General features: G+C 42.4%; 4 protein-coding genes across 5 annotated transcripts; 2 read left to right on the forward strand and 2 right to left on the reverse strand.

The window, feature by feature from the left end:
• Positions 1-1,792: 1,792 nt before the first annotated feature.
• On the reverse strand, positions 1,793-48,088 carry BZW2 (basic leucine zipper and W2 domains 2). 2 transcript variants are annotated; one of them, XM_056857342.1, is made up of 12 exons: positions 48,034-48,088; positions 30,199-30,263; positions 27,431-27,607; positions 23,116-23,219; positions 22,381-22,446; positions 15,169-15,304; positions 13,693-13,802; positions 10,955-11,125; positions 7,904-8,050; positions 6,372-6,510; positions 3,863-3,985; positions 1,793-1,870 (listed from the first exon to the last, which is right to left on the reverse strand). In XM_056857342.1, the coding sequence occupies exons 2-12, from the start codon at positions 30,254-30,256 to the stop codon at positions 1,833-1,835; spliced, it is 1,269 nt and encodes a 422-aa protein (XP_056713320.1). In that variant the 5' UTR covers positions 30,257-30,263; positions 48,034-48,088; the 3' UTR covers positions 1,793-1,832. The 2 variants fall into 2 exon arrangements, with proteins under 2 accessions (XP_056713320.1, XP_056713321.1); XM_056857343.1 differs by lacking the exons at positions 27,431-27,607; positions 30,199-30,263; positions 48,034-48,088 and adding an exon at positions 23,805-23,866.
• A 571-nt stretch (positions 48,089-48,659) lies between these two features.
• Positions 48,660-66,532, forward strand: ANKMY2 (ankyrin repeat and MYND domain containing 2). Its single transcript, XM_056857341.1, has 10 exons — positions 48,660-48,726; positions 52,492-52,556; positions 55,370-55,508; positions 57,519-57,617; positions 59,221-59,381; positions 61,518-61,732; positions 63,544-63,679; positions 64,833-64,961; positions 65,114-65,255; positions 66,308-66,532. Exons 1-10 carry the CDS (start codon positions 48,660-48,662, stop codon positions 66,517-66,519), a joined length of 1,365 nt encoding a protein of 454 aa, XP_056713319.1. The 3' UTR covers positions 66,520-66,532.
• Positions 66,533-68,581: 2,049 nt separating this feature from the next.
• LRRC72 (leucine rich repeat containing 72) lies at positions 68,582-93,900 on the reverse strand. Its single transcript, XM_056857085.1, has 9 exons — positions 93,856-93,900; positions 89,776-89,849; positions 84,922-84,991; positions 83,899-83,980; positions 77,471-77,584; positions 74,014-74,103; positions 71,426-71,590; positions 70,073-70,100; positions 68,582-68,769 (listed from the first exon to the last, which is right to left on the reverse strand). Exons 1-9 carry the CDS (start codon positions 93,898-93,900, stop codon positions 68,604-68,606), a joined length of 834 nt encoding a protein of 277 aa, XP_056713063.1. The 3' UTR covers positions 68,582-68,603.
• A 41,784-nt stretch (positions 93,901-135,684) lies between these two features.
• Positions 135,685-139,490, forward strand: SOSTDC1 (sclerostin domain containing 1). Its single transcript, XM_056857665.1, has 2 exons — positions 135,685-135,871; positions 138,959-139,490. The coding sequence occupies exons 1-2, from the start codon at positions 135,685-135,687 to the stop codon at positions 139,372-139,374; spliced, it is 603 nt and encodes a 200-aa protein (XP_056713643.1). The 3' UTR covers positions 139,375-139,490.
• Positions 139,491-144,179: the final 4,689 nt, after the last annotated feature.

The raw sequence follows: 144,179 nt of genomic DNA on the forward strand, positions 1-144,179 counted from the left end.
ATGGAGAGAAAGGATGCTGAATGGCGAGAAGCACCCTGGTGAGAAACAGCAGAGAGGGGGGTTGAATCTAACTAAAGGCAGGGAGGAGATTGGAATAAGGCAAAACTCCCTTTTGTTCCAGTGAAAAAAGAACACAGGGCTGGAAAAGGGAGTTCTTCTTTGTTGCATTGAGCAAGGGTGTTGGACTGATTTCATGAGTGCTATTGGTACTGACAGGGATGGGGAGGTGGGCGGGTCACAGGACAAGGCAGCTAGGTGGGGAAACAGAAGACTGCGGATGCATAGTTCATAGGCAGTTTGGCACAATGTCAGCCTTGTTCTCTAGGACATCCTGTATCTTTGTACCTTGCAGTGCAAGCAAAGATGGGTTGCCAAATTATGCAACTTGTAAAATGCTAGCCGTTAACAATGGTATGTATAATTCCCCTCCATACAGTACTGCAAACCATATCAATCCTACCTGCTGTGTTTTTGTACCTGAGTGGTAGAAATATTGTCAAAGGCTTTCACGGTCAGAGTTCATTGGTTCTTGTAGGTTATCCGGGCTGTGTAACCGTGGTCTTGGTATTTTCTTTCCTGACGTTTCGCCAGCAGCTGTGGCAGGCATCTTCAGAGGAGTAACACTGAAGGACAGTCTCTCTCTGTCCTTCAGTGTTCAGAGAGACTGTCCTTCAGTGTTACTCCTCTGAAGATGCCTGCCACAGCTGCTGGCGAAACGTCAGGAAAGAAAATACCAAGACCACGGTTACACAGCCCGGATAACCTACAAGAACCTGAGTGGTAGAGTTTTATAAAGATGAAATGTTATGACAGATGGCACAAGGTGCAGCAACCTGGGTGACCCAAAGCAGGTATCAGTGTCTGTGTGCCCTTATAGCTTTTGTTTCTTCCAGGGAAGTGAATATACATAAACGAAGCATACAAAATAAAGGATACAAAATGGATCGATTGCAAACAAGCACTTTACTTCCACTGTTGGCCAAGAAGCTGCAAAAACCTAGCTTGCTCAAAGTGCTGTGACTCTGTATGTGAGTGTGATTCTACTGCATGTTGGTCCTCTTCAGGCAGGTCAATTCTGTGAGGATACTACTTTATTATGAAAGTCACCATGTACAGTGAGAAAAGAACAGTTGTCTCAGTCTTGTTTCCAATTCTGGCATTTACTATGCTTTTGATAATTCTTTTCTTTCTTTTAGAGAGACTTTCCTTTAATCCACAAGTCGTGACGCCAGTCCATATGTCACCTAGTCACGTAGCAAACTGTTTCCCAATGTAAATCTTGGCAACTCATGTAATAATGCCTTTCAAATGGAAATTCCCAATGCCACTCCATTACCAGATGCTCCTAAGAGTATCTGTCAATTTGGTGGAAACTCTCCATTCCATCAGAGCTCAGAGTGTCAGATTGAGGAAGTGGTGTTATTAAGCCATTATGCACCAAAAATGCACAGAAGTGTGACTTAAGATATAAAAGCCATTTAATTCCAAAAAAACATGGTGATGTCAAATCACAGACAAGCAAATATTGATCTACACACACAGAACAACTGTATGAACAGACATCAAAGTGCTCGCACACAGTACCTGAAAAGACTGCTAATAAAAAAGGAGTCCATAAGTATTTTATTTCAATTCTGTCCTATATGTCTCCCTTGATGATTGCCTCTGCCTACATGAGCGCACAGCGAGCAAAAGGAAGAGTCCCAAGTACAGCATCTAATGCCTCAGGGCTCCGATATTTTAGTCTTCTAAACAAAAGGAAAGCCTAGCCTAGAGTTTTCGGTACGACACTGAAGTAAGAGTCAGCTGCGGCCTATATATTTGTGCTTTGTTCAACCATCTTGGTTTTCCTCACCTTCAGACTCGGATTCTAGGAGGTAAAAGAAACGAGAGGGAGATAAAAGTATTCTTTTTTACTTCTGTGATAACAGATCTTATGGTAACTTTTATATGGTTTCTTTAATCAACCTCAGTGAGATTGTAGTCAAATGCAGTCCATTGTCTGATGAAAGTGTTGTAGCTAAAGTAGACCAGATATAAATAAACTGCAGCTTTGTTTTGCAACCCTGTATAAAGAAACCAAAAGGTTGATGGAAACAGTGAAGCAATACTAAGCTTTGATTTTGCAGGGAAAGCAAGAGGGAACTAATAATTACAGCCTGCCAACCACATAGATGGCTAATATGGGATTAGACCAGGTGGGGGACTACGTAAAGCAGAAAGCAAAAGTGTTTCTCCATGGGAAGTCATGAGATTTTGTGGGGGAGGGGACTCTGGAGCCAGGAAAAAACAAAATCCTTTTTTATTTCATTCCTTCTTAACTTTTGGTGGACTCCACAGTTACACTGTAAAACTTCAAAAATCCCCTTGTCCCATTGAGGAGGACATTTTGTTCTTCATTGCCATCAAGGCAGGAGGAATTTAGCCCATTGACTTGAAACCAGATTTGGCCTTCAGTCAACAAGGAGAGGAGTAAGAAGCAGCTTACAATTGCCTCTCCCCCCACCACAACAGGTACCTTGTGAGGTAGGTGGGGCTGAGAGAATTCTGAGAGAACTGTGACTAGCCCAAGGTCACCCAGCAGGCTTCATGTGTAGGAGTGAGGAAACCAACCCGGTTCACCAGATTAGAGTCTGCTGCTCTTAACCACTACAAAATGCTGGCTCTACGCCCTAATGTATGTGTGCAGACTTGCCCCATGAGGGCTAAAATCCAAACCACTACTTTAAGTGCATCCAAGTACTTAGGTTTGCCCAGTAGGGTGTTTTGTTTTTTTTACTTACACATCATGAACTACTTCACAAAGATGTCTACCATGAGGCATGAAGAACTGCTGATTGAGAAATAAGCTAAAAGCCTACTGGGGCACATGTCGTAGATGAGACTACCCCATACTGAGTTAGTCTATCTACCTCAGTATTTTCTGCTGTGCCTGGCAGTAGCTCTTCCAGGCCTCAGGCAGAGAAAGGTCTTTCTCAAGTCTTACTTCCTTAGATGTTCTAATTGTAAATACCAAGGACTGAACCTGGGACTTGCTGCATGGAAGACATGTGCTGTAGCACTGACTTGTGGCCCTTTCCTGGCAATGGAACTCCATGTGAGTAAGGATTGTTTTATTTTCTGCATGAGTCACAATCCACAGGGATATCCACAAAGAGCTGTCTCTAGTACTGATGTGACTGCAGTATCCCATATACTGAAGCAGAATTTTTGTCCAGGTCTCGATGCTAAATAGAATAGGCCAATATTCCATAGCACTGAGAAGTGTGCTTAGCATAGCAACTCAAACAGTATCTAACAAATAGCAGACTACTTTCCCTGTACTATTCCTTTCATCCTGCCCCTAGTAAGTAAAGCCTTGGGCCCTAAAAGCCTTGTAAGAATTTTAGAGTCACAACTCAAGACTGTATCTTGTTTCGTATCTAGCTGGTTGTACTGCTGCATTGTGGTGGGCAGAATGCTACATAACCAGTTGGCAGTTTGCACTGAAAGTTGTCACCAGAGGTTCTTGGAAGACAGGAAACAAACCCAGGTAATGTGGTGGGGAGGGCCGGTGGCGGACAAGATAACTGCTGTGAGATTCAGGAAGAATAGGATGGCTGTGGCTCAGTATTAGAGCATTTACTTGGCATGCAGAAGCTCACATGTTCAATCACCAGTGACTCCAGCTGAAAGGATCAGGCAGCAGATGATAGGAAAGACCTCTGCCTGAGACCCTGGAGAACCACTGCCAGTCTGAATAGACAATACTAATGATGGGTCTATGGTCTGTTTCAGCAGAAGGCAGCTTCATGTGTTCAACGGCAATCCAACTAGCCAATAACAGATTTGCCAAGAAACCATAACATTCAGATAGTCATACCTTCTTCAGCATTTTGTAGCCACTCAACAAACTTCTTCATCTGGTCAAGGAACACACTTTTGCCTTTAGCAACATGTGCCTCTTTGTACCACTTCAGGATGGCTTCTTCACTTAGGACATCAGCTGCAATTCAAAACCAGGGAATATCAACAGATTAAAAAAATCAAAATCTCTGCACAAGAAAATGTTTTGATGCTGTTGTTTTTTGAAGTGCTGGAAGTTTTCTCTTGGAAAAAGGAGCAGTAACACTACTTGGTACCAGGCTGCAACTAGAAACAAAACAATTAATAACTTAGCAGCATAATTATCCAATGCTTACAAACATTTCCTATCACATAAAAATAATTTTGTTGATTGCTAAATTTTAAAAAGTCTAACAATTCAGAACATTCCAGTGTATTGGAATATAAGAATTGCCATCAGAGGTCAACCAGATGTCCATCTGGTGTGGTCCATCCAGCTTCTGACTGGGGTCACCCCAATTCCTGAACACATAAAAGATAATACTTATCCATGGTATCGCAGGTATTCAGTCTCTGAACATAAAGGCTGCATTTCTAGCTTCTGTGGCTAGTAGCCACTGAGTGGTTTATTCTACCAGTTTTTAAAAATAAAGCCATTCATACTAATGGTTGTCACCACAGGCTGTGGGAACGAACTCCTCAGTTTCAGGGACCACTCAGATGTAGACAAAATCCCTACACTGAACTTCTTCATATGGGAACCTTCCTCCTCAGAGACAGATTATTTGTAAGCAATATGAAAAGATTTAACCATTAATCACTGGTTAGCAGCCAAAGTCTCCCTTGTGTCTTACAGTGGCATCCTATGCAGCTATAACTTTCTAAGTCAATGGGCTTAGAAAAATGTAACTGCTAAGAGTTGCTCCATTAATCGATAATTCTCACATAATATATGCAGCTTTCTTCTTAGTGTATGCATGTGACAGTCATGGCTTTTCAGGGTATTTACAAGCAAATTTCAAGCACAGAAAATTTATTTATTTTTTAAATTCTATTTAACTATGTTATTAGTCCACCTTTCTCATTGAGACTTAAGGTGGATTATGTGATGCAAGTCGATACAATCAATAAGAAGAGACATCTAATAAGCAATGTACTTGGACTAGGAGTACAGAAATCTGAAAACAAGCAGAATATTAGACATGATTCAGAATACAGACACAATGCAGAAAAATAGTATTACATCATTAGATCCAGTTTAAAAATGTTATTGGATCAGAAGAATAATGCAGGGACAGTAAACAGACATGTCCTATACACAGTGGTATCATCCACAGTCCCTTTCACTTTATAAGTGCCTTTCTGAACCATTCTGTTTTAGGATAGCCCTGCTACCTTTATAGAAATGCCCTCCAGAACAATTCTGCTTTGCATGGTTTTCAGAATGACAGCGTGGGAGCTTTCCTGACTTCCTGAGGCAGGCCGTTCCACAAGCTAGGAGCACAACAGAAAATGCATGTGTACAGGCAGCTATTGATCATGCCCATGCAGGTTGGTACCCACAGAAGGCCCTGCTCAGATGAGCAAAGCTGTTGTAGTGGAGCGCAGAATTTATCTACGTGGGGGATTCACAAAGTGCTACAAGAACTGAGTGGCTTCCATGTAACAACGTCACCTGTGATGTGGTTGGTTACAGTGCAACCCTAAACAGAGTTACATCTTTCTAAGCCCTTAGAAGGATATAGCTCGGTTTAGGACTGAACTGCTAGTATCTGTTCCGACTAAAGGCACAAGGACTGGAGCCTCCCTACGATGAAAGGAACAACAACAAAAAGGGAGGCATCATTGGAGGAGGAAAAGGCCACACGGAAGCAGAGAAGAACTAAGAAAGTGTGCTTAAGAGAGAGGAATGGGGGTCCTTGAATAAGCCAGAAATGTGCACAAAAAGGAAACAAAACAAGTCACTGGTAGGTATTAAAAGGTCAACTGAATGTCCCTTTAATTTTGAGAGGGATTCGTTGTAATATATTCATGCCTTCAGTACTTCAACAAGGGAAATATTCTCTTGTCAACAGAGAGATGCTCAATTAAGTAATCAGGCAGGACAAGGCACAGTTAATCATACCCCTAGGTTGCTTTCTGAAGCACAAGAACACTGAGGGGAATCTCTATCCAGCTATTTTTGATTAAAGATGATTAAGATGACATTTTAAATGCTGCTGCAATTTTAACTGAACTTTTTTGGGAAGTATATTTCCCAGTTGATGAGGTGTGTCATGTAAATGATTTAAAAAGTCACCTGTATTTTCCTGTGCTGCAAATAGAATCAGTACAAGTTTGTCCCTTTTCACTCTGAATGTTTTCAAGTCCAACTTGCAGCACCACCAATTCCCAACTGTGCCTTGTCCATACTCATGAGCAAGACCTTTCTTGAAGACTAGCATGCCGGTATCATATGACAGCACATTTGGCATCATATTATAGAATTGCCAAAGGATATATAAATTTGGTGAGCATCACACTAAACCAGGGTTGAACATATATACCTTTATAAAATAGCACCACAATCTTCTGAAAGGCTTTCATAAAGTGGATGTTGTCGTAACAGTATTCCTGAACCTTTTGGAGAAGGATCAGCTCTGACTGGCCTTGGGTGCTGAACACAGCCAGCAAAGGTGCATATTGCTAAAAGAATCAGAGGAGAAATTTTTTCATTTAAATAGTATTATGAAAGAGATCTGAACATTACACTGTGTGGACACACATGAAGCTGCCTTACACTGAATCAGACCACCGATCCATCAAGGTCAGTACTATCTAAGACTGGCAACAGCTCTCCAGGGTCTCAAGTAGAGGTCTTTTCCATCACCCACTGCCTGGTCCTTTTTGGAGCAGTGAACTCTGATCTGGAGAACCAAGTTTGATTCCCCACTCCTCCACATGAGCAGCGGAGGCTAATCTGGTGAACTGGATTTGTTTCCTACTCCTACACACAAAGCCAGCTGGGTGACCTTGGGCCAGTCACGCTCTCTCAGCCTCACCTGCCTCACAGAGTGTCTGTTGTGGGGAGGGGAAGATGATTGTAAGCAGGTTTGATTCTCCCTTAAGTGGTAGAGAAAGTCGGCATATAAAAACCAACTCTTCTTCTTAACTGGACATGCCTGGGATTGCACCTAGACTTTCCGCATGCAAAGCAGCACCTCCTTCACTGAGCCATGGCCACTCCCCTAAAGGAGATGTGGACATATATAATATTGTTGCCTGTCACAGTTATGCCCTTGAGTGCCAGAATCAGAATAGTACAACTGCTTTAGGGCACTCTGGATGACTTGTAAGGCTCATGTATGTAACTGTAAAGTAAAGCAATTAAACGGAGGATTTTGCCAATATCTTCAAATCTACAAGTTGCATTTTCTTCTATGAAAAGTCTAAAAGACTTTTTCTCATTTTTTAAATGCAGCCACTGGGACTCCTTTTTCAAGGGGGAGGGCTCTTTACTGTTTCATTCCCTGATGGTTTCCTAAAGATGCAAAAAAACAAATCACTGCCAAGCTGTATTCAACTCTGCTGGTGAAAACTAGTAATTTTTCACAGCAGGGATAAAACTGACTCGGGGTGATAAAAGAAAATGGCAGGATGGGAAAAGGTTAAAGACCCCCCTCTGTCTCCTTGAAGAAAAAAAAAACCCAGCAGCTGCATTTAGGAAAGTGTTTATAAATGATCATAGTACAAACAATAACATGTAATTTAAGCCTTGGAGTCAGAAGATCTGGGAAGTCCAGATGTTGTAACACTGCTGAAAGTTTGACTGAGGGATGTGTATTCTAAAGGAGACACATCACCATGACTGGTACATAACACTTGCCTTCTTTGCATATGCAAAATGATTTTTTGGTTGGTTACATGGTGTATATTCCATGCAGATGATAAACATACATAATGCATGAAAACCTGTACACTATATGACTGAATCCAAAGGAACCCTTCCTTGCATGAGCAAAATGAAAGCAACAGTTATCATTTGAATCAGTCATATGTTGTTTTGGCACAAGCATTCCCTGCTTGCATCCATGCGCACCTTCAGATGCTTAAGTGCTTGTTCTGCAACCAGCTCTTCCTTCTTGTTCCACTCGACAGCATTCATTATGCAAGTCCACAATAGCCCAATCACTGCTGGCTCCGGCAGATCATTTCTCTTCATTTCTTCTTTTACATAAAGCACCATCTGCAATGGAAGACACATAACAAAAAAAATATCTTGAACACCTCCTCTGTGTCTCAAAGTTCTCCAGTAGCAGGCCTGTGCCCTGCAACTCTCCCTTTGTACCTGGTGTACACGAAAGAGAAGAGCTGAAAAAACGAATTCAAAAGAAAGCAAACCCTTTTTGAGAAAAGGCTAATTTTCACTGCAGTTCAAGAAATATTGCAGTGCAGTCACAATTAGGGGAGTGCGTTCAGGTACACCCAAGCTGAAATTAAACCAGAAATTAGCCATTTGAGGCTGGCTTGGGGATACCCAACATGACCCGAACACTCCCAGAATTCTGGGAACAGCAAAAGGTTACCTCCTATAATTTCAGGAGACTTTTGGGTTTCAGGACTGGGAAGGGAGAGACAGCACAGGTTAGCCTGGGTTAACAGCTGTTTGGTGGTGATGAAGGTGGAATGAAAATTGGAGGGAGGAACATTAATAATTTGAGATATGCTGACGACACTACATTATTGGCAGAAAATAGTGAAGATTTGAAATGACTACTGCTGAAAGTTAAAGAGAAAGTGCCAAAGCAGGACTACAGCTGAACATCAAGAAAACAAAAGTAATGACTACAGGAGAATTACACAACTTTAAGGTTGACAATGAGGAAATTGAAATTGTTCAAGACTTTCTATTCCTTGGCTCCACCATCAACCAAAAGGGAGACTGCAGCCAAGAAATCAGAAGGAGATTGAGACTGGGAAGGGCAGCCATGAAGGAGCTAGAAAAGATTTTGAAGTGTAAGGATGCGTCACTGGCCACCAAGACTAGATTAATTCATGCCATCGTATTCCCTATTACTATGTATGGGTGTGAAAGCTGGACAGTAAAGAAAGCTGATAGGAAGAAAATAGATTCCTTTGAAATGTGGTGTTGGAGGAGAGTGTTACGGATTCCGTGGACTGCCAAAAAAACAAATCAGTGGGTTATAGATCAAATCAAGCCTGAACTGACCCTAGAAGCTAAAATGACTAAACTGAGGCTATCGTATTTTGGTCACGTCATGAGACGACAAGAGTCACTGGAAAAGATAGTCATGCTAGGAAAAGTTGAGGGCAGCAGGAAAAGAGGAAGACCCAACAAGAGGTGGATTGACTCAATAAAGGAAGCCACAGCCTTCAATTTGCAAGATCTGAGCAAGGCTGTCAAAGTTAGGACATTTTGGAGGACTTTCATTCATAAGGTCGCCATGAGTCGGAAGCGACTTGACGGCACTTAACACACACACGCACAAAGTTTAAAAGGGTGAGTTCTAATTAACAGCTAATAGTTTCCAGGCCTCGGAGGCTAGGTCTATCCCCCTCAAGCCCCTTTATATTTAAAAAAAAGAAACAGGAAGGACCCAGGGCTTACCGGGGTGGCATCACTCCACTGGTGGCTCTCCAGGGCCACTGTGCAGGCATCCGTCATTAGCCTGGATGGCAGAATCTATCCCAACCTCCTGCAGCTGGAGAACAGCTGCCAGGATGCTGGGTCAACAGCTGGGTGCCTCTCGGGCTCCACATGCAGGAGTTTGTCTGCTAGCGCATTGTCTTGGCAGCCGTTCTGCTTGGGGCTGCCAACCTCCAGGTAGTAGCTGGAGATCTCCCAATATTAAAACTCCAGCCGGTAGAGATCAGTTCACCTGGAGAAAAAGGCCGCTTTCGCAACTGGACTCTATGGCACTGAAGTCTCTCCCCTCGCCAAACCCCGCCCTCCTCAGGCTCTGCCCCAAAAATCTCCAGGTATTTCCCAACCAGGAGCTGGCAACCCTAAATCTGCTGCTGCCAGAGACTGGGATGGGCTCTGTTGCACAGAGAAAGGCCTGAACTACAGCTTCAGAGAGCCTTCAGAGGGGTCGCAGTAAGTCCTGGGTCCTTCCCTTTTCTGTTAGGAAATTTAAAGGGCCATGGGGGGGCAGAACAAACCTCCAGCAGCCAATCAGCTGTTTGTGAGATGACACTCTGCCTAAGGGCTGTTTCTCTGGGGCTAGCTTGCTCACTCTCTCCCTCCCCCCCTCCTGTCCTGGGGAGGATACATCCAATTTTTGTTTTAATTTCTGGTAAGAGTGTTTTTTTTAAAAGGAATGCTTTCCGAATCCCAAAATCCCAGAACCCAAAAACTATGCCAGAAAATAAACAAGAAACTAAAACAACCCCCATCCCAAAATTCTGGCAAAACAAAAAGCACGCCCTTTAGAAAAATCCAAACAGGAACTAAACTAAACTAGACAAAAAATACTTTTGACATGAACACCTCTTATGTCAAAACATATCTTACAGAGAGGGAAAATAGTTCTCTTCATAGCCACCAAAGGGCAGACCTCTAGAAACAATTAAAACTATTCTTCTGAAGTCTGCAATAGTTTTACAATATGCTGAGAATTTTGGAGTCCTCCAGTGGCCCTAAGGTCAGAAGTAGCAGCTTAGCTGTGATCAAGAATGGTAGGGATTTTGGTTAAGGTACAGTGTCTCCACTCATGGGCTTGCTTCTCCATTGCCACCATTTAGTGCATCATTGGATAGCTTTCTAGACTTTTCTGTTTTTGTAAATAAACGGCACAGCATATTCCTTGGAGGCTTCCCATCCAAATACTAGCCAGAGTCAGGGCTGAGAGTTTGTAACTGGCCCAAGGTCACCCAGCAAGCTTCCATGGCGCACATGGGGATTTGAACCTGGGTTTCCCAGGTCCTAGTCTAACACCTTAACCACTCCACCACGCTTGCTCGCTCAACTTCAAATTACACAAACCCTTATAATGGATCTACCGTGATCCGTTACAAAAGACGCTTGGCATTACCGTTTTTCCCACACACAACACTGACTATAACTTCTTCAAGAGCTATGTTTTCCCCCTTCTCCTGCAGCCAGAGTAGACAAAAACACTTCCCTTACCTCTTTAATTGGGCATTCCTGAGAAAGACGCTCCTGGAGTTCTTTTTGTAATTCTTTCCGAGTCCCCAAGGACTGCTGGACTCTGAGGAAATCGGAGAGCTCTTTTAGGCCAGCATCAGTGAAATACTTGGCAAAATGCTCCACATTCTGCCGGTTGGCTGGAAACAGTTCCTGGAACAAAGACGTTTCCTTTCTGAACAACTGGTTAAGTTATTTACAGAGTCATTTATGACTTGGGCAAGGAGGAAGAATACGCAGAATATTTTACATCATTTGCAGTCCGCTTTTCTCACTGAGACTCAAGGAGTACATAGTGAAAGTCAAATACAGTCAACAGGTTGGGGCAGCCAATAAACGGCGCAACAGTGTTTGGACTGCAGAAATTAAAAAAAAAAACAAGTAGAAATTTGAAACAGCTGAAACAACCCTGGAACAGAGCAGAAGCATTTAAACATGACTCATTAAGCAATGCAAAAATTACCTCATCTTCAAAACTGGTGAAGAGGCGGCAATTTAAAAAAAGGTAAAGGTCCCCTGTGCAAGCACTGGGTCATTCCTGACCCATGGGGTGACGTCACATCCCAATGTTTACTAGGCAGACTTCGTTTGCGGGGTGGTTTGCCAGTGCCTTCCCCAGTCATCTTCCCTTTACCCCCAGCAAGCTGGGTACTCATTTTACCGACCTTGGAAGGAAGGATGGAAGGCTGAGTCAACCTTGAGCCAGCTACCTGAAACCAACTTCCGTTGGGATCGAACTCAGTTTGTGAGCACAGCTTGGACTGCAGTTCTGCAGCTTACCACTCTGCGCCACTCTGCACTTATTGTTTGACTCCCAAATGCTCTTCTTGACCATGTAAATCAAGTCCTGCTGGATCAGACCAGGGCCAACAATCAGGGCACAGAAGCCAAAGCCTTCTCCTGATGTCTCCAAGCACCAGTATTCAGAGATTTGCTGCCTACTCTTAACTCAATGCTAACATCTGCTGTCTTCAGCATGGGACTCACTGAGAGTCGACTTAAAGATTTCTCTACAGTCTGCACAGTTGTGGTCTAATAAGGGGGAAGTGACAAGCTCCTCTGGGTTCACAATCCCCCCTGACTACCGGGTGTGCGTGATAATATACAGGCTACATGACAAGGAGGGGAGATGGAACCAGTGTTTCCGGGATAAGCAACAGCAGGCAGCAATAATTAACCTCATGAATGCAGCACAGGGATTGCTGCCTGGGGAAGTGCTAAGCAAAATTATTACAGTCTGGGTCAACCCATGCTAATTGCTTACCTTCCCAGGTGACCAGGTCTGACTGTGCAACATCTCAATTCTGCCTCTTTTCAAGGCTGCCTTGTAGTTAGCCCCATGCAGAGCTTGAACTGGGGACATGAGGCATTCCAAGCCAGTGCAGTTCCACACTACTATGCCTTTCTCCACAGCCTCTCCTGCTCTGCAACAGACCGCTGGTTTTGACACAAGGGCCAATGGGAAATCCCAACTACTCCATCGTGTGTCTTTTTCCCGTGTGCCCAAATTGGATGTGTGGGTAGATGGTGAAAGGTATAGGTTTTTGCCTTGATTTTGCTGCTGATCGACTTCTCACATTAGTCAACAAAAGGTAAGCTTTGGCATATTTTGATTTCCCCCCTCATTCGTGTTTCCTATTATGAGTGCCTTTGCCCAATGAGTTACTGAGGAAATGACAGGGATGCCTTCTGTGAACGTCCAGATGTTTGTCCTCTTGTTTCAGTCTAAAGCTTCCTTCTCAGAGTATTCTTCTTTTCCCAGACCCAAACCCTTGCCTGGAAGAATAGTCTTTCTACTCTAGTTTTTCCTCTGTCTGGTAAATTCTGGAGGAATCCAGGCGATATGATTAGAGCAGCCATGATTACTTCCTTGCATGTACATCTGTCCAATGGGTATATGCTTGTAGAAGGGGAATTTAATCCTCATCTGCAGAGCTCCCAGGAATGTGATAGCTACAGGGTTTCTACTGGGTACATCACAATCCTCCATACAGCAGAGGATGCTGCACCACCTTTGATAGTCCCTTGTTGTGCTTTGTGGGGATGGGGCAGGGTGAAATTAAAAGATCTGCCAGAATTGCCATGTGTTGGTTTGGCTACTTCCATAAATGGCTGACATAGGGGTGTCACAGGGTTGCCCTACAGGCTCTTACTGCTGCCACTTAGCTGGGTGGCAGGAGAGAAATGGAGGGAATGGGGGTGGGGGGAACTGGTGTCTTGCCAATGCCATTACGTCTCTTCTGCTGTAACCTGGAAATGATGTCATTGCACAGGATGATACTCTAGCTTTCTCACAAATGCTAGAGCATTGCCCCAATACAATGACATTACTTCTGGTCTGCATCAGAAATGGCATCACTGCATTGCTGGCAAGCCCACCACCACCAAGGTGAGTCGCCCACCACTTGGGCTGGCAACCTTATGATGTCATCAACATGCTGCTCCATGATTGGTGGCTGTGAGCAGTGTTTCTATGTTCCCAGCTCCTTGAAGTTGGGTGTCTTTGCTATTTTGGGGCTCTGCTGAGAAAGCATAAGATATTGGCAGGGCACCAGCATACCTGGTCAACATCAGCAATGCACCTGGAATTTAGGATTGAGCTATCAAAGTATTCCCAGGTTTTAGCAGGAGCAAGGTTGAATGCAGCAGTGAGAAGCTTGCATTCATTTCACACTGCTTACCAGGCAAACGCTGCAGTCTTAAAAAAAGGACATACTTACTAGCAACCTCTTATCTAAGTTAGCTTTCCTTAAAGAGGAGGTAACTGAATTGGCATCTTTCTCTAGCATCCATGCTTTAAAAAGCTTTACAGCAAACGAGGCGGCGATACCTGTGTGGGAAAAACAAAGAATAAAAACAAAGCAAGCCACAGGGCAACTATACACTTTCATTGTATAGATAACTGCTTACAAGAATCAACCTGAAAGTAATAAAATGAATTGCACACTGACACAGACTAAAGTTGTAGACATTACAGGCTGCTTTGCATATTAAGACATTACAGACCTAAGGGGTGTAACCTACTAAAACCCTGGTGACTGAAGTACATGCAAAAGAAGATTACAGGCCAAGGCAGGTAGGAAAGCTAATTGTATTTCCACACAATATGTTTCCAAGGTGTATATATATGCAACTTCAAAACAAACAAACAAAAGCCAATCACATATCTACTGAAATGGTTATACTTTTCAGATTCCTGTTTTGCATCTGTTTGAAGTATTCAACACAGGCATACCTTAAGCTCTCTACACCTCCATAAAGGCACCCAGTTATGAGAAGGTAACAGGGAACTCCACAGAATTTTGCATTTTTAGAAGTAAGTATAAATATTTGGATGACCAAATCGCTTATTCCTACAAAACCACAGCAAGAGCGAAATAACAGGTTGTAGATGCAGGAACCAGGCAGCGGAGTTGCCATGGTAATCATCTTTGAGAATGATTAAAATGTACCTTGGTACTCCATTCTTAGGATCTTTTCTAAATGGCTGAGGCAGGAAGCTCAATGTAAATATATACTAAGGTCTTAAGAATCCTCCCCTTTTCCCCATCTAGGTTTTTCCATTTAGGGTAGAACCCACTGTCATTATAGTCTGAGATGCACTCCATATTAAGGCGGAGGCTCTCACCACGCATGCAGAAATCAATGGGATGCATTTCCAGCAAACCTGCTCAGTAAAAAGGAAAAAGGGTCAAATCAGATATGATGCAGGATTAGAATCTCCCGTTGCATTTGGGATTTTTTTTAAAAGCTCATTTGCCACTCTGAAGATTAGGGATACAGGGTTGAAGGGATGTTGATCCCTTTTCCTCCTGTGCCATTCTACCAATCTAAATTGCTACTTGAAGCTGTGGTTAGTTTTGTGGGGATGGGAGAAGCAAGCCACGGAGGTACAATAAATGTGCAGGGAACACCCTCCCATGCCTTGCTACTGGGCTCCAAGAGGGCTCGAAGGTTGCCCATGTCCCACAGTAAGCAGATGGGTTGAATGTGAGGCTCAGCTGGGAGCAATATCTCCACTGCTTTTATGGCATTTGTTTTCCTTTCAAACCTTGTTCAAATTGAGACACTCAAAAATAGGTCTTGTAATGCTCTCCTTCTGTTCCTCTACTGTCGAGACTGTCTCTTCCCTCAAGCTAAAGCAGCATAAAGAAGAAAATCTTACAGTCATTGCACCATGAAGGGGGGGAAATTACCTTCTTTGACAATGTTGTCAGTGAAAAGGCTTGTTAAAATAGTAGCAGGGAGCGTTCCGTTGGCTAACAGGATACCAGTGAGCATTGCCAACTTTGTCTGCTCTGTTTCGGAAAAGGCTTTAAGGAATAACAGGAGCTGAAAGGCAAGGGGTGGGGGAGGAAGTAAAGACACCTTTGAGTACTCACATTTTAAACCCACCTGACCCAAGCCAATCTACCTAAGTTAACATGAAACACCAGATCCATTGGTGTGACTGGCAGGCCCATAATGATCAACTCAGGGATAGCAAAGCCTCATGGTTAAATGGGTTAAATGGTTATAGCCATCCCGGTGGAGCGGTTAGAGAGTCAGGCTAGGATCTGGGAGATTCAGGTTCAAATTCCCTGGTCTGCCTTGACACTTGCTGGGTGACCCTGGTTTGTCTGAGAAGCAATGATTAAACTCCTTGACAGAAGATTTGTATAAATGTGCACTAAATTAAACAATACACGAACATTGTTTATCCCTGACCCTGGCTAGTATTTGGATGGGAGAGCTCCAAGGAATATTCTCTCCAGGATCAGATGTGCCTGCCTATTATATTAGGTGCTTTGGAACACAGGCAGGATGGTGCTGCTGCACTTGGTTTGTGAGCTTCCTAGAGGCACCAGGTTGGCCACTGTGTGAACAGACTGCTGGACTTGATGGGCCTTGGTCTGATCCAGCATGGCCTTTCTTGTGTTCTTATGAATACTAGGGGTGTGGCGCAGAGGCAGGCAATGGCAAACCACTTCCGAATGTCTCTTGTCTTGAAAACCCTATGGGGTCGCCATAGGTCAGCTGTGACTTGACAGCAAAAAAGAAAAAAGAAAAAAAAGAACATACAATGCTGCCTTATAAAGAAAATTTCCACTTCTCTGAAATGAAAGGCTTGAAATAAATTGGACATTTATCAGAAGTGGCTATTTACTGGACAGGCTTGGTCTACAAAAGAAAGCATACTGAGCAAGGAAAAAGAAGCAAAACAACATCTGAAGATCCAGTCTTAGGAAAGCGGTCTGGACTCTCTGAAAGGAACCACAAAGGTAATAATTATGAGCTGGTTATCAGTCTTCAAATGAATAAAAAGCAGCCATAAAAAGAACATTCCCTTTCCCTTTTGCATTGGGGGAAAAAAGGTAAACGTTAATGGCTATATAGTTCAGTATCTGGATCCACAGACCTCTTCCATAAGTAGGAAGATCCATGTGGATCTAACCCAATAATAGTTGTTTCCCAGTGGATGAACTATTCAGTCTGGTGTGGTGGTAAAAGTCTCGGACTAGGATCTGGGAGATCCTATGGCTTTGCAATGGGTTTAGCCCTTCAAACCAGGAGCCTATCAATTCCTGCATCTATTTTCCTTCTCATGCCCAGAAGCATGAGAGATAATAATCAATCACCATTTGAGCTGAATAGCGTTAAAAAGCAACAACAGTCGGCAGGTACTATGTTATCCTCCTTGCCTTTGATGACTGGTACAAGTTAAACAATATCTGAGTTTTTGGCATCAGACTTTTGTATTTACATATGAGATCATTTTCATTTTGTTCAAAAGATATTATTTTGTTCCTTGCTCAATTGTTATGCATAGCCCAAATTAGCTTCTGGGAAAAATTTCCAATTCTAATTGACCCACTTAGGACCTATCAAAAACGAACACGACGTTCCGTTCCAAGTTGTTATTATCACCGACTTGCAACACTGATTGCTTTCATAGTTCTTCCCTCCCTATTTCTATTATAGTTTTGGTTACCAGGTCTGCAGGGGAGATCCTGGAACACTGAAGTAATTCAGAAGAGTTCTGACCTCCTACCCGTTAAGGACCAATTTATCTGCCATTAGATAAGCACCAGGATAGCTACATGTGCTACAAACACAAACTGCTTTCAGGAAAAGCAACATGCTTGGTTCTTATTTCAGTGCCACATTCCTAGAATGCTTGAACACTTACTTTTTTTGCAACAGGAGATCCAAATAGTGACCCAGCTCCATGTGTAATACTATGATTTGTTGCATTAAAGCAACAAAACAGGAGTGGAAACTTCCGGCCCTTTTCTTACATCACAAAAAGTACAAAACTGACCACAGGGACCTCATTGTAATTTTAATCACACAAACAACCCCATAAGCCTTGGATCAGACCCTACGCTTTCTCCTTTGGAAATAGAGAAGCCTTGCTCAATTCCTAAAGTTTTATTTTTATTGCCCAAACATGGTAGCAGGTGGGAACCAGTACCAATGCTAGATGAGAGCCAGCTTGGTGTATGCGGCGGGCTGGTTAGAGTATCAGACTAGGACCTGGAAGACCCAGGTATGAATCCCCATTCTGCCATAGAAGCTCACTGGGTGACCCTAGGTCAGTCACCCTCTCTCAGCCTCAACGACCTCACAGGGTGATTGTTACGAGGAGGGGAGAGCAATGGTGTAAGCTGCTTTGGGTCTTCATTAGGGAAAAAAGCAGAGAGGTGGTTTGGAGTGGTGGACTTTGATCTAGAGAACTGGGTTTGATTCCCCACTCCTCCACATGAGTGGCGGAGGCTAATCTGGTGAACTGGATTTGTTTCCCCACTCCTACACAAGAAGCCAGCTGTGTGACCTTGGGCAAGTTACAGTTCTATTAAGAGCTCTCTCAGCCCCTCCTACCTCACAGAGTGTCTATTGTGGGGAGGGGAAGGTGATTGTAAGCCGGTTGGAGTCTCCCTTAAGTGGTAAAGTCAGCATATAAAAACCAACTCCTCTTCTTCTTCTAAACAATATCTAAGTAAATAAGTACTTATTATCTTAAAACACTGAAAAATTGGGGTGGGGGAGATACCTCTGTAGGAATCCCCAAGAGAAAAAAAATCAAAGCATGTATAAGGCCAACTTGCCCAGCTCCAAAGTATTATTTAATGATGTTTTTTGTGTGAGCCTTCACAGACAATAACCTCTTCCACCAGATGCATGAAACTGATGGTGGCAACAGTCCTACATCCCCATGACGCGAGCTGCAGCAAAGTAGAGAGAAACAAGACATCTGAATTGGCTAGTTCCATGTAGATCACATCATTAAACAGTGGCAAAAGGATGGAACGCTTCCATCTCTGTGATGGGGATGGCCCCAGTGGAAAAGAGTGCTTGGTACATTTGTTTCCCTCCATCAATAGATTTTGTTATAGCACAACTTGGCTTGATGAGGTATGGAATGCAACGGGTGCTGTATTACACACTTCAGTAGAGAACACCCAAAATACTACTCTGGACTTAAGACTGGTGGTGCCACTTACCACTTGGATACGAGAGAATTAGAATAGACTATTTTGCTCATATTTGCACAGAGAAGCACGTTGTGCTTGGCTGAGCCATCTCAAGCTTCCCACTATGCACTCTGAAGTGCAAGAGCATTTCTTTCTTGGCACTGGCTAAATAACATCAGCCGATTTCAGTGAAGAACATACAGAATATCCTTGGTAAATGGGGACCTATTAGGCATTTCGGAAGGAGGAATTGCAGAGGGTTTTTTTGTGGAGCAAAAGATCTTTTGAAATGCAGCTATCCACAAGGTGCTGCATTTCCAGTGCAGATTTCTCCTACAAAAACTCTTAGTCATTTTATCATAGGCAAAGTAAACTTAACACACATGGCTGATGCTTGAGAGAGCGTGGAAGTCCTTAGAATATTCCTGCAGTTAGCGATTTCTACCATTAGATGCTGCTATAGCCCTTAAAGCAAAGAGTCAATGCCTCAAAGCTTTTAAATGTCTCAGGCAGGAAGCATGGGGTGGGGGGGAGATCAGCCGCTGGTGAGCAGGGCCGCAATTTTAATCAATTAATTATAAGGAAAAATATTTTTGATCAGGAGGTCTCTGACGTTTTAAAGAACTATTCATTTTAAAATCACAAATGAGTAAGATCAGCAGCTGCCTGTATTCGAGCATTCTCTGCTCTGGCTCCCGCTTTGTGGAACGGCCTGCCAGAACTGTTCAGGAAGGCATTTTTAATAAAGGGTTGTAGTAAAATAGAATTGTTCAAGAGGATGCTTTTGCAAAAGGACTGTAGCTTATGACACTGTTAACTGCACACATTATCTTACTGTATTGTTTTCTAATTTCTTTTATCCAGTTTATGGATATCTTATATGTCATGTGTTCTACTGTTTTACTGCATTGTTTTCTAACTTTGAAATCCAGCCTTATTACACCGTTTATTGTATGCCTTGCACTCTTTCTGCTGCATTGTTTAAATTTTTGTATCCTGCCTTGATCTTCTGCAAGAAAGAGACTACAACGTAAATAAATGAAGTACTCATAAATGCAGGGATGGCATGCACTTCTTAGAAGAGGCATTCTTCCTCTTCCCCCACATAGAAGGGAAGGCCTTTTCTGAGATGGTTCCTGCTGCAAGTACAATTTGTATCCTGTGTACATGATTCCCCCCTCCCTTTGTATTAATCTTGAATAATTCTTTCATCACATTCAGTGCATTATGGCTTTATAGGTAAACGTAAAGGTCCCCTGTGCAAGCACTGGGTCATTCCTGACCCATGGGGTGATGTCCCATCCCGACGTTTACTAGGCAGACTTTGTTTATGGGGTGGTTTACCAGTGCCTTCCCCTGTTATCTTCCCTTTACCCCCAGCAAGCTGGGTCCTCATTTCACCGACCTCGGAAGGATGGAAGGCTGAGTCAACCTTGAGCCGGCTACCTGAAACCGACTTCCGTCGGGATCGAACTCAGGTCGTGAGCAGAGCTTGGACTGTAGTACTGCAGCTTACCACTCTGAGCCACGGGGCTGAATACATAATTTAAAACCAAACATTTATCCATTTACTGGTTCACGTGTTATTTTTAAAGTGAATACATGCTGGCTGTTTCTTACAAGCAGCTGCAACATGTACCTGCAAACTATATGCATATTCATTGCATTGTATGTACAGGACTTACAACCCTCAGCTGAAGTTCATCTTATTTTTTTGGGGGGGGGGGAACTATCAGTATGAAATTCATGTTTTACAGAGGCTTGCCAGAAATGTAAGTTTGACATATGTCAAGTGATTTCTGTCACTAAACTCCGAGCCCAAGGCGTTAAAATAAGATTGTGTTTACCTACAATGAGAAGTTTTCCATAATTCTGCAAAGCATCCTCAGCAATTAAGGATCTCCAAATGAAGTCAGTGTGTGGGGTGAAGGTAGAGGAGGAATGGGAAAAGGGTAGCTTGAACATGTGAGTCATGATTATTCATAACAATACATTACTGTGATTAACAGCAAAACCAGGTGTATGGAATAGGGAGAACTGCATATTTAGTTTTAGAAAGTAAAAAAGGTACTAAGCACTGAGCATCAATCAAAATATATCTATGCTAAATGTACAAAAATCATCCCACAACAGAATACAAGAAACACAGCATATATAACAGGACCAAACTCACTTTTCCTCATTGTAAAAGGAAGGCTGTAACAGCAACTCCACTTTTTAAGCACCTACGATTTCCCTCAGGATTCTTACAAATTTAATTATCATAGTTCATTCCCATTCTTTTGAAATCCACCCACCACAGTGTCTAACAGCTGCCCAAGACCATGGTGATAAACAACCAACATGGCAAGTGTTTTCTCCTCTCAAATCCAATACGGAGCAAGATAAGGAGAAATAGCAACCTTTGCTTGGTAAAGGTGGCAAAGAGATTCCAAAACAAATTCTTTCCTCTTCTGAAGCAGCTACCCATGTCTTTACCCTATACTACAGTTCACAATCTCCAACGTATCCCCATGTTTTCTAAACAAGGTCCAAATATCATCAGACATCTCAAAGAATTGGATTCTTTCTAAGTATATAACAATCATTAGGACATGTAGCTTGTAACAAATTTTAAAAAAACCAGTTGAAACCCAACTTTTCTCCATTAATATTGTTCATTTTTAATAAACAATTTGGATATGCTAAACTACCAGGTAACTTTGCATGCTACAAAGAGGCTGGTCTACATTGTTTCATTAACTTCCACAGAGATAGAAAAGAGCAGGAGTCCAGTAGCACCTTAAAGACTAACAAAAATATTTTCTGGCAGGGTATGAGCTTTCTGAAGAAGTGAGGTATGAGCTTCTGAAGAAGTGAGCTGTGGCTCACGAAAGCTCATATCCTGCCAGAAAATACTTTTGTTAGTCTTTAAGGTGCTACTGGACTCTTGCCCTTTTCTACTACTGCAGACAGACTAACACGGCTACCCACTGTGAATTTTCCACAGAGATGTTGACATAATATCTTGGGAGTAAGTCAGGCAAAAAATAGAAGACAAACCTTTGTCAAGATTCTAGCTTCTGCAACTTAAAACATATATTCAAACTAAAACTACAAGTGGATATATTCCAGCCTTTAAACACCTATGAGTATATTCTAAAATATCAAAAGGGTTGCTGGCTAAATTCTATGAGATATTAATGGAGTTAGAGTATAAAGAACCCATCTATAGAACAAAATGGCAATTTGATACTTCAAAAGATATCACAAATCAAAGATGGGAGGAAATTTATAAAGATATATTGTCAGTGTACATTCCTCCAAATATTTCCTAATCTTCATGATGACTCCTATGTTGGATATGACATTTAAAACCCTCCATGACCTAAGATGCACATATTTGAAGCATTGTCTCTTTCTGCAACCTCATTAAACTATCTAAAGCATTTATTTGCTGTTTCCCATAGCTGATTTTGCACCTGAGCATCAGAACCAAGGAGCACATAACTACATAAAGCACAGATGGTCCTTTAACATGGGAAATCCTGCTTCATTTCCCCCTGAGGTGACATTCCACTTTTCAGATTACACGATAAATTGTCTCACACTTCCAAGTTGCACTGCACCTTAAGAACTCTTACTTTTTACTTAAGTGAAAACAGAAATTATCAGGATAATTCATTTTGCATAAAGCAGACACATGCAGTTCTGTATGCGTTGTTACACTCTCTGTAAAGTAGCTCTGGCTGGAAAAGGCTCTCCTCTCTTTATTCCATTGGAAGAAAGATACTTTTTAAGGGTTTTCCATCCTGATTTATTTAGCGTATGTATGAAAATACAACAGCCCTACCATTTAGTGGGAAGTTTCTATGTCACAAATTGGCATCCAGTTCCCTACAGTAGCTAATGATTCTGTCTACATTGCATCAAGCATTCAACTGTTATTAATCCCCAGAATATTAGCAATATTACCTTTTTAATTTCATCTTCAAATGCCTTTTCCAAATATTTATATCTCCGGATGAGTTTATTGAAGACCTAAATATAAGAAGTAGCCAACATGTTGGTTAACAGGAAAAGTAGAGCTTTGTTCTCCCAACAGGGACTATAAAATGCACTTTTAATTAATCCATGATAAAAGTGAAATACATTTAAAATAGATGCCTTCCATGTGGCAAGAAAAGCATAAGTTGTTTTCTTTAACTGGAACAGAATTGTTGGAATTTAAAACAAAATCTAAACATCTATGAATTTAAATAATTCAATGATAACAATAAATAATTCACTCCCAATCAACAGCACTATTAAATCAGTCCAGTCCACTTTGTAATGCTATATTCAAATTCTGAACTTTTTTACAACATGAGTAAGGGATGAATCAATTTAACCACTACTTTAGAACTCACAAACACAAATCAACACTTGTAACTAACCACCTTCATAATTGGGCAGTCCCATTCATTCAGGCAAACGGCCAATCCACTAACTATAGTAACAAACAGATGAATGTGTAGGGATTTCCATGTTTTAGTACTGTGCACCAGTCGTATTTACTACCAGAAGCAAACTGATGCTGATGCTGCACCCATCTTATATCAGGGATTGTCAGCAATCATTGTAAACTACTGGTGTACAAAAGACACACACACACACACACACACCCCCGCCGAATTGTGGTCTATTCATCCATTCCAATTGCTCCCTGACCTGAGCATAATGTCGGAGGGCATCATGATCTTCAAGTGCAGAGAACACACAGTGATTGGTCATCTTGGTCTTATCATTGTCATCTATTCTTGTGCCTCCTGGGGCTAAAGAGAGACAAACAATATAATTATGGATGTTCCATAAATCATACACTAATTATGACTTCTACGCTAGAAATAATGCAGCCTGTTCTCATTCTTTTAGATATATGTACTCACTGCATAAATACTGATTTTTATAAGTAATGGAGACACTTGGAGAGTCAGCTCAGTGCTTGCAGAAAGTCTCAGGTTTAATCTCAGATATCTCCCATTAAAGGAACTCAGGTAGCAGACACTGGTCTGTTCGAGACCTTGGGGAGCTGCTGTCCATCAGAGTAGACAGTACTGAGTTAGATAGATAAATGGGCCAAATCAGTAGAAGGCAGCATCATATGTTCATATATGTTTACCTGCAGCACAATCACCATAAGATTTCTCCATCTTGTGGCTGACCTATGGCCTTTTTTACCTGCCTTCCTCTGCCCCATCCATTAATAATGACAATGACTCATGGATAATACTGCAGTCTAATAAGCTATATCCTTGCTAAGAAAAAATACATCGTAAAAATCCAAAACATGAGAACTGCATTAAACATGAGCAATAACATGATTTCCTGATTTTACTGAACCACACTGCTAGTGTCACCATTGACTTGGTACTTGGGGCCTCAAATGCATTTGCATGGTCCAATGCACAATCCAGTGCTGACAACATTTCAGGGTCCAGCATTTTTAACCTTGATCTCTGGGGTTTATTGGGACTGCATCCTTGGGAAGACAAAACTCACAAGCATCTAAGCATGGACACCAGAGAGAGTTGGTGCTGAAAGGACAGTTCCAACAGGGAGGGGAAGAAGGTGTATCCTTTCCGGTCTCTCTTTCGCTCTACAAATACTTAGCCGCTCTACAAATCTCTTCCACCGAGGCCTCTCTGGCGAATTCTGTCGAGGTAGCTGCGCTTCGTACAGAATGTGCCTTGATGCCTGCGGGAATTGGAATGGTACTAGCTCTGTACGCCTCCGTGATACAGCACCTCACGACTGAGTTGATTATGGCTTTAGATAGTTTCTCACCTTTCCTTGGCCCAGATATGGAGATAAACATGGCCTCTGTCTTCCTTATCTGCTCTGTGCTGCAGATGTATATGCGAAGAGCCCTTCGTAGGTCTAACCTGTGCCATTCCTTCTCTTTCTCACACTGAGGATTGGCACAGAACGAAGGGAGGTGGATCTCCTGTTGTCTGTGGAAGACCGAGTTTATCTTAGGTACGAAAGTGGGATCTGGGCAAAGGACCACTTTGTCAGCATGGAAAATACACAGGCCTGCATTAATCGAGAGAGCTCCCAGCTCTGATACCCATCGCGCCGAAGTGACCGCGACTAGGAACAAGGTCTTCATCCTGAGGAACTTCAAGGGGACCTCTTTCAAGGGTTCAAAGGGATGTTTGGTAAGTGCCGCCAGAATGACGTGAAGCCACCAGGTAGGGAATCTAGGGACTGGGGGTGGCTTGGATTGCATGACCCCTTTTACGAAGGATTTTATATGTGGATGTTTGGTGAGTAACAAATCCGTCTAGGTGAGTAACACTGAGGCAATGGTGGATAGTTGTCTACGTAGGGTAGCTACTTTGAGATTTTGGGACACTCAATCGTGTAGGAAAAACAGGACATCTGCTGTTGTTGGATGCAGGGGGTTGACGCCCTTGCGCCTGCTCCACCTGACGAATGCCTTCCAAGTAGAGTTGTATATCCTGCGTGTCGCTGGTCTACAGGATTCCATAATAGTGTCCACCACCTCTGGGCTGTAGCCGTATTTTAAGAACCTGTTCCTCTCAATAGCCACGCGGTCAGCCTGAACCAACCAGGACCTGGATGGTGAATGGGTCCCTGCTGTAGTAGGTCCGACTGGAGAGGAATTCGCCAAGGGTCCTGGATGGAGAGCTCTTTCAGGGCTGGATACCATGGTCTCCTGGGCCAGTCTGGCGCTATCAGGAGTACCAATACATGTTCTCTGCATATTTTTTCTGAGTACCCTTAGTAGTAGAGGAAGGGGAGGAAATGCATAGAGGAAGACCTTCGGCCAAGGTGCCAATAAGGCATCCATCTGTTCTGCTTCCGGGTGACAGAATCTGGTGTAGAAGCGGTCCAGTTGGTGATTCTTGTGGGAGGCGAAGAGATCCACGATTGGAGCACTGAACCTGTTGACAATTTGCTTGAATACTGTCCTGTTGAGGGACCACTCTCCTTCCTCCACTTGTTGTCTGCTCAGCCAATCCACGTGCACATTCTGTGCTCCCTGGATGTACTCCACCTTCAATGATCGGAGGTTCCTCTCTGCCCACTTCAGGATACGCAAGGTCTCTTGATGTAGTTTTGAAGACCAGGAGCCCCCCTGTTTGTTGATGTGGGCCTTGGCAGTAGTGTTGTCCGTCCTGATCAACACAAGCTTTCCGATGACTAGAGGGCCGAATGCCTTCAAGGCCATCCAGATGGCCCTGATCTCTAGCTGACTGATGTGCAGACTGCGTTTCTGTGGGGACCACTGACCTTGCGCCAGCTGGTCCGATAGGGTGGCTCCCCATCCATCCAGGCTGGCATCTGTGAATATCTGTGTTGGGTCCTCCATGTATGTAGTTTTGTCCTCTGCTCAGGTTGTCTGGTGACAACCACCATCACAGGCTTCTGCGTACCTGGGTCGTAATACGGACCAGTCGATTCTCCTTGGCCATGATCTGGCTCTGGAATGGTCGTAGTAGCCACTGCAATGGGCGTGCATGAAGTCTTGCCCACTGAACGCACCCCAAGCAGGAGATCATCAGTCCTTGTAAGGCTGCTAGGGACATCAGTTTGGCAGACCTGGAACTCGCAATCTCGCTGGCGAACCGGGCTAGTTTTAGTGACTTGTCTGGCGGAAGTACCACGGAGTTGGTGGTCGTGTCCAAGATCACTCCTAGGTGCAGAAGTCGTTGTCTTGGGTTGACATTGCTCTTTTGCCACTTTACAAGGTAGCCATGCCTCTGCAGGCATTGAATCACTTTGTGGGTGTGATCTAGGGCTAGGTCCTTGGACAGAGCCCATATTAAAATATCGTCCAAGAGGGGTGAATTTGTATACCCTTTGTTTGTAGGTGGGCTATCAGCGTTACCATGATCTTTGAAAAGACAAAGAGGGCCGATGTCAGACCAAAGGGGAGGGCCTGGAATTGTAGGTGCTCTTCCAGGTAGGCAAACCTGAGGAATTTCCGGTGTACAGCATGAATAGGGACATGGAGGTAAGCCTCTGTGAGGTCTATGGAGGCTAAGAAAGCGCCCGGACGGAGAGCCTCTATAATTGAGCAAAGCGTCTCCATCCGTCGTCTGAGTCCCCTTCACAGAGAAGGGGATCTTCCTGCTCTTTCTCCCCGTCGACCATCTTGGCTTCTCTCCCGCTTGCGATATGCAGGGGTGGGGGGAAGGAGTCGGGCGAAAGACAAGAAGGAAGAAAGGTTAAGACTACAGACTGATTTAACAAAAGGTAAGGTAAGTAGATAGAAAAGAGTAAGAAAGGAGATAGAATATTGAAGCCTACTCTAAAGTCGTTGGAGAGTCTTCTCCAACCAACCTTCCCAGATTAGGCAGGAAGAGAAACTGGGGAGAGGTGGGAGATTCCCGCCAAACCGGATAGGAAACAAAACGACTTCCTGCCTTCCCCGGCAAGCGGCGAGAATCACCCAACAAGATGACCTTTCCTCAGAGGGAGAAAAGTGGAGTATAAAAACAAACTCTTCTCCTTCTACCTGAGAGTATCCCTAGGAAAAACGTTTTGTTTTATTTTAAAACAGACCATTTGGTTCTTGGCCAACCCGGTGCACTGTGCTGAGACCCCATACACAGAGAAAATTGGGAGCTGGGGGAAGCCAAGATCAGGTGGGTTGGAAGACAACAGTAAGGAGAACTGGGCAAGATTGAGCAAAAAAGGTGGCTGGATCCCAGTCAGTAGATCTTTGTAGCGTAGTGTAGTTACAAAGACAACTCTGCATCTAATAGTTAGGGAACTTTAGGTGTCATACTAGACAGCATTTCTATTATAACAGCCACAAAAATCAAAACATTTGTCAAAATGTAACAAAAACACGCAGCTTAACAATATGAAACAAACAAACAAAATAACACCAGGATCAAGAAGGGAGGGAGACTAATATTAGTTGCCAGACAAATGAAACCAAGACGGCATGTGCACCATGTTACTGGTATGAGCTCTGAAAGTGTTAACATTTTCAGTCCGACATACTTACCCAGCATGCTGCCAGCTATCAAGATGTCAAAGAGAGTGTCAGCATAGCGACGATAATCTAGCCTTGATCCTGTTGCATCCAGAAACTTGGCTACCGCTTCCAGGTCGTCACCAGCTTCGTTGAGGCCCTGGACAATTGTATCCCTGAAGACCGTTGGTTCAAATTTCTCCTTTTCATCTAGAGCAGAAAACTATCACTAATCACAGTATGAAGTCTGTATGGCTACTTCTCTGTTGCTTTCAGAACATTTATTGGATGAGCACCAAATGGCCTTTGTTACATAGTCATTTTTCTTCCCTATGTTCAATGGGTTTCTCAGTGCAGTGAAGGTATGCCCAACTTCTAAACAGGAAGTGGATTCTTTGAGAATGGGGATATTTCATGGCAGTTTTCATGGAGTTTATTTCCTAAGACATACTGGGGGACAGTATAATTGGTGCTGGCATGTTAGTGGGCTAAACCTGAGACAGGGGTGGGGCCTATGCAAAAAAGGGGATATTTATGCCTTTTACTTGGTCAATCTCTAGTGATGGGTGAGTCAAAAAATATTTCCATTAAAGAGCTTTTTCATGATGAAGAGAACTTCATTTTTATTAAATTAACATCCCTTGCCACTTATCTTTAAAAGCTGTCCTCATGACCGATTCACCCAGATGCAAAATCAACATTTTAAATGGTTTCCTTTTAGTTAGATCAGACGTTCATAATCTTACACCTTTAAGAAAAGCCTCAAAAATGAGATTTGCAGAAGTAATGTGTATCAGACTTCAAGGTAAATGACTGACTGGTTTCAATTAGCTGAAACTGGTATGACTACATAGGACTGCTCTGTAAGTTTCTCTAATGGTTTAAAAAATAGTATTTTATTGTGGGCTTTTCTGCATGGGGTTTTCTCATCGGTTCTGGACCCATACTGTTTCGATCTATCCCTTGATTTCCACGCACATTTTTGTGCCTTTAGTTTTTGCTTCAGGTTTTTTGTTTGTTTGTCTTTTCCCCATTGTTTTCCTGGTTCTTTTGAGACTACTTTTATCCCGATGTTTTTCTGGAAGCTGATTTTGAGTCGGCATGCATAATGTTTCTGTTGGTTTTCTTTGCCTGCACCCTCACCCACCTCCAGCCCATTGTTCAATGATTGGACTGTCATGGTCAAAGGACTCCCTCTCATTCACCACCACCCCAGCCCAGAGACGTGTGATTGCTTTTTCTTTCTTTTTTAAATGGCACAAAAATGTCGAAGTATCGCTGGAGTGTTGTAACAATGGGCATAGGAGGTTCTCTGAATTCCCAGGCTTAATTTTTAAAAAGTAAGTATCTGTCCCCAGCCCTGACCTGGATGGCCCAGGCTAGCCTGATCTCGTCAGATCTCAGAAGCTAAGCAGGGTCAGCCCTGGTTAGTATTTAGATGGGAGACCACCAAGGAATACCAGGGTTGCTGTGCAGAGGAAGGCACTGGCAAAACCACCTCTGTTTGTCTCTTGCCATGAAAACCCAAAAAAGGGGTTGCCATAAGTCGGCTGCAACTTGAAGGCACTTTACACACACATCTGTCCCCATCCCTCGTGGACATATAAGGAAACAGGCATATCTCCGTGAGTGAAGAGGCTAGAGACTTCCCTTTTGTTTAAATGAAAGCTGGGAATCTGAAGAACCCACTAAGCCTATTGTTACAGTGCTCCAGCAATATATCGATATTTTAGTGCCATTTTTAAAAATGTGGGGGAGGTGCTGTGACACCAGGGATAACAACTGGTGACGGCACCCTCCCTTGAAAATCCTCATTATTTAAGGCACGTGCAGAAGAAAATGAACTGATTTCACAACTGTGAAAATGCACAGGGAAGGCAGACATGCGGAACAACCGTGCCCAAACCAATTCCAATGCTTCTGGATCAACCCCCAAGAAAATCAGGAGAAAGTAGAGCATGCAGAAATGCCCTGAGAACATGAAGGTGACACAGACACTACTATAAAAGCATCTTCTACTGAAGTTCCCATGTGATATTTATTAATTACATTTCCAGTAAACTACTGATAGACTATGAATTCTATGTACTGTACATATTCTACTCTTCACTTTAAAAGTTGTTTGACAGCATGAAAATGCAGGGTGGACTGATTTCAACTGATGTTTAAATCACCAAGAACAAGAGATTAACTTAACGGAAAATTACTCTTTTGATATTTCTTAAATAAAAGTGAATGTCGATGGTTGCTTTAATTATAAAAACATACTGGAAAAACCCACAAACAAGCAGCAGCTGACTGTACCTGAAAATCAGGGAGAGGCAGCAACATCTTGAATATAGCCTGGAAACAAGTTGGCAACCAATGGAGAGATTGCAAAATGGAAGGAATATGCTCCCCAATTAGGATTCCCAGATGCCTGCTAATAGCAGGCAATTGCCCACTAATTCATGCTGCTGCTTGCTGACACTCAGCTGCTCGATGGGCTGAAGTCACTTCCAGCTTGATGCAGAAGCGCCAGCATCAACCAGGGAAAACCATAGAGTTTTGGGGCAAGTGCTACAGCATTTCTATGGTGCGATGCTGGCACATCCGAGTTGAACCAGGAGTGATGTCATTGCACAGGAGATACAGATTGCCATCCCTGAACCAGCTTCCCTAAAGCTTCCGCCGGTTGCCAGGGGGGACCTGACAACCCTATCCCAAATACGAATCATTCATTTTAATCCACCCTGCAATATTTTATAAAAACATAAGTAATCATGATAACTTTCAGAAAGGAAAGGAAATATCAAGCCTACCCCTCTTCCTAGTTTTGAACCGCTGGCCTGTTAGCACCGGCTTCTGGAGCTTATTCATAAAATTTCTGCGGGGAAAAAGTTTAAAATATTAAGAATACATTTTAATGGAGAGACTTTCAAATCAATGATTTGCAAAGAAAACACAGCATCATGTGATCTATAAAATATATTTTATGACCAATTATGTGTTATCTTGGGTCTTGACTCAGGAAAAAAAATACATGCAGATGCAACAATTGTTCAAACATGCCTGCCAAGTAGTTCCCATTTCTAGTTGCCATCACATTTTTAGATGGTTATGCTATCTCTAAAAATGCTAACCTGTACAGCTTAAATTTTGCTACTGTGCCCTCCTTCTCCCTCTGAAACTCGGGTCAACTCAACCTGCTAATCTCAACTGGATCCTTCAGTCTCCCATCTCCACTTCCTTGTCCTCTATCTAGTTCTTTCCAGACATTCATTTGGGGGTATCCAATCATGCATACCAGAAACATGCCAGAAGAGTGAAACAGAAAGTACACGCAGTGCTCATTTCAGACAAAATAGCACACACAAATATTGCAAGGATCGCAGGCAGCACACACTCCCAGTACAAGTCAGGTTTGCCAGCCCCCTAGTGGGGGTGGGGGATCCTCTGCTCCCAGTTCCTGCCATCACTCAGAGCAGCAACAGAAATTTAAAAGAAAATGGCCATTGGGTCAACCATGCAACATCACTTCTGGGGGAAATCCAAAGTGACATCACACCTCTCTAGGAATTGGTGGAAACTCTATGGTAAAACCATAAAGCACCTGGTGATTTCTTGAGAGGCATGACAGCCATCCCCCTATGTCCCCACCTCTTGATGAGCCACTGGTTGTCAGCCCATACTTGGCAACCCTATTATAAGTATGAATGATTATAGCATTTGAAAATGTCTACTCTTGCATGCTTAGTACCAAAAGCTTCTTGTAGGTCCTCTTATCCATACAGATTTAATTTTTATTTCCTACTTCCATCCATGCCACCCATCACCTTTCGAGTATCGCCTGAAGCTTGGAGCAACCCTTTTCAATCTGCAGTCCCACCATCTATTATCCACCTCCCTTGGCTGTTTGATCATAGCGCTTTAGTTACCTCCAGACAGCTAAATCTAAGAGTAAATCCTGAGAAATGTACCATTGCTATAGGGCCTCTTGCAGCATGGTTACACACAAGCTAAGGGACTACATTTGGCTGATACTGCTTAAAGCCGCTTTACATAGACTTTTCCCCAACTAATCAGCCTTAAGAAAGCCACCAGTCACCAGTTCTTAGTATCATACCTCTTCATCTACAAGGTAATACAGCCCACCTTGCATAGCTTTCATAGTAATATGATTAAAAAGCACTTTGAATATGTGAAATATAAATCATAATGGTACACTATGAAAAGCAAGGTCCTTATAATGTTACTAAAAGCTTTAGTTAATCGGGCTTTTAAAAAGCAAAGGTGATAACTTCCTGGAGTGGTTGATCCACCAGATATCCAAAAACCCAGAAACTTCAATAGAAGAGTTAATTAAAAACACAAAGAATAGGCAATACCTCATCAAGATTTGAGAACAACTATGGCTCTAAGATGAAGCACGTCTTTAAAAATAACATCATGATCTCTTGCATAACAATGGTGTGTCAATCGAAAGTATAATGTGCGTCATTTCCACATTCAACTAGCTGTCAGAGTTTAACCGTATCATTGGAACTGTCAATTTATTCCCCCCACCGTAATACTATAAGCCTTATACAACATACACTTTCCCCACACTTTTAAAAATATTAGTGTCTCCTCCCCAAAGAACTAAACCATTCCTTCTTTTTTATAGTTACTGGTCTGGTACACCTAATGCAGTAATCATTACTACTGCACCTTAGAGGTTTCCATGTTGTTGGTGTTGTACGGGAAGTTAGCCTGTCCACTCACTGAAAAGTTTGTTTTTCCAAAGAATTTTTCATAGGCAGAAAAGAAAAATGACCAGGGTGCCACTGTAGATCACAGCTGTGGCCACCTCTTACTCCCTATTTGCTCAATCACCCTGGTCTTTTCCCACTTCAGTTAGCACCATAATGCTTGGCTTGAGCAGAAGAGGCACTGACCTCCTCTTTTCTCCCCTTCATCCATTCTAGCTAACAGCACGACTGCTAGGGAAGGCCCAGGCAGCATCTGAGGTGATATGGGTCTCAGGAATGCCTCTGCCTCAAATAGGCAACTTATGGGCTGTAAGAGGTTGTGTAACATACTATAGCTTCCCATGTCTGCTTTACAGGGGTCATCGTACTCCTACCTGTCCCTACACCCCTGTCTTTATGGACATATCCCCTTTGATCCTACACACCACTTAACTCCATTTCCTTTTTATGAAGCAACAAGAACAAGAGCTACAGTATATACCAAAAATAAAATTCCAGGATCTTTCTTACTCTCCCTCCAGCTGAATACCTAGAAAAATCCATCTGCTTCAACTTGGGGGCAAAATAGCATCCTTGATAACTGTTTGGGATGGTTGACAATCAGTAAGAACTGCATACTGTTGTGCTTTGACAAACAAAGCCCCACTTCTAGTGTGATTTATCAGCAACAAAAGTGATTTTTATTCACTTGCTTCCCCTCAGGAAAGAACAAATCTCATGGGTTGGTTGAAAATAGCATTTTCTTTGTGCAGCAAAAAAGCAGGCGGTTTAGATAGTACAAAGCAGGCAAATTAAAGAACACACATACACAGAATAGCTAAGCAACCCTGGGAGCCTGTCTGAGCATAAACTCACAAGTAGCTGGTGTCAACACACCCCAGTACTTGAGGAAAGACACCAGCTGCTTGACTTTGCAGCGGTGAAAGATATGTAAGGTGATCTCTCTTCTCGAGGGGCAAGAAGAGTAAGGAAGAGTATATGTCAAACTGCGAAAACTGGACCAAGGAAGCCTACTCACAGGACAAGGTCTTAGCACATGCTCCAAATTCTGTTCACCACCCTGGCTTCTATTCATTTTTCTTTTTGGGGGGTTGGTGGAGGGCAGGAGAGGGACAGTTAAGAGAGGCCGATTTTTCACAATGCACAAATAAAGCCTTTTGCACATTGCAGCAGGTTAACAGAATGAAGCAAAATCCAAAATTCACCACCTGTAGGAAACTTAATTATGCTTCAGTACAACACACGAGAGTCACTCCAGAAGTTATTAGTACCAGAATAGGATCTTGCCGCCTTCTATATTTAGCTTTAAACACGTTGCACTCTAATCTGCTTTGGGCAGGCTTTATAAAGTAGTTACTAAAGAACCGGCGAAGGAAGGATAAAACTAGACAAGAAAGAGACAAAAGATCAGGGCAGTAAGAAGAAATATTCAAATTTGCTTCAGGCATCTCAGATCAGAAGCCTGTATCCCTTTTACAGAGAAATGTACAAACGTATACCAGCAAGGGACCAATTAAGAAGAACATAAAATCAGTGAGCTACTCCCAGGTATCAAATGTGTTTACTTACTGTATTTTGCATTTTTTCCCTGCTTTTTAACAACAACAAGGCTCTCAAAGAGCCATTAAATGTGGTGTAAATGTGGTTCAAGAGTTTCAGTTGAAATCCCCTCTTGCTATGGAACTCATTGGGTAACCTTGGGCCAGTCATTCTCTGTCAGCCTCAATTATGTCACAAGGTTATCATGTGGATAAAAGAGAATGGAAAATTCTGTCAGCAGTGCTGATTCTATAACCTTAGGCAGATGATGAGAGGGAAGGCATCTTGGCCATCTTCTGGGCATGTAGTAGGGGTCACTGGGGGTTTGGGGGGGGAGGGAGTTGTGAATGTCCTGCATTATGCAGGGGGTTGGACTAGATGACCCTGGTGGTCCCTTCCAACTCTAGGATTCTAAATCATGTATGCTACTTCGAGCTCTTTGGCGAAATGGTGGGATAAAAATGGAAACGAATAAAAACAAATATAAATAGATAAAATGAATAAATAAAAATAAATAAATAATATAGTTTCAGTGATTCTTTGGTATCAGAAACAATGGAAAGATGCTTGGCTGCCACCACATCTCTTTCTGGCCTTACTGATGGTAGCTGGTGTAAACAACCCCCCCTTCCTTCCTGCTGCCTTTGCTCAAGAGGTGTGGGAAAATCTGCATGTGTGAAAGAGGCCTTTGCCTTTTCTCCAGCCCCCTCCTTCAACTTCTCCATTCCCCTTCGCCTATTTCAAAGAGGCAACACCCTGAAGTATGAAAAACTTTAAAAATAACATTTATACTGAAAGTTATCCTTGCTGTGTTTTCCAGCGTCCTTAAAAATGTCAAAGTATTCAATCTCATCCCAGAATCATTTCAGCAGAAGTGGCAGAACAGCTTTCAAGGTCAATGAGAGTTATGATTGTCAATGCAACATTAAGAGGCAAGGCCTGAACAGAGAGAGCGGGAGAGGAAGGGATGAGATCAGAGCTATTCTGTTTACTAGCTAGAGCTTGGTTTTAATCAAGCACAGATGAAGTGGATGCTCATTAAAAAGCAGGAATGGCAGAAATCACTGTGCGGTATATGCCTCTCACAAATGCAAGAATTCAGAAAAGCGAAACTTTCTTGCAAAGCGGCTAATTCCATATGCTTTTGAAAAGAAGTACATAATGGCATTGGACAGAACTCTGCTTCATTATTCAGTCCCAGCCACATACATGCCTGTACAAATACAAATTTACAACTGAATTACTAGACATGAGGGATTCCAACATCAAACCTTAAAAATTCTATGCACCAAGACCTGTTCACAGACGATTAATATTACTATGGGACCACTGTGGCAGAGAGATAAATGAGTCCAGTTTTTAAACAACATCAGTTTGTGTCACCATTCTGATTGATAACTTTATTAGAGAGGAGCAGCTGCATTATGGCCAACTTGACTGGTTGCCACTGCAACGGGGGCCAGTACTACCAGCTGGGAAATTTCCGGAAATCAATATGGTGGGAGAAATATAGGCTTGCTGTCCAAAGAACTACAGTATATTTAAGTCAGGGAGCTCTGGGCACTGAGGCATCCCTATGGTATGAGATAGGAGCTTCCTGAGATCTACCACGACCCTACAAACCCAATCTACCTTCTGCTCCCCTTTGCTCCAAGGTCTTTGGCAGACGTCCTTCACAGCTCTGCTATAAGGGAAATACCCAGGGACTGGACCGTCTGTATGCATAACATACACTCTACTACCAAGCTATGGTCTGTTCTTGAAGAGTTCAACTCATTTTTGTGAATGTACATTACAGGGTAAGTTCAAGACACGTTCATAATGGAGCGTGCCCAGTGTCTAGCAACAAGCTCTTGGTCATTACTGAACTGTCCTCTTCCCCTTATAGATACATTCTTTTCTCATGATTTGTTGGAAATGGCTGATGCACAAAAAATCAAACACATCTGTGAAGCCATGCCTGTTTTCAGCAGCCAGTAATGTCATTGTCACAATTATCCCTACAGTACATTTTAAAGAGAGTAGATAATTAAAGGCTTGGAGGAGCCATTTTTACAGATATGTTGGCCTGCAAGTCTCTAGGCAGTTATCGATGTAATTCCAACTCAATACAATTCGTTAACAAGCAAGCTATTTTACAAGAGAGTCACTGCCAAGCTGATGTTCAGTCTTTCGGGAAATGCATTTTTGAAACCCTGTGACCTGAACAACCTGACTGATGAGCCACTTTCAAAGGGAGAATGAACCTAACATTTCCCAAACAAGTTATATATCAAGTCATTGGGGAACTCAATTCGTTCAACAGTTTACAAACTTGACTATTTTACAAATGGTTAAACAAACAGGATCAAATGTAATATGGACTTTGATCATCATCATGATTTTGCTACTATTATTCAGAACATGAGATATTGAAACCAGTCAGCTTCTTAATGAGCTCCTCTGATAGTCTTCTTCCCTACCGATGAATGTTTCCATCATGACTTTACTGCCAAGATTTCTCAAGTGCATGATCAGAAATTAATTAAACACATCTCGCGCCCCCAAGCATAGTATTTAGATGCAGAATTATTTTGAACCAGCACAAGAGCAAAAAATACATTGTGTTTTGATTTGTTCAAAGGACTACAATTTTATTTATTTATGCCATCAAAATATTTATAGCTCGCCATTTCTCCTGGCTCACGGAAGCTAATTTCTAATTACAACCAATATAGCTTCCATTCTAGAAAGGCACTAACAGTTGCTGCAATATATGTTAAATGAAGAATAAAGTTACTTTCACAGAATGTGCTGGTGTTAGCCAATTGTAAAACATGTTATGAATATTGAATTACCAAAAGGCAAACCTATTAGCAGTCACACCCCTCCTCCATAAAAAGGGTCTCTAAGATCATCAGGCCAGGGCACTGCCCCAACCCAAGTGAATGTCCTCTGAACAGTTCTGGGATCCATCTCATGGTTTACAACCCTTGGCAGGAGGGGCGAGGACAGCTGACCTTTTCCCATGGCCTAAAGTTGTGCTTGGCTAAACAAAGGGACAGGCTAAAGGCTAATTTGTGTCACCTCAAAGGTGACCTTATCAGCTCTCCAAGCAGAACTCTCTCACCAAACCTGCATCCCTATGGTGGCAAAACTTCAAAGACTTCCTTCCCTCTTGGTGCAAAGATCCGGAAAAGCAATCAATCACTCCCTTTGATCTCTCTAAGATTTCCTCCCTGTCACCGCAGTTTAAGAACAGATCCCTTGGCTCTATGTGTGTCCTGGATCCACTCATTCACCCCCACTTGCATGGGTTAGCTTTGTTCTCCGAAATGCTGGTCATTTCCCTCTTTAGTGCTGCTTCCGTTGATGCCCCCTTTCAAGACTGGTAATTATCACCCATCCCTACACTCCATCCTATCTCCCTCTTTTCTCTAGATAGCTCTTGCATGCTGTGAGAATGTATTTCACTAGAAAATACTGTTTTTCCGTTATTTTTATCACTTTATTTGATTTTTCAATAAAACTTGACTCAACTTCCAACAACTGCCTGTTTATTTGAGAGTTTCCACTTGGGACTATCCTGGTATACACTGGTTATTTGATCCCAGCTACCCCTCCTTCTCAACTAATTTCCCCAATTTATTAGGCATCCATTCTGACTTTAAATATTCTCCTGATGAACAACTTGAAACATACTGTATGTTCATAATTGTATTATACAGGCAGCATGAGATAAAAATTCATCATTCAAAAAAGAGGAACACTAACAGTCAAGAAGAAAGTGTTAATGTGACATTTTGCATAGCACTAAACTAATGACAAAAAGTTACAACTTCAAACAGTATGCTACAAGTACAGAAAAAAATCCACAAGGAATTGATTTACAATATTAAATCTTAATCATTTTTGGAGTAAAGCAGAGCAGAATATGTATGTTTTTACTGCACACTGTAAGATCTTGGCTAAGATCAAGTGTAGTACATACTAAATCTCCAAATGTAAAGGTTTAGACATCATTGGCACAATGAATTCATACGTTTTAGGCAGATATTTAAATCCATCTGTGATCCAAGTAAGTGTATTTGTTATGCTTATTTTAGCCAGTGAATAAGATTACTTAAGCATCTTTACACAATAATCCAAAGTTAAAAATTCCCTGAATAAGACACCCTGACGTAAAGTAGTAGGAAAAATGCATATTCTCTACAGTATTTAAATCCATTACCCCTGGAGTTCTACCTAATCAATTACATTCTGTTGCACAAGCAATGGCCATTTTGATCATGGATACATGATGCATATCCTGCAAGGTTGCACTATTAATGCTAGCTATCACTTTGGGATATGTCACATGTAACATTCAGGCCAGACGTGGCACATATTCACAAATCCAGCTGAGATCAGCATGTGTATTACTTCCCAGAGAGGAAGTACATACTAAACATACATCTACATATAGATGCCATCTAGGATGCATATTCAGACAAGCATGCAAATACACACAGCCATTTATAGTTTGGTTACCTAGTCAGAAGTATCTGTTAAAACCATAACCATAACTGCATTGAGCCATCATGTTTCATGAAATAAAGTCACCATTTATTTAGGACAACTTATAAACCATGTTTTCAATATGTTCAACGCCTTGGATTTAAAAAAGTAAGTACTTTAGCCACCATGTTAAAACAAGACTACTCAGGGCAAGCACCAAATATAAAATGCAAGTAATTTATCATGGGCACCAACAAGGCCCTAAGTTAATCAGAAAAGTCTTGAAACTTTTTTTTGTAAGCTACAGATCGGGGGAAGATCGCCTGCAATGAAGGAACTGAAGCATGGCTGGATTTGCTTAACAGAACCAGCATGGAGGCTGAGATCTCAGAGATAGTCTCTCCCTGAGTGGGGGTTCCAGCCCTGAGAGTAAAAGTTAACACCAGCACACTGAACTGACCTCAGAAGGACACAGGCAGCCAGTGTAAAACAGCTGCGTATGATCACCTCCTTCTCCCCTCAGATTTGGAAAGAGGCTTGCAGCAACATGCTGCACCTGTTCAGCATGCCAGACTGCGCATAACAACACACATTACAGGCATCAAGCATGGAAGGTGCCAGAGCATGAATCAATATAGCAAGGTCACACTATGGTCTGTCATGGACCCTGAAATATCTAATGATCTATCCAAGAGTAAGGGAGTAAGAGTAAATGCGATAGATAAAACGTGCCCTTGGACAAAAAAACATGTTTCACGTGGAACAGAGCAGGTTCCAGCCTCATTCACAGCCTCCCTGCCTGCGCAGACAGGGAAGTCATGACCTCCACTGCTTGCACTAATCATAGCCTTCGTGCAGGTATAAGTCAGGATCAAGAACAGGGTGCATGCTCCTCTACCTCACATGTGTCATTCTTTCAGTTCATGTTTTGTTTTGAATGTGACATCTGAACAAGCAATTTATGGTTAGCACTTTAGCTCCAAGCAGATATTTTCAGAATGTTGAAAAATTTGAAGGAAGATTTTTCAGACACCCACCCCCGATGGGAAATTTCAAATGTGCAACTGGGGTTGTCAACTCCAGCCATCTCTCTGGGAAAAAGATCTGAGTTTTCCACTCCCTGGGCAAGCATGCAAGCTAATTCCCCATGTCAGTCTGATCACGTGTTCACATGTGGGTACAAAAGGCACAGCTTTTCAATTCTTTCACATGGTAGTCAAGCATTCATCAGTCTATTTCAGTTTAAAACAGAAGATGGAGGAATCAGACAGACAGATGAGAAGCAAGAGGAATCAAAGACCATATGGTACCAAAACCTTGCCTCTGTGTTGTAGCAGCAATATGCTCACAGGCTTCCAGATTGCACTCAGGGAACAAATATCAGAAGATATTCTATGTCCTCAGCATGTGAAAGCACTAAGAGTGTTCCTTGTTTAAAAATCCAGTCAAAAGCAGTAGTGATATTATTGTATGTAAGTGAGAATCTGCAGATTATGGCACTGGCATTAAGAACAGGGTACACCTCACAAACATATATCGAACCCTCAACACCTAATAGCGAACAATGATCCTACGCTCTACCAGGAGGACAGTGAAAAGGGGCCATCTTCAGACAAGTATGGAGTTTCTACACACTTGGGGGACTTCCTGATGTACGCAGAAAAACGTTAGTTTGCAAATTAAAGATGAAGGGAGGGAAAGCAGGCCCATTACCCTGAGGGAAGCACATAGCACTGACAGAATTGAGTGTCAGTTCAAGGAAAGGGGGGAATTAAACTACTTGAGCTTTTAACCATTTAGTATATTGGAAGGGGAGATTAAGGTCAAGGGATGTGTGCTCTGCAAATCACATTACCTGATCCTAATTCTACCTGCTGTGGGGCAATAGGCATGCTCAGTGCTTGTCAAGCAACGCAGCCCCACACTTCACTGTTATTTGCAAACTAGTATTTCCCCCCATTCCAAAATTCTATCAATTTCAAGAGTCTGACCATGTTCATATCAAAATATCCTTGCAGTGGGTTAATTAAGATGGTAAAAATGCTGTTTCGATTTGGACCCTGGACTCTTTAAACGGAGAAGGAAGCAGAATCCCTAACAATTAGGATTAAGGGATATTCGCCGTGAAACTCTACACCAATTTCACCTCCAAACTTTCTAGCAAGCACAGGGAAGACCAGATAAAAATATACCCTTCTGCGCTATACCACTTCAGTTCAGGGCTAGATGAGCATCTTCTTGCTTACCTCACCTCAAATCTTAGCAGTTAAGGAAAGTGCACTTTACTACCTGGTATGCTCAGCAGTTCTGTTCTATTTCTATCCCTAACAGGCCCCTAAACTGTTTCTCCTACAACCAGCCAGCCAGGGAAGGTGGTAGATTGGCAGATGAAGCTACCATGGCAAGAAGTTCTGCAGCTACCTTGGTAAATACAGTAGTTTCTGTGACCACAATAATAATCTTCCCCTTCCCTGGAACTTGCATGCATCTTCCAAGTGTCCTTGCCATGCCTTTGAAAATCACTCACAGTAGAGATTTTCAACAGCATGAATTACCTGTAAAAATGTTATTTTAAATAATTTGCTTTAAAATGATGTCACTAATCATTCTGAACGGATAAACATTTAAGAACTATTTAGCTTTATAATTTCAGGTCTCAGGAGAAAACAGGAAAAAACTCCGCCCACCCCATTTATCCACATGTCCTCCTCCGCCGCCTTCCTGGGTCTTATCTTTATATTCAACACTCAGCCTGCTCAAAAAAAATCTCTACAACTCCCGTAGAATACTGCCATCTTGCAGAACCTAAAAAAGCCCTTTCGGCTCAAACAAACTTTTATTATAATCCTACTAGAAGCTGCCAAAATCTATCCATTAGCCTGCCAGAAAGGTAATTGCAATCCACCTTTAACCTAAATGTGGCAGGGAGGAAGCAAAGTTTGCGGATACTTGTATGCCAGTTTAAAGCTCTGGAACCATTCCAGTGAATTCAATAGGGCAGCCCCATAATTATGGAACAACTTCCCTTGGGAGCAGCACTTGGCCCCCTTCACTTTCGGTCATTAGGAGGCAGTTGAAGATGGCTGACTTAGCACCACATTCGATTAACTTAACAGCAGTCCCAACTTGTGATTTTAAATTTTTGTTTTTATGTATTTTATCTATATTGTAAGCCACCTTGAGCTCGATAAGGAAGAAAGGTGGCCAATAAATGTTTTAAATAAATAATATTCATGTTCACAGGCTTTTCAATAAATAAAATAACCCTGCCACCATTTTTTCCATCTTAACACACTGTGCAGCTCTGAATGAGCAAAAGCTTATGAAGAATGATTTTTCCCCCACGCTAAGCATTATTTCCTGGCAACATTTCCCTGCGCTGTGGATTAAAAAAATTGCTTCAGATGGGAAACACCAAAAGATTATAAATAGGAGTTTATTGTCACTAGAAATAGTATCATATCCCCCCACTGACACCTGTGCTGTCTTTTGTCTCATTGCATCTTTCCTACAAAGACAGCTGTGTGCACACTGGTATCTCAACCTTTGTCTAGGCAGCAAACCAACATCCACACCATACTTCAAAACCACACAGGGGTCACACCTACAGCAAGAGCTGCAAACCCTGTCCAGCCTCTGAACAAGTAGTCTGGCCTAGAAAATGATCAACTTCTATTTTATCCGATTTTCCCCAGGGTTCATTCAAGAGAATTTCCTTCAACCTGAAACTGACATTTTTACTTCAGTATTGCTGCCGAGATAGACAATTTGAGATACGAAAGCCATTAGATTTTAAATTCTGACATTTTAAACATTAAAAAACAAACAGATTTTATCCAGAGAAGTTATCCAGTAGGTAAGCATTTCGCCCTCTTAGGAGAGATACCAGCAATCATCTCTTTACACAATCTGGTTCCCTGGGTGCTGGCATTTTGCTGCTGCTGCTGCCCTGCAATCAGAGATGGATTGCAGTACTCTGTAGAGACAGCCTCTTTTTAACCCTACTGAAAAGGAATGCATTGCATCTTATTTCGATGCAATGGTCAGAAAGAAGTATTTATAAAGGACGAGGATGGGGGATTCTTAAATCTCAAGCATGATCACACTGTTCAGTAAACAAGTTTTAACAAAATCTATCCAGCACCCTAATCCTTAATGCTTTAGTTGGAAGTACATTCCACTGAAAATCAATAAGACTTTCTGCTTACCGTATATACTCGCGTATAAGCCGAGTTTTTCAGCCCAAAAAAAGGGCTGAAAAAGCCGGCCTCGGCTTATACGCGGGTCAATACGGTAGAGGGGGGAGGGAGGGGGGAGGGAGGAGGGAGGGGGGAACTTACCGCCGCCGCCGCTGGGTCCGCGTCATTTGCTGCCGCCAGGAGCGGCCTCCTGCGGCTGCATGGAGGCTGCCCCGGCCCCCGCCCGGCCGCGCCGCCGCTTCCTGGGGCCGGGAGCGGCCTCCCGCGGCTGCGCAGAGGCTGCCCCGGCCCCCGCCCGGCCGCACCGCCGCTTCCTGGGGCCGGGAGCGGCCTCCCGCGGCTGCGCAGAGGCTGCCCCGGCCCCCGCCCGGCCGCGCAGAGGCTGCCCCGGCCCCCGCCCTGCCGCGCCGCCGCTTCCTGGGGCGGCCTCCCGCGGCTGCGCAGAGGCTGCCCCGGCCCCCGCCCTGCTGCGCTGCCGCTTCCTGGGGCCGGGAGCGGCCTGGGACGGCCTCCTGCAACTGCAGGGAGGCTGCCCCGGCCCCCGCCCGGCCGCGCCGCCGCCGCCACCAGGGCCACGCCGCTTGCTCCCGGGAGCCCGGTCAGGTAAGTCTGCGGGGGGGGGGAGGGGTTATAAGCCGACCCTCGGCTTATACGCGGGTGCCTAATTTTTCCCCATTTTTGGGGAGAAATTAGGCACCTCGGTTTATACGCGGGTCGGCTTATACACGGGTATATACGGTAATATCGTATGAAGGAACAGACTGTTGAATGGGTAGAATGAAGCTGTTCTTTAAAATACCACTTGGTATCACTCAACAAAAACAGCTTTGGCATATTTATGATGCTAGATCTGTTCACAAAGATCCGATCCCATTGTTCTGCTTTTGCTACATTTGAATGTTGTTGTTGTCAGGGAAGACTAAAGGCATATTTGGCCTCTTACTACAAAAGCAAACTAATCAGTGTAGGACCCAAGCCTCAGAAAGATGGCAAAGATTGCCTTCTAATTCTGAGACAGGGAAAGGTAACACTAAAATAGACACATAACCATAATGCAGAGCTCCACTTCTGTACAATGAACTGGATGGCATGGTACTTAAAAATTAGGCATGTGTATATTCCAGAGGGCTTTGGATGATATGTTCTTTCCACACTAGCTTCTATTTCTAGCATGACAGCAATGACCTTGGTCTGGAAACTCACTACAAACATTTTCAAAAATGTTTTTTTTTAATTAACAGATATAAAAGTCTTTACTTTTGAATACTTTGAATAAGAAAGTAATTTTGGAACAGACACTCGCTTCAATTCCTACTTTCTTCAAGACCAGTTAACTTTATTTGGCTTTTGCTCTGTACAGAAATCTCTGCTAATGGGCTACTTACTATTTCAAGTACTAAATTTTACAAATCTACACAGTTTGGGCAGGGAAAAGCCATTACAAGCACGGTTTTTCCCAAGTTTCAGTTTATCATGAAAGCATACACTAGAGGTATTTAATCTCCCCACATTTAAATGGGCAGGACAACAACTGAACGTCTATATTTTTCTTCATGTAGACAGCATTCATTCCAGCAGCAGGTCATGCTTATGTCTGCCAAGTAGCATACTACTTGCTTTAAGTAGAAACTGAGAAACCATACTTCATACCATTCTATCCCTCAATATTCATCATTACTCACTAGTTCCTGTCTTTTTAGAAGACAGTCTTATGTAGATCCAAGAGTCGTACAATGAGCGACAGCTGTGGTAACACCTGGAGAACTTTTCACTGGACATCAAGTTGTGCTTTAGCTTAATGAAGTACACAAGAGAGGGAGGATCATCACACGGTGCTATAACTAACAAGGGGAAACGATTTGTTCTAAAACGAGTCACACAAGGACAATATGATTAACACATACTCCTCTTTACATCATCTGTAATTTCTTGTTCATTAATCAATGTTACAGAAATGATCCTTTAATAAGAGCTGAATGTATGTGGAGGGGAAACCCACAAGTCATATTTGGATAGCCTAAGGACTTTCAGGGAAGGAAAGCCACATGGCATAACTCAAACTAGGCAGGCTACTTGGATGGGAGACCACCACAAAAGTCTCTGCAGAGGAAGGGGATGGCAAATCGCCTCTGCTTCTCACATGCCTTGAAAGTCCCTTGCTTGGGTCTCCATAAGTCCACTGTGACTTAATATCACATACGTACATAAGAGCTTTCAGTGCAGTTCTAAGCAGAGTTACACCCTTCTAAGCCCATTGATTTCAATGGGTGTAACTCTGCTGCTTAGGATGTAACTTACACCTTAAACCACAGCGGCCCCTGTGCCCAGCCAAACAGAGGTGCCTGCTGCAGAGACAATGAGAGGACCCCTTTCTTCAGGTTTTCCATCAGTTAGGGTTCACTCACATTGCAAAGAACATGGAGAATTCAGTGAACCTGCCTAAGGAGCATCAAACTACAAGCACCAACAAATGGCACCATAGGCATAATGGATTCAGAAGTATAAACAGCATTTGTTTGCTGACAAAAGAGGAAAAATACCTCTAGCAGCTGAATGGAAATTACAATGGAAAGAAAAGTATCTAATAAACAAATTCTGTCAAACTCAGGTCTACTACTGCCAATACAAGTTTTCAGTTATGCATCCCAAAGTATTTTGCTTTTTATAAAACATCTCACAATGCAATCCTGAGCAGTTTCCCTCATCTAAAGCCATTTAAGTCAATAGATTTCGAAGGGTGCATGTCTGCGTAGGACTGCACCGCGCAACACCAATTTTCCCATCAGAAGAATGTTTGCAGGCTGTCCACATATACGCTACCTGAAGTATGTTCACAGGAACCAAGGCGTAACAAATTGGGATTTTCAGTTTTATCTCATACATCCCACACAAAGGAATTTAAGGACTTTGAAACTGGCAAGTTATAAAGAGGCATTTAGAGCTATGGTTCTCAACATTTTGGGAGTATGCCAGTCCATGGTCAGACCTGCCACCCCTGCACTTACCTCCGAAGAGATGGAAGGTTCCAGACTGTGCCAAAGGAACCATCCAGGGAAGACTGGAGAAGACCACTGTGATACTGCAGAAGCAACTTCCCAGCTCACCACGACACCCAGAGATGCCAGGCAGGTTGGGGTTTGGCTGCTGGCCAGCCCCTGAGGCCAGCAGAAGAGACATGAGGCAACAAGGATGGTAGAAGAGCAGCAAAACCCGCCACAGGCAATGGCCTGTTCCTCATCTGTTGTGGGGACCAGGAAGGCTTCTTTGGAAGGGCTGGGCAGGACACAGGCTGCAGTGACCTCCTTAGGTCAGCAGAGGCCAGAGGAGAAGCCCCATAAGGCTTCCCAGGGGGGCGGAGGAAATGGGATGCCAGGCAGGTAGCTGCCCATTGGGCCTAGGACCTGCCACTCCCATAGGCCCACCCCCCAGGAGAGAATTGTCCCACCCCCAGGCAGCCTTTTAAAAGGAGCACCCTGGGAGAACCAGGGAGGAAGGGCCAGACCTCACTTAACACACAAGATTGGGATCAAGATGAGCTTAATACGAATTCTGTTAAGGTTTTAAGAACAGAATTTAATTTGGATCCTTTTATTTATCAGCATTTAGAAATGATGCTATTTTCACAACTCACCAATGCCAAACAGAAATTCCATTAATCCTCAGATGGAAAAAGAGAAGCACAAGAGGCTATATTACTAGGTTAATTGTGGTCACATCCTCTTCTGCTGGGCTATTATAGCAAGTAAATTCAATCATTTTTAATGGCTGTGAAGCAATAATCAAAGGGAAGGAGTTCAAACTTGATTTTCTCAGTGAACTCAGATCTCCGGTTTAATAAGAGAGTTAGAGTAACGACGATAAACCCATACCTGAATTAATTTTTTTAACCAAGCCCCCACACACATGTAACACACCTGGACTTTGTAAAAAAGGTGCTGGTGGATTCAAAGGCAAAAAAACCATCCCACCCTCGTCGCCAATTTGTTACGCCTGTTAAATTATGCCTCCATGCTTCAGTTCTAAGTCTCTTTATTTCAGTCTGATAAGCAACCTAAAAACACATCCAAACTGCTGCTCTGCTCTCCCACATTCTACATTTTCTTATAGACAATTATCTTAAAAGGTACAGGTCCCCTGTGCAACTACTGGGTCATTCCTGACCCATGGGGTGATATCACGTCCCGACATTTAGTCAGCAGACTTGGTTTAAGGGTGGTTTGCCAGTGCCTTCCCCCAGTCATCTTCCCTTGACCCCCAGCAAGCTGGGTACTCATTTTACTGACCTCGGAAAGATGGAAGGCTGAGTCAACCTTGAGCCGGCTACCTGAAACCGACTTCCATTGGGATTGAACTCAGGTCATGAGCAGAGCTTGGACTGCAGTATTGCAGCTTACCACTCTGTGCCACACGCCGATACCACAAGTAACAACAATAAAGCCATACCTGTAGTTGAATTCCCTAGACTTTATGACACCATGGGTTGCCATAATTTTTAGGTCTGCTCTGTCATCCTCAGGTAACATAATAAAGGGCCTTTCTGCGCAAAGTATGAACTGCATATTAGTTGTAGTTGTTACACACCTGTAACAACTGCAGCTCCTTGGGACCTAAAACCTCAGGCTTTTGCTTTATAAATGTTCATACAAGCTCGCTGCTTTAAAAATACACAGAGGGGCACATTTAAACCCCCGTCCCCGCTCATTAAGAGAGGGCAGCTTCCACGGTAAAGGTTGAGGGCTTATGAACTCCAATGGCGCCAGCGGGATGGAACTGCGCACACAGCCGCCGCCGCCTTCCACGCACAGATTGGTTTCCCCCATTCAAACCTAAGCAACCACCAGCCGCCTTGCAAAGCGAGCCGCCGGATCGGTCTTTTCGAGCGGGGCAGCCAACCTGCCACAGCCTGGCCATTGATGCATGGGAGGTTTTGCTGCTTTCTAGATGCACATTTCCTCCATCAGGATTCTCAAAACTCTGCACGGGGTTTGCTTTTGAGTTTTGAGAATTGGGATGGGGGCAACGTGCATCTACAGAACAGGAAACCCAAGGCAAAACCTCCCGTGCATCAATGGTCAAAGCGAGGGCCTCTCCAGGAAAGGCGGCTCGTCGGAACCCGTCCCGGCTGCTGCGGAACGTCCCTCTGCACGCAGCTCCACCCAGCCGGGCATTCGAAGCAGCTCTCCAAGGGGCGCCGCACAGCCGGTTTTCAGCCAAGTGCCGCTGGCTCCCCATGTCTCCAAACCCCCCCCATCACCACAAAGGCGAAATCGCAATTCCCCGCTTATTTTTAAGCCACTGCCCTCCTCTCAAGCTGTCATACGGTCGCCCTGCTCAAGGAAGAGACACCCCCCTTCCCCACCTGCTCCGTTCTCGAAGTTCACCAAGGAAGGAAGCCACCCTCTGCCACCCCCATCTCCTGGTCACAGGTGCTGGAAAAAGAGACGCTCGCCCCTGCCGCTGAGCAAAAATGCCGATGTCAGCCAGACGCCTAGGATATGTACAGAAAGGCAGGTGGTGGCAGCACCACGTACCTTTCCAAAAGGATTCTCTCTAAAGAGAGGACCGTGCATGGATGTCGTTTCTCCCCCTTCCGTGCATTACAAGCTGCGGCTCGCCTGTTATTCCCCACTCCCTTCGTCGCCAGTCAAAACCCCCCACCGCACCCCCCACCCACCCCCAAGTAAGCTTTTACCTCTCTTGGGGTGGTTGCTCTTATCTACGGAGAAGAAGCAGAGAGACAGCAGCGGCGATGCTGGACAATGGAGAAGTGAAGGACAGACACTTGGGCACACACAGCCGCCCCTAACTCCGCCTCCTGGCCGCGCCGCTTCCAACGACCCGGGGTGAGGGGGGGGCGTCTTAGGAACGCGTGCGTTTCCGCAAAACGCCTCCAAAAACTTTAGGCCTTTTATTTTATGAGCAACCGATTTTGAATGACCCACGTTCCGGATGTCACAAAAATAAACACGCAAAGCTCTCCCGCCCCCGCGTCGCCGTTACCATCCGCCGCCGCCGCGCCCCTTTTCAAGGCGAGTGGTCTAACCCGCTTCCCCTCCCACTTCTCCAGGCAGCTAGAGGAAGTGGCGAGGAAATGAGCTGCGGGGCTTGAGCGGGCGCGTTTACGCAAGCAAAAAGTGGGGGGGGGCTGCTTGTTATGGTGGTTACGCACCCGCTGAGCCTGGTGGTTTGTTTCTGGGGGCCCGCGAATATTGTACAAGGAGGCTCGGTAGCGAAACCGTGATTGCAAAACTGCAGAGAAGGGAGGAGGGGGGGGGCAGAGAGACGAATAAGAATTGCATCTCGCTGCAGAAGGAAGCCATGGCTCCTCTAAAGAAAGGCGACCTAAGCGAGGAGGAGACAGAACTGCTGGGAGTGATCGGGAAAGGTGAGGCGCGCAGGATCTCGCAAGCTAAGCGGGGTCGGCCCTGGTATTGGGATGGGAGACACACACACCCCCGAGAAAGTGTGCAGAGGGAGGCGAATCGACCTCTGCTCGCCTCCTACCTTGGGAGGCTCTTGCCTTGCGTTTGCCGCCCTCTAAATGCACGTTTTCCCCCAGCCAAATTCTCAAAACTCAACAATAAGCCGAGCTCTGAGAATGCAGGGGGGGGGGGGAAGGTGCATCTGGAGAGCGGCAAACCCAAGGCGAGAACCTCCCGTGCGTTTTGGCCCGAAAACCCTGCGGGGTCGCCACGAGCCCACTGCGACCGGACGGGGCTTTTCGCTGCGCGAACTCCTCCTAGAACCCAGATGTGGGGACGAGGGAGGAGGCGCGCGCCTCCAGCTGCTTGCAGTCGGACGGCCTCCGGGGCCACTATTCGGCGAAGCAGACCTCCGCACTGCCCTGGGGGGCGTCGTTTCCCACAGAAATGGGGGGAAATGAGGTTGCAGAAAGAGACAGTGCTTCAAAGATGTGGGTCTTAGGTCATGGAGGGTTTTAAATGTCATCTCCAGCATAGGAGTCGTCATGAAGATTAGGAAATATTTGGAGGAATGTACACTGACAAATATACCTTTATAAAATTTCCTCCCATCTTTGATTTGTGATATCTTTTGAAATATCAAATTGCCTTTTTGTTCTATAGATGGGTTCTTTAACCCCATTAATATCTCATAGAATTTAGCCAGCAACCCTTTTGATATTTTAGAATATACTCATGGGTGTTTAAAGGCTGGAATATATCCGCTTGTAGTTTTAGTTTGAATATATGTTTTAAGTTGCAGAAGCTGGAATCTTGACAAAGGTTTGTCTTCTATTTTTTGCCTGATTTACTCCCAAGATATTATGTCAACATCTCTGTGGAAAATTCACAGCAGGTAGCCGTGTTAGTCTGTCTGCAGTAGCAGAAAAAGGCCAGAGCCCAGTAGCACCTTAAAGACTAACAAAAATATTTTCTGGCAGGGTATGAGCTTTCGTGAGCCACAGCTCACTTCTTCAGATACAGCTAGAATGTGAATCCATCTGTCTTCAAGTAGAGGAGAGTGAATTCAGACAAACATTAGTATGTAAATGTTAACGGTATGTAAATGTGAATAGCAGGCGTGATGGGATTAGGTGTGGTATGCAGAAGAGTCTGATGTCCAGGGGAGAGATGGGTGTGGAGAAATCAGCATTGGTAAGGAGCCATGAATGCAAGGTCTTTATTCAGCCCAGGTAAATGCATTGTCTTTAGTTTGAATATCAACTGTAATTCAGCAGTTTCTCTTTCCAATCTCCCTTTGAAATTCCTTTGTAAGAGAACTTCTACTCTTAAATCTGCAACAGAATGTCCTGGAAGGTTGAAATGTTCTCCCACTGGTTTTTGAATATTGTGGTTTCGGGGGGGGGGGGGGAATGCAACTGACAATTTACATTTTTTATTTTAAGGTAAGTACCACAACAGTGCCCTGACCTGGATGGCCCAGGCTAGCCTGATCTCGTCAGATCTCAGAAGCTAAGCAGGGCCGGCCCTGGTTAGTATTTGGATGGGAGACCACCAAGGAATACCAGGGTTGCTGTGCAGAGGAAGGCACTGGCAAACCACCTCTGTTAGTCTCTTGCCATGAAAACCCCAAAAGGGGTTGCCATAAGTCGGCTGCGACTTGACAGCACTTCACACACACACACACACACACACACACAACAGTGCTCTGGAATATAGTTAATTATAATGTCTTATGAAAAGTGTTGTGCTCTTATTTTTTCTACGAGACATCTGTTTTTGAAAACTGGCTAGCAATTTGGGCCCCCCCCAAGTAGTTAGCCTTGCCTAGGGTGCAAAAATGACTGGCCACTGCTGGCAAGTTTCTTATATGCATTTGCTTCCCAGTTGTTTACAGCTCCCTAAAGGAAGTGGTTGGGGAAGGCGCTGGCAAACCACCCCGCAAACAAAGTCTGCCTTGGAAACGTCAGGATGTGACATCACCCCATGGATCAGGAATGACCCCGTGCTTGCACAGGGGACCTTTACCTTTAAAGGAAGTGGTAAAGGGGTGAGGAGAGCAGCCCAGAGAGGCGGAGACCCGGCTGCCCTGATCAGCGGAAGACCCCGGGTCGCCTATCATGTGGCATGGAGATGTGGCAGGTCTCACTGGAGGCAGCCTTTTTGCTACTGGGCCTATGTTATGGGGTTGGTTTTGGGGGGCTAATGACATCCTTCCTGAAGTGTGTATTATTGTGCTTTTCGAGCACGCCTTTGCTTCCATTTACTAGGCTAGTGACAGTTATACCCCCAGGCTAAGGTTGGGTTGTTCCTCTTTTCCTGACCTTTGTAGAGCAGCAGCGTGTAATTCCCAGGGGCAATGTCCATTTCCACAAAAAAAAAATTCTGCCTGTTCTCTTGCTAACTGCAGATAGCTGGTACTTTGGGTTCCTGTGGTCTTGTGATAGCCAGTATTGTGTACTAATCTCTGTGCAGTGAATTGTAGGACATTAAAAGGCATTGTTCTGTTGGAACTCTTTGTTCGGAGTTTTGTATGTAATGTCCGCTACTTGTAGCAATGTAGGCAAAGATGAAGTTTGCAGCTGAGGCATTTCAGGAAAACAAATCTCTATGACAATTCTTTCACATGGAGAAGGATTCCAGTGCTAATAGATATAGCCAGGCACAGCATCTGGTGCCCTGACCTGGATGGCCCAGGCTAGCCTGATCTCGTCAGATCTCAGAAGCTAAGCAGGGTTAGTACTTGGATGGAAGACCACCAAGGAGAATACCAGGGTTGCTGTGCAGAGGAAGGCAGTGGCAAACCACCTCTGTTAGTCTCTTGTTTTGAAAACCCTACTGGGTTGCCCTAAGTTGGCTGCAACCTGATGGCATTTTAAGAACATAAGAAAAGCCATGCTGGATCAGACCAAGTCCCATCAAGTCTGTTCACACAGTGGCCAACCAGATGCCTCTAGGAAGCCCACGAACAAGATGACTGCAGCAGCGTTATCCTGCCTGTGTTCCATGGCACCTAATATAAATGGGCATGCTCCTCTGATCCTGGAGAGAATAGGTATACATCTTGACTAGTATCTATTTTTACTAGTAGCCATGAATACCCTTCTCCTCCATGAACATGTCCACTCCCCTCTTTATACACACACACACAACAGAGCATCTGGTAAATCCTTGCCCTCTAGTTTGGATATATTTTGGATAATTTTGCTTCACCTGTCCTGAGCACCTGGAACAGGTAGGCTGCCTCCTAGAAAGTCTATCATTCCTACTGCGCATTATTATTTAATCACAGTCTGTATTCCCGCTCTTCCTCCAAACTTGGTAAGACTGAGAGATGGTGACTGGTCCAAGGAGCTTCGTGGCTGAGTGGATATTACTCCCTTATGAACCTGGGGTTTCTTGCTTACCTCTAGAGCTCTAACTTTAGGAATATAACCAATGTAAACTTAATTTACAAAAACACTGAATTATTAATTAATAAACATTTCATAAGTCAATCATTACACGTGACTTTATGAAAAGTGGTGCACATTCAATTTTACATTAAAATCCTATTGTGTAGGTCAGCAGTGTCTGAATATATGGCATCCTCTTACAACCTCTGTCCATTAAAACACTAAAACCCATCAACTATAAAACATCTTGCTTAAAGGAGACAGGTTGTTATGTATTGCTGCTTTTTAAAAATTAGTCTTCAGAGTTTGTGATTTTATTTATTTTTAATTTAGGAAACACTGAAGAAGCTGCAAGGCTACTAGGCAACAAGAATGTCCGTGTCAATTGTTTGGATGAGGTAAATAGCGGCTAAATATGTTCCTGAATGGGTCACCATTAGGGAGAAAAATGGGATATAAACACCGAAATAAATAAAGTGAGTGAATATGCAGATCTTGTTGAATTCAAAAAATCTGCATCTTAATGGTCACGGAGTAAACAAATTAGTTATTGTGCAACAGTTACTGAGACTTTTATTATTGTCCCATTCACGTAGATCATACTTTTTAAACTTCAAACTTCCCAAGCTCCTAAAAATAATTTATCAAAAATGAAAATAGCATATTGTATAACAGGCCATTGCAGAAGTTCAGTGCCGTGTCAAAGATGGGTCTGTTGAGCTGTTACTGTGGGAGAAAGCTTTCAGGATATTTATAGATCAACTTCCCTTTTAGATCACCACCGGTTCATTTTGTGCATTCAAACTAACATCTTGCAAACGTTGGCCACAATCCAGCACAAAGTTAGGCTTATCTGTACCTAATTTTGTGCTGGATTGTGGGTATAGAGATTGTAGATTTTCAAACACAAACCAAAATCATTCTGATCAGCTTAGGCTTCCCCAGTAGTCACAGTAAATAAATCTAATGGAGATTTGAGGATCTGTGTGAAGTATGGAAGACTAAACAAATGAACCGTTCAGGACAGCTATCCATTTCCAAATGCAGCAGATACACTGGATAAAATGTCTAACACAAAGTTTTTTTAGTAGTTTTGATTTGGCATCTGGTATAGGTCACCAAATTCAAGAGGCTCCAGAAAGCAAGGGGAAAAAACTGCCTTTGTTTACATCCTGTGAACTCTTTCAGTATTGCAGAATGCCGTTTGGGATTATGAACACCCTTTCAAGGAGTAGCTGATGACTTTACTAGAGTGTTGAAAGTGAAGACATCTTCACCTACTTCATTTGTTTCCATAGAAATGGAAGGAATATTTTTTGGGGCCTGGAAAGGGTTTTGAAACTATTCAGAGAGTCTGGATTTAAACTGGCAGGGACATATTGCTAGTGAGAATGGGCTGGAGCCCCAATCTCAGAAATTAGATATGATGAAAAACTGGAAGATGGTAACAACTTCGAAGGATGTACAAAAATGTTCCTATTCGCATAGTAGTCAGTTCCTGGGCAGCTGTTCATTAGGGCTGTTTTTACAGTTGCTGCTGGTGGCGCTTCTATATTAGCAAGTTTTCGTTTCCCTGATGCATCTTTTCTTTGCTTGGACAATTCCACTTCTAGTGATTTTTCCCTCACATTGTTTCCAGGTGTTGTTTGGCCTGGAACTCCTTTGGGTAGTTGCTGCTGGGTGGTTTTTCTCTCCAAGACTGCTTGTGAATTTCTTGCAAGTGGGCCTTTTCTAACTGTTCAACCACCACTCTGGCAAGTTGTTCCTGGAAGGTGCTGATGTTGTGAAAGAGTCACTGCATCTGGGAACAACGTTGTTGTGAAGACAAAGCTTGCTGTGCTTTTCAGATGCCTTCTGGCTACGCACAGCCTACCTATTATAATATGGGCATTTCCCTAGGTATGAGTAAAAGCAGCAGCACTTACAGCTGCTAAAGCCAGCTGTTAAAGCTAGTACTTTTAGTGCACATAAATCTGTCTCATGACTTCCTTAGCATATCTTTGTGATCAGATGGCGATGTTCAGCTCCTTGTCTTTTAAATGAGTATTAATTTTATCACTATAATTTCTGCAGATGGTTTACTTGGTTGTGGTTATAGTAAAATAATGTTTAATTACACCTAGTTAAGTACTACAATGTGTAGGTTTGGTGACTGGTCAGAGCCAGCATGGTGTAGAGGTTAAGAGCGGTGGACTCTAATCTGGAGAACCGGGTTCGATTCCCCACTCCTTCACATGAAGCCAGCTGGGTAACCTTGGGCCAGTGACAGTTCTCTCAGAACTCTCTCAGCCCACATGAAGCCAGGCAATGGCAAGCCACCTCCGAACATCTCTTGCCTTGAAAACCCTACGGGGTCGCCACACTTGACAGTACTTTCCACCACCACCACCATAGCTGACAGAGCACACGTTTCACATGTAGAAAGTTCCTTATCAGACCCTGCTACAGCTGAATAAAGATGTTACCAGGTAGTAAGTGTTGAAGAAAGACCTTTCTCTGTCTTACACCTCACAGAGGCATTGCCAGCTAGAGTAGATGGTGTTGACCTAGGCAGACCAGTGGTCTGACTCGTTGAAAAGCAGCTTCAGTTGTTTGTTTTATTCAGCAATGTGATTGCATCTGCCTTTCTTTTTTTAAAAAACAATAGTATGTGAATTATTGCTGCTTTATAAATGATCAGCTTAATTACTTGTATTTCTGATCTAGAGAAGGAGACATTTTTCGCTTAAGAAACCCAGCCTGCTGATATATTTGCCATTATAAGAAACATAAATTGAAAAGCTTTTCAATAGCAATGATCCCAATTCAGTAAGCAAATGGAGGGTGGGGGGTAGAAGAATTGCAACTGCCTGCATTGGAAAGTGCACACAGCTGAAATTTCTTCTTTGGTAGAAACTCGCACAATATCATTAAAGCTGAATACGTACAAAGGTACTTTTGGCAAACAAGAAGAAACAACTTGGTTTTTGAAAAGCTTAATTGTATAGAGAGAGCATAGTTAAGAGCATTTTCATGACCCAGTGTGACAAAAAGAACATAGAATTAGCTTGCTAGGAGTATAGCCTTTTTATTTCAGGGGTTCTTTACAGGTTGCTTTTCTTGTATCAACCCATGTAGCAGATCAGCATTGTGCACTGGCTTTTAAATACTAGTGGAGGAGAATAAAAAGATATTTAAAACTCTTGCATTTATTTATTTTTTCTCTTATTAGCATGGTATGACCCCTCTGATGCACGCAGCGTACAAAGGGAAAGTTGACATGTGCAAATTGTTGTTGCGACATGGGGCTGATGTGAACTGCAATGAGCATGAGCATGGATATACTGCCTTGATGTTTGCTGGGCTTTCAGGTATGCTTTTTTCCTTTGCATATGCTAGGAGGTCTTACTGTTTAGGCAAAGATTCCTCCACAGTCAAATTGCTCATGCTTTGGTGTGAGTTCACAATTGCTACCAGTTCAGAACATGGGCTATGGTAGTCTGAGCCTTGTTTATATATATCATTTTCAATCCCCTGATGTGGAAGGTCGCTGGAGATGCAGTTACTTTGGATAATTGTTGTCAGTTCTGCAGCAGTTTTCCTTGTTGGTGGTGAGTCTCTTGTGATAGGGGCGCTATATATGTGTGCTCAGTGGCTACCCCCCAGCATTGGAACAATCTTCCTTTGGTGATCTAGTAATCCGAAGCAGGTATCTTGCTGCAGTAAATGCTTGTTTGGTTAAGTCTATCTTGCCAGAAATGATCCAAGGGATAACTTGAAGGATCGTCTAATGGCAAATTTGGATGAAATGGCTTTCTTTAAATCTGCCCGGTCCTTAGAAGTGAAGGGAGACAGAATTGTGGGAAAAGTGGAGCATCTGTCATTATAAACCATGTTTTGAGACCAAATGAAAGAAAGGTCCTATTCAGACAGGTAAGCCAGCACAGTACAAGCTCTTTTGCATTTAGTTCAAGATCAAGAGTGTGGGGGGGGAAGAAGTGTATTTTGCACTGTGTGGGAGGAATCTCTAAGATGAATTCTACTTTTGTTTGTTTCTTTGAAAAAGGAACAAAACTGCTGCGGGCTAGGAACTAATTAGCATATTAATGTTTTATTGAGAGAAACTGAATTTCAATTGAACTGTATTTTAATTATTATGTGAGCCGCCCTGAGCCTGGTTTTGCGGGGGTGGGGTGGGGGCAGGATATAAATAAAAGTATTGTTGTTGTTATCGTTATCATTATTATCATAATTACATGCAAAATTGGGCACCGGTGTCATGTGAGTTTGGTACTGGAACAAGCTCTCTTCCTCCAGCAGCCAAGACACACAGCAGTGACTGGAGTGTTTCCAGCTCTTTCTTAAAACACAGCTACCCCATGTAATGAGAGGGCCCCCCGGTACTGCTGTTCATTTCACACCAGATATAACATATACTGTGATATTAGCCAGTGTGGTGCTGGAAGCGTGTTGAGCCTAAACTGCCTTGCTGGGTTGTCATGAAGATCTATGGGCGGTGGAGAACAACAAATGCTGCCTTAAATTGTTTGAATGAAGGGTAGGTAAGGACATATGATTTGTATATGGGGATATTATGTTGATGTAAGGTAACATAACTTTTCTTAGTCCAAAATAAAATATGATCTGTCCCCATGGCGCAGAGTGGTAAGCTGCAGTACTGCAGTCCAAGTTCTGCTCACGACCTGAGTTCAATCCCGACGGAAGTCAGTTTCAGGTTGCCGGCTCAGGAATGACCCGGTGCTTGCACAGGGGACCTTTACCTTTTTAAAAAAAGGTAATATTAGCTGCCTGGGTGGGGAGATCTTGGGGCTTGACTGCAGCACTTCCTTATAGGGTAAAACTTTTTAAATTGCTTTGGATTCCAGGGTCTGGTAAATGTCTTTCTCTAGCAAAGGACAGTTTCTTATGTCAAAGGTACAGGGATGACAGACAAATGCTAAACAATATTTATTAATACATGAAACATCTTGTGGGACAGAGGAGGAAGAATTGGATGTTGTCCAGGTGCTTTTCCACAATAAGACTGTAATATGATGAACCCAGTACAGAAATGTTAGAAAGTCATTGTATTCAGCCCTAGATGTCACTTTGAGCCACCAACATCTTGTAGCAAATAATAGATTTTATTGTTTGGCACAGGAATTTCATTAGATACACGAGACATAGACATATTGTTACTATCTAGAGTGCCAAAAAGCAGAGTAATCAAAGCTGGTATTCAGTATCAAATTCTTTTGCTGCCTCCCATTCATTTGATTGTATCCTTTTTAAAAAATAAAGCCCACCAACCAAACTATATTTTAGGCAAATATTTTCTGTTCAGACTTCTAGAAATGTAAGCTGTCTTCTTTTTTTATTAGGCAACAAAGAAATCACCTGGATTATGTTAGAGGCTGGAGCGGAGACAGATGTTGTTAACTCTGTGGGAAGAACTGCTGCTCAGATGGCTGCTTTTGTAGGTAAATGGAGCATCTTGACATCCTAGCTTTCATGGAGGCTATGGGATGATGGTGCTTGACTTTGATTTTGATTGCATTTAATCTATGCAGTATTAATCATTTTCCACTTAATTATATATGTTTGGATTGAAAGTGGTCACTGTAATGCAGCTAGTTTACTTGAATCCTCCTGTTTTCTAGTAGTCTTTAGACCTGAGGTACAAAAATGTTTGGCATAGGAGAAAGCTCAGAACTTAATCCAGCACCTACAGTGGAGTGTAAGGAACTAGCTTTTAGCTTTAAAAACCTCCAATGCCATATATCCAATAAATATTGAGCAGTCCTTGGAGAGAAATTATTCAGTCACTTGTAACCTGCTTTGAGACTCCTAAAGGTAGAGAAAAGCAGGATATAAGAATCAACTCTTCTTTTTGATGCAATCGCTAGTCGGAACAGGAAATTGTACCGCTAGTTTCTCTGAAAACGAAAAGCTCTGTCATTCCTCCACCTGCTTAAAAAATTGGACAATCGGTACTCATATCAATTCATGTGAGCTCCTTTCAGTTGTGGTACCATAGTATCTTCTGGAAGGGATGATCTCTTTGATTGGTTACCAGCACAATGTGGCATCTTCCTTGTTTTCCTTAGATTGAATTGGTTCAGTGAACTAGAAAAAAATACAAGCCTATAAAACTGGGTCTAAGTTTAGAACCATTTCCCTGAAATATATCCTTCTTTTGGTTCTCAAGCCAATTTCCTGCTGAGAGAAATTAGTACCTAATTTTTAGCATTGTGTCTTATGGCCTTAAAGAGTTTTGACAGCTTTATAAGAATGTATTTTCCTTCCCTCCTTCAGTCGTTTATTGGAATTGTGCTTCTTCATCTCTAAATACGACAGTAAAAAATTGTGCACTTTGTGATATAAGCATGCAACTTGGAAAATATACAAAGGATATACCATAAAGCTCAGACTGGTGGCTTTGTAATTAGTGTATTTATAATAATGCACACAACTATCTCATGTTCTGTGCCTCCTATTTGCTTTTTCTTTATAACAAGGTATAGAACAGTAACCAGCCGGCTACCTAGCCTGCTCAGGAACTGCAGATAAATTATCTGTAATTGTTTTCCTAGAAAGGAACTGTGCAGCATTAGTTTAATAGAATTGTAATGTAATTCTAGGGCATATCCTTTAATTTTTAATAACAGTAAGGGGATTCTAGTATTGTGTACTCTTACAGAAGTTGTAACCCCAATAACTAGCATTCTAAAATGTTTAATCTGCCCAGAGAACTATAGATCACTAGTAAATATTGAAAAACCGTCTTTGTATTTTGTCACAGTTGACTATATGTTTTAGGTTTATTACACAGGAACCTCCCTACTTTAATTTGACCTTCACAGGTACCCTTTATAGGTAACATGTTTTATGCTTTCATCATAAAGTTCACAATTCTAGCTCTTATCATGGCTTAGCCATGACACTAAAAGTATATAATGATTTGTTAGGGTTTTTGGTAAACAAATAACCTCCCTACCTTCTGCATGATTGACTTCAGGTGTTCATGATTTGTTGGCTTTTTTCTTCCTTAAAGAGGCATAAATCTGCCATTGTTGTTTTTAGGTCAGCACGATTGCGTGACTGTTATCAACAACTTCTTTCCTCGAGAAAGGCTAGACTACTACACAAAACCCCAAGGATTGGATAAAGAACCAAAGCTTCCAGTTAAGTTAGCTGGGCCACTGCATAAGATCATCACAACTACTAACCTGCATCCTGTCAAGGTAGATTGTGGCTTCTGTTTTGGGCCTTACACTAACAGTGCATTTTTAAGGACAGTTACTTCAGTCTAACCCCATCGAAATGAATGGGTTTAGACTGGAGTAACTCTCCTTAGGAATGCACTGTAAGTAACCTGGAGCTTGCTGAATGAAGTCAATTCTATTGGGTCAGTTCAAGCTGCTGGTACTGACCTTTGGGTCTCACGTACTTGAAGAACCTTCCTGCATGTTCCCATGCAGCTGGCCTGGTTTGCCCAGAGAGCGCTACTGTCACTTCCTCATTTGTCTAAGGCATATTCCGACAGACATATGGTTGAGGGCAGCGATGGTTTCCCTCTTGCTGGCCTCCCTTCCTTTATTTTGCTGAGGTTTGCTTTATTTATTGTTGGAATATGTTTTTGCCTTATGGTTTCCTGCTATGGTTATATTGTTATTGTTTATGGCTTAGGGCGCCTTGGCTTTTTAAGTCATGTGTGGTTTTAATTGTAAATTATGATTGGTTTTATATTGTGTTGAACCTGATGTGAGCCTAAGTCAAGAAGGGACATATAAAAGTCTAATAATAATAATAACAATAGTTGTTGCTGTTGTTGTGCCACGGCCCAGGTTGTAGATTCTTCAGTGACTGCCCCATGCGTGTGGAACAGCCTCTCTGGCTTTCCAGTGAGGCTGAAAAAACAATTATTCCAGAGAGCGTTTGGGGCAGTCTTGAGTATGGGGAACAGTATCTTTTTAAAAAGGTAAAGGTCCCCTGTGCAAGCACCGGGTCATTCCTGACCCATGGGGTGACATCACATCCTGACATTTCGAAGGCAGGCTTTGTTTTATGGGGTGGTTTGCCAGTGCCTTCCCCAGTCATCTTCCCTTTACCCCCAGCAAGCTGGGTCCTCATTTCACCAACCTCGGAAAGATGGAAGGCTGAGTCAACCTTGAGCCGGCTACCATAAAGTGTGCTAAGATTAGTGCTTTTGATGTATTATAGCTTTATTGTATTTTATATTATTATTACCAGCTTTGAGTCCTAAATTGCTCAGGAGAAAGGCAGGCATATAAATATTTTCAATAAATAAATAAAATCTTTTAAGAGAAATATTTACCCATGGAATTGAATTACTACATTTGGCCTGGGGCTAAAACATGATTCTGAGTTTGTTCTTGAGACATGCAGAAGTCAGGCACACAGCGGCTTCAGCACTTCACCTTTTACGTGGCAAAATATTTGTATTAAATAGGCTTTAAGTGGAAAAACTCCTCCACATTAAAGAGAATTAATTTATCCGGCATTTTTTAACTTGGGGCTCTTTCCCTGTAGCATATAAATTAAGCCTAAGAGTGCACCCAAAAGCTCCTGACTATATAGATAGGTTTCTATTTTACTTCTGTTATACAAACTTTTATGACAGCTTGAATAAAAATGAAAGTATTGGGATGTGTTTGCTATGGGACAGTCATTACAAAGTTTTGTAGTATCATAAGATCTCTACACTTTCATCCCATCCTTCCAAGGAGCTCAGAACACATAAATAGTACACCCCTCCCCCACAACAACCCCATGTGGTAGATAGATCACTATGGGTAGCTGTGTTAATCTGTCTGTAGCAGTAGAAAAGAGCAAGAGCCCAGTAGCATCTTAAAGACTAACAAAAATGTGACTCGCAAAAGCTCATACCCTGACCTAAATTTTGTTAATCTTTAAGGTGCTACTGGACTCTTGGTTTTTCCCATGTGGTAGGTTAGGCTGAGTATGAATGATTGTCCCAAGGCCATCTGGTGAACTCCATGGCTGAATTGAGAACAGAACCCCAGTTGTTTTAGTCCAGCATTCTAAACAGTGTGCTGTGCTGGCTATCAAAGATGCTAGATGGCTACTTTGATCAGAGTGAAATTAATATGATCCTCACCTCCTATGCTCATTGTGCATGTATTGCAAAATGAAATGAATATGTTCACTGTATGAACATAGCTGTTCTAGATAACATAACAAGCTGCTTTAGATAAAATAGCACAGTTCAAAGAAGTGAAGCAAGACTTTAGAAGACTTAATGGGCAACAGGTTTTATATGTAGTTTCTTTTTGGAATAATCTTTTTCAGAAACAGCCCTACATATTAGGTAATCATCTTGTTAATCTTTCCTGCAGATAGTATTGCTAGTGAAAGAGAATCCTCTCCTGGCTGAAGTCGAAGCACTGCAAAAATGCTACTATGTATTGGATCTCATTTGTGAGAAGTGCATGAAGCAGAGAGATATGAATGAAGTACTGGCAATGAAAATGCATTACATCAGCTGTATTTTCCAGAAATGTATCCTTTTCCTTAAGGAACGTGAAGATAAATTGGATGGATTAATCAAAAGGTACAACATTATCTCTATTATATATAATGTAGCATTGCACGTTATTTTTTTACCCATGCGAAGGAAAGATTAATAAAAGGTGGGGAGACAAAAACGGCAGTTCCCTCTGGAGACCGTAACTCAGGTGTCCCCATTGTGGTGCCTACTGACACCTTTCCTGGCACTCACAAAATATTTTTTAAAAGTGGGCAGGGCCAGGTGGGGCTTGAGTTTTTTGTATGTTTATAGTATAATGCTGGTAGTGGCTTTTATGTAAAGTACTCTACCTGTGAAAACACAATGGGGCTTGCTGTTGACTAGACACGATTGGTCAGCATGGCTAAAATGTTTTATGTGCCTAACTGGAACTTCTTCTGAAGTCATCACAGCTTTCCAGTTTTAATATATTTTTATAATTCAGTTGGGAGTTGATAGCATCAAATTTTGCTAACTTTAAAAAAAAAATTATATTCCTGTAGAAATCTGGCCAGGACCTCTCTCTCTTATTGCAAGGAGCTCTCGCCAGTCCTTCAGCACCAAGTGTCATTGTTACAAGTAACAGTGCAGGTTAAAAATGGCTGTGCTCGTGAGAAAAAGGCTCTTGTAAAGGCAATAGCCAGAAGAAACATTTTCCCCCCTTTTTCTTTTGCATAAGTATATTAGATGCTTGCAAATTGAAGGCAGATATTCCAGTAAGGGTTTCTTAACTTGTTCAATTTGTATACTTTGGTGTACATGCAACAATTGTTTTAAAAAACAATATGTTAATTTTACAGGGCATCTTGTTAAGAGAGCCAGTGTGGTGCAGTGGTTAAGAGTGGTGGACTCTTAACCACTACAAATTCCAAAAGGGGCCACAGGCACAGAAAGGTTGAGAACCTCTGGCACAGTCATTCTGAACTCGTAAATTTGCTTGAATAATCATGAGGGCAGCTGAAAGAAGAACTTCTGTATGAAAGGGGGCTCTACTCATGATCTTCCACCCCTTGCCCACTTATTGACTCTTCCTTCCATTTCTTTTGGCTGCAATTACAGACTTCACTTCCTCCTCTTCCCAGTTTTTTTTTTTAAAGCAGGATCAGGTAGCCATTAAGTCAACTTATTGTGGCCCCCTCTACTGTTTTCCCTTAGCAATTCTGCTTGTCTGGCTTTCTCCGTCTGTTTACTAGATGCAGTAGTGGCAAATGCTGCAGTGAGGTGTTCACTGCTAGGCAGAGCTCGGTTTACTTTTAACGGGGGTGAGCAGCAGCATGTATCTTGAGCCCAGACATTTTGAGAAGGAAGCAATCCTAAGGTGAAAAGTTGCTTGTTACAACTACCTATCGGTTTTGTACTATGGTAGGACAATTATTCTCTTGCCTTGACGTGTGATCATTCTTTCATAGGGCCAGTTCAAATATGGTTTGGCACTGCACAAGCAGGTCTTGAATATCTGTCATCCTTTCCTGTTCCGCAGCAAGCCAGTTTACCAGCATCTGTGCTGGAAAAATATGGCTTCTGTTTAAGTCTCCAAACCAGAACTGGGAAATGCTTTCAAGCTGTAGTTTACCTATTCCGATATGATTTGCCCAAAATGTGAAGGCAAGGGAAAAATCAAAAGCTTATAATACAAAATTATGGCATTGCATCTGAATAACCAGTTGTAAATGTTGCATACAAAGGCATTGGCACTTCTTTTATGCTGTAGACATTGAGCTGGACTGCTAAATCTTGGCCTGCACTTTAATGTTAGGCAGGGAAGGGGGTCAAGGTGGGCAGAGAACAATGGAAGAAAAGTGTTCAGTGGTAAAGCCATGACTTTTCTTTATCGTTTCTTGCTCTAACGTTTTCAGCCTACTAAAAGGCAGAGATAAAGATGGCTTTCCATTGTATCAAGAGAAACTCATCAGAGAGTGCATTCGAAAATTTCCTTACTGCGAAGCTACATTGCTCCAGCAGCTTGTGAGAAGCATTGCTCCAGTGGAAATTGTGAGTGCCTGGGACTGAACAGTCCATTTCTTTTTGTACCTGTTTAGCAAAGCATTTGAAATGCACAACATGCAGGTGACTTGGTCTCCCTGCCACCACCCATTTTGAGGTAGGGATGTCTAAATGGCCAACTGAAAGAGCAATCTTTCCAGTAATTAAAAGGTACATGCTGGGTGTAATTTTGCATTCTGAAGGGCCCATAATGAGTGGTAACTGTGGAAGGCCTTGTGGTCCAACAGTAACGTAAGCCATTGCTTTTTCTTTAGAATGTGTTTAATGCAGCCAACCTAGTGCTGCTGCTACTGCACCATTAGGCCACAACCAGTATCCTAACTTGAGATCATGCTGTCCCCTCCTCTCCATTTTTCATCCATCAAAAATAGAAAATCAGAATGTTTTTAAACCCCTTTACTATAACTGGAAAAAAGTAGAATTTACTAACCATCAATAACAGAGCACATTGGATTTTTTATTATTGGTATGAATGGTACATGTTTTTTAAATTGCTATAGATACGAAGGTCACAGTTTTCAACAGTAATAAAACAAAAATCTCCTGAACAGGAAAACTTTGCGTGGGGGGGTGGAAGTAATGTTATGATTGACTTCACTGCGTACTGGTGATGAAAACCAGATGAAGAGTTCAGAAGAAGCCTTGTTATTTTGTGTTCATGCAATAAACATTGGCAATGCAATTTTTGCACAGCATTCATATAAGGTTTATTACATTCCTATTACAATAAGGATGTCTTTATTTCTTCTAAAGATAGTAAGCATCCCAACTTCTTTTTCCTACTCAAGACAGAAATTGCTTAAACTCTCACTGTAAATGTTAAGGATATAAGCAAATTACAGTGCATCATTTTATAACTAGCATGCCTTCACCAGTTCATCTTCTGTTACAGCATGATGCCAGTAATCTCTTTGCCTCTTCTTGCAACACAGCAGGCAAAGAAATTGAATGCCCAGCTGAGAGCTACACAAAGTGCTGCTTTTGTTCAACTATACACTGAACTGCAAGCAGTTTTTTTGCTGCATGTATTTTCAAGTATTATGGATACACTCTTCTAATTGGTTTTATTAGTGCAGTTTGCTGCAGCGTTCAGACACTGTTATTTCCATCTCTTTCCCCCACCACCACCCCAATTCCTCAGGGCTCTGATCCTACAGCGTTCTCTGTTCTGACACAAGCCATTACTGGCCAAGTGGGCTTCGTTGAGGCTGAGTTTTGCACAACATGTGGGGAAAAGGGAGCAGCCAAAAGATGTTCGACATGCAAAATGGTAAGAATTAGGATTTCCTGTTTTGCAATCAGTTGTTACCAGTTTAGAGTTTGACCTTCCTCATCACGGTGTGAGGATACATGTTTTTCCCTGGACAGCTCTAATAAATGCAGTAGTGTTAATCGTCTTGACATTTCTTTGGTTATTCTCAGGTGATCTACTGTGATCAGAACTGCCAGAAAATGCATTGGTTTGCACACAAGAAAGCTTGCAAGATGCTAAAAGAAGCCCATGAGAAGCAGGAGATAGAAGCTGCCAAAGAGAAAAAACGGCAGGAAAGAAAGCAAAAAAGAGGTTGATGCACATTATTACAACACTGTTTATGATAAAGTCGTTCACTGGGGACAGTCTTCAAAACAATGCTATTAATACAGTCATGCCTGACCAGTGCCAGCATGTTGATATAGTGGACAAGTCGTCTGATATTTTTATCACTTAACATATGCAGTACTTCTATACTTTTATAGAAGTATGTCTATGCATTCGTACTTCTAGTTTGGTGAGGAACTATGCCAACAAATAGCTGCTAATAGGTGTGGTCCTTTAGCCTGTCAGGTAATAAATAGGTAAGGAAACCAATAATTTTTCTCTGGACAGTATTCAGTATTCCCTCCTAGTGAGCTGACTCATAAATACAACACTTCCCCCCCCTCTCTTTTATCCCAATAGGATCCATATGCTTAATGAGCAGGGGCATAAGCAAGTCTTTACTGTGTTCCCGAGCAAAATTCACCACCACTTTTTAAAATTGCCAATGAGCTTGACTAACCTGATTCTCTTGGACTTGTTATGTCTTCATTACAAATGCTTTCCAAGAGTATTTTTGAGATAACGGTGTCGATGTTAGTTTGTGTGCTCAATTGCTTTTACATATGCACAACCAGGGACCTGCTAGAAACTTGCAGGGAGGGTACATCTCACCCCCCCACACTTTTACTTCCTTCCCTTTCCCTCCTTCTCTAACAATCTTTCACCTCCTTTCTCCCCCCATCCCTTTCTCCCCCCCCCAACAACTTCTCTGATCAAGTTTCCCCATCTCGCTTTCTCCCCCCTCCTTTCCTTACCTTGACCCCTTGGGCAGTGGCCCTTGTTCAGAGAGCCGCGAGGCTCCTAGAAGCTGCTGCGCACAAGTGCAGACGACATTATTGTTTGGGGGGGGGGTATAGTTTTTGTAAGTTTTGAGGTTTTTTTTGTTGTTGTTGCAAACATGGAGGAACCCCCAAGTTTGCATAAAAAATCTCCTGTCAGTGTGGGGCCAATGTGCATATTTAGATAATCAGCCCACATTTGGCTATTATATAGGTTTGTTATCATTGTGATTTATTTTTTGTTTTTGTTTTCCCCAGAAGCTGCACAAGCAGCAGAATCTATTTCAAATCGAGAACAATTGGTCTCTGAAGATAGTAAAGAGGAGGACATATATGAGGGAGACAAAACTGAAGAAAGAATACCCAACAAGCAGATACCTGTACCATCATTTTCAGCTGACAATCTCTCTGAAGGAGAGACTAATTTAACAGATAGTGCTGTCGCAAAAGCTCATGAATCGGAGGAGTAAGTGAGGTCTAGCTGGAGAGCTATACTTGTGCTCTTTACTGCAATGTTGTGAAGCGTACAGAAGTCCACAGGATACAGTTGTGCTCACTCAGTCACATATGTTGTGATTCAACATATGGCAACTTGTTTGTCCAGTGTAATTGTGTCACACTATCCTAGATTCTGAGGACAAGAGCTTAATCATCTGGTCAAAATCAGAATAGCCTATCCATCTATCTTTGTAGCTACACTGAGCAGAGTAGATGTTCAAATATATGTGGGCAACAGAGGCATTTGCTATAAAAACGAAAACTCGTGTTACACTGAAATAACTCATGTCTTAAAAATATGTATTGGATGTCACTGTATTAAAATAATATAAATGAAGTAAATTAACTACCAACCCCGTTAAATGATGTGGAATTGTAACATCTACAAAGTAAATACTACGTTCTTCTGGAACTTCAGCTACGTACTGAAAATGGAGCCTTGACTACTTACCGTGAGGGATCCTTCTCTTCTGAGGCGAAGGGCATCTTGAGCTGTGAGTTGGTTTTCCTTTGCTCCAATCAGGGAGGCAGGATCAAATTCAACTTCCTGTCTCCCTAGGCGGGAAAACCAGCCTGCAGGAACCAGTTACAGGCTTGCCTAGCTAATTAGACAGGAGTGAACAGAAAAAACTTATAACAATAACATTGATAAATACTGGAGCGGGGATACTCCAAGAACAAATTGACTTCATCATGTTGCCGGAGTGGAGCAGCACAGCTTTTCACATCTTTTTGGTCTTCGGCTGTTCTCCATCCGCTTCTTCGCCACTGTGTGCAGGCGCGGGAAGCTTTTCTGCTCCCAAGGAGCCGCTATCGCGGCCGTTGGGTGAAGCGCCGTCCTTCTAGGTACATCAGACCAGCCCAACCTCATAATCTTCTACTGAGAGGAGGTCGTCCTCCCTGTTTAAAATGGCGTCCGCCATCTTAATTAAACTGTGCCGCTCCACAGATAAAGGGATAGACATAAAAGGGAGGGGAAGGTGAAGGATGGGCGGGAGGACAAAAGGAGGTAAGGAAGTACAAAAACTCACTCGGAACCAAGGATGGACAAATAGGTAAGACAAATCCCTATCCTGACCCTAAATCACAGAGCTGTGATGAAAAACTGCTCTCCCCTCAGAGGCAGGACTAGAACTGCTTCCTGCAGGCTGGTTTTCCCGACTAGGGAGACAGGAAGTTGAATTTGATCCAGCCTCTCCAATTGGAGCAAAGGCAAACCAGCCCACAGCTCAAGATGCCCTTGCCTCAGAGGAGAATGAATTTTGCTATTTTTTCTTATATCTGTTTTCATTAAACAAATCCTGATAATCTATGTTGACCCAAGAGCTAATTGTGTGTGTGTATAAAGTGCCGTCAAGTCACAGCCGACTTATGGTGACCCCTTTTGGGGTTTTCATGGCAAGAGACTAACAGAGGTGGTTTGCCAGTGCCTTCCTCTGCACAGCAACCCTGGACTTCCTTGGTGGTCTCCCATCCAATTACTAACCAGGGCTGACCCTGCTTAGCTTCTGAGATCTGATGAGATCAGGCTAGCCTGGGCCATCCAGGTCAGGGCAAGAGCTAATTACTTTGTTTTTTAAAAAGCGGTATTGAAATAAGTTATAGAACAATTCATTTTTAAATACTGAAGTGGGATAGTGTTTCCTATCAAATCTTTTTATACCACCCAATGATTTAGCCACAATTTGATAACATTCTGGAGAAGAAGATGGAGAACTGACAAATGTAACTTGGTATTCAAGGAAGTATCTCCCACAAAACACTAGGCATAATTATCTATCTGTAATTAAACTAGCAGTTCCTTTGCAACTTGCTTAAGTTCTGTCTACATATAAGCAAGAGTATTTATTTTACTTCGTTCATCCTAACTACAAGCTAAGGTCTCAAAAACTGCATGAAATCAACAGATGATGCTTTCAGATACTGTTAAATGCTAAAATGGTAAAACTGAAGATTCTTGTGCTTTGTAATAACATTGAAGGTTAACAAAAACATTTAACATAAATAATGGCAAAAGAGAGTTTCTTACAACACAGCTTCCTAAGGAAACCTGCAGTTATCTGAATTTTATTGTCAGTTTCTCTGGCTTTTTTTCTGGCTTGGTGTCAAGGTATTTTTCTTCAGAGGTGGGCACTTTATCCCAATTAACAGTAGAGAACTCCATTATAGAACGTTTCATTGCCCTCATAAAGACAGCATCTTCTGGATTTTCAAATGGAATTCTTAAATAAAAAAGAGCAAATTACAAGATAACTTTTTTTTATACTGTGAAGTAATTAAAGTTAAGAATAACAGACTGCTGACCTTGGATTGTTAATATTTTGATACATACTTTGTATCAATCATGTAGCATCAGGATGAAACAAAGGAGTCTTTTTAGAGTACAGATAACAGAAGCCAAACAGCGCCACAGAAAAGCACAGGTGCTACACTTAGAGTGGGTCAGTTTCTTGCATCAAAATCCTTGGGGAATCAAACCCGGTTCTCCAGATCACAGTCCACCGCTCTTAACCACTACAGCACGCTACAATCTATTTAATTGCTAATTCAGCACCAAAACAAACCAACATAATTTACATTTGCTAAGAAAGAACGTTCTTATGCAACCAACTGTACGCTAAAGGCTTTGTGAATGCTGCTTCACCTGTAGCCAAACACTGTAGTACACAAACTTAGTAGTGAGAAACTTAGGTAGACCATATATCTATGCACGCTGGATAACTGAGATATGATTTTTTCTTTGAAAACGCTAGGTTGAATAGACAGGACTATGAGTAGAGTTCTGCTCATGGAGGCCTTAACTGGTCCCTCTTCCTGCTTCAGCCCCTAGAGAAAAACAGCTGGGGGGGGGGGGATCAGGGAACCCTCTGGAAGAACATGGGATGTGACATGAGGATCTGCAGTGGGAACCAGCAGAAGTCTCACACACACTTGTGGAAGTTTGCAGCTGGATCTCAAATACCTGTGGAAACTATGTTTCTATATCTGAACTAAAAATATTGGAGTAAAGAGTGCACTACTGAATACATGTTATACATATTCTTTGTCTATAATGCGTAAAGCCCATTAAAGCATCATTATGTAATTTTATTTAAAACATTTATGCCACCTTTCCACACAGTTTAGGGTTCCCAAGGTGGCAAACAATCAAAATATTAAACAAGTTTTAAAATATATAGCATGAAAGTAATTACAACACATATACAGAAGGAGGGCAACGAGGAAGGGCAGGTGACACAGATAAGTCTTCACACACTGGTAGAAGGGAGGGAATTCCATAGTTTTGAATTCCACTAATGAAAAGGCCCTTTCTTGGGTTGCTGCCACCCATCTAGCCTCAGACAGCAGGGGCACCCAAAGAAGGGATCCTGAAGATCACAATGGTCAGATAGACTTATATGGCAGTAGGTGGTCCTTGGGTGTGAACATGCTGATATGTTTCTGTTTGCACATATTTTCTGAAATATCTTCTTGGGCCTCTTGCATTAGATTTAACACAGAAATTAAAAGATAATCAATACTTACTTAACCAAGTGATTTCCAAACTCACAACCTAAAACAAGTACAGAACAGGTTATTAAAATCTGTATATAATTTTAGTCAACAGATGCATAATACTAAACAATGGCTGTTACTGCACTAGGTATTCTCACCGATGTATTAAGAGTTTGAAACTGTTATAAAAAATACTGTTTGCACTTTGTTTGGCCACTTTAGCTGTGAAGACGTCTTCCAACTATTTTTTAGCCATGGCATCCAAAAACCCTTTTAAAGCGATGTTTTTTATAACATTTCCAAACTCTTAATACATCGCTGGGAATACCTAGTGTGGTAACAGCCAAAAACAGCCAATTCTACATGCCACAGTTATAAAGGTACGTTATTAATGTGATCTAAAGCCTTGCCTCAAATATGAACATTATTTCTAATTTTTTTTCTGATCAATACTCATATAATTCCATATTGGCTTCTTCAGGTAAGGCAAATACTTTTTTCTTTTCTAACCAAGTATGCCAATCATTCATGTGAAGACAGAGGAGCATTGAGTAAAGGTATTCATTTCTAAAGATATGAAGATGAACTTCAGGTGGGTCTGGTGGCGGTCATTTTGGGGAACAACGGGGGATGGGTACAAAATCCTCAGAACAATTCCCCTCCCCTTGGAACCAGAAAAAGGACAGCTATGTTTATATATTGTGCTATATTTATAAATATTCAAGATCCATAGGCATGAATAACTATTGAAAGTCCTGAAAACATGAGAATACTTAAATTCTAGCGAGTGCCTTAAAAACTATTATTTAAAATAACTTTGTATTCAAAGTCGTTGAGGTAGCCACAAGGATTTTTGTAATATGCGAATTGGCCTTCAGTTGCCCAAGAATTGCCCTGTATAAAACCTCTGTCAAGTCTAGAAGATTGGTACAACCCATTAGAGTCTCACAAAAGGGGGTAAGGGTGCTCCCTGCATGTAAGCTGAAATTGCCATAAAACTGCTTTAGATTCCATGGTGGTCGAAAGTGCTGTCAAGTCACAGCCGACTGGCAAACCATAGGGTTTTCAAGGCAAGAAGTGTTTAGAGGGGGGTTTGCCATTGTCTGACTCTGCATAGTGACCATTGACTTCCTTGGTGGTTTCCTATCCAAATACGAACCAGGGCAAACTTTAGCTTTCAAGATTGGGTAGCCTAGGCCATAGCAACTTATTTAACAAACATAAGTTTGGTTATGTCAGTAAATTCAAATACCATAGCAAACTCTCAACAGATCTGCTCAAAGTAAGGCAGTTACAGAAGTCTATAAATGGAAGCCACTTAGTATAATTAGGGGTAAATAATGATTATTCAGAGGTATTATTTTCCCAGATTACTATAAATACCTGGAGGCAAGTTCAACACTTTGGTTAATGACCAGCCTTTATTAAATGGTGCCTTAGACAATAGTGGGACATCTACTCTCTTCCCAAATCCTATAGATTGGAGAACAAAGGTCTGTTTGTGGTTGTAAATATTCAGAGCCAATGATCTTTCCTTAGCAGTTATTTCTGTAAGATATAAACAGATAATGTTCTCTGTAAGTTTAACCAACTGCTTAGACAACGGAGAAAATCACTACCCAACACATATTCCTCAGCCTACAAATATGATACGGCACATATCCATTTAGTCTTAAAGATGCTTAAAAATTGAGCTTAATAAAAATCAGATGTGAAAGTGTCACTCATTACATACTCTATTACTAGACTAAGAGTTCAATAAGGCTGACGATTCCCGACATATTTTTTCAACATGCACGCTTAGTGTATTTTCATTGAACACTACTCTATTAAGATGAATATGAGCAACTGGGGGGGGGGGGGTTACCGCACTTTGTATTCCCAGCGATGTATTAAGAGTTTGAAAATGTTATAAAAAACATCGCTTTAAAAGGGTTTTTGGATACGGCTTATAAATGGTTGGAAGACGTCTTCACAGCTAAAGGGGCCAAACAAAGTGCGAACAGTATTTTTATAATGTTTTCAAACTCTTAATACATCGCTGAGAATACAAGTGCGGTAACCCCCTGGGTTAGAACAAGCAGCTGTGACAGAATCTCTTTAGATGCTATATAGTCTTAATGGGGTATCGAAGAATCAATTAGAATGAAACTGCAATACTGATAGCTAGTGATATGTAAACAAGTATGCATCTTGTGAATACACAGATAATAGATCGCAGTACATTTTTGGTACAATCTGTTTTGTTAAAGTGCAGTTATCCTATAAAAGCATTCAAAAATCAAGTTTAAAAAAAATAAGAACTGACACTATAGATTGTGTGATTTATAGTCAAGAGACGAATGGCTGCAGAAATGAAGGTTTGTTAACTGCAATTCAGAAAGCTCCTTTTGAAGCACCCACTGCCTCAATTGTGTTTTTCCATTCATACCTATGATCTTTCCCTTTGAATAGCAGGCTTCTCATGCTACATTAGAAACCTCTTTTGAAACTCCAAGTAGCCTACAATTGAGATACTACTGGTCTGGTTACAAGGAGGGGATTTCCTATGTGAAAAGGTTTGTTTAAGGTATCTGTTACGTTTTTTATCCTTCCTCCAGGGAGCTCAAAGCAGCATGTCCATTTTATCTTCCCAAGAATTATGTGAGGGAGAAAGAATATAACTGGCCTAAGGGCACAAAGGAACCTCATGGTAAGAGAGATTTCAATCTGGACCTCTCAGATCGCAGTCTGATACTCTAACCACTAGACTGCATGGGCTCTTCATTCAGCTGCAGTGAAAAGGCAGGATATAAATATTCTAAATAAATATGTTAAATGGCCGGCTTTTACAAGTTTAGCACCAGTGAATGTAAGTGATGGAAACAGTAAGTATTGGTGTTTCTAAAAATCCTGCAATCTCCAAAAACCCTACCCAGAATCCAATCAGTTAAGCACTAATTCACTCTTATTCATGACAAAGGGAGAGTTTACACAATATTAACTTCTTCTTATTGAATTTAAAAGACACTTGAAGGTGCGTAACATTCAGCAGATTGTACTTTCCTACTTGATTACTTGAATTAAGTTTGTTTCCCCATCCATTAAAACTGAGTATTAATGGGTATTCTTAATTTTGCCTTAAAAGATGAAGAGATCTTAAAGATATACTGGGTTATGGACTACAGACAAGTGTACAAATAATAAAACTTGCTGCTGCATCCAAGCAGCAACTGGAAGCCCCTGAGCCAAATCCAGCCTCACAACAAATAACACCAGGCCGCTCAATTAGCTAACAAGCAGTAGGAGAAAGTGGTGTCAGTGATTAAAGAAATCACAGATGGGATATTTGAGGCACTTTAGGTTCTGACCCACTATTCCTTACTCCTGGAAAACTAGTTGAACGACAGAGACTTCACAGGAACCCACTGCATTCATGTTTTGACCCACACACTGAGAGCCCATTTTGATAAAAACGGCAAGAAAACAGTTGGTCCTTAGCCCAGTGCTAGGAGGAGTGCTTCACTAAGTATTGTACAAAAATGTGCATTTTTTTTCCAGGCTCCGGCAGAAGTTACCAAAAAATATGACTCAAACAAAAATTTTATAGAGAACTAAATTTTTGATTCAGTTGAAACCCAGACTACTTAAGTACAATTATAACAGATAATTGATGTCACCTTGTGTAGTGTGTTGCTTGAGATCTACACAACTTAACTTCCACAATTTAAAGATAATACCTGTTTAATTTGCAAACAGACTTCTTACAGTTAGGTCCAATTAACTATATACGTTAAATGAAATCTTGTAACAGACATGTTTATTTACAAAATTAATGAAATTACCTTTTGTTTACTAAATCTTTTTTTAAAGTATACATTGTTTTCTTACTTTCCTGAGGATAACTGCAATAACAATTCTACTTCTGTGCATTCCCAAGTATGTATGTAATTGATCTCCTTGTTCATTATGAAAATAAAAGCGATTTATACCTTTTCTATCAAGCAACAGAACTGAAGGAAGGTGGTATATTACATAAAGACGGTATCTGCAATCTTGTGACAGAGGGTTATTAAACAGATCTGCAGGAATTGAAACAAAGAAACCAACTGATCAAAGACTCTGCTAAACAATAATAATCCATATTTCAATAAACAGTATTTATTTATTGCTGAACTTGAGTGATTTTTTTTATCCACAAAACATCTTGTTATGTGGGCAACAGTATGTTGGGGCTCTGAATTATTGGGCAGAATAATACCTTTCCACCTGAGTCAAAGTTCAATTGTACAGATACAATGGTTGTGGTGAAGTGAACTCGCTTCACTACCAACAACACAGTGTAGATACAGATGAGTTCTTCCTTATGTTCAGTTGTGTTCTTCACAAGTTTTTCTCCATTTGCATTCAAAGCAGACCTGTATCCAAACCTGTTTCACTGCTTGCAGTTGTTCAATAAACCAAGGAATTTTGGCTCTACAAAGAACCCCAGTCAATCCTAACCATCTCATTTACTAGGTCAGGGTAGGCAAACCGGCTCGAGAGCCACATGCGGCTCTTTGGCCCCTTTAGTGCGGCTCTGGGCTGCAGGATCGCGGCCGCCCACCTGAGAGAAGCCACCTTCCCCGGGCACGGAGGGCGCGAGGGGGGGGGCTGGCTTCTTTCGGCGGAGGATCGGGGCTGCACATCGCGGCGGAGGAGAGCCTGGCATCCCTTCCCTGCCCCGGCTCTGCGCGTACGCAGAAGTCCCGCAAAGGTTCTCCGCCTTTTTGCCAGCCCAGAGCCGCTGCCACGCCTGGGGGGGGGATCTTTGCAATGTACTGGCCCGAGCACCGGGAGAGGGAGGGAGGCCCCAATCCAGCACACACACACCCTCCCCCGCCTTCACCTGCAAGCTCCAGCGCGTCGCCCTTGTGGCCTGCCCTTCCCTTCCGCCGCTGGAGATCGCCAGTGAGAGGGGAGGGGGGGAGGACACCCCTCCGCCTCCCTCCTCCTCCTCGGAAGCCGAGGCGCTGAGGAGGGGCGGACGGCAGGCCGGGGAGGGAAGGAAGGAAAGAGCCCAGGTGGCGGCGAGGAGGAGGAGGCCGGGATGCATCAGGGCGGCCGCCGAGAGGTCAGTGGGGGTCGGGGAGATGCAAGGCCATTGTTCACATTAAGTGTTTGTCAGTCATTGTCATGATTTAATTTTATGAATACCTTACATACAATTTAATTTTTATCAATAAATAAGATCATTATTAAGTACGATATCAAGTTTTATTCAGTGTACCTATAGTTTAATTAAGACTTAAAACTTTAATTAAAGTTTATTAAGTTAATAAACAGTGTACCTACCTATATAGTTTAAGTTTAAGAAATTTGGCTCTAAAAAAAACTCAGTCGTTGTACTGTTGATATTTGACTCTTTTGACTAATGAGTTTGCCGACCACTGTACTAAGTGAACTTTCCAGACCATCTTCAAGACCCACATAAAACACGTTACAGTAGTTGAGAATGGATGTCGCCAAAGCATGTGTAACAATGACCAGATGTCAGTATGGCGATACATGGTGAAGCAGCCTAAGTTGGTAAAAGGCTTGTCACTGACCCATCCCAATTTTAGGCAAAGCCTCAGAAGTTCCACTATGCATACAAGAGTTCGGCCTATAAACTGCCATAAGACTTAAACCAATTCTGTAACTTCCTTCTCTTTATGTTACTGAGAAAGGTTTAATAAGACTGGAAGTTTGCTAATTCAGTGCTAAGTCACAGTACACGTAACACCTAATGGCTAAATCCACATTATTCTGGGAAAGACAACAGTGGTCTGTTTCAATGATAGCAATGTATACATATCATCAATCTATAATGTGATGCTCCTGAAAAGTAGTTCAATATGGAATATCTGCATTTATATCCACCTTTTAAAAAGCAATTCCTTTTGTGAATTCTCTTGTTACGTAACTATAAACAAGAACATAACTAATTAATTTCACTTTAAAGAACCACAAGATGGCAGTAGTAGAAAGATCACTGCTTCTACTGCTCTGAAACAGCTAGCCCCATCTTTACAAATACTGTTAATGCTGAACAGCATACAGCCTCTAATTTCACACAGGAAGAGAAAATATATAGCACATATTGCTTGTAAACTAATAGATGAAATACTGTTTTATCAGGGCAGCTAGATCACTCTTCCATTTAAATACATACGGTTGAAAAGCCAAACAGAGCTAAAGAAAGTAATGCATATATTGCATGTTTTATTGCTTTGGGTATCTTTAGGTAAAGAGAGGTCTCTGAAATATAACCCAATGAAATGGAATACGACGTGAAGTTCACTTGCTGTGCAGCTAACACTAATTAAACTGAATTATTTCCTGACATCTCAAATAGTTATTCTTTTTCCATAGTCCTTGGGAATGTCCACTGATCATGGCATGCTGCTAGTTTGTGGATTTAACAAGGCTAACTTTACTTCATTACTGTATAATCTGTTTTTAGGACCATCGCTATGGACTGCTGATGAGTCCTTGAATAGTCAAGGCATAATTCATCAGTGTTAAGTAATTCAAAGCTGTGTCCTAAAAACAAAAAAGGGAATAATTTTATTGGCGCACGATCCTTACACACTTGACTTCTTTTCAATTTGGCTCAGCTTCAGGTACAAGTCACCTTTATACTTCTAGCCATCATTCAGCCTGTTTATATGCTGGGTTGATATTGAACACCTCCATTAATTACTTTACTAAGGCATTACATTAGTTCCTGCTTCTGAAAGTCTGGTTTGATCTATGAGCACTTTCTTCCAGAAGAGACGCAGAAAGATTGCTTACACTTTCACTTTCAATAGGTTAACGGCTTACAATCCTACTTCCCTGAAGGCAATTTCATACAGCAAAACTTAGTGGCGCCAGCACTGTCTTGTTTATCTCAATATGAAATTTCAGAGTCTCAGGCATTTTCATTCACCCCTTGCTCTGTTCAGTATACTAAAAAATGCCTGCACTAGTTAAAACATATATTGGTATGTTTAATTATAGAATCTATTTGCTCAGCAAAAAAGGTAAAGGTAGTCTCCTGTGCATTACTGACCCATGGGGTGACGTCACATCACGACGTTTTCTAGGCAGACTTTTGTTTATGAGGTGGCTTGCCAGTGCCTTCCCCAGTCATCTTCCCTTTACCCCCAGCAAGCTGGGCACTCATTTGACCGACCTCAGAAGGATGGAAGGCTGAGTCAACCTTGAGCCGGCTACCTGAAACCGACTTCCGTCAGGATTGAACTCAGGTCATGAGCAGAGCTTGGACTGCAGTACTGCAGCTTACCACTCTACGCCATGGGGCTCATCTAAGACCCCTCAAAAAGGTTGAATTTTGACTCAATTTTTCACCTCAAAAATATTGTATTTCTGAAATGTGTTAGTGGGGGTCCTGCCACTGTTACTCTATACAGAAAAAAAAGTTACTTAAGGTCTGAAGACTCATCATTCCTTTTAGTTCTTTCACAGTTGTTTCCAGGTTCTTCAACTGGTTGTTATGAAGCAGCAGGATCTGCAATGAATGTGCATGTTTGAGAGCACCTATAATGATAAGAATAATGGACATATTAATGCTGTATTGTATAATGTGAAATATGCAGATACTCTTAAGGAGCACAAATACAAAGAAGGCAATGTGACCTGTAACCAAATCTAAACTGAAAACCATCGAGCCATTATTTCACATTCTGTTAAACCTGAACAGCAATACAATCAGAGCAAAATAAGGATTCAGCTAAATAAAGGGGGGACCTGATATGGACAGCCTAACTGACCCCGATCAAACCTGATCATAAGCACATAAAACCAATATCTGTAATAAGAACAAAAGAACTGGACCAGAGCCATTCACTAATCAGTTTCTATCCTGTTGGTTTTAAGAACTGGAACCTCATTATGAGTCTACAAAAGCCGCACTTGTCCTTTTGACATGACAGCTTTTTGACATGACAGCTTTCCCCCTAACTTCATCCTCAACACTGATCTAATTCAAGCCCCCATATTCAGCTCCCCGAAAACCCAAGTCTTCCCAGCCAAAGCATAGCTCCACATATTGGACTTTGCAGATATCTCCTCTTCTAACAGAGCATTCCTGACCTGCGCTGGTGTCCAGGATGAAAGTCCGTTAGGAAGCCAGGCAGGGACTGCGCCAGCATCCAGGCCTCCTGCACCGGCATCTGGCCAACTTACGCCAGTGTTTGTGGCCCCAACGCCGGTGGGAAGGGCCGGACGCTGGTAGCTGCCATGCCAGTGTCAGGCAGCCGATAGAGCCTTCCGACGGCGTCCAAACACTGGCAAAGGCCGCATCCCGGGAGGCGTCCCCAGGGTGTTACGGCGCTAGCTTGGGGTCCGGGAACGCCCCTTTTTTTCAGCCAAGATACGCCACATCTCCCGTGCAACCTATGAGGGTTGCACAGATTTTTTGTGCTGGGGCCAAAACCTCCTTAGGAGGCAGCGCCGTTGCGTTGCCTCCTAAGCCCAGCGAAGGCATTCTGCTCAGGAATGCACTGTAAACCACAGACCTGTGTTTTCTGACAATATGTGTTTTCTGACAATATGACAATAAGAACAGCTCCACAAATTGAACTTTGCAGATATCTCCTCTTCTAATTCAAAGACCTGTGTTTTCTGACAATATGCCTGATTTTATTTTACAGTTATAGTGTAAAGAAGAGCAAAAGAGAACTTAATAGAGTTTACAGATGCCACGGGATCCCAACTATACTACGTTTTCCTTTAATTAATCTGCTAAATGAAATAAGCAGCTCAAGAAGAAGCAAACAGAATGGTTTGTGGATAGAAGCACCAATTAAACAGATGGAATGAAAACACAGGAAATGTATGAGGGGAAAAACAGCTAATACGGAAAACAGATCTTCAAAATGATATCCAATTTATCTTGGTAGTCAAAAAGGTCATTATCGTCGTCGTCGTCATCCCCCCTCCCAAAAAAAACAAGGTAGGACCAGGTTGCTGTCCTTACCTATTAGTAGAAGACAAACTCTGGACAAATTCAATGTTCTATTCTCACTGTGAGAACAGCATCTTAGTTGGATGTAATGTCCAAAAGCTGTGTTCATTGGGATTGATTGACATCAATGACATATTTCATAACTTGACACAGAGCTCTGTGCCCAAGGATAGCATCAGCTGAGACAATAGCAACTATTTTGGAACACTTTAGTAAAGGTAGAATTACGTGCCCATGTGGCCACTCTGCAGATGTCTTCCATTGAGGCATTTATGTTAACAGCTAAAGACATAGCAGTATTTCTAATGGAACAAGCAGTAATTCCATCGGAATTGTTTTGAGCCTCATAAACAATGTAGATGCATTCACATACTGAGTGAAGCTTTGGAGAACCTCTTGCCCATGATAGTCATGGGGAATGCTATAAACAGAGAACCTTACTTCCTAAACAGTGTCAAACATGCAGATATAAATTATTCTATGCAGATCCAGAGAGTGCTAGACCTTCTCCTTCAGGTTGCTAAGGACATAAGGAAGATAGATGTTTCTTGTCTCCTGTGAAAGACAGTGTCAACTTTTGGAAAGAATATGGGATCTGTTGTTAGGATAACCTTGTCCTTATGGAATGTACACAATGCTTGGTCAAATGCACAGAAATACCAGCTCAGATACCCTCCTCACTGAAGTCACTGTTGCCAAGCAGAGGACCTTCAAGGTTAACGTCTATGAAAGCTGGGTTAAGGTCTGCAGTACTATGTGTAGCTTCCATGAGGGGAAATGGTGAATTACTGGAAGTTTGTGATATGCCCCACAGAAGCACTTGACTGTGGATGGCTAAAAATGGCTATTCCCTTTACTGGTGGCATAATTGTCATTAACATGGCTGTCTATATATATATAATTTTTTTTTTACTAATTTTAGACTAGCTTGTAGTAAGGTAAGGACATGAAGCAAGAAAAATTCATGTTTGACACAAGTTTTATCTTGCACCATCTCATAAATACTTTTCATAAATCATCAAATTTTTGATGTAGATAATCTCTCTAAGGCTTTATAACAGGGGTGGGGAACGTCAGGCCCGGGGGCCGTATAAGGCCCGCGAAATCATTTGGTCTGGCCCTTCATGGGTCCTGACAGATCTCTAGCTCAGAAGGATCTAAGACTGGCAATCTGCCCCCTCCCGCGGCCAGGAATAGCCTCTATTCAAGGCAGATGTGAGTTTGTTTTGCCAAGAAAAGGAACCCTTTTTCCCCCTTGCAGAAGAGTCATTAGCTATGGAGCTGCTAGGACAGCCCAAGAAACTATGTTAACCCTTTCCCACCTGGGCTGTGGAGAAATGTATTTCCTCTGTACTACAAGAGGGCTGGGGGCAGAAGGGACGACAATGGAGGGGTTAAAGGGGGCAGGGCCAGAATGTGCGGCCCGCGAATGATGTTATAAATATCCAAATGACAGAAAAAAGGTTCCCCACCCCTGCTTTATAACTTATGTCACTTCCCAAGAAACCGTATGTTAGAGAGCTTCACTTTCAATTGCTACATAGTTAATTTCAGCCATCCTAAATCTAGATTCAGGCTGGGCCTTGGCTGAAAAGGTTTATAGTTATGAGCCAGTGCCTGTAACCAGAGGCTCCACTAGTTGGGAAAACCATGGCCTCCTTGTCCAGTGAAGTAGCATGCAAATGAGGTCTGCTTGTTCCCAATTCAATTTCCTTATGATGAGTGCAACCAGAGAAAAAGCATACAGCAGCTGTCCAAAGTGCTGGATAACTTGGGACAAGAAGGTAGGCTTCTGTCAAGGCTACTGACACCACGAAATCTCCACATTAATGGGCTACCATAATAGATTTCAAGGCTTTGTTCCTGAATTTCCAGTACCTTGCAAACTGGTTGTCATGAGCTACGTGGCCGCAGACCAGCAGACCCCTATGGTTTCACCTGCAGGAATCACCTTCCTTGGGTTCCTCCTCAGCCTGCAACCTTCCCTGCCAGTGAGTAATCTCCTGACGTCATGCAGGCTTTGAGAGCTGGCCTCCTCCACTGCCGGTCTACCCAGCTGCCTGCTGCTTTGCTGACCTCAGCTGTTCATGGGAGTCTCTGGATGTTTCTTCCTCCAGCTCCCTCCTACTCTCATCACCTTCCCGTGGCATGTCTCACTACCTCCTGCCTTTCACCTTCCTTTACCCTTTTCAGCCTCGTCCTTAAAGTACCCGATCGGCTGTCCAGACCCCGCCCATACACTGGCATAGGACTGCTGGCCACACCGTTTAATGTGTCTAAGGTTCAATACCAGGTCCCCAGTAACTATTTTTGAGGGTCTATAAAGTATATTGAGTATATGCTGGAGACTCTTTCTAGCAAGGATACCGAATTTATCACCTGGATGGCAGGCAGGTATTTGATGGTATCTACCACACGCTGTCTTTTATTCACGTGAGACATCATAGGGATATGAGGAACTAGATAAATTATATTGAGTGATTACTGTGTGAACAATTGTCTAAACCGCCCTTCTCCAATAACTCTCTGGCCAGGAAAGGGCGGGGCATAAAATGAAATGAATAATAAATCAGTTACACTGTGGTCGATCTCTGTTCTCATTATTATTTCTAGAAAAATTCCCTGATATCCAGAGATGGGAAGGTAGTTTGAAAGAAGGCTTAGTTGGAAAAGGTAGTCCTCCTAAAATGGTTCTGAAACCAAGAAAATATTCACTGGGAGCAAGGAAAGAAAAGGCTGTAATCCTCTCTCCTACCACAAGACAGAATTAGTCTTATTCTTTCCTTTGTTTCTAGCAGGATGTTGTTTAGAGGATCCCTCTAGACTCACTCTGCCCTCAAAGGCAGATATCAGCAGATTCTTTAGATGCAGAATCATCGGTTCAACCTTTGAATTACATGTTGAAGCATACAATCATCAAGACCCAGAGAACATCATGTAGTCCAAGGTGCCAGCAGGCATAAATACAGATGCTTGTTTCACCATCTGAATATATTTCCCACATTATCTACTCACTGTTAGCATGCTATTTAACAACCTGAATTCCGGAAGCGGGAGGAGGGCTCTGTTGATTCTGTGCAGAACAAGTTCACTCCTGTGGTAGGCTGCATTCTTCAGTGAACCTGTTGTGTCTTTCAGGACAACAGCTCGGAATACTAGCACCATAACTGGTACACACTGTACTAATTGAATTTTCATTACTCTAAAAGCTCTGTTGGGAAAATGATACTTTTTTGGCACGTCTAGCACCAAACAGCGCAACATCAAATTTGTGGGCTAGCAGAACACATCACTTCACTTTAATCTCCTCCTGAAAATAATTCCAGAAAGGAAAAAAAGATATGGCTGGTCCCCTTCACTCTTGAAAGGAAACAAAAAACAACCTTTGCTCCCACTCCCCTCGGTCCTTCTAGGCTTCCGCCTCAGGATCTACATCTGGATTTTCAGAGACTCTAGGACTCATTGCCTTAACAATCATAGGTGATCTTAAGGGGAAAGTTGTCTAGCTTGATGCTCTTGGTGTGTCATTCTCATCAGACAGTTCTTCTTCCTGTTCTAAGAGATGTTCACCACCATGAAAAAAATCTAGCCTGTCCTGCTGAATTGTCACCATTTGCTCACTGTTAAACAGGATAAGCAGCTGCCTGCCCACCCCACTGTTCAGGAACATTAATGATTTGGTGCTAAACTGTGTTTGTTGCATGGCACAAGGCCTTGCCTCTCCCTTGGAGTCTGAATTGAGTTAATCAGTTTATGGCTCCACTCTGAAGCTTTGTCACTTTTTGCCAATCAGTCACTTCCAGATACAGGATTCTCCTGCATCTGGGCATGGATACAATGGCCTCTAGCCCCGTCGAAGGCGTCTTCAGAAGAATAAACCAAAATCACAATAGGAAAACCCTAAGTCTTTATAAACGGTTTGACTGGCAGGGCTCCTTTCTGACTTCTTAGGATTTTTCTTCAGTGTATTAAGGACTAAGCTTCTGCTGATGAAGACTGTCAAAACGGGATTACATCCAGATTCCTGTTCCCCACCACTGCAGATATTTTCCTATTCATGCATATATTTTCTTACTACTGTCAATATTCTTGTTACTTGCTTACTATTTACCTTTTGGCCACATTTTGTAATTTCTGTAGATGTTTTACAGCTGTTTATTTTTTTTAAAAAATTATGTGGACTAAATAATTGCTAGTGTGTTGTTTTATCAGGTTGTATCGTGATTTTGATTTGCTTTTTACACTGTGATCCTTTGAGATTTTTTTCTTCAGAAGAATGGCATTCTGACATCAGCTAGGGTTGGTCAGCAAAATTAGTAGTAATTTTAAAAGGAAACTTCTTTTTTTGATATCCACAGGCAAGATATAAGAATAGGAAGATAAAAAGAGAAAGAAAGGCCACAGAGAAGCCAAAAGAAAGACTGGAAAAGGTCCTAGCCTGGACGTGTTTCAAAGACAGAACTGTCCAAGATCTCCAAGTTTCTGACCAAGGCAGCAACCAAAAAGGAGGATGAGGGTGCCTCCTAACAGTAAATACAGGAACCTGGAAATTATTCCCTGCCTCTTGAACCCATGGAAGGAATTGCCCATCCATCAAGGATGCCCTCCTCACAGAGAGAAGGGTTAACTCACAGAGCATCCATCTCCTCACAGGTATTTTATGGTGCTAAATCATTATAAAAAAACCACAGCAACCTCTTAGTTCTCTCTTTAGAACAACTACATCATCTCCTGCCCCCACTTTTACACTATATTCACACAAAGCACTATGCATTTTAGTTCTCTCAACTATTTTTAGTCATTATTCCAAGCTTTTCAAATATATCTGTGTTCACAGAAATCACAACTCATTTGTTGTTTAAAAGATACAAAGTTAACAGAATACCTGCTATATTTCTAATTTCATTGTTGTTGAGGTACAGTTCTCTCAAGACACAGTTATGCTTCAAAAAAGTTAATTTCTCAATCTAAAATGTGAAAATCAGAACAATAGGGTTATGTCTTTGTATTAGTGAGAGCTGTAACTGAATATATTGGCTCTGAACTGTCATTCAGAGGTTCATGCGAAGTTTCCAAAATAACAGAAATATGATGACACAGCAAATAAATGTACAGTATGAAAACACGCAGTTTTTCACATGTTAAGCAATGGCCTATAAGATATTAATGACTTCAAACAATTTCTATGCGGGCTAACTTATCTTGGAAAACCATCTTTAAAGTAAGGAGAACAGGACATTAACTCTGGCTTAAAGTTCTCATAAGACAAAGTGGTAAACCTAGTGTGGTGTAGTGGTTAAGAGCATTGGACTCTAATCTGGACAACCAGCTTCAATTCCCCACTCCTCCACGTGAAGCCTGCTGGGCGACCTAGGGCCAGTCACAGTTCTCTCAGAATTTTCTCAGCTCGCACAGAGGCAGGCAATGGCAAACCACCTCTGAACGTCTCTTGCCTTGAAAACCCTGTGGGGTCACCATAAGTCAGCTGTGACCTGACGGCGCGCACACACACAAACATACTCACACACACAAAACCTATGTCTGGATATCAGTACTTCAGGGCATAACCATGTTACATTGTTTCTGGTTCACACAGCTCCCAGACATTTTTGAAACCTAATTTTCAGGCACGTGGGCCTGATTTGGATTGAGACCACAGCACATGGAGAGAGGGTCCTTGCACCATCCCTCTCACACTTTCTCAACTAAAATAAGCCCCATGCAGCTGCTATTTGCCTCACTGGGAAAACTTATGTGTAGCCCATCAATATAGTTATGTTACTCCAACAGCACAAACAGCAACTTCTCTGGGGCTGTTTCCAGCCAGACAACAACATGAGAAGGAAGGCTTAAATATATTACATAAATAAATATAATATAATGAAATTATATTTTAAAGCCTTATTACCTTATTATTATTTAGCCACAAATACGTTAGTATCCGGAACTGTGATAAATCAGGGACTTCTTTTAAACCTCTGGAAGAAAAGAAATATAACTTAAATATTTAATTTCCAATTAAATGTTAAACTGTAAAAACTCACATACAAGCTCAGCTACATTAGTATGCAGTAAGCATTTTTTATGACTAAATGTGTTTATAAAGCATTGGGACTGAATATTACACTTGTCAGGACATCATATTTATTATTTACTCCGATTATTTATATTCTGACTCAGTACAGTTACAAAAAGGCAGTTTCTAATATTTCAAAAAGTGACACAAGAAAGTGATAACCAACACAGACCCTAATGCTAACAATATTTAATCATAATCCCACTAAAATTAATCCTGTTCACCTATGTAACAACTGAATTTAAAATCGTTACCTTATTAATTTTGTGTTATCAATACTGCTACCTTGGAATATTTAGATATTTGGAAGCTTCCATACATAAACTCATACATTTCACACGCCACACTTATATTGGTTCCTTTCCCACTAACGTTTCTTGAATAAAGCATTTAATATGACTGCACAATTTTTAAAATATCCATAGATTACAGCCAGTGCCCAACATCACAGCTTTCTAGCAGGAATAAACACCTTCTTGGCAATAAGCCACTGTGAATAAAATAAGACTTATTTCTAAGTAGACCTGCATAGGATTGCTCTCTGAGTGATCCTTTGAGCATATCAAACAGATAAAAGGCTGGGAATAATTTTGGAGCATTTGTAATTGCATTGCCTCCTACTAACCACAGAAGAGAAAGTGCCAAAGCAGGACTACAGCTGAACATCAAGAAAACAAAAGTAATGACTACAGGAGAATTACACAACTTTAAGGTTGACAATGAGGAAATTGAAACTGTTCAAGACTTTCTATTCCTTGGCTCCACCATCAACCAAAAGGGAGACTGCAGCCAAGAAATCAGAAGGAGATTGAGACTGGGAAGGGCAGCCATGAAGGAGCTAGAAAAGATTTTGAAGTGTAAGGATGTGTCACTGGCCACCAAGACTAGATTAATTCATGCCATCGTATTCCCTATTACTATGTATGGGTGGGAAAGCTGGATAGTGAAGAAAGCTGATAGGAAGAAAATAGATTCCTTTGAAATGTGGTGTTGGAGGAGAGTGTTACGGATTCTGTGGACTGCCCAAAAAAACAAATCAGTGGGTTACAGATCAAATCAAGCCTGAACTGACCCTAGAAGCTAAAATGACTAAACTGAGGCTATCGTATTTTGGTCACATCATGAGACGACAAGAGTCACTGGAAAAGATAGTCATGCTAGGAAAAGTTGAGGGCAGCAGGAAAAGAGGAAGACCCAACAAGAGATGGATTGACTCAATAAAGGAAGCCACAGCCTTCAATTTGCAAGATCTGAGCAAGGCTGTCAAAGATAGGACATTTTGGAGGACTTTCGTTCATAGGGTCGCCATGAGTCGGAAGCGACTTGATGGCACTTAACACACACACAAACTTAGAAGATCTTGAGACAATAGTAAGGAGTATTGTGGGGTAAGGAACAGAAGCATTCTACTGGCTGCCCATTTTTGGATGCATTAGCTTAGATAGCTATATTATATAGGTATCTGTTACCTCCTGCAGGACCAATAACACTGCTGACATTAGTAAAATGTCAAACAAGGAAAGGGTTAATTCACTCCTTTCCCCCTCCTCCAATACTATGGCCCTGATTCAAACACATACTCCACAACTGCAAATTTTCACTTTGAAATTTGCTCACCAGTCTCCCAACATCACATCTAGCTTGGCCCTCCGGTGAGTCTGGAATACTGAGGAACACTGCCAGCTCTGAACACTGCACAGTACTACTTAAGATTCTCACTGGTCTTCTCTTCCCCCCTGCTCTGACCCTAGCATGATCACAAACTGGAAAGCAGCAGGCAGGCTTCCTTTCCCTCTCCTACTTTCCCTTCTCACCACTGTCTTCTATTTGTCCTGCTGACAGGCTTGAAGAGCCTTAAAATAGTAATGGAAGCCAAGTGAGGTTGGTTCATTCTTCTAGCAAAACCAGTCTGGCTACTCTCTCAGTTGAATGATTGTTCACACGTCACGTCTCTTAAAAGTCACGTCATGTCTCTTAAATGCTTTGGGCCTGTCTGGTTATTCAGTCTTTTGGGAGGAAGTAATTATGTGTATCAATTTTGAATTAGAATATTCATTGATTTTTGAGGATGCTTATTTACTTTTAAACTATTTGCCTGTCTATTGGAGACTAAGTGATGGTCTGTGAAAATGGACCCTCGGTGCCCTTATGGTTGCTAAAAGACTTATATTACAAAACTCTAGTAATCCAATAGATTGAGGACTTTACAACCTTATCAGCATTTCAATGCACAGCATATAGATGACAATTGTGCATGGACATGTTTTTAGATATCTGGAAACCCTTTATAGATGGTTATCTGTAGACTTGGTTGTTCTATTTTTATTATTATTATTTCTTTCTGTTTGGAGGTTTGATTTATAACAAAAATCTTAACAATTACAAAAATGACCACGCTCTCCACACTTGGACAAAATTCTCATCTCTTCCTCTATTTTTTTAAATATTGAATTGCTTCAGAGACTGCAAAAATAAGGTATCTTGTTACTGACTTTCTAGCACACTGTCTCTACTACTTTGTCTCTCACTTCCAAAAGTATGAAGTTCATTTTAATTGGCTTCATTCTTACTATATCTCCAGGCTTACGCTGCTGCTTTTGATGATCATATTGCAATCCTCAAACCACCTTAGTCTTGAGCTATTCCAGTGAAATCAATGGAACAAAACTTGAGAAAATCATCTGAGGACTGTACCCAAAGGCATATAATTTGCTCCAAGTAGAATTTAATTCCAGTAATATTTTTAAAAGCCTGCCCCTTTGTGAAAAGATTTCTAGTCTTTGCATGTTCTTTATAAACTGAGCTTTTTAGGCCTCCGGCATTCTCTTCCTGCTTACTGCTATACTAATCAATTTCCTGAAGATGACGTCTCTCTGAAGAAAGCTTTCCTAGGCTCCTATAATAGTACTGCAAATTTTAATGCACAGATTTTAGCAGATAAACTTTCTATTCCAGTCAGCAGAACATCAGGTCATATTAACACTAAACAATACATCTTTGAGATCAATCTACGGTTGCCAATGGGCATGAAGAAAAATGTCCTGTCCCTTTAACAGAGAACTAATGTGTGGAAAAGGGCAGCTGAAGCTTTTCATAGCATACAAGTAAATAATAATATCACCTGCTAAATAACATCCCATTAAACCTCTATTAAAGGGACATTTTCCCCAGGCAGTTGGCAATCCTATTGTTCTGCTGCAATCCCAAAATACATTGTGTTCTGTCAGCAACATTTTCATAAAGACCAATTTATGCTTAATGAAAGTCCTTAATGGAATAGCATTAAATCTTATGTATATGGAACATCAACCAGAAGCAGAACTGTAAAGGTACTTTCAAATGTTTTGGATTTCCTATTCCCTGATAAGAGAGCCAGCATGGTGTAGTGGTTAAGAGCGGCGAACTCTAATCTGGAGCACCGGGTTCAATTACCCACTCCTCCACACAAAGCCTGCTGAATGACCTTGGGCCAGTCACAGTTCTCTCAGAACTCTCTCAGCCCACGTGGAGGCAGACAATGGCGAACCACCTCTGAACGTCTCTTGCCTTGGAAACCGTATGGGGTCGCCATAAGTCAGCTGTAACTTGAAGCCACTTTACACCACCTTTTCCTGATATGTCAAGGGATTCATTCAGTGGCAATTAAGCTCTAACCTCTGGAAAGTGTTTGGTCTAAGGCACCTATCAAATCAGGCCAACTAGGGGTTGGCAACAAGTATTTTCAAGGCCAAATTAGGCACCTGGCAGCCAGCTTTCCTGCTCACTTGCCAAAGTTATGCAGCGTAAAAGAGAAGGAAAGCGAGAGAAAAGCTTACAACCTGATTCTACTCTATGGTGTGCAACAGTGAGTCCACATGTGTGCAGCTCTGTACAGGACTGGGCTATTCTTGGTAACTGCAAGATAATTTGGGACCTTCTTGCCTGTTACCTCCTCCCGGGGTGGGGGTGGGTGGGGAGAGACTTACTGGCCAGTTTAAGCATGTGGAGAAAGGAAGCTTAAGAACCTACTCCATGTTTCTCAAGATGACCCAGCAATGAAATTAGTTGCATGTGATGTTCCATATACAGCAGTTGATGATGAAACAAAACCAACCTTTCTCGAAGAAGCAATTTTCGTATTAAACTGTATGAACTAATTTGCTAAGTAGAATAATTTTATATTACATTATTTTGAACCATTTTCCCAGATTTTTGTATTTGGACTCTGCTAAAATAGGTCTTAGAAGAGCCAGCGTGGTGGAGTGGTTAAGAGCGGTGGACTCTAATCTGGAGAACCAGGTTCGATTTCCCACTCCTTCACATGAAGCCTGCTGGGTGATCTTGGGCCAGTCATAGTTCTCTCAGAACCCTCTCAGCCCATGGTGAGGAAATGGCAAACCACCTCTGAATGTCTCTTGCCTTGAAAACCCTATAGGGTCACCATAAATCAGCAGCGACTTGACAGCGCACACACACAAGATGAGTCTTAAGAGCTGTACTAATCACATAAAGTGAAAACTAAATGTGAGACTAGTCTTCAAAAAACTTGAAGCAAAGGAGTGTTATGGTTTCTAGAACAGTAAAAATGAATCAGTCATTCATGACTAAATGAGTCTTCTCAGTTGTCTCATTCTAAAAGTGTTCCTTCAGACTTTGTGATATGGATCTAGCAAACATAACCTTCCCTTGTAGTGGCAAGAGAATTACCTTTCTCCCAGATACAACTCTGTGACATCATTATCTCTCTTAAAGCCACATATCTTCAACTGCTTTTTTAAAACCTGAAAATAGATCATTGACAGAAATTATACCTATAATCAAACAAAATATATTATATATAAAAGTAGAAAGTCACAACACATGATTAGTTTCTTAGTTAAGTGTTTCTCAATATACCTACAGCTATTAAATTATAGTTTTTATCTTTGTTCCTTAATTTAACTTCAGTACATACATTAGTACATTTTTGTGGGATAGACAAGCAGTCAATGTCCTGGGGCAGAACAGGCTCCCAGAAGATGGAGAAAGAAACTGAGATACGAGAATTGCTCATCCAGCTCTCAGCTATTAATTCTTTGCTTTCGATGATTGGCTAGCCTAAAGGGATGAGATTTTGAAAAAGCTTCACTCCTACATGTCACATATTCAGACTTTTGTCTATAATCATATGGCTACAAATACTCTAGTCCTATCAAATTAATGAATCAACTATTGCTGTTTGAACACAAGTTTATATTGGCACAATTTCACTGTGTAGTCACCAAAGACTAACTCATATAACCCTAAGTGTGAAGCCGGAACTTTCCTATCTGATCACTGACAGCAAAACGTACCTCAGGATTCTTTGTAGTTATGGGCGACTGAGACAACCATATTTTTCCTAAATGTACTCGAACTTGAGCTGACAACACTCAAGAGAATAATCAGATAAAATTATATCTGTAGCCAGGATAAAGTTATCTGTGGTAAGTTTAGGATGAAGGGATCTCTTTTAGTGAATTTATCACTTTCAGTGAGGGACAATATTTTCATTTTTTTGAAAAGCTATTCTCTTTCCTCAGTCTCACTTACACATACTTCCTTTCAGCATCTGGCAGAACCAATAATGACATAATGCTTCCATAAATCAAGTCCTAGAATGTTTGCTTCACAGTTTCTATTTTATAAAACCAACAGAGTGAATTTCCAAGATAGTTCAGCACTCTTGGGGTGAAAACTGTATTATAAAATGTTGTTGGATGTTTCACAATCACACCATTATCACAATCCTGTAGTCAAGCATAGTAAAGTTAACATATAGAATCAGGTGCTAGTTCTGTAGGCTCATGGGAGAGCAGATTTTTGACTGGGGGAAGGGTATGTACACTCTTTCCTGTTATATGCCACTGAAGTGTCTGGAAGTGAATCAGTTTTTGAGTTTGTCAATTTCTAAATAGTGACCCATTTATCTCATTTAGCCATACTATGTTGTGAATGGAGATTCTCTGGTCTAGAATATATTACAAACATTCTCATACAACAGAGTTGATTTGTAAGAGATGTTGCTGACTTTGGTCCCTCCATTCTGCAGTATTCATTTCAGATTTTTCCTGTAAGTATAAAATAAATCCAAAACTGTTTGGGACCACCTTCTTCTATGTGAACCTGTCTGCTCATTTCCATCATCATCATCATCAAAAGCCCTGGTTTGGATGCTCCCAACTTCAGATATTAAGAAGGTATCAACTTAAAATATGGCCTTCTCTGTAGCACCCATGCTTTTGGAATGCTCACCTAGAGAAAACTGTTGGGGCAATACTGTTTGTAGCTTTTAGGCATGAAATAAATTCATACTTTTGTTCTCCTGGTTGACGCCTGTCATTTGTTATGCTGTTGTTTCTGTTTCATCGCTACTTTTTGATGTACTTTACTGTTTTAAAAAGTACTACAATGAACTGCCTTAAACACTTACATGGGACAGAAATACTACTACTATTATTAAGTTAAGAACACCTTTAATCTGGTTTTAATCCAGAATAATCACCATAATTCTGATTTTGCATTTACAAGAAATCCAGTTCATGTTCAATAAATGTGGCTTTGGTTCCCCTGAACATTTAATCTTCTTGATGTATTCAAAATACAGGTGGCTAAATGATGGTAAAAGGACTGATTTTTCAACTCTTACTACTTGTGTTTGACAAGGCATTTGGAGAAGGCAATCCAATGAATGATTTAGAAAAGACACCCAGATATTTAATAGTCTCTCAAGATAAATTATCAGAGAATGTAATGGTGAGCAGAAGAATAGTCCAGGGATTGCATAGATGGTCTTGGATTGGAAAGATTTGGCACAAAAGTTCTTGTCTGCTATACACTCACTGTGTAGCCCTGGATTATTCTCTGTCTCTACATCAACACAGTTCCCAATCCGTAAAATGGGAATAACAAATTTACAAGTACATCAAACTGCTTGCAAGTTTTAAAATATGATTAAAAGTTACTGGACTGGAATAGAAGAAGGGTGTACACTGCAGTTTAAATGTCCCGTTTCCATTTAGGAAGTGAGGTTGGGAAAAAGAAGTATTGGAAGGGGCATGCTGGTGCTTCACACTTGTTGGGGACAAAGAAAATAACGTTTCTGTTGCTGAGATATAAAGAATATGAGTTAAATGATGTTGACACAGGCAGAGTGTGATTCACTTCATAAAACAAATTGGGCACGCAAACATTACTGTGCTGAAGTGTGCGCACGCAGCAGGGAGTACAATTGAATGTGCTCACCCACCCCATGAGTGTTGGCCCTGTATTTTTTCCAGGTTCCCAATTACACACACAGACCACACTGGCTCTTGTCCGCACATTATATATATAGTAGGAAGGCTCCTTAACCTATGGACTGTTCACATGTCAATACATGAAAAGCCAAAGATGAACCAGCAGTTCCTTTGACTCAGACACAGTCAAGTAGTAGTAGATGAAGGAGAGGGGACCATGGCTCAGTGGTAGAGCATCTGCTTGGCATGCAGAAGGTCCCTGGTTCAATCGCCACCATCTCCAACTCAAGGGACTAGGCAAGGAGGTGATGGGAAAGAGCTCCGCCTGAGACCCTGGAGTGCTGCTGCCTGTCTGAGTAGTCAATACTGACTTTGATGGACCAAGGCAAGGGTCTGATTCAGTAAGAGGCAGCCTCATGTGACGCCTTTTTCTCAGACTTAAACAAATTCCTTTAATTATTAATATACGTTTAATTGTTCCCCCCCTTCCTTTTAACCTTACCCAGCTCATGAAAAGTTTCCCTGACCCCTCCCCAACGACTTACTATATGTCTCTACAACGCCTAATATATAGGGTTGCCAGGTCCCTCTTTGCAACCGGCGGGAGGTTTTTGGGGCGGAGCCTGAGGAGAGCGGGGTTTGGGGAGGGACTTCAATCCCATAGAGTCCAACTGCCCAAGCGGCCACTTTCTCCAGCCAAACTGATCTCTTATCAGCTGGAGATCAGTCACAAAAGCAGGAGATCTTCTGCTATTACGTGGAGGTTATGAAAATCCCTATGCAGGAAGGTTATTTATCAGTGTGTGTGTGTGTGTGTGTTAAGTGCCGTCAAGTCGCTTCCGACTCATGGCGACCCTATGAACGAAGTCCTCCAAAATGTCCTATCTTTGACAGTCTTGCTCAGATCTTGCAAACTGAAGGTTGTGGCTTCCTTTATTGAGTCCGTCCATCTCTTGTTGGGTCTTCCTCTTTTCCTGCTGCCCTCAACTTTTTATCAGTGATAAACTTTTTATCACTTTATCAACTATTTATCAGCACACAGCCACTAATCACTCTAAATTTTCCTTTTCAAATTCTAATACACTTTGTACGTATCAACTGAACACACATAACATTTGTAGGTTATGGTCCGTTTTGTGTGTTCAGTATTGTACGTCTTACTGTAATAATTCATCATATGTTGATACGTACAAAGTGTAACAGAATTTGAAAAGGAAAATTTAAAGTGATTAGTGGCTGTGTACTGATAAATAACCTTCCTGCATAGGGATTTCCATAACCTTATTTCATTACCTGGAGGTTGGCAACCCTACTAATATATCTTCAATGTATAAATAAAAAAATAAACAAGAGTGGTGATTAAAAGGGGGGGCATTTGGTGGGGGAGGTCACTAGGAACAAATGGACGTCTTCCCAGTTCTACCTCTATCTGAGGGTACCGGCAAAAAGAAAGACACCCCGAAGAAAGGACCCGGGGTCCTCGCCAGGGGGCAGGGTTGGGTGCCAGAGTCCCTCGCCTTCCCTGACTTACCTCTTCGCCCGTGAGGCCCCCGCCGCCCCCACAAGCGGCGGCCATTTTGGCCTCGCGTTTCCCGGGCAACCATCGCGGCCCCTCCGCAAGAGGCGTGGGGGGGGAAGAGAGCGCCAATCAGCCGGCGGGAAGAGACTCTGGAACGGGCGAACGTAGGAGCGTCGCTTGCGCCTGCGGAGCGCCGGACCGGCGGCTAAATGCGTGAGCGCTACGTAATTGGAGCGAAGGGGGGGTGGGCGGCGCTCATTGGACCGCGTCGTGGCTTTGGCGCCTTTGATTGGCTCCCTTTCCCTGTTTAACTGCGGCTAGATTGATGCATTTTGGAGGACTTTCATTCATAGGGTCGCCGTGAGGGGAGGGGCTGTGGCTCAGTGGTAGAGCATCTGCTTGGCATGCAGAAGGTCGCAGGTTCAATCCCCGGCATCTCCAGTTCAAGGGACTAGGCTAGTGGGTGATGTGACAGACCTCTGCCTGAGACCCTGGAGAGCCGCTGCCGGTCTGAGCAGACAGTACTGACTTTGATGGACCGAGGGTCTGATTCGGTATAAGGCAGCTTCATGTGTGTTCATGAGTCGGAAGCGACTTGACGGCAATTAATACACACACAGAGATTGATGCATGGAAGGTTTGTTTTGGATTTGCCGCTCTCTAGATGCATATTTCCCCCATGTGAATTCTTAAAACTCCAAAATAAGCCCCCATGGGGAGTTTTGAGAATTCAGATGGGGAAAATGTGTGTGTGTGTGTTAAGTGCCGTCAAGTCGCTTCCGACTCATGGCGACCCTATGAATGAAAGTCCTCCAAAATGTCCTATCTTTGACAGCCTTGCTCAGATCTTGCAAATTGAAGGCTGGCTTCTTTTATTGAGTCCATCCATCTCTTGTTGGGTCTTCCTCTTTTCCTGCTGCCCTCAACTTTTCCTATCATGACTGTCTTTTCCAGTGACTCTTGTCGTCTCATGATGTGACCAAAATACGACAGCCCCAGTTTAGTCATTTTAGCTTCTAGGGTCAGTTCAGGCTTAATTTGATCTATAACCCACTGATTTGGTTTTTTGGCAGTCCACGGAATCCGCAACACTCTCCTCCAACACCACATTTCAAAGGAAAATGTGCATCTAGAGAGCGGCAAATCCAAGGCAAGAACCTTCTCTTTCGACAGATGGATTGACTGGAGGACAGATTCGCATTTTTCTCCTTCTTTCCTTCCCTCCCTGCCTCAGTCGATCTGAGTTGGGCCAGAAGTATGCCTGGCTCGTTGCTGACTCTTGCGTTTCCATTGCAAGATGAACGATAAAGCGTGGATCCTAATTTAATGAGTGTGGCTCCAGATCTAGCAAGTGGTTGTTAACAAGAAAATAACCCAAAGGGTGTGAATGCATATTTTACGGTTGCCAACATCCAGGTAGGGCCTTGAGATTTCCCAGAAATAGAATTGATCTCCAGTATATAGTGATCAGTTCCCCTGGAGAAAAGGGCTGCTTAGGGGGATCAGCTTTTTGGCAATATAACCCATTGATGTCCTTCCCTTCCCCAAACCCCACTCTCCCTAGGCTCCACTGCGAAATAGTTGGCAGCCCAAATTTATATTTGCATGAAGACAAAAGACTCAGTCAAGGGCTGCAATCTTACACTTTCCTAGGCATCTATTATGGTAGGGAGGGGGAAATGGTGCCTTTCATTGCTAGGAAACCCCCTTAGACCAAGGGTTCCCTTGGAAAGTACCCTGGTAACCAACTGCCACCATTCAGGAACTCCTGAGAACATCTAGATTGACCCACTGGGAAGGTAAGTCTTCCAGCACAGTACTAGAGCAATAACAAAATAACTTACAACCCACCTGGTAGCATCCATGCAGTTTAGCTAGGCTTGCCAACCTCCAGGTGGTGGAAAGAATCCAGACAGCACTCACACAATATATATATTAAAGTACTAATTTATAAAGGTGAAGGAAGGTGCAAAAGTGAACAATATATACAACAAGGTAATAATCAGATACACATATAGATATCCAATTTGAGACCTACATGAATTTCTTTTGGTCCTATGAGACTGTGTTTTTTCTTTGCACTTTATTGATACAGATAGCTGATGAAGCCATGAGCAAAACGTGATTTGGATCTAGACAACACGTCCTAACAGCTTCCCTCCGTGGCTCCTGCCTGGGACTCCGCTTTCCAGCAATTTACAACACCTAAAGAAGTCTATATTTGAGTATAAAAATTTTCTTACCTGTACTCAGGACACTCAGGAATTGACATTGACTTACCTGACTCCCAGGATATTTATACATTGAACTTTTTTGCTGCTGGACTGCTATTGATATCTATATGTGTATCTGGTTATTACCTTGTTGTATGTATTGTTCACTTTTGCACCTTCCTTCACCTTTATAAATTAGTACTTTAATATATATACTGTGTGAGTGCTGCCTGGATTCTTTCCATTATCCATACAGCACTGAGCCTTTCTTTCTCCAGCCTCCAGGTGGTGGCTGGAGATCTATTCCAACTGATCTTCAGGCAACAGATCAGTTCACCAGGAGAAAATGGCTGCTTTGAAAGGAGGACTCTATGGCATTGCCCAAATGACTGCCCCTTGGCTCCCCAAAACCCACCCTCCTCAGGCTCCACCTCCCAAATCTCCAGATAACAGACACCCTGTAGTAGGTAGGTGAGGCTGAGAGAGTGTGACTGGCCCAAGGTCACCCAGCTAGCTTTGTGGGTAGGAGTGGGGAAACAGCTCACCAGATTAACTTCCGCTGCTCATGTGGAGGAGTGAGGAATCAAACCCAGTTCTCCAGATCAGAGTCCACTGCTCCAAACCATCGCTTTTAACCACTACACATTGGCTGCATTCTTTCCAAAAAGATAAGAATAAAGTAGGTTTGGGATACAGTGTATTGAGAGTGGGGGGAAAGTTGGAATGACACTCATTAGAACATAACATTGTACAGACTCTTTAAAAAAAGTTCCAGTTTTGATGATAAAGAGGAGAAAAAATCTCTGTGTAGAAGCAGCCTACGTCAGAAATCACCTTTTGTAAAATTTATTCCCCTCAAAGTTTTGAAAACAATGAGCTTATAAATAATGCTTTACCTGTGAACATCTTTTACAAGGCTGAACTGAAGAAACTTTTGTCTCCTTAGATTCCCAGCACTGCCATTATGGGGTGGCATTATATTCCAGACCTAAAACAGGCTCTAAACCAGAGACAATAAGTGCTAAAAATGGTTTAAAAGGAAGTTCTGAATACAGAGCTTTATTAAAGAACGTGTTGATATTATGAAATATAGTGTTCAGGGAGCCCCCCCCCCCCAGATGGCCCGGGCTGGCCTGATCTCTTCAGATCTTGGAAGCTAAGCAGGGTTAGTACTTGGGTTAGTAACCTGGTTAGTACTTGGATGGAAAACCATCAAGGAAGTCCAAGGTTGCTACGCAGAGGCAGGCAATTCAAACCACCTCTGAACGTCGCTTGCCTTGAAAACCCTATGGGGTCGCCGTAAGTCGGCTGCAACTTGATGGCACATACCATCACTCTTCAGGGAAGACCAGGTATGGCTGCAACAGCGGTCTTCCAGGAAAGGAGTGGGTAAAGACAAGTATATGCTTGAATAAAATGTGTTTGCACCAATAAAGATTTGCAAATAATGCCTCGTACGCGGGGGTTTACAGAGGTGCTGTTGTCACCATTTTTTTCTGATGGCGAAGAAAGACCTGAAGAATATGGTAAAACCATTTCCAAACATGTATGAATCTAGCAGTATTTACATTTGTCCACAGAATGTTTCTCTTTAGCATTCCAGTTACAGAGTGCCAGCTTTAACTGAAATTCTATGCAGTGGGAAGAGCCAGTCTTCATGACAACAATGTAGATTAAACACCATGTATAACATATGATTGTATTGCAAACTTGGAAAAGATGGCCCTGAAGAAGTAACTCCATACATGTCCATACTCCTTGTCATTGCACTTATAAAAAGACTGATGACTAGACAAAGCTAAAAATAGTTAACCGTAAATTTGGTGTGGCAGCCTCCATTTTATCTGCAAAGCTTTTATCAACATAAAACCTCCAGTGAGAACACTTGGATTCCTTAAAGGATTCTTTAAACAGCAGCAAGGATACCACCAAGTCTTTTTTAAAGTGCTAAAACACCCTGAAGTAATTCGCTCAGCATGACTCCTTACAGCAAGAATATTTTTTTAAAAAACAGTTCTGAAGCAAAACTAAACATCAAAACATGATACTTTTAATAGGTGTGACAAAAACCATGTTTGAAATAAAACTACCTTGGAACTCTATAAGGACAGATCAAATGACAAAAGAATGGAAATAAACTTTAATTTCTTATAGTAAAATTATGTCATCACAAACATAACCAACAGCAGGATTAAACACTAAACAGCCTTAAATGTAGAAAATGTAACTTTAAGCCGTAGGGGAGTAGATACCTTCTTTAACTTTGAAGTAATTGTTGACAATATAAGACACTCACTGAAATTTGGACGCAAATGTGTTTCTGTTTCAGCGTGACTCACCGATAGGCATTCAGATTGAGTAGGGTGCATAACCTTGTAGTTTGAACCAAATAGAGTTTTGCCTCTTCATCTTTAATGTTCTGAATGCTGTCTTTATCACCACCTGGATGCACATAAAGTATAGTAACATATGAAGAACAATGGTATCTTCTCTAAATTTAGATATCACACATTCATCACAGGAAATGGCAAACCAAGTAACTTTAAAAAAGCAGTAAACGTAGAGCTTCCGGAGTGATTGACCATTGAGATGTTAGAACAACAGACACACATTGGCCCATCTCTACTGATTACAGCTGCAGCTGTGTACTCAGATAAGCCTCCAAATTTCAGTGCCAATGAGTGTATGTAATTAGACCCAAAATGAAAGCTTATAAAACTGAATATAGCAGAAGTTGGAAGCAATGCAATTTTCGTTCAGTTTTCAAGTTGCTTGCTAGAGTAGGGATCCCAAACCTTATATGAGCATGTGGGCAGGTTTGCACTTTTGAGAATGTTGAATGGGTACCATCACGAAATATCTGCCAGCGTGGTGTAGTGGTTAAGAGCGGTGGAGTCTGATCTGGAGGACCAGGTTTGATTCTGCACTCCTCCACATGGGAGGTGGAGGCTAATCTGGGGAACTAGATTTGTTTCCCCACTCCTACACATGAAGCCAGCTGGATGACCTTAGACAAGTCACATTCTCTCCGCCCTACCTACCTCACAGGGTGTCTGTTATGGGGAGGGGAAGGTGATTGTAAGCCGGTTTGAGTCTCCCTTAAGTGGTAGAGAAAGTCGGCATAGAAAAACCAACTCTTCTTCTTCTGCCATGGAGGGCATAAAAACCACAACATGGCTGCTACAGGGGCTGGAACCAGACACAGGATACTGGGCTATTCCAAGCCAAGCATTCTCCCCTGTGACGAAGACAGCTGTTTCTAAAAGGGTGCTCCTTACATAAACAAAGGTGCTGCATCCAGGACTCTTCCAAAGCACCTCCTACTCTACTGAAGAGGGGAAAAGCTAGGATTGACTCTGTTTTGGGGAAGCAGCTAGTGGGCATCAGGAAGCACATCGGTGAGCACAATGGCGCATGTAGGTACCACATTGTGGATAACTCTACTAGAGAGATTGACTTACAACGTTTCCAGGGGAGGACATTGGTTAAGGTGGAATCCCCTTCTCTTTTCTGATTCTTAACATTGTGAAGCAGGCTCCCAACCACAAAGTTCTGTGATCCACTGGGAAATTAACAGAAAAAAATTATCTATTATATGACTAAGCCACAAAGATGGCTAAAAAAGCTATTTCAGTATTGTGTCTGTCTTTGAAAAGAAGGGACTAGATCTATTGTCAGTGAAAGAGGAGGGTAAAAATGGAAGACTTTTTATTATATTAATTGGAAACTTGAAAAACATGCAAGTATCTTTAGAGAAATATGTTGTTCATCCATTTTCACCTTCATATTACTTATATGACACTTAATACCCTGGGGCTATGTAATAATTTCACTTCCATCTCCCAACAAAAATAATGGCAACCAATTGCATAAAAGTTACAAGCTGGCAGGAAACATCCCTTCTCTGTCAACAGCTCAGCATAAATGACTATTACATGTTCTATACATTTGGAATGTAATTCTGACTGAAATCTTGCTGAATTCAGCACTTAAATGTTGTGCTATTGTGTCAGTTGTGTTGCTGAGTCTCGTTAACAACAACATGGTTTCACAATTCAGCAACAAATCAAATTATAAATAGATAACTGTTACTTTGTTTGTATTGCATTGATATGTATAGTGGAGGTATACGCAACATATAGCCTATCACGTTATGAGCAGCTGGCACGGTGTGAAAAAGTCCTCATCATTCACAATACATACATACTTTTCTCAGGTTTGTTTTTAAAAAATAACATTTGTATCCCACTTTTTTGCCAAATCAGGGCCGACAAGGACGCTAACAATTAAAGCCTTACAATAAATATTGACCAGTAAGCCAACTAAAAACCAGAGCTAAAAATGCATATATAAAACAGAAGACCAAAAATTAAAAAAATAAAGCAGTAAGGAGGGATCATTAAGGGAATTCCAGAAAAAAAAAGCACAATCTTCATCCATTGCCCCAAGATAGAAATAGACAGATGAATATGTTTTTGTGCAGCGCTCTGGTTATGGTGGTTATGGCCAGGTTCCTAGGTATCTAGACTATTACAGGAGTATGGCATGCTATTCCTTTCCCCAAGGTGCCTTTGTCCAACCAGCTCATTAGTTACTCGCCATATCTGATACCATTATCATTTAGCTGGGGGGGAAACCCTCTAATATTTTAGAGATTCTACACCTAGTATCATTATATTTAGAGGGGATATAATTCAATAGCAGAGTATGTGTTTTGTATGCAGAGTGCTCTAGGTTCAGTTCCCTACCATCTCCATAGGTAGCAAGAGTTGGACTGATCTTCCTCTGCCTGAGGATTTGCAGAGCCATGATGGTCAGAACAGAAGATACAATGCTATGGTGGTGAGCAAACGTGCCTGACACAGACCTGTGGTGTGAAGACAGTTTCATACGTTCGTAAACCGTATGTATTAATTAAATAACCTCTGGCTCTAAATGTATTGCAGTGGCCTGTATACAACCACATATTCCAAAGACTTAGGGGCAGTTATGTTTTCTCAAGAAGGTGTGATGTCTTCTGCCAAGTCCCTCCTCCTATTGTAGATTCCCACTTTGCTCCTGATGCTAATTGTGAGGGTCCACTGACCACAGGGAACACAATTTGGGTGGATCAGCAGTGGCCCACAGATGGAGGGGAATTGGCAAATAACACTCTCTCTCTTAAGAAAACGTAGATCTCTAGACCTAAGGGACTGGATCCCCCATATGCTAAAAATCTGATATTGTTACTTTTAGCATTTCTACATAAATTAGGTTGTCAACAGCAACAGAATCAATAAAATAGAAGTGTACTGTGGCCTCCATGTAAGCTTGATATTTTTATATTTAATGCCAAAGTGATTTCTCCATGGTTTGAAGTAGTAATATATGTTTACAAGAAAAATATTTAATCAGCCTTTAGAATCTTGGTGTAAGATCTTGGAATGCAGTTAGTTGTTTCTGCAGACTTCTTCGCTGATTTCAATGAGAAGTCATGTGGTGATACAGATGGCATAATTTATGATACAGATACAGATGATGTGGTGATACAGATGGCATAAACCTTGGAAGCTTGCCATGGGCAAAATGTGAGAAAGATCTTATTTGGCAGTTGATTTTTTTTCCTTGCTGAAATACAACATTTATTAAATGCAGGCAGCCCTTACTAATAATCCTCAATCTGCCTTGATCATATTCCAGTGCTGCCTTCTGACATTGTTGAAGCAAACCATGAAACATCTGCAAATGTAAGGCACTGGGTTGCATTGTGTGACAAACTCTGGCTCGGCAATTAAGACAAGATGAGAAACTGGGGGAAAGATAACAAAACTAACTCCAGCTTTATCTACTTTAGGCTTGCCAACCTCCATGTGGAGCCTAGAGATCTTCTGGAATTACAACTGATCTCCAGACAACAAATATCAGTTCCCATAGGAAAATGGCTGCTTAGATGATGGACCTTATGGCATTATACCCTGCTGAGCGCCTTCCCCTCCTCAAACCCTGCCCTCTGTAGAATCCTCCCCTAAAATCTCCAGGAAATAACCCAACCTGGAGCTGGCAACCCTAATCCAGTTGCAGCAGTTGGATGATGTGTGGTGGGCGCTGGATGTGAATGTGTGTCAGGCACGTTTCCTCACCTTTCCTAGTATATTTCCTTCTCCTCTCAATTGCCATTCTTAATGCTCTTCTCTCAGACAAACCTGCATGGATATTGGCCTCCTTTCTTCCACACTTTGTGCCATATTGCTCATGACTCCTGCTTTACTTTTTTGGTTTTCTTTAAAACCTCTCATTTCCCTCAAAATCTGCCCTTCAACAACAGTTGTAGTCATACTTGTTCTGTGTCTTCTGATAGCCTTTTCTGAGCATGATTCCCCGATATGGTCCCCCATGTTCCAGGAAAATAGGCAAGGCTAATACACATTAAGGTTTGTAGTTGGCAGGTAGTTTCCACCTTGAAACAGCCACTGCTGGAGGAATGGGTAAGCTGTAAGCCTCCCTGAGAAGCAGGCCTCATGTCAGGGATGTAAGTAAAATGTGGCTCCTTTTGGTTAATGGTAATGTGGCTGTCCACAAGTCCTGGAGTGAGTTCCACAGGTATAAATTGTCACTTGATAAGACTCAACTGATCTTTCACATCCTTAACCTCCCATACCAAGTAGTGAATTCTCTTTTCTTCATTCTCAAGATGTGTCAGTTCTATGTTATCACTTTAATTACCTTTGGCTTAGTTAGAAAACACTGTTATCCCTTCATTCATCAGCCTAGTAATTTGATGATGCAGAACATAAATCACTTCCCCCTATCTCAGGAGGTTGTGAAAATCAACCAGAACTTGGTGTGCTGCAGATAAATCCTGATTTCATTTGAATTGAATATACCTATTAATAATGACATCTGCACAAAACATCCCAAGAAGTCTGAGCAAGGAACTCGGATTGGAGAAGATGGAGATATTGCAGGATTAAACCTCCTTCCTCCTACAACAAAGCTCAGAACAGTACTACTAGCTAAGCTTCAGCCTAGTAGTTGCAGTTCTCTTTGCACCTAGGCAGAACACTGAAAAAGGTAAGTTGTATAACACCTTAGCTTTTCCGATCAGTACTAATCTGCTTTGTAGCAATAACATTTTGGGACCTATTTGAAATATTCTGCTGAAAAAGCTTGGTTTGACCTTTCACGGATGCCACCCAAAGAATACATGCTTAGTGCTTTTGGGGCCTTGTCAATTTATGGCAAACCATTGTTTAAAGTTCTGGAAAGTATTATAGTTTGTGAAAAGCAAACTGGTACAAGGCTTACTTTGCCTCCCCAATGCAATATCTTAGCTTTCTTTTTCTTTAATATTTGTAGTTAAGATAATTAAGATGGCCACAAGAATGTACCTATAAAACCTGCTTTGTTTGGGGAGAACCCCCCCCCCACACACACACTTTTGTACAGAATGGGTGCATTTTTTCTGTCTTCTATATATAGGGTTGCCAACCTCCAAGTACAAGCTGGAGATCTCCTGATATTACAGCTGATCTCCAGCCGATAGAGCTCAGTTCACCTGGAGAAAATGGCTGCAATTGGACTGTATGACATTGGAGTCCCTCCCCAAACCTCACCCTCCTCAGGCTCCACCCCAAAAATCTCCAGGTATTTCCCTGCCCGGAGCTGGCAACCTTATCTATATAGTAAGGGCCCATATTATGTAATAATGGCTCATATCTCTGTGGGATAATAATATACATTAATCATGTCTACACACCAGCGAAAACGTTCACTGAAGTTCTTTCTAAATGGATGAAACAAAATACAGTTGAGAGCATAATTGCTTTGCAAGAGAGAATAATGTGGCCATAACAACTTGATGTCAAGGTTAAGAAAACCAAGTCCCATTTGGGAGAAAAAGGCCTTTGGCACCTTTTACTCAGAATTTGCTGTGCTTCCACAGAATGTTAAAAACACTTCACAGATCATTTAGCAATAATCACAGCCTTATGCACCAGGCAATGCAGTCCTCTAGCCCAACTAAGATGAACACCATAATACCAGAACTTACATCAGTGTAGCCAGTGAGTATCACATGCTCTCCCAGCAGGGTTGTCAAAGAGACAGTAAGATGAAGTAGGAAAAAAGGCAACCCAGTAATCGTATTGGTTCCATGTTAGTCACACATGGAAGACACCAATCAACTCACATACCTGCAGGAAAACTAAGATATTGCCGCTCATTCCACAAGAACAGAAGAACGGCCATGCTGGATCAGACCAGTGGTCCATCTCGTCCATCATCCTGTCTCACACAGTGGCTGACCAGTTCCTCTGGAGGTCCAACAAGAGGGTATAGAGGCCAGGGCCTTCCCCCAGTGTTGCTTCCTGGCACTGGTATTCAGAAGTTTACTGCCTCTGAATGTGGCGATTCCCTTTAGATATCATGGGTAGGAGCCACAGATAGACCTATCTTCCATGAATCTGCCTAATCCTCTTTTGAAGCCGTCTATGCCTGTGGCCATCACTTAATCCTCTGGCACTGAATTCCACATTTTAACCACTCATTGTATAAAGTAGTATTTCCTTTTGCCCATCCTCAATTTACTGCCCACCAGCTTTATTAGATGCCCTTGAGTTCTAGTATTTTGGAAGAAGGAGAAAAGTTCTCTTTGTCAATTCTCTTCACCTCATGCATAATTTTATAAACTTCTGTCACGTCATTCCCCCCCCCCCTTAGTTGTCTCTTTTCTAAACTGAAACGCCCCAGACTCTTCAGCTTTTCCTCATAGGAATAGTGCTCCAACTCCATAATCATGTTGGCTGCCTTCTTCTGTACTTTGTTCAGCTCTGCAATGTCCTTTTTGAGATACAGTGACCAGAACTGTGCACAGTGTTCCAAATGAGGCAGCACCATAGATCTATATGAGAGCATTATAATATTGGCTATTTTCAGTCCCTTTACTAATAATCTCCAACACAGAGTTTGCCTTTTTCATTGTGATTCTGCGGTGCAAAACGTGTCTGGAAACTTTGATATGTTGGCATGTGGTTAGTCAGTTGACCGTATTAATAACTTGACTTGACGACCTTGGGCTAGTCACAGCTCTCTTAGAGCTCTCTCAGCCTCACCTACCTCACAGGGTGTCTGTTGTGGGGAGGGGAAGGGGATTGTAAGCTGGTTTGATTCTTCCTTAAGTGGTAGAGAAAGTCGGCATATAAAAACCAACTCCTCTTCTCCTCCTCCGCTCACCCCCAGTTCCAGATCATTTATGAACATATTAAATAGCACCAGTCCCAATACTAATCCTTGTGGGGGCCCACTGCTTATTTCTCTCCATTGTGAGAACCTGGAGATTCTTCTTCCCACATTAAGGCTTGGCTTGGGCAAGTCCTGACAATATTGATGGTGATTATTATGAACTACTAAAGGTCATATTCCAAGGTACAGATATAGATATATAATTTTTGATTAACAAGGTGGGTATTCATAAGGATACACCATACAGCTGATAAAATATGATTTTGTTCGCTCTTCTCATAGCCACTAGATGGCAATCTTCAAACATCTGTTCTTAGAACTTACTGGAAAGAACTTCCTTCTAGGTTTAACAATTTCAAATGTATTTCTGGCTATTCCAAGAAGTGATAACATTTTTTTGCTTAAAATTTAGCAGAAGTGTAGTGGTAGATAAGATGAACAACATGTGCAATGGTTTGTATATCTATGGATATTTTGCTGTTCTTTTAATTATCTTTATAGGCCTTATATTGTCTGTGACATCATATCCTCCACACCTCCCCTTTGAAGTGATGTCACATCATTAGGGTTGCCAGCTCCAGGTTGGCAAATATCTGGAGATTTTGGGGGTGGAGCCTGAAGAAGGCAGGGTTTGGAGAGGGGAGGGACTTCAATGCCATAGAGTTCAATTGCCAAAGCAGCCATTTTTCTCCAGGAGAATTGATCTCAGTCGCCTGGAGATCAGTTGAAATAGCAGGAGATCTCCAGCCACCACCTGGAGGTTGACAACCCTACACATCATCTGTAATGCTCTAGGAATTTTCCCAGTCTCTGTGGACTTTATCATAGAGATTGGGAAAATTCCAAAGTAGAGGATGTGCTGTTACATAATTTACATTCCTTGAAACTCCACCCTTCCCAGCCATTGTCCCCAAATCTCCCAGCATTTGTCTGTGCAGGGCTGGTAAACCAAACCAGAAACAAATGGGCAGCTGGTGCAGATTAATTAGCATAGGAAAAAATAGTTTCGCCTGTCCTACTTAACCACACCTCCTCTAGGACCTTTTGAATTGCAAAAGAAGCAGAACAAAGAGAAGTTCATGATATCCTGGAAAGGACTGAGATTAGGGTTAGGGCCTGCATATCTTGAAGCATAGATTCTCCAAGCCAAATTCCCTCCCCAAAATTCTGCCATATTACATGAAAAGGGAATGGGGGAGAACATGTTCCTGCATCATACCATAGCTAGATGGGTAATTTATTGCTCAGCTGTCCCTGAATTTTAGTACTAACTTTCTGAGTTTCAGGGATGGGGAAAAGGATGCTACTCTGCAATGTTATTGGGCTTTGGAAGGGGGATGTCCTAATTGTTTTTCTCTCTTCCCACAATTTCTTGCAGGCCTCCAAGTTGTCATATAAACAAATATTTTATAGAAATGTTATGAGAGCATCTTGTGCCATCACTGACATCAGAGACTGATTGACTTCGTAAAAGATGGAGCATGCATATTAGAGTGACCTCTGGCCATGCTAGTCTCCAGGCACAAATTCAAAATTTTTCTGAGGGGAGGAGTAAGGGAGCTGAGCTATTGTCAAAGTATTCACCAGAAGGCATTTCTTCTTTCGCACAAAAACATTCATTTTGATGCTGCTTATTCTGAATTTCAACCAAAGAAGTAAGCGTCGGCCCTCTTGCAGTTGGAGGCAAACAGACCAGCCTCTGGGGATTCTTTCTCCATTATGATATATCACTTTGAAAAACAGTTGTGCCAAAGAAGTCATAACTCAATACAGAAGATCCCAGGTTCAGTCCCCAGCATCTCTAGTTAGTAGTAGTAGCAGCAGTAGTAGTAGAAGAGTTGGTTTTTATATGCCACCTTTCTCTAGAGAGTGTGACTAGCTCAAGGTCACCCAGCTGGTTTCATGTGTAGGAGTGGAGAAACAAATCCAGTTCGCCAGATTAGAGTCCGCCACTCATGTGGAGGAGTGGGGAATGAAACTCAGTTCTTCAGATCAAAGTCCACCGCTCCAAACAACCACTCTTAACCACTACACCACACTGGCTCTCACCACTCTGGTTAAAAGGACCAGATAGTAGGTGATGTGATCGACCTCTATCTAAGACCCTGGACAGCTGCTGCCAGTCTGAGTAAGCAATATTGATCTTGATAAACCAGTGGTCCCACTCAATATAAGATGTGTGTGTGTAAAGTGCCTTCAAGTCGCAGCCGACTTATGGCGACCCCTTTTGGGGGTTTCATGGCAAGAGACTAACAGAGGTGGTTTGCCAGTGCCTTCCTCTGCACAGCAACCCTGGACTTCCTTGGTGGTCTCCCATCCAAATACTAAGCAGGGCTGTCCCTGCTTAGCTTCTGAGATCTGATGAGATCAGGTTCGCCTGGGCCATCCAGGTCAGGGCAATATAAGGTAGCAGTATCTAATCATTGATCATTGTCTAGTATTTTAAATGGAGGGGGGAAAGAATTAATTAAGTGGAGTTAAAGGTTTAGGTACACAGATGTAGAAGAATGAGATGGTTTAATGATGAGATAGTATGAATGCACAGTGTCAGACTAGGTGAAGAACCATGCAATTTTACACTTTGAAATTCTCACATATGTAAAAAAAATTCTCCACAAACAAGAAAACCAGCATAGCAAGCAACAAGGAATGGAACTTTTCCCCCTGCTCTGCTACCTTTCTTTTTCTGTGCAGCACTACAGAACAACTGACATCCCCCCTCTGGCAATCTGAAGTGTTTCCATCCATTCGACCCTCTCATCTCCATTTCATTCTCATGCATGTTTGAACCAGGCCTCAGTCCAACAAGACTCTGAGAACTGTTTTTCTCCCTATGAATAACTCCACAGAAAGCTCTTGCATTCAGCTCGGCAAAAAGGCTGTCATGAGGAGGCGTCCACTTTGGGATATGTGGAGCTTGTCTTCAGGCAGTGCTTGATAATCAGACAAGAACTGGTTGTAGATAGACCCTCTCTTCCCCACCCCACGAGAAAACCCAAATGGAAATTTCAAGAGAGGCTGCTGCCATATGAAGCTGGCAGAAACGGAAAACTCTGATGTTTGATTATGGTATGCTCCAGTGTTTCCTGCTTCATTCAGTTTTCCTTACAGCTCTTCCTCTGAAGATTTGGCAAGGTATACATTAAGATTTTGTATATGTGATCCACCCAGCCATATCCGCCTTCTTGTTTGTACTTCTTTGGCCATTGTCCTTCCAATGTGTCTTTTCAAGTTCCTCTTAACTTGCCAAAGAATGGTCACAGCAGTAACCTGATATTTCCACACAGTGTGTTGCAGCAAGTCAGATTTTCCTGTTTACAAAATGTGACAGTCTTTCTAGTTATTCAGCATGTGTGGCTTGTTTTGGCAATCAATTGGAACGGTGGATTTAATGCAGTTGCTCAGGGCCAACTTAGACGTGTCAGCAGCAGTTCCGTCTGTTTAAACATGGAACTTCATGCCCCGATCACTTCGAAAGAGCGGGTGGGAGGTCTGGTTTTTAAAATTTCTTTCTTTCAAAAAGAACGGGGGTGGGGGAGAACATCAAGGGGGAAATCTCAAAATCCAGCAACTAAATAGAATTAAAGAAAAAAGGGTATACATAAAGTAGAGACAAAAATATAATAGTGGTGGCGGATAAACACATAAGTTTCTATAAAGGGTTCCCAAATATCTGAAAATAAGTCCATACGCCATTGTCATCTATATGCCATGCATTCAACTACTGATAAAGTTCTAAGGTCCTCGATCCATTGATTTACCAGAGGTGGGCATTTATCTTTCCAGTGCTATACAACAAGTCTTTTAGCTGCAGTAAGGGCATGGAGGGTCTATTTTCTTTGACCATCGGTTAGCCTTCAAGAGACGGGCAGATAGTTTAAAAGTACATGAGTATCGTAAAAAATCAATGAATATTCTAAGACAAAATTGATATGAGTAATAATGTCTTCCCAGAAAAAAACAAATGACTGGACATGCCCAAAGCATATGTTTAAAAGACGTGCCTTATGAGTTATAGAGCCCCATGGCGGAGTGGTAAGCTGCAGTACTGCAGTCAAAAGCCCTGCTCACGACCTGAGTTTGATCCCGACGGAAGTCGGTTTCAGGTAGCCAGCTCAAGGTTGACTCAGCCTTTCACCCTTCCAAGGCTGGTAAAATGAGCACCCAGCTTGCTGGGGGTAGAGAGTAGATGACTGGGGAAGGCAATGGCAAACCACCCTGTAAACATAGTCTGCCTAGTAAACATCAGGATGTGATATCATCCCATGGGTCAGTAATGACCCGGTGCTTGCACAGGGGACTCTTTACCTTGTGACTTACAATGCCAGCAGTTAGAAACTTTACTAAGTCCTTTGTTGAAGAGTCACTGAAGTATCCAGTGTTGTCCTCTATATTATAAACATATTTTTTTCTGGTTAAATCGCAACATAAGATCCATGGAGAAAGCAGGTTTAAACTTTAAGACCACATCCCATTGCTTTGGCAAAATAGGGCTATCAAGCTCCTTATTCCATTCATTCTTCAGTCTTTGCATATCATATTGATTAATTGACATCAAATATTTATAAACAAATATTTCGTTTTCTGCCTTGATTCAATTAGAGATTCCTGGAGCAAAAGGGACTCTGAGACATTTAATGCTGCAGGGTCATATTTAGATACCAACAAATTTTGCAATTGTAAATATTGCCATTCTACAGAAGGTGACAAATCATTTCTAGACCTTAGCTGAGAAAATGACAAAAACTCAGCATCATAGTCTATCAATTGGCCCAATATAAAATAATCCTCCTATCGGTCCAAGCCTTTCATAAAAAAGATTTCTTTTTTTATCTGTAGATCTGGATTGGCCCGTAATGTTAATTCAGCATGTGAAAATGGATCAAATTGATATTGTCTTGACATTATGCACCATTCTTCTCTACCTGCAGAAATTGCAGGAGGAATGGGATCTACGTTAGCACAGGTGGACCGTAAAGCATTCCACTTGAAGAGGGGCTCTAGACAAGAGGCCTCCAAAGCAGCCCAAGACAGATAGTCCAGTTGCAAGTGGGAGGTCTGATTTTAACAACAAAAATGGCACTGTGGGAAAGAGTGAAGGACCGTCCTCCTTCCCCCACATACAGAGAGTTGACCTCCAGGCAGCTTCTTTTTTAGAGAGTTTTTCTCTGCAGCCTAACGTTGATTCCAGAAATGATCTCAGCTGGCTGAAAAGTGCTTGAGGAGAAGGTCTGTTGGCAAGTAAAACATAGGCTCAACGCTGCTCCTCAACCGACCCTTTTTGCTTTTAAAACTGGATCCAACCCCCTGCCTTTCTTTGCTTTGACATATAGGATTGACATAATGATATTTATTTTCTGTTTATTTCATAAGTCCCACCCTTCCTCCAAGAAGCTCGGAGCACCACACATTCTTCCATGTGCCTCCATTTTGTCATAATCTGTGATGGAGTTTAGGCTGAGAGAGAGAGAGTGACTGGCCCAAGGTCACCCAACAAGCTTCATGACAGAGTGGGGTTTTCAACCCGAGAATCCAACATCCTAGTCCATGACTCTAACCATTACACCTCACTGGCTCATATTCATTTATCATATTTATTCACCAAGAGGGCTAAATATATTTCTAAACAAAATAAGCATCTTTAATTTTTCACAGAAGTAATACTTCTGGCTGTTGGGATTATGCTAAAAATATGATCCTCAAATGAAAATATAAGGTTTTCCACAACAAAATTTAAGTCGGCATTAAGCCAGTGTCTAAAGAAAGGATATGTCTACATGGTATACAGCCACATGTTTCTTTGCTGGTTCCCCCCCCCCCCAAACACAGCAATTATCTCTGCAGCTGAACAGTCAAACCACGGTTCAGTTTACAAAGCAATTCGGCTATCAGATTTCTTTGGTGCTGTCTAAACCCATGCAGAATACAAGTACCACATACAACACATATCATTACATCTGCCTTTGTGAAGAAGGTTGTGTGAATAGTGCATGACTAGAAAGAAAGTCTAGATAAATTTATTGAGTGTAACTTTGCTTCCATCAGGGGAGATTAAAGCGATTTATCCGGAGCCAAACTGGAAATTTGGAGAAAGGAAGAAAGTTTGCATTAAATTATATTTTGGTTGCTATAAATCAACATTACAGTTTATGAGCACATGCAACAAAACAAAACCATCCCCCCTCCACCATTCAGAAGACCAACAAAATCCCAAAGGCAATTGGAAAAGGAATGGGGGAGGGAGGAGAGAAAATAGCAGGCAAAAACAAAACAGATGACTAAGGTTTTCCATTATAATTTTTTCTTACTAAATCAATCTGTCACAGAGTATATCTAGGAATAGGCTTGCTTCTGCCTACAGTTCAAAGAGTAACTTTTCATGAAGTTTGGAGAATGTTGATCTGGTCCTTCAGTTCAGGGAAGGAAAGGGTGTAATCCCAAAAGGGTCTTCTCAAGCATTAACAGGATACCTAGGAGCCTATAAGCTTTCTTACCCTGCCTTATGAGTCACACTTGGACCATCATGAACCCTTCATCTCAGAGCCTTCTGCTGAACTGGAGGTCTCTCCACAATTGACTTCTCAAGCCTCACGAAGCCCTCAACCACCCCCACCCACCTGTCAGGGTACCTGCCGGCATAACCAGGCAAGGCACCTTTGAGAGCTAGTAGCCTGCTCCTAGAAGGGTGAGGTTGCACGTCCACCTCCTTGCAAGAATATTTAAGGCCTCAGTTCACCCTCCACCTTCACTGGAACAACATCTAAGTGTTAGCACTGTTGTCTTTAGCCCCTGTCTTGACTCTTGCACCTCAGTCTTGAGCAGGACAAAACTGGATTTTGCTCATGTAGGTCAGAGAGAGCCAGTGTGGTGTGGTTAAGAGCAGCAGACTCGAATCTGGAGAACCAGGTTTGATTCCCCACTCCTCCATGCTGGGTGACTTTGGGCTAGTCACAGTTCTTTCAGAATTCTCTCAGCCCCACTTACCTTAAAAGGTGCTTCTTGGAGGGTGGGGAGGGAAGGAGATTGTAAGCTGCTTTGAGACCCCTTTTGGTAAAGAAAAGCGGCCTATAAAAACCAACTCTTCTCCTTTGACCGCCCCCCCCCGCCCCCCAGCACAGTCTTTTTTGGCAGTCAAAGGGAACCCCTTTTTTTTTCACCAGCAGAAAATTTGATTGGATCCAGTACAAATTATTTGTCAATTTAGATGAAACAATGGACAATAACACAAACCTGGGAGATTTTATTAGCTCTTGTTTTGTAAGGGGAGGAGAGGGAGGCTTGTTCTAGTAGCACCAAACCATCTGAACAAAGCCAATGCGTGTCCCAGATTTTGATCAGTAGAGGAGTGAGTTTCTAACAGTGCATTCCTAAGGAGAGTTACTCCAGTCTAAGCCTGTCGAAATGAATGGGCTTAGACTGGAGTAACTCTCCTTAGGAATGCACTGTAAGTGATGCTTCTGCCATGCACACAAAAAACAAATCCATATGGAGAAGCGATACATATGAAGAAGAGCGGAATATCACCTCAACTGTAAAATATGGCAACAATATTGATAAGCGAGACCTCGTACTGTGAACAAAATAACCCCACTCCCTGAATTTGGATATTTCTAGGACAGAAACTTCACCCCAGTAGCATTCATTGAAAAGGCACACAAGTAGCCACAGCCAATGTCATCCTTCTTGCCGCAACTAACAAAAAGAATTTCTCTTCTTAATGGTTAAAAGCCAGTCCTTCACAGGTTTTAATCTTTTTCATCTTACCCCTCCAGATTTTCCCCCCTTTTGCCTCCTACTCCATTTCATATTGTAACATGCACGCTAAGAACAAGGAAGGAAACAGGAATGTTTCCACCTGGGGCACGCTCTGTAACATTTTTCTTCTTCGCAGAGTTAATGTCCGGATCCAAGACCCTTAAAGTCAATGGAAATACCTCCGCTGACGTCAGTGGGCTTTAGTACAGACCCTCGGGTACCAAAGCAATAGATGCCTTAATGAAACCACAGATGACTCTCATATCTGCTCCATTATGAAACGAGTTGTCTGCCTTAAATGTTTCAACACTAAATTGTCAAAAATGTTTATTAAGATATCTTCCTGTGTGGATCGCTGACAAGTGGAAAGAAAAATGAGTTCTCCTCTGTGCACACGCCTTCTGCTGGGGGTTTGGCATGCACATGGCATGTTTGTACACTGTTTCCGATAGCTTTATACTTGCCCAGCAGTGAAAATCATTGCCATTATGATCTCCTTCGCCTCGCGTAAGAAACAAAGAGATGCCAGAGATGCTGGAATAATTCAGTTTAATTTTTTTTTAAATAATAGAGTGATGAAAAGAGTGATATATCTACCGCTTTTAATTACTAGGGAATCAGTCTGGAATGTAAAATTACATGATAAATGGGCAGAAGCAGATGTCAAAATGGGACCATTGGATATCCACTATTTAAAACATTTCACAATAGAAACCACCCTTCCCTTCCTTGGTGTGTATGTCCTGTCATTTACATCAGAGGAATAAAACACATTAATCTGGCACTGCAATGGAGCACGCGGATGAATTTGTTCTTACTATTGGAGACAGGAAGTTAGGGTTACAGCTTGTACCGTGGTCGTTTCTGGGGAGTTACCAGCGGGGGAAACCTCTTAGCATGACTGGACAGCTCCTACAATATACCAAAGGTTTGATCTTCTATAGTAGCATTGAGCCATCATGGGGAGGATTCTCTTATGTGGGCAGGGTCATGCCTCTGTGGTGGAGTATCCCAGTTACAATCCTCGTATTTCCAATTAAAAGGATGAAATAGCACCTGAAGTAAAAGACTTCCACCAGTGACCCTGGAGAGCCATTGCGAGTCAGAGTAGACATTATTGACTTTGACAGGCCAATGGTCTCACTCAGTACAAGGTAACTTCATGTGTGCTCATGTTGCTTTCCTGCACCACCTTCTTTATTTATTTAAACATTCATATCCTGCCTTTCCATATGATTGAGATGAGTAACAACCAAACTACTTAAAAATACATTTTACACTGCCCCCTATAAACAGACAAAGGGGCATTATAAATTTCAATAAGATGCCCATTACAAAGAGCTGGAGCCACTGCAGAAAAAGGTTTATTTTATTTATTTATTTATTGCACTTTTAGCCCTCCCTCCCCTGGCCAGGCTGGGCTCAGGGTTGGTAACAACATTCAGATTTACAACTATAACAATAAAACACATAGAACCATTCCTCAGTTATTAAAAAGATAGGTGCCATATGTATACAGTGCCTACTACAGCAAAAGATGCCAGAACCAAGACCCAGGATAGATCAGCTTGAAACCAGGTCGGCTATCTACCCCCAGCAAATCAATTATAAAATAAAAGGGGGTGGTGGGGGAGTTGATTTAATTTCAACCTGTTGGTTCTGGTCCAACCTTCTGGGGCAACAGAAAATAACTATCCCCCATCTTACAACTTCCCCCACTCACTAAAGGTTCTACTAAAGAAGTTTTCACCTGTTCGACAGAAGACACTACGAGGAGAAGAGGGCCATGGCTCCGTGGTAGAACATCTGTTTTGCATGCAGTGGGTCCTAGATTCAATTCCTGGAATAGCTACATAAAAGGATCAGGTGATGTGAAAGACTTCTGCCTGAGACCTGAGATCCTGGAGAACATCTGCCAATCAGAGTAGACAACACTAACCTTGAGAGACCAATGGTCTGACTTGGTATAAGGCAGTTTCCTGAGTTCAAGCTGGCCAAAGGACCTAAGCTGCTGCATGTGTAAGCAGAAGGAGAGGCATTCCTTCAAGTATGTAGGTCCCAGATCATTGAGGACTTTCTCAGTAAAAACCAGCACCTTAAATTGAGCCTGAAAACAAATAGGAAGCCAATGAAGCTGTCAAAATAGGCATTGTGTGTTCATAGCAACCCCAGCCAGCTAACCAATTACTAGCTGCAATTTTTACAAGTTTAAGTTTCCAGTTGGTATTCAATGGCACTTTTAAATACAGTTTAAAAAAAAAAAACCAGTAGTAGGTAAATCTCTGTAGTGTGATACTATAGAAATATACCTACTACTACCACTACTACCAATAATAAGTTGGCAAAAAGCCTGCCAGCAGAAAGGGGGTGGTGGTGGCAGACATAAAGAGAAACAGTGTGGGTGGAGATTTTTAGAAGTCTGCTTTGAGTAAATCTTTTGGAAAAGATTGTACCAAAGCAGACTTGGGAAAACTCAGTGAAGTCAGGGAAAGCTCAGAAAGTAAACCATTTCAGGATGATGATGTACGGATGCAGAAAAGTTGGGTGGGGGGTGGAATGCAGAACAAAACCTTCAAGTGGAAGCAATCTGTGGCTTGGAATCTCATGACCTAATACGTTTCAACTGTGAGTGAAATCAGTTTTATACTTTAGAGTTAAAATGGTAACTTCAAATTTTGCAAAGGAAACAAAAGGTTATCAAATACAGTCTCTGTCTCTATTTGCATGGCAAGATTACCCACAAAGCAGCTTCCCCAGATTTGCAGTACAATCATATTCAGAGTTACTCCAGTCTGTGTGTGTAAAGTGCCTTCAAGTCGCAGACGACTTATGGCGACCCCTTTTTGGGGTTTTCATGACAAAAGAGTCTAACAGAGGTGGTTTGCCAGTGCCTTCCTCTAAAGACCCTTAATTTCAGTTGGTTTAGAGTAGAATAACTGCATAGGATTGAACAGGCCACACCACAGTATGCCAGAAATATCATGCTGCAGGGTGCTTGCAGAGAAATTACTTTAGTTTTGGAGGCTTACTTTGGGTTATGAGAAGACATTGCTAGTCTGGATGGATGTTGCCCCACACTATGTACCAAGGTCCACTTTTCCTCCAGTACATTCTATCCTGCTAGCAAAACTATTGTTAATTTCTTCAATGGTCAAGTGCATATCACTCGACAGTGGCTTCCATTCATTGGCTGCATTGGTCAAGGTGGAAGTAGTGTTGGCTCTTACAGAGTCCAATGCTGTCCGCACATTTCCTCAAATATCTGAAGAACTATGAGTGTTAGAATTATTTCATAAAAAAGAATCCAAACCAACTGTTATTCTGTAGCTGTGCTTTTGAGGGATGTCCCCACCATCTGAGGTTAGGCGGGTGGCGAGCAGAGAAAGGACTTTCTCAGTCATGGTGCCAAAACTTTGGGACTAGGGCTGTCGATTCGGTTCACCCCAAACCGCCGAATTTCCCCTGATTCGGTGGTTTTTAGTTTGGATGAACCGAACTCAAAAAAGGCAGGAAAACGGGGAGCCGAATTCAGCGAGTTAGGGGTGTTCGGTGAATAAATTCAGCAAATTCGGGGTTTGGTGCAGCAGCATAACCGTCAGTTAGTAAGCAGCATTCTCCTGCGGCCAATCGGTGGCCAAGCTGGGTCTTCTTCCCCACCCTTAATGTGCATCTCTGACAATGGGGGTTTGCAATTAGCACAGCTTGCCGCCCACGCCCAAAGCTCCCAACCCCGACAAACAGCTGAGCTGCGGGGAGCAAGGGCGGGGCAGGTGCGAAGAAGATGTAACAGAAGACATCCACAGTAAGACCCATTTTGGGGCTTTTCTCTATAATTTTTCTCCTGCGTGTGTGTGTGTGGGGGAGCAGAGTCTCTCTGTGTGTGGGGAGGGAGCAGTTTCTGTGGGTGGGGTGGGGGAAGCCAAAGGGGGCTTTCGCCTGTTCTGCGGGGGGCGGGTGCCCCCTGATGGAACAGAAGACATCCACAGTAAGACCCATTTTGGGGCTTTTCACTATAATGTTTCTCCTGTGTGTGTGTGTGGGGGGGAAAGCAGAGTCTCTCTGTGTGTGTGGAGGGAGCAGTTTCTGTGGGTGGGGGGGGAAGCCAAAGGGGGCTTTCACCTGTTCTGCAGGGGGGGTGCCCCCTGAGTCTCTCCCTGGTTTGAGGGGGGGGGGCTTCAGTTGTGTGTCCTCAGGTTTTCCCTCATTCATAAGATCGGTTAGGTCTATTTTGATGCTTGCTCAAAACTGGTTTTCAAATTGTGACTTAAAGAATGCATTTGCCTGGTCCTGAGTCCGATGCAAAAGGAGAAATTCCACCCCTCCTGCTCCTTAGCTAGCTGCATAGCTAGCTGCCTCTGTCCCTTTCCATGGTTTGCAAACTCCCAGGTGTCAGGTGTTGCTTTGCATGGTTGCAAACATGTTGCTTTGCATGGTTTGCATGGCTGCAAATGTGTTGCTTTGCATGGTTTGCAAATTTCTTCACACCTGCCCCACCCTTGCTCCCCACAGCTCAGCTGTTTGTCGGGCTGGGAGCTTCGGGAGTGGGCGGCAAGCTCTGCTAATTGCAAACCCCCATTGTCAGAGATGCACATTAAGGAGGGGGACCCCTTTCGGGCCCATATCTCAGCCCCCCCGACCCAATCTTTATAAAACTTGGGGAATCTTGCAAGAAGGGTCCCCTCAAGCTACGCTGAAAGTTTGGGACCTCTACCCCCAAAAATGCCCCCCCAGAGCCGCAGAAAGGCGCGATTGTGTTTTTAATGGCTTTATTCGGCCAAATTTTCCCCCGAAGTCCGGATCTCATGCAGAATTGCACAGACCCGAAGCGGGGGTGTTAGGACTTCGGCATTTCCCGAATAAAAACGGGCCAAATTTTGCCGAATCCAAATTTTACTGATTTTTTCCCCAACAGCCCTATTTGAGACTCCCTGTCCAGTGAGATTAATCTGTCTCCCACTCTCATTGTTTTCCACAAAGGGATGTAGATTTCTTTGTTTTGTTTTGCGTTCCCTTATTAACACTTATTAGCCCTCTTCCCTATCTGTGCGTTATTATGTATTTATATATTTTTGTCTTATTTAACTGTTTATATATATTTGAATTTTAAATGCTTTCTATTGTCTGAAATGTTTTAATGTTTTGTTCTAATGCTGTCTTGTGCACCCTGAATTGGGTGAAAAGGCAGCATAGCAATGTTTTAACTAAAATAAAATAAATTACAATAATCTTATTGAGGAATCCTGCCAAGCTTCTAAGGAAGCTCAATTTTCCCCAGAGCACAGCTGGAAAGCCACTGTTTTAAAACCTTCTGATTTTGCAACATCTTGACACATGAGATGGAAACATTTAAAGCTAAAAGTAGTTCTCTTCCATCTCTTTAAAACATCTGGTGCAACTAAGCCCATTGCATGAAACAAAAGTTCTGATGAAAGCTATTTTTTTAGATTTATGTAAGGATAATGCAATCTCCATAGCACATAGACTGAGAAAATATGAATAAATTATCATGGCACTCTGTGGAGGGGTATAATCACCCAGCTCCGAAAATGATCCATGCTCTTCTTGGATGTCCAAGAACTTTTTGTCAGACTTTCAATGATGACTGAATTCCCTTTTATATTCAGAATTCACCTATGAAAGAGACTATCCTCTAGTTCAAACACTTTACTGGGCAGCAATCCAGGAGCAACTATACTCCTCTCTATTGAGTACTGAAAGCAATTTGTGAAACAGGAACTCCATATGGAGACCCATTCAGTTGATTGCCTGTTTTGATCATTCTTCCCTTTTAAGAAAAAGAAAGGAAGACTGCAAATGAAGCCATCACACATATGTGAAGTGCCCACCACCCACATTGCATCATAGGTTTAAAGAAGGGGCATGCATCCTCTCTTCTACCATGCCAGATACATGTCTGAACTGGACCACCTTCTCATCTGATCTCAGCTTCCTAAATTAAATATGCTGTAATTTGGACCACAGTACAGTTTTTGAAAGTTCAGAATATTAATGCTTTATGCAGTGAACTGCATAGAAACCTGTTGGTTGATCTTCAGAAAGTTACTACTAAGTTTGTGGTAGCCTGTAGTAACACTTTCAGTCTTGAACCATATACCCCCCAGCAGAGACATATGTGGTGGGATAAGCATTATATAAGGGACGTTTGAACTGGGCGCCTCTCAACTCATAATCATGACACTATGCTAATGAGCTTCTAAACTTAACTTTAGGGAAAAGTCTGTGGCTTAGCGACAAGACATCCACTATTCTTGCAGAAGGTCTAGCATCTCGAGCTTTAAAGTCTGGCCTCTCTAGTTATAAAAGATCTCAGGCCTCACTAACAATGAAGATTCTACATGATATGAAGCTGTGAGTGACAGCCAGAACCCAGTACATTTAGAGTTGGACGTTCCAGAATCCTCTAGAATGAGCACAGGTTTTATGGCAGATGTCAGTGTTCCTTGAAAGTAAAGGCTTATTCTCCATTGCACTAGTATAAAGGGAATCAGACCCCTGGAGGATTGCTCTATAAAAATATCAGCCATGAATGCTAAATGGAACCATCATTTTCAGAGGCAAGACACCACTGAAAGAGTAGTTGGTGGAGAGAATCAAGAGGGAAAGCCATTGCCTTCTTTCTGTCCTTGTGCATTTTCCAAGGACATCTGGTTGGCCATGTTGTAAAGAAAATTCTAGAATACATAGTTCAAGACAGCAAGGCTTGTACATTCTCATCCTTATATAAAATTCTGAACTGAGCTTTAGAGTGTGGATCAAAAAATCTGTATGATGGGGCAGGAACATACAGGAGAGATTTCCCTACAAACTTGAGGAAAGACCCAGGTTTGCAGAAAAATCTGACATATAAATAAATGAAATAAAATTTTGGGAGTTAAAAACCCCCCAAATATTAGAAGCATGTCTGTACTATTCTCCTAGCTTTCCACAAACTATGCAAAACTGAATTATTCAAGGGGGCTTTGCTACACATATAATAGGGCTGTAGATGGTTCAGAAAAATACTTGGGTAAAGGATTAAAGACTGTGATCTATACTACTGGGTATAGTTTGTACTGCTTGTTGTTTTTATGTAGGATCCTACGATATAATATTTGCATTGTTTAACATGTCATGTTAATAGTTATGCTCGCTTCAGTTCTGTTTTCAGATTTCTAGTTGGTTCCAGATTTTTAGAATCCAAATCCTATTGCATTATTTGTTGGATGTCCCATCCTGTTGATGTCCCATCCTGTGTAATCCGCCTTGAGTCCCAGTGAGAAAGGAGGACTATAAATAGCATAAATAAAAATAAATTAGAGATGAATACCCACTGAGATATCATGAGACTTTGTTCTGAGGTCTTTGTGATCATTTTTGCAGTTGCTAGGCAGCTACAACAAACTTGCTTTGACTTCCAATCCTTGTTTTCTGTCAGTGCTGGGAAGGTGTTAAAAAAGTAAAGGGAAGGAAGGGAGCAGGGAAAGGGAAGAAAGACCAGCTAAAAAGGGTGGGAGAACAAAAACTTGGAAGGCTTTAAGAGGGGAGTGGACATATTCATGGAAGAAAGTGGTATTCATGGCTATTAGTTAAAATGGATACTAGTCATGCTGCATACCTATTCTCTCTAGTATCAGAGGAGCATGCCTATTATTTTGGGTGCGGTGGAACACAGGCAGGATGGTGCTGCTGCAGTCGTCTTGTTTGTGAGCTTCCTAGAGGCACCTGGTTGGCCACTCTGTGAACAGACTGCTGGACTTGATGGGCCTTGGTCTGATCCAGCAGGGCCTTTCTTAGGTTCTTAAAAAAAACCCTAGCTGGGTGAGAGAGAAAGGGAGAGGCTGCCAAGGAGAGGATAGGAGTGAAAGCTGAAATTGAGGGGTGGGGAGAAAAAAAGTTGATTGGTGGATTAGAGAAGAAGGAAAGCGGAGAAGCTATGGGGACTACCAAGGTGAGGAAAAGAGGAAATAGTATGGGGAGGGGTATACAGAGAAAAAATGAGATTCTTCCATGATTCTTCATACATCTCCTGCTTGTACATTTATAATAACATTTAACATTTATATAATACAGTTTCAAAGCACTCCATGTTCATTATCTTTTACTCCTTGCAATGGTAAAGTAAGCAAGTATTATTGTTCCCATATTGAAGAATGAGGGGAGAGACTGAGGCTGAGAGGGAATGGTTTACCTAAGTCCACCTAGTGACAGGGCTAGTTCAAAGTATGTTGCTACCCAAAGCAAAAACCACCTCCTGGGTTAGAGCTGCAGCCTGTCATGTTCGAGTCTAACCTCTGTGGTACCGCTGCAAGTACTTAGCTTGGGCCCAGCCAGCTGTGGCAATACAGTCACCTCCTGTCCCACTGATGGCTGGGAGGGAGCAGAGTCCCTGCCGTACATCTGCACACTCCTCACTGTGCATCTCCAAGGAGTCACGTGGATGGTTTGGCTGTAGAACTGGTGGATTAATGACAGAAACAGGATTTGAACTGGGCACCTCCCAAATCATAGCTCATCCTTAGTCATTACACTGCACCAGCACTTAAAGTTTGCATCTTTAGGGGAAAGGACGTGGTTGGGTGAGCAATAGACATCCACTTTGCATGCTACAGATTTCTGGCACCTCTAGCTAAGAAGGATCTCAGATAGCAAGGGTTGGGAAAGAGCTCTCTGTACCTGGGGGCTTGCCACTCGTCAGAGAAGGGAGTACTAAATTAGATGGCCCAACAGTTTGACTCACTATAAGGCAGCTTCATGCGTTCGGTATACATCTGATTTTATAGTTTAAGCCAAGGCCATTTATCTCGGTAATACTTTGTTCGGCAACATTTAATTTTCAACTATTATACAGCTATTTAAGTTGAAACGAGTAGTCGTAGCCTGCCCTCTAGTCTACAACGGAAGCTGCAAATCTGCATCTGGATAAAGAATGTGGTCCCTGAGAAGGTGTTGCATTCCACACAAGGCACCAGGCTCCCCTCCCCACACGCAGAGTGAGAGAAAGAAAGACCCATTTATTCTGGCAGAGTCGAGAAAGGAGCAGCACTTTGTAGATTACACCCTCAGCAAGGTGAAGTGGTCCCCTTGGGGAAAAGAGGAAGGAGAAAGGAATGAAATCCCTCCCTGATTCCTTGAAAGCCTGTAGGCCTTATTTTAAATTATGGCTGTTTTGTTGGATCAAAGAACAGGTTTGGCAAGTGCTTGTTTAGAAAACCCTGCAATGGTGCCAGATTTGCTGGATGGATTTGCTGTTGCGTACACATTTTTCTAAGGCACTCTTTCAATCATTTCAAAACACTTAGATAATTAGAAACAAAGTAGTGAATTTAAACACAATTAGCACAATATTATATTCAAAGTTTAATCCATGATTTAGCAGGATGTACTCCTCAGTCACTTTACTCCAGCTTTAATTAACTTTATTTAAGTTGCACCCTTCGGCAGAGCTGTCAAGAAACACCACTGGCCCCCAGACAAGCATTCCTATGGGCCCCTGGCTAACAACACCCAGATCCAACCCAAACATCATCTTTAGGGTTGCCAGGTCCCTCTTTGCCACTGGCAGGAGATTTTTGGGGCAGAGCCTGAGGAAGATGGGGTTTGGGGAGGGGAGGGACTTCAATGCCATAGAGTCCAATTACCAAAGCAGCTGTTTTCTTCAGGGGAACTGATTTCTATCGGCTGGAGATCAGTTGTAATAGCAGGATATCTCCAGCTAGTACCCGGAGGTTGGCAACCCTAATAATTTGAAAGGAAATCACATGACTTTGCCAGCTCTATAGACCCCCAGAGTGAGGCCGGGACCTGGGATTTTGTCTCCTGAGTCTCCCTACCACCTCCTCCTCAGCAGCTGTGCCCTTTGGGAAATAGTGCACTAGAAAGAGTGTGCCTCTGTGCTCTGTAATGTACCCATGTTTTATGGTGTGGTTGCAATCCTGTATTCATTTTACTTAGGAGTAAATCCCATTGAATTCAGTGGGACAGAGCTTTTGAGTAAACATGCACAGGACGGGGCTGCAAGCTTTTAATGCTGGGTGCAATTATTCCTATTGGCTGAACACCATGGCTCATGGCCTTGCGGCACTATCATAGACCAATCTGGATAGTTATGCACCCATATGGGAGAGTCCAGTATGCCCAGAATAGCTATTGAAGATATTACACTGCAAAGAAATTCATACATATTATATATCTAACTACAATGGAAGCAGGAAATATGCATTAATGCAAATACTCCATCTGATAGCTAGTAATAGGTATCAGAATGAGATTGCATACACAGAATAATGGGATGGGTCTGTCCCTTAATTTGTACAGCATGCTGTTGTAGCCATGCCAGATTTCACTATTATATCTACTTCAGTATAGGTATGTATAATTTTAGATATCATAATACCAAGTGCTCTAAGCGCCAAACTAGGTATGATGGTGGCAGATCAATAGGGTTGCTAGGTCCCTCTTCGCCACTGATGAGAGGGTTTTGGGGTGAAGTCTGAGGGGGGGGGTTTGGGGAGGGGAGGGACTTCAATGCCATGGAGTCTAATTGCCAAAGCGGCTATTTTTTCCAGGTTAACTGATCTCTATTGGCTGGAGATCAGTTGTAATAGCAGGAGACGTCCAGCTAGTACCTGGAGGTTGGCAACCCTACAGATCAATGTCTTATGACTGAGTCACAGCAGATTCCTTGCAAGGCAGAGTTGGGGACAGATACAAAGTGCATTTGGGGAAGACTGAGCATTGTCCCCCTCTCATGTTTTTCCATTCAAAAGCAGCTTTTCCCAGCTAGGGGTTTTTTGGTTTTTTTTTTTGCTCAAGTGGAGTCTTGTGTCCTAAAGTAGCCTCAGCCTCAAGGAAAAGCACATTGGAGAAGGGTAATTTTGGTTGGAAAAACAGGAAGGGTTCTGCCCTGGCCTTCCTCTAGCCCACCTACACTGCACACTTCAAATCTCTCTCCCACTCACTTTATAGGGCAGTGGTATGTAGTTGTGCCTGGTGTGATATGCTGCCAGGAGGGGACTGCCGACCCCAGCTTGACACTCCCAGTTAGAATTTTCTGGACATATTTTTCAAGATCCATCCTAAAATAATAACCATACTGTGACTGTACTATCTTTTCTCAGTAGTGGAATATTTTCATCTGTTTGTAAAAAGGTAAAGGGCCCCTGTGCAAGCACCAGGTCATTCCTGACTCATGGGGTGATGTCACATCCTGACGTTTCCTAGGCAGACTTTGTTTATGGGGTGGTTTGCCAGTGCCTTCCCCAGTCATCTTCCCTTTACCCCCAGCAAGCTGGGTACTCATTTTACCGACCTCGGAAGGATGGAAGGCTGAGTCAACCTTGAGCCGGCTACCTGAAACCGACTTCCATCGGGATCGAACTCAGGTCGTGAGCAGAGTTTGGACTGCAGTACTGCAACTTACCACTCTGCACCACGGGGCTCTTTAATCTGTTTGTAGTATGTTCAAAATAGCAGGCATTCGAAAATTAAAATGTACCATAATTCAGCAGGAGCGTTTCAGTTTTATCTCCCCGTGGAAGCAACTTTGTTCTACACCCATTCATGTCCAACCAAATTTAATGGTTCTCTATTACCCATCTTTGATAGATTTGGTCTTGAATTACTGACTCTGAAGACAAGTTGGCTACAGTGTTTGGGACCCTGTAGATCGACCTAGGGTTGCCAGGACCCTGTTCGCCACCGGTGGGAGGTTTTTGGGGCGGAGCCTGAGGAGGGCAGGGTTTGGGGAGGGGAGGGACTTCAATGCCATAGAGTCCAATTGCCAAAGTGGCCATTTTCTCCAGGTGAACTGAACTCTATTGGCTGGAGAGCAGTTGTAATAGCAGGAGATCTCCAGCTAGTACCTGGAGGCTGGCAACCCTAGATCCACCTCTAAACAGAGGTACTTTCCTCCACTAAAGGAAGATGACTTTCCCTGATGCAAGATGCATCATTGTTTGCTTGCATCAGGTTACAGCCCCTTCTGCCAGAAGAAAGAGCTTCTGCTAACTGAATGGGTCACCAAAATCCAACCCGTTAACTAAGTACTGATTTGTATATACATGTTTATCACTTGATTCCTGCAATAGTAAACTGTGAATGGGCCATCACAGCTATACTTTGCTTATCACTTCAAACACAATGCTTCCCTATACATTAATAAGATCAACTATTCATAATCGGGTAGACAAATTAATTGATATATGTGTGTATGTGTGTGAACCAGCCCCACTACAAGGCAAACCTTGTATAGCATACATCCTTAGGTATAAAAATTGCATCTTTTCACTCTAATGTCACTTCCAGCATAACTGAAAAGTACATTTCTTAGGAGAAACCTGAGGCTGCATTAAAAAAAAATGTAACCCAATTTAGTTTGCCAAAATTCTGTATAACAGAAAGGAACATGAAATGAAATTCTGTATGCAAATATCCTCAAAAAGGAAACACGTATCGGAAAAGATTATCCAGTTGTGCTCATCAAATCCATCCTCCTGTTTTCTATTAGATCTCTGAAATGTTTGGAATAAATTAAACATCCCCCGGAAAATGGAAGCACTTTTTTAAAAAAAATACAAAATGTCTCTAGATTTTTTATTTTTCAGTTTTGCAGCCTTTCAAATGATGCAAATCTGTTGCTCTTTTAAGTCCTGAAGAATTTTTTGTGTATTACCCCTTGATATTCGTTTGGGATTTGCTCTTTTATCCTGCTCCAGATTGCATTTGAGTCTACTTTGAAGTACTTTATGTCGGGGTGATGACTTAGTGGAGAGGAAAAGCCTGGCTTTCTTTGCTATCGCAATGGGTACAGCAATTAATGTCAAGGGCCTTGCTTGCAGCCTCCTCTCCCTTTTTATGCCGCCTGCAGTGCCTTCCCTTTGAAAAGTGGCCAGAGGTGAAATGCACAGCTTAGCTCTAGGAAGACATGTATGCTCCTTGCTGCTTTCATTCCAACACGCACTTTCCACTACCAGTATTCCCTTTGCAATAGCTCTACTGCTGTCTGTTGGACCCTTTTTTCCTGACAATCTGTTTGAAAGAATTCCCCAAGTTTTACTAGAGAAGTGCAGGCATTACTTCAGCTTTTTTTTAAAAAAATCTACACTGGAAGGGAGGATTGCAGGGGCAATCCCCTGTTCTGGTAATTTATTCTTGTCTGCATATCTTCCATTTCCCTCTGGACCTTTTGTGCTGGCAGACAGGTGTTGGCTCTGAAAAATACATTGCCCTTTGAATATCATCTTGATGCCTAGGGCACATCAGGGATAGCATCTTGACAGGTTTATAAATGGCCATAATATTATATAGGAAGGGAATTCTCTTGCATGACCTTTGCAGGGCTTATTCTGTGCATTGTTATATGCACACTGGGAAGAAAGGATAGATGTTTTCCCATCCTTAGTAGTTGCCAAACACAAGATTTAATGGCTAGAGAAATGTGGTTGCCCAACTCTGCTGAAACATACAAGAATGATTAATGATGCTGGCCAACTGGGAATCATTTTGAAGTGTGTAATTGTCATTTACTAGCAATTTTCCTTCAGTCAGCCAATGAGCAAACGTATCCTTTTCATTACAGTATTAAGAAAAAACTATGTTGAAGCAACAGGAATACTGGGATGATTCTACATCTCCGCACTGAACATGTTATAGAGATACCATGCCATAATAACTTGGGAAGAGCTGAACTATGTGAGAATAATTCTCTAACCCAGAATCCTTTTTCCACAATTGGACAAGTCCAGTTGCATTGGGAAGTTTTAACAGCACAACTGTCCTTCCTTCCACTCTACACTAGTTTCTCTGGATACTTAAGATATTAGGAACTCTTACACTGCAACCCCAAGAACATTTTCCTGGGAGCAAGCTTCACTGAATAGAACTGAGTAGGATTCTCAGTAGGCCCGTTTAGAATACAGGGCAGTCTCCAGCAGACCTACTGAATTACTGGTTTGGGTTTAGAAGAGTGCAACTCATCTTGGACTGCACTGTCACAGTGCTATCTTAAGCACGTCTACTCAGAATCCTACTAAGATCATTCACAGTGCAATCCTAAAGAGAGTAACTCCAGTCTATGCCCATCCATTTCAATGGGCTTAGACTGGAGTAACTCTGCATAGGATTGCACTGTTAGTGTATCTTAATGTCAGGAAAGATTGCACTGTTGAAGGTTAGATATTTAATTACTTCAACATCTCCAGCCCCAGCTGAGAGCCCCTCCCTCATTTTTCAACTTCCAGCAATCTCCGATGAAGCCAAGAGAAGGGTAGGTTAGGATTGTCAACCTCCAGGTACTAGCTGGACATCTCCTGCTATTACAACTGATCTCCAGCTGATAAAGATCAGTTCACCTGGAGAAAATGGCCGCTTTGGTAATTGGACTCTATGGAATTTATTTAGCCAATTTCTATGCAATCTCTCCATGCATCCTCCTTGAACCAGCGTACAAATGTAATGAGAACAAACACCATAAAACTTGTAACAATAAACTATGAATCCTCCAGCATAACAACCCATCATTAAAAAACCAGCAGGAGCATAAAAACAGCCTAAAACATATAGCACCTTAAAACACTTCTCAGGCTAGAAGCCCACTGTAACAATTAGTTTTTAAAAATCAACTCTTTAATTAGAAGCCTGGCTAAAAAGAAGCATTTTAGCCTGGCACCTGAAATATAGTAGGGTACGTGACAGGTGAGCCTTAAGAGGGAGGGCATTCCACAGGCGAGGTGCCACCACTGAAAAAGCCTGGTCTGGTCTCAGATCACTACCTGCCTCACCTCTAAAAGGGGAGGAACAAAGTGAACGTCTTGTGAAGAAGATCTTAGCAGGCAGGTTGGACAATATAAGAGGAAGTCGTCCTTTAAGTACCCAGTGTGGTGTAGTGGTTAAGAGCAGTGGCTTGGAGCAGGTTTGATCTGGAGAACCAGGTTTGATTCCCCACTCCTCCACATGAGCCGCGTAGGATAATCTGGTGAACTGGATTTGTTTCCCCACTCCTACACACAAAGCCAGTTGGGTGACCTAACTTGGGCAAGTTACAGCTCTGTTAGAGCTCTCTCAGCCCCACCTACCTCACAGGGTGTCTGTTGTGGGGAGTGGAAGGGAAGGTGATTGTAAGCCAGTTTGAGTCTTCCTTAAGTGGTAGAGAAAGTTGGCATATAAAAACCAACTCTTCTTTTTCTTCTACCCTGGTCCCAATCCATGTAGGGTCCTCATGGTAAAGAACTGGCACTTTTAATTATGCCTGGAAACAGACAGACAGGCAGCTCAATGAAGACCTTTAAGCACAGGGGTGATATGACACAGGTATCTCACCCCTGACAGTAGCCTGGCTGCCAGATTTTGGACCAGATGAAGGTATATCATCAGTCATAACTGTTTGCAGTGACAGCTTTCCCCCCATATATCACTTGAGTGCAGCATTGTCTTTGTTACGTTCTCAAAGTGCTTCACATACATTATTAAAGTCACCCTCAGGGCGGTATTATTATCCACATATTACAGATTGAAGCGAAGGGTGTGAGACAGTGGCTTGTCTAAGGCCACCCAGAGAGCTACATCCTACAATCTGAGATGGGGACTTCTCGTTCAGAATTCATGCTCTTAACCCCCGCCCGGTGCCAACTTATGTAGCTTATCTGCTGCCCAATCACCTGACGTTATATTCAAAATGTATACAGAAAAGAACTCCACCTCCCTCTAAATTGTTTAGCTAGACCTGCAGTCTAGCAAGAAGAAGAAGAAGAAAGAGACTGATCTTTTATTGTTGGCTGCCCTGAAAGACAAATGTGACTTTTATTGAGCAAATATCTACCCCCAGATCCTAAAGTAGTCAGATCTCTGGGGAAGCAGTAACTGTCAGCTGTCACGGTGATACAACTTGGAGAGAAGAACTGTCAGGCATGAGTCCAAATAGTTAGATCTTTATAGATCAATAGCAATATTTTTTTTTCCTGGAGGCACATAGGAAGGCAATATAGACTTCAAAGGCTGCATACTTCCTATGGTTAATACTCCATTAATTAATCAAGGAGCCATATTTTAAAGCAGTAGGAGCGACATCCTGGGAGCAACTGATATACAAGATGTTTCACTTTTTCAGTCAAGTCATGAGAGCACAAAGGAACTGGTAACTTTGGCAAAGTCTTCATCAGAGAGATGCTGACAGTCTTCTGATCAAAGACAGAGAAAAACATACCATTTAGAATACAGGAGCCAGATGGTCACTCAGAACCACTTCCAGATTGTAGAGCACATTAAGAGAAGGTGAATCCGTCTTGTAACCAACCCTGATTTTCAGCTTCTCCGGCCTGAGTAACACATCTATGCCATATACCAAAATAGCTGAAATGGCATCCTCTGTGCCACTGATGTGCATGAGATAGACACCCATCTTAAAAATCTTAAAAACTCCCAAAGCACTCAGACTTTGGAAAAAGAGAATTCTGATTGCAAACATCTCTAAAAGAAACCAAACATATGGAAAATACCGAACAAGGAGCAAACATGAATTTGCTTAGAGAAATTTGACTTGGACACGTTCACCAATTTGCAAGGTGCAGACTCAGAGAATTTGAAGAACTTTATTGATGCATTGCTCTTGTATTAATTTTTTGTCAAAAATTCCGTAACAAAAAATGTTTTCCCACATTGACAATATATAAATTAGACCAAAATTCTGCAAGGGGCATACTGATGTACGCACCTGACGTTCTGGAAGCATATATACATTCCTAGCTGCCTCTGGGAATCTGAAGACTGTTGGCGTATGTGTGCACCCCTCCACTATCTTGCATGACCCCTTTTCAGTCTTTATCAGAGGCCCTGCTCTGTAGGCCCCAACCACTGGAGTTAAGTAGTTACCTGAGGCAAGAGCTGTTTCCTCTGCAGCTCTTTGCCAGTGAAATTCCTCCTGGAATCCATTTGTCAGTGCCTAATTACTTCTTCTTCTTTTTTTAATTTTAGGCATTTGCTGAAGATGTTTTTATTTTTCCCAAGTCTTTGGCATTGGGCACCTGTGTATTTTTTGCATTTAAAAATGCAGCTGCATTTCTAGCAGCGCAATCCACAAAGGGGGGGGGCTGAAAGCTCTGAGGAGGCAGTGTGACCCTGGCGCTGGCATAAATGTCTCTTGTGCCAGCATAAGGGGCATTTACGACAGCGCCAGGACACGACGGCACCGATGTCCTAGTATGCCTTGGTATAAATCAGCTTAATATGTTTAAAGGCAGGCATTATGAAGCATGGGGGAGATGATTGAAGAGGAAGAGGGATTCAGTTTGGAGAATGTATCATTTTGAAGAGAGAAAGGTTAATTTCCCAGCATTTTTTAAAATAAAAAAACAACCTTAAAAAAAACAACAATAAAAATAGATTTCTTACAGATTTACTTACTAAAGATTTATTGTGATATGACTTTTTTGTGAATCACACAGCCCTCTTTGTCAAATGTGTCCTATATTGGTACCCATATGTATATGTGTGCCCTGACCTGGCTGACCCAGACTAGCCTGATCTCGTCAGATCTCAGAAGCTAAGCAGGGTCAGCACTGGTTAGTATTGGAATGGGAGACCACCAAGGAAGTCCAGGGTTGCTGTGCAGAGGAAGGCACTGGCAAACCACCTCTGTTAGTCTCTTGCCATGAAAACCCCAAAAAGGGGTCGCCATAAGTCGGCTGCGACTTGAAGGCACTTTACATGCACACATGTATATGTGTACAAATATAAAATTACAAAATTAGACATCCGGTTTGGATCAGGGTCATACTGGGGGGGATGGGTTCCAGGTGGAATCTTTGTCCAGAGGGCGATGGTGGCTCTTGGCATCCCTGTTCTCCATTGCCTAGAGTGCAGGAAACAAGTTAGGAGTTTTTTAAAAATGTGATTTTTGCTTATAATACACAATATCTTTTCTGATACAGCTGGTTCTTTGCTGAACGTGCCCTTATGAATCGTTTAATTCAGGAAAGCCTTTCTTTATATTTGCTTTTTTAAAAGGAAAATAGATTTCATCATGTCTAATTTTTTTGTGGGTAAAATTGGATGTGTATTAAAGGCGAGAACTCAAAGTCTGTCTGTGGCTAGACACAAGACCGCCAAGTACAGATCAAGCTTTTCCACACAAAGCTCTGCTTAATACACCTCCTTTCCACCCTGCAACATTCTTGATATTCCAGAAAAGGGTGTGGCTAGCTCTAATGCAGGCAGGTACCAATCGAGCCTCCCTGCTCATAACTGCCAAGACTGCTAGCTTCTGCTTTTCAACCCTTGAGCAATTCCCCTGCCTTTTCCACAAAAACTGGGGGTGATCTGGTACTTGATCTTGCATTTAGGTTAGCGGCATCATTCTCATTAACTTAACAAGGTTGAAGGATGTGTCACCCAGAAAAGCCCACGTATTTTGCAATTTAAGCCAAATTTAGCCCCACTCAAGCCCACGGGACTAAAATGGATTAAACTGTAAATCAAAGAACAAGAGATTTACAAAAGGGCCATTTAGTAACCAGTGTTGGGTGTAGTTGTAGTGCTTCCGGTTACTGTGGATCTTCTCTTTAAGTGCTGACTAGAAAATGCTTGTGCTACCATTTCGCTCTCATCCCACAGAGTACCTGCTTAGGACCTCTGAATGTCACCTCTCTGGACCTGCTGGAGGCAGCTTACAACTAAAACAAACCCAATCAAGATAATGAAACAAGTCAATAAAACTCATAGCACAATGAAACAAGTCAATAAAACAAGTAAGCCAATAGAATAAATAAATACAAACAGATCAATAAAAACATGCCAGTAAAAAACAAGCCAGCTTTAACCTAGATGGCCCAGGCTAGCCCAATCTCATCAAACCTTGGAAGCTAAGTAGGGTTGGCGGTGGTGAGTACTTGGCTGGGAGACAACCAAGGAACTCTAGAGTGCTATGCAGAGGCAGGCAACGGCAAACCACCCCTGTTCATCTTTTGCCTTGAAAACCCTACGGGGTTGCCATCAGTTGGTTGTGACTCAACAGCATTTTTCCACCACCAAAAACAAAACTGAGCCATTACACAGGAATGCCATTCATTTCAACTCACTGCTATATGCTGAGATCTGCACCTGCCTACCAAGTTAATTTCTATGGCAGTGATCCACAAATCAGACACCCCAAGCAGCCTTTTCCGACAATGTCAAGGCTGGTGGTCTTGACACAAATAAGGAGTCAAGCCAGGAAGCAGGTAATCAAGCAGGTGGACCATCGAGTGAGTCAGCAGGCAAGGGGGAAAGCAAAAATGGGCAGTCTGGAAGCAGCTCAGCCTGTACTTGAGCAACAAGTTATTCCGACTGAGGAGCAAGGAAGAGTTATTGGACCAGACAGAACCTTATATCAGGCCACGTCTGCCGTGAAGGACAGCAGAGATTAGGTGCCTCCTCTAACAAAGTACACAGAGGTGCAGACTGTGCAACTGTGAAATGATTCAGAAAGCCCATTTATCAAGGGCATAGTATAACTTGCATAGGAAACAAAGGAGTCTACCCACCCAAAGATTTGTCCTTCATTGTCTCTTGCAATACATCTCTGCACAAAGGCTATGCTACTTCAACTTGCAGGTTGGGCCTTCCATTTGCAAATAGATATGCTTGCGTATAAGTGGTGAAGCCTGCTGATTGACCTGCTTGTGTAGTAAATTATAGCCGGGTAGGTGTGCCATCTTGCTATTCAAAGTGGCCACCTTAGTGTGTGTATTACTGAGGGAATTTTAGTAGTACCCCATTAATTGGAAATACAGAATGCAAGAACTGTTCCCAGTATTTCTTGGGTCGTCGCTTGAAAAACAACCAGACAGATGGTATAGGCATACACTGTCACTATGGGACATGACATAAATGATTAGGATGGGGTGTACCAGTAGCTACTTTAGTGGAACATCCCGAAGTGTGACATTACAGTGGCATTTGACTAGCATTGGGCATCTGTCATCACTCCATTCAGCTAAGTTTGAAGCCTTTGTCCAGCCTCAGAAGCCTTCCTCCAACTTAAGTAACTCTTCCTTCCACCAACTTAAGTAGTCCTTCCTCTGGTGGAAGAGCCGCTTAAATTGGAGGAGGGCTTCTGGTATTGAAAGAAGACCTTCCAACTTTGCGGGGTGGGGTGATAGGATACATAGCACTGACTAAAGGGAATCTCTGTGTTCAAAGACAGAAAATTTGTGAATACCAGTGCCAGGAGGCGGCATTGGGTGAAGGCCTTGGTTTCTATGCCCTGTTGTTGGCCCCTCAGAGTAAATGGTTAGTCCTTGTGTGAGACAGGATGCTGGTCTGATCCAGCAGGGCTCCTTTTATGTTTTTATTTATGTTCACTTCATGAGTTTAATACAGAGATGGTTCTGATACAATGCTGAAATCTAAAACAAAATATCATCAGTATAGCCCCCAAATAAGCTTTCCCTTTCTCTATAAAGCAGTTTGTTATGTGAAATAAAATTTAGCATTCTATGGCAGTGATCCATCTACCAGTGATCCATATATACCATCAATTCATCATGCACCATTTAGAAGAAAAAGAGTTGGTTTTTATATGCCAACTTCTCTATCACTTAAGGGAGAATCAAACCAGTTTACAATCACCTTCCCTTCCCCTCCACACAACAGACACCCTGTGAGGTAGGGGGATTTGAGAGAGTTCTGAGCGAACTGTGACTAGCCCAAGGTCACCCAGCTGGCTTGTGTAGGAGTGGGAAAACCAACCCAGTTCACCAGATTAGCATCTGCCGGTCATGTGGAGGAGTGGGGAATCAAACCCAATTCTCCAGATTAGTCCACTGCTCCAAACCACCACTCTTAACCACTACACCACGCTAAGAATGTTTCCACCAGAGCTGGGTTTATGCGCAAGTTCAATAAGCTACAGTTTAGAGCATTAGATTATGAATGGCCTGTAAATAATATTAAAAAGATTAAATTTCAGCGTTAGAGTAATACACATTTTAGGCTTCCCCAGGTCTTAGTTTGATTCTGATTGCCACTGGTTTTAATGAGGCTCACTTTAGGCAAGTGAATTGTGAAACATTCTCCAAATAAATTTTCTTTGGTGTAAAGAACACGCATAGATTTGTGAAGCCCAGAGAAATTAGGTTGTTCTCAGCTCTGCCAAAGAAGTTCAGTGGAGACTTCTAACACCCTGCAGACTGAGAAGAGACAATTCCCCTAGCACAAACATTGCTTTGGGAAAGCAGGGCCTTGATCAAAGCAGCATTATTAAAATCTTTCTCCAGGCAAGCATTAAATTATTCACAGCACAGAGAGAGTTGGTCGCATGGGTTGTTTGTGTGTGTTACCCAAAAATGCTCTTGCCCTTAATAGGATTTTTTGATAGATAGATAGATAGATAGATAGATAGATAGATAGATAGATAGATAGATAGATAATATCTGGGGGGCGAAAATGCATGGGAGATTTTGCCTTGGATTTGCCGCTCTCTAGATGCACATTTTCCCTATCCAAATTTTCAAAACTCAACAATAAGCCCCCATGCAGAGTTTTGAGAATTCAGAAGGGGAAAATGTGCATCCAGAGAGCGGCAAATCCAAGGCAAAACCCATGCGTTTCCACCCTATATCTATATAAAAACACCCCTACATATATAACACCCCTATAGCATTGACAACCTTGTGCATCCTTCACAGAACTGCAAGTTTTTGCCCCCCCCCCCTTTCCAGGCGCTTTATCTGAGGCACATTACTTTGCATAAGGCAAGTGTGAAGACAGATGCATGGGAGATTTTGCCTTGAATTTGCCGCTCTCTGGAGGCACATTTCCCCCCCGCGCAAATTCTTAAAACTCAACCATGCGCCCCCATTCAGAGTTTTGAGAATGTGGATGGGGGAAAAGTGCATCTAGAGAGCGGCCAATCTAAGGCAAAACCTCCCGTGCATCAATGGCAAGACAGACACCCACTGACATGGGGTGCGTGGGTAGGTGGGGGGGGGGGTAGAGAGAGAAGAGACCTGCAGAGTATTCAAGTGGAACGACAGCTCCACTATCCATCCATCCATCTATCTATCCATCCATCCATCCATCCATCCATCCATCCATCCATCCATCCATCCATCTATCCATCCATCCATCCATCCATCCATCCATCCATCCATCCATCCATCCATCCATCCATCCATCCATCCATCCATCCATCCATCCATCCATCCATCTATCTATCTATCTATCTATCTATCTATCCATCCATCCATCCATCCATCCATCCATCCATCCATCCAATTAAAATCCTATTAAGGGCAAGAGCATTTTTGGGTAACACACACAAACAACTTGTATGCTCACTTTGCTAAGGATCAGCTTACATCAGAAAGGGGGAGAGAGAGAGAGAGAGAGAGAGAGAGAGAGAGAGAGAGAGAGATCTCCCCCCCCCGCGAGGAATCCTGCAAGGAGGGAGCGGTTTAGCCCCTCCTCCCCCGCAGCCTGTGATTGGCCGGAGGCTCCCGGCCTCCCGGGGAGCTCCCCCCCTCTCCTGCCGCCGCTCCCCCCAACTTTCACACCTGAGCGCGCGCCAAGCCGTTCGGGGCTATATAAAGGCATCCCGGAGGCGGCCTTTCCCAGTCGCGGAGGAGGCAGCCGGCGAGGCGAGAAGGGCCGGGGGGTTCCGCAGGCACCGACGCTCCAGCTCGCCATGGTCCCCGCCGCGCCCCACTTCTCGGGCGTCCTGCTCGCCTGCTTGCTCCTGAAGAGCTGCCTGGCGTTCAAGAACGACGCCACGGAGATCCTTTACTCGCAGGTGGCGAAAGCCGCCCTGCCCGGCAACAGCACCTTGAACCAAGCCCGGAACGGAGGCAGGCACCCCGGCTTCGATCGGAACAGTAAGTCCCTTCCGCTTGGCCGCCCTTCCCCACTTTTAGGCCATTTATGCATGGATGGTTTTGCCTTGGATTCGCCTCTTCCTAGATGCACATTCTCCCCCCCCCCCATCTGAATTCTTAAAACTCTGCATGGGGGCTTATTGTTGAGTTTTGAGAATTTGGGTAGGGAAAATGCGCATCTAGATAGTGGCAAATCCAAAGCAAAACCTCCCTTGCACGGATGGTAGATTAAAAGACAAAAAGCGTAGGATGATCCAGAAATGGAATGCCGTTTGTCACTAATAGGACTTTCCTTGAAAGTGGTTTTGGAGTCTCAAGATCTGGGGAGTCTCCCATCTCATCTGTCCCGGAATGCCTTCCAAGCCCCCCACCCCCACACGTGGCTGGGTTATTATTTGGTCAGAATTAGATCCTAGCTGCATCAGGTCGTTTTGTGCCCAGAGCAGTCTTCATAGCCACAACCCTTGTGGATAGTAGCGAGGGACCTGATTTTCCTCTGTGGCGTGCCAGTCGGATCTGATTTCTTTCCTATAAGGCTAAGTTGTTTGGGAACCCAAGCAGTTGGTGCTGGTGTCTGGGGAAGAGGCAAACTCCCTCCCTTTCTCCCCTTCCTCTCTCTGCAACGTGCTTCACAGTGGGATCATCTGTCTGTGCTAACATTTACCTTCAGTAGCAAGGCTTTGATCGGGTTCCAGCACTTCGTTTCTATTTCCTGACATAACACTTACCTGCTTCACTCCTCTAGTCAGGATACAAACAAAACAGGTTCACAACCTACCTGGAAACTCTGCTCCAACTTGCCTTTGAGATGGTGTGTCTCTCTCCCCCCCCCCCGCCCGTTGCCTTTTCAATGGGAAAAAGATAGAAATGCAAGACAGCTTTTACCTAGCTTGAAAAGCTCTGAAAAGCACAGTTATTCAATGGGGACACCTTTTATCTCCCAAAGGAAAGAGATAGATGACTGTGTCTTTCAGCAGTGCTGCCTACCTTTTGATGGGGCATGGTTTAAATACACGGGAAATATCTTGTCACTTCAAGATTTACTAGAACAACCCAGTAGGCATTCATGGTCAGTGAACTGTTACCATGGGGGAAAAAAAGCTAACTATGTATGTGAGAAGACATCCCAAAAGACCTCCTTCTAGCATTCCTGAGCCAGGTGCAGGAGGCAACCCTGTGTCAAACTGATTTAGGCAAGCCATGCTGTTCCGAAATCACTTCCTTTGGAACCACCCTTCAGCAAAAGAGACTTAACTGGTGGCCCCCTTGGACTTGTCAAGCGGCCAGATCAGCCGAAAGTTTCTAAAGCAGAATTACTTCAGCGTACTCACTTGAGAATTTTTCGCCCCCAAATGTGACTTTCTACAGTCATCTCACAATGGAGATACAACTGGTTGTGGGAAGGGTTCAAAGGAAGGTGGAACCACAGTCAAAACTCAGCTTTGACATATCTGAATCTAGAGTTGGGATACAATTGTTTGGAAAGTTCTTCTGTGGCGCACGAGAACTTGCTTGTGAATTGTGCCCTTGATGAACTCTTGCTGGTTCCTGAGGAAAGGAGTGGGTAGAAGAATCTGGTGTCCATGGGGCTGAAAGGGCCTCCAGGTTCCATGCATTAGTAAAAAGATACTATTTGGCAAATATAAGTTGGTCGGTGTGGTTCCTGTACAAGAGGAACCTTCCCCATGAACACTTCCACATGGATCTGCCTTGTGAGGTAAACAGGAAAAAAGTTCCCATGTAGTTTCAAAAGATCACGTGGGTCTGCTTTATTTCAAACAAGCAAATGTAAGCCACAATATCATCAGGGCTCCCATGACTATAATTATCTTATTTACAGTAAAGATAGTTCTTATTTTAACATTGCTCTGAAACAGCACTCACACTTCCCTGGATAACATTTAGAGAAAATGCAAGTGTGAAAAGACTGCACATTGACATTCATGTTGTGCATTCATTTCCAAAGGTAATTATTAAACTAAGGAATGGTGCTTACTTCAGTGTGGATGTCTACAGATGCAAGCAGGCACAAACTTGCCCGTATTAGCAACTAGTTCAGCACCTTCTTGTTACAATGTCAGTTGTCTTTTTTTTTTTTTTAATTGAAATACCATTGCCTTAGGTTTTACAGTATTGCTTGTTTCAAGAAAGGATATGTACAAGCCTTATTGCAAAACTGCAATACTGTTGCCTGAAGAAGAAAAACATGTCTAGGACACAGATGTCTAAGCATTGTCACCACAAGAAAAGAGCAAGAGCCCAGTAGTACCTTAAAGACTTAACAAAATTTCTGGCAGGGTATGAGCTTTTGTGAGTCACAGCTCACCTCTTCACACACCACATTGCCACCACAGCGAGCATGAGGTTTTCTGCATCTCCCCAAACTCTCAAACTGACACCCATTCATTTTCATACTTAACTATACTCAACATCTTGGATCAAGATCCAGGACAAGGTTTTCATGAAAGGGAGGCAGATGAAAGGGAACCTATAAAATGAAATTACCTCTGATAGCATCAGTAGCTGAGGCAGCGCTAATATGCAGGTTAGGCTGCAGTCAACAGTCTAAAGCAGACCCATCAAATTTTACACGGTTGCTCTGAAATGGGATATGATAGATTCAAGATGTAGTCAGAGCCCTCTTCCTGGAATAAGCCACAAAATGGAACTGACTTCCAAGTAGACCTCCTTAGGATAGCTCCCAAGTTAATCTAGAACATGACTGATTAGGGCTGGACCGTCAATTAGTGACCTCTGATCAGCTGCCCAGCCTCCACTGGTCTGACAGTACATACTGTAGAAATTTATGAAAAAAGATTATTCGAAGGAACCAGCCAGGACTTCAAGTAAAACCTCAATTGAATGCAAAAAAACAGGGTTTCGGCCGGAGAATTTATATCTAGGTTTGGATGCTGAAGATCTTGGCTCATATTACATCATCACTATGGTGGGAAAGAGGGAGGATGTGTGCATCTGAGCCACTTCTCCACTGAACCAGGCTTTTGTCATCTACTCTAGTGCAAGGATTAAACAAATATAAATGGTTAGAATTTAAACATTGATTTCAGTGTTCTGTGTCTTTTACAGGTCGTGTTCAAGTTGGCTGCAGGGAACTGAGATCTACTAAATACATTTCAGATGGCCAATGTACCAGTATAAACCCCCTGAAAGAACTGGTATGTGCTGGGGAGTGCCTTCCTTTGCCAGTATTGCCCAACTGGATTGGAGGGGGTTATGGGACTAAATATTGGAGCAGAAGGAGCTCGCAGGAGTGGAGGTGTGTCAACGACAAAACTCGCACCCAAAGGATTCAGCTCCAGTGTCAAGATGGAAGTACAAGAACATACAAAGTAACTGTGGTGACAGCATGTAAGTGCAAGAGATACACCAGGCAACACAATGAATCCAGCCACAACTTTGAAGGATCATCTCAGACAAAGCCCGTACAACATCATAAAGAGAGGAAAAGAAACACCAAATCCATGAAGCATACCACAAGTTAGAACTGAACCTTCAGAGTTATAAAACTCGAACTCCTCAATAGTCCACTGCTTTTACAGATATTGCTGCCTGAATACACAACAAAAACACACAGACTTGCATTGTTGCTTCTCAACTGGGTATACTTCGACCAAACTCAGAAGGGCATTCTGTGCATAAGGACTGCTCCAACAATCATCCATAATTTCAAGAAGAACATCCCTCTCTGCTCATTGAACTCTATTTTTTCCTGTTTTTTGAAAACAGATGTTGCTATGGACACGCAATCAAATTTTATATTGTAGAGAGTTGCGCTGTTGTGAGTTTTCATAAAGCATATTTTCAGATCAACGGTTCTACCAGTGTCCCCACATATCCCAACTGAAATAAATACCTTGAATTATACTGCAGTCAACCAAAAGCACTGGGTATGCTGATCCTTCTACCCAAATGACTTTATCCACAGTACTTTTATCAAACAATCAAAAATGCATGACAGCAGCTGAAAAAGTAAATCTGAACAAATGCTATTTATTTGTCAATGTAATTATTTAACGAGCTTTTATGTGTTTCCTATTTTGAAGATGCTTGTTTTATGTTTCATCACATTTCCCCCCATGCATCAAAGTTTTTTCCTATATTTTGTGATCAAACTAGAATAAACATTTTGTACATAATGTAAAATAGGTATTTTTAATTGTGTTGTTTTGTTATAATTTTCAACACAAGTAAGACATTTTGAAAAATGTTCTGTAAATACATTGTAAAAATGCATTTGTATTTTTAAAGTGTGCAGTTCAAAGGTAGACCATACTTCATACCAACATCATCCTTTTTTAATAAAAAAATCAATAACATATATTGTCTTTGTTTTATTTGGTATATAGAATAATGCATCAGTGGCACCACCCTGTTCATACTTCAAAGACAAATGCTGCTGCTACCAATATACCTGGCTGTAGCTGCAATGCAGAAGCTGCATTAAATTGCTCTGTATGGCAGCTCACTATTTTCTGTGTGCTTAGGTGGATTATGTGATTTATGTTATTATTTTTGCTTACCACCACAGAGTTTTCTGAAGAGGTCATCTGTGACGGTGTGAACAAGTTTGCCTGCAGGAAGCACATACCCCATGCCGTAGTAGTTAACAAAACCTTTGGCTGAATACAAATAATGCTTTTTAAAATAATGGAAAGCAGTGGACATACTCATTTTTTTTGTTCCAATGTCTTCTTTGGTCAAACAAGATTTGCAAGTTTTTGAACCCTTATAAAACCTGTGAACAGATGTGATAGGGCTGGTTCTCCAACCAAGCCATTGCTTGAGGAAGTGCAATGAGGAGGGAAGCAATGCCCCCCAAGGGGTCAGCTTACCTGTCCCAGCAACCAATGTCATGGGCCACTGCTAGCTACGTCCAAGCCAAGGTCCTGTGGTGCTGCCACAGGGTATTGGCTTGAGGACCCAGCCAGCAGCAACATAAACCCAGGAAGGGATTGGGGTTACCTTGCTTGGGGTGACAAAATACCTTGGACTGTCCTCAATAGTGAGCAGAATGTGCATAATGTGTTCACACTATGGCCAATGATGTCTCTATCATAGTACCTTAAAGCTCTTACTAAGGAAAGGTTGCTGGTCTCCTAAGTGGCTTCTACACAGCTACTATTGTGTCAGCCCTGGCTCTTAGAAAATACATCTACTGTGTTCATTCATTGCATATGTTCCACAAAAGTGGATGAAACATTGTTTTAAAATATATGTGTGACAACAAATCTGGTAGTAGTACCTAGTGTAAAGAAAAATATTTCAGTAGATGGTTCTGGCTTCTAGAAGTCTTGGGAGACTATTAACAGCTGGTGTTTATTAATAGTTTGGACCAGCCTCAAACATAATACTTACTAAATTTTCCAAATGTACAGTGTAGAATCTGGGCTTCTTGAAAGAGAAAAATTACTTTTTGGTATAAATTATGATCAAGTCAAATATTTACAGTGCTGAGTGTGACCATTCCTATAGAGGCAGTTCAGCTCCTTATTTACATATACTATGTATTTTAATACATTCCTGAGTATCAGAAACCAGCTTTTTTAGTTTGCCATTCAAGCAATGATAAGATGATTACTTTAACCAACCTTATAAACTTTGCACAATGTTTGTACTTTGTAAAACCATTAGCAACTAAAGAAACAGAATGCAATCAGAATTATTTCGTTGAATGTATGACATCCTGTCCACTTGCAGCTCACTTCTAATGAATATGTAACAATCTCAAGAACAGATGCCACCATCTTGAAACAGTGGCTGCAGAAAGAATGGAGAAGCACACCTTGTGGGAGTCAAAAGTAACGGTGACTTCCATTGCATCATTCCGACTATTAAACACACATTAGATGGATTGGTGGGCAAGGGAAAATCAGGCACAGATTAATCTTGGAGAGGACAACTGACTGCCAATTCCGAATAATACCACTTGGAAATGTACAAAAATAATTTAAAACCTTGGAGAAAAACAGAAACCAAGGTAAGTTCATAATGGGCTTGGAGCATCACGGGAATCAATAAAGCATTTCTCCTTCAATGGCAGTCTTCAAAAGAAAAGTGTAGATTCTGTAAGTTATGAAAGCTTCTCATAAATGCCTCCCACTCATATCAATGACATATCACAGTTTCCTAATGATGCATTCAGCTATGTACACTGATGTGTATGCTAGGGGCAAAAGCTGCCTCATTCTTAAGGGGGAAAAAACTCCATGTGTGCACTTCTGAACCAATCCTTAAAAATAGACCTCAAGACTCAATCTCATAATTGCAGAAGAGGAGGTCACTGCAGACATCACAAGGCTCATGATCAGGAAGCCAGTTTGCTTGCTACCATCCTTCTTCCCTGGAACATTTGCAGTATCCCCCAGTTCCACTTGCCAGCTCTATGGGATTGAAGTCACTCCTCTCCCCAAACCACACCCTCCTCAGGCTCTGCCCCAAAAACCTCCAACTGCTTGCCAAGATGGACCTGGCAACCCTAGCAAAGATGGTCTCACAGATATGAGGGTCCAAGCCCATGAAGGGCTTTGTATGAAATAGCCAATACTTTAAATTGAGCCCAGGAATTGAGGGCAGCCAGCGTAGTGACTATAGAATGGGAGTAATAGGCATGCTCGATCTAAAAGGTAAAGGTCCCCTGTGCAAGCACCGGGTCATTCTTGACCCATGGGGTGACGTCACATCCCGATGTTTCCTAGGCAGACTTTGTTTACGGGGTGGTTTGCCAGTGCCTTCCCCAGTCATCTTCCCTTTACCCCCAGCAAGCTGGGTGCTCATTTTACCGACCTCGGAAGGATGGAAGGCTGAGTCAACCTTGAGCCGGCTACCTGAAAACAACTTCTGTTGGGATCGAACTCAGGTCGTGAGCAGAGCTTGGACTGCAGTACTGCAGCTTACCACTCTGCTCCATCTAGCTCCCAATAAAAGCTGAGCTGCGGCATTCTGCACCAGCTGGAGTTTCCAAACTGATTTGGAGGGGAGACCAATGTACAGAGCATTACAGGAGTCTAGTCTTGATGTCACTGTAGCATGTGTCCAGGTGGCCAGATCAAACCTTCTCAAGGTAAGGGGCCATTTCTCGAGCTAAACTGAGTTTTTGGGAACTGCATTAACTTGCTTTTCCAGCAATAATGTCAGGTCTAGTACAACCCTGAGGTTCCTAATTGAGTCGACAAGGGTCAGCTTAACTCCATTAAAAGTGAGGAGCATAATGTCCTATTATTTGGCCAATTTATCAGTCAAATAATGTCCAAGACAATAAAACCATTCAATAAAAACACATAATGACACTAGGTAAAACAAGCCAGGTCAATACTTTATAAACATTTTACTTTTTAAAAGTCTTCAAAGCATCTTCCAAGAGTAAGCAACCATAGTTCATGCCTGCCTGGATCCCAGCCTAGAATCATAGAGTCTGTTCTCCAAACGGCAGGGTAGGAAGTAGTTAAAAATTGTACCCTTGTTCTTGTTTGGAGGTTCTAGCAGGGGAGCGCAGCTATCGTATACCCTTGACCGAAGCACGGTACACTCCGTCTATCTGGGATGGTCGTCCTCTTCCACCGAGCGCACAGCTTTGGGAGGGACGCACATGGAGCGGTGAGGGAGGTAGGGGGCATCTGCCTAGCCAGCCAGATCAGCCGAATCAACCCTGGCGTTCAATGGGGTGACAGATGTCGCAGCCAGATCGCCCTCACATCCTCCTCACATCGCCCTCACAATTAGAGGATTGTTAATACAACAAAATACAAGATGGTTCATTTTAGAGGAAATTAGACAAGGAGAAAGACAGCTTAGAAAATTACAAGATAAATCACTGAAACAGGAACAGCTTAATAATTTGAAAAAATGGCAATATCAATATGAATTTTAAATATCTGATTAAATTGAAAAGAAAATTATTTTTAATCGACAAAAATTCTTTGAACACGCCAATAAACCGGGTAAAATGTTAGCATGGCAGCTTAAACATAAAGAGAAAAAATTACCAATATTAAAAATTAAAAGGGAGGATAAGATAACAAATGATAAACAAAAAATTATGGAAGCATTCATAGAATATTATACAAATTTATACAGGAAGAATTTAGTATCAGAGAAAGAAATGGATGTTTATCTCAGTCAATTTGACTGGGAAAAATTATCACAAGAAAATAGGGAATCAGAAGGGCCATTAAACCAAACAAAAATCAGAAAACTCAGGAAAAACAGTCTCCCATAGGAAAGGTATTCTTGCCATTTATTAAAGGAGTCACTGATAGGATGGAGAAACTTTTGAAAAAACAACCTACAA

Source organism: Euleptes europaea, chromosome 11 (genome assembly GCF_029931775.1).
Source record: "Euleptes europaea isolate rEulEur1 chromosome 11, rEulEur1.hap1, whole genome shotgun sequence".
Lineage (NCBI taxonomy): Eukaryota > Metazoa > Chordata > Lepidosauria > Squamata > Sphaerodactylidae > Euleptes > Euleptes europaea.

Excerpts from the sequence above, each read along its gene's own strand:
- BZW2 (XM_056857342.1), bottom strand. The coding sequence starts at position 30,256 with ATGAATAAGCTCCAGAAGCCGGTGCTAACAGGCCAGCGGTTCAAAACT. Across the intron at positions 15,305-22,380 it reads TTGAAGATGAAATTAAAAAG|CTCCTGTTATTCCTTAAAGC; the intron begins GTAATATTGCTA and ends CTTGCCTTTCAG. Across the intron at positions 1,871-3,862 it reads GCTACAAAATGCTGAAGAAG|AATCCGAGTCTGAAGGTGAG; the intron begins GTATGACTATCT and ends TTTACCTCCTAG.
- LRRC72 (XM_056857085.1), bottom strand. The coding sequence starts at position 93,900 with ATGGCCGCCGCTTGTGGGGGCGGCGGGGGCCTCACGGGCGAAGAG. Across the intron at positions 77,585-83,898 it reads TGAAATTAGAAATATAGCAG|GTGCTCTCAAACATGCACAT; the intron begins GTATTCTGTTAA and ends TTATCATTATAG. Across the intron at positions 71,591-74,013 it reads TCTGTTGCTTGATAGAAAAG|AAATAACTGCTAAGGAAAGA; the intron begins GTATAAATCGCT and ends TATATCTTACAG.
- SOSTDC1 (XM_056857665.1), top strand. The coding sequence starts at position 135,685 with ATGGTCCCCGCCGCGCCCCACTTCTCGGGCGTCCTGCTCGCCTGCTTG. Across the intron at positions 135,872-138,958 it reads CCCCGGCTTCGATCGGAACA|GTCGTGTTCAAGTTGGCTGC; the intron begins GTAAGTCCCTTC and ends TGTCTTTTACAG.
- ANKMY2 (XM_056857341.1), top strand. The coding sequence starts at position 48,660 with ATGGCTCCTCTAAAGAAAGGCGACCTAAGCGAGGAGGAGACAGAACTG. Across the intron at positions 57,618-59,220 it reads TCAGATGGCTGCTTTTGTAG|GTCAGCACGATTGCGTGACT; the intron begins GTAAATGGAGCA and ends TGTTGTTTTTAG. Across the intron at positions 64,962-65,113 it reads GATGTTCGACATGCAAAATG|GTGATCTACTGTGATCAGAA; the intron begins GTAAGAATTAGG and ends GGTTATTCTCAG.